Source organism: Pleurodeles waltl, chromosome 2_1 (assembly GCF_031143425.1).
Source record: "Pleurodeles waltl isolate 20211129_DDA chromosome 2_1, aPleWal1.hap1.20221129, whole genome shotgun sequence".
NCBI classification, from domain to species: domain Eukaryota; kingdom Metazoa; phylum Chordata; class Amphibia; order Caudata; family Salamandridae; genus Pleurodeles; species Pleurodeles waltl.
Window position 1 is genome coordinate 859,147,179 of NC_090438.1, and position 143,431 is coordinate 859,290,609.

Here is a 143,431-nt window from a genome sequence, read left to right on the forward strand (position 1 = left end):
TGCCCCTTATCTTTCTCTAAATTGTTTCCTTTCAAACGTAAGACAGTCTGTAAAAAAGATTACTATTTGAATAATGCGCTGTATTTCACATTAGTATGGTGACCCTGGAATTCAGAGATGTGCATATAACCACTGCTTCTCAACATCTTATCTTTTGCCTATTTTGGAAATACAAAGGTTTCCTTGGTAGCTATTTTCACTTTTTATACTTCACTAAATATATTGCTGTATGCCAGATATACAAGGAAAACCCAATGCAAGGTGCCGCGCCTTTATTGACTCTGGGTACCTAGGGTTCTCAATAAACCTACAAGCCCTATATATCCCCACAACCAGGAGAGTTCAGCAGATTTAACGGTATATTTCTTTCACAAATTTGACATCGCAGGAAAAAGTTACAGAGTAAAACCTAGAGAAAAAGCACTGGTTTTTTTTCAGCTCAATTTCATTTTTTTTTTATTTCAGCTGCTTCCATAGGAAAATCTTGTAGGATCTACACAAATTACCCCTTTCTGAATACAGAGTTTTGTCTACTTTTTAGAAATGTTTAGCTCTCTGGGATCTAGAAGGTTTCATACCCATTTCTGTCACTAACTGGAAGGAGGCTAAAAGCACAAAACATTGTAGAAAATGGGGTATGTCCAGTAAAATGCCAAAATTGTGTTTAAAAATGTAATTTTCTTATTCAAGTCTGCCTGTTCCTGAAAGCTGGGAAGATGGTGATTTTAGCACCGCAAACACTTTGTTGATGCCATTTTCAGTGAAAAAAATCACAAGTCTTCTGCAGTCCTTTTTTCCAATTTTTTTAAAAAAAATGAATTTTTTGCTGTATTTTGGTTAATTTCTTGTTCTCCTTCAGGGGAACCCACAAACTCTGGGTACCTCTGGAATCCCTAGGATGTTGGAAAAACAGGACGCAAATTTGGCGTGGGTAGTTTATGTGGACAAAAGGTTATGAGTGCCTAAGCACAAACTGCCCCAAATAGCCAAAAAAAGGCCTGCCATCTGAGGGGGAAAAGGACTGGCAGCTAAGGGGTGAAAGTAGCGCTTGCGCTAAACATTTTTTACTGGTAATGTGTGAGAAGAACAGTTATGCACAATCACTGTGTGGTATTATGCTGGGCCTTTGATGAAGTCTGTTGCTTTTTGTGCTGCAGTTTTTGTGTTATGTTCTGCATTTACTGTTTTGTTGGGATGTACAATAAGTTTTATTTGTGGCCTTATGTTGTTTTGTATGTTATTGTGTTATGGGTAGTTGTTTACTTTGGAGCTACCCACCCATGCTGCTATATTTACAGCCAAAAGGAGCACATGATTGAAACTTCCTGCGAAAAGCAATCATTTATCACTTTCCAAGATGTTAAAATAGACCTGCTCTTGCTTTTCAACCACTTAAGACACCAGGAAGCCCAGAATTGTGGTTGCCACCACTGCTCACTTTATGTGATATAGCCCATTGTCTGTACCACAGTTAAGGGATGACAGATGTTTTAGGTTGCTGCAAAGCTGGAGCATGAATATTTTAGCACCTTTGATTGTGATAAATGGTTGGTTGTCACAGGAGCTTCAAAGGAATGTGCAGTTTTTGGCTGGAAATTTAGCAGCATTTGCTGTCACGTCTTATGTAAACAACAGAACATAACTGAATAACACGTAAAATATAATAGCAATACAATAAAACTTCTCAACAATAAGAAAACAACACAATAACTGGAGTACAGCACAACCAAATAACATTACAATACGGCTGTGCAAAAACACACAAAAAATAACGGAACACATCAACACCACAACAAAATGTCACCCATTAAATATACGCAAACTTTCTTGTTACACCTTACCACTCCCAGAATCTGGGTTTCATAATGCAGCAGTAAAAGGAGTTTGCACCAAGCATGACCTTATCTCACCATTAAGAACACAAAATAGCGCCAGTCAAAATGTTTCTGATCCAGCCCACAGAACCTCATGATATCAAATTCTGTTTCCAATGGAATTAAGATTAAACACAACACAAAGGAAGGCCGGCTAAAAGATGCAGGTTAGGTATGGCACCTTCATTGTTAATGGGCAGCTGGTGTAGAAGAAAAAGCAATGTGATTCATTTTTTTCACACCTGAATTTGTTCAGGCAATCGTTATTCAGGCAAAATTGTTATTTAGAGAGTAGTTGATCAGTACTTCGTTGTAGAGACTTTTTAGTTGTTTAGGAGTCGTTGTTCAGGCAAGTAGTGGTTTAGACATCATTGTTCATGATGCTTCCCACGCCTCTGTCAGTAATGCTTGCTTTGAATGTACATGTTTCTTATTTGGTTCGACAAAAAACTCCACTGAAGCAGGATCTGTAGAAAAGTGCATGCCCTATTCTGATTGCTCTCAGCATGCACTTATTTCACATACCTTTCAAAGAATAAGTGGACTTTGGCTGATCCCATTGCCATTGAAAAAATCATTGTTATGATAAAATTTCACAAAAGGAATATCTAGAATCCAGCTGTTTATAATTGTCTGCAAATGCTACACCACTTCTGATTCATTGTCATGATGCATTAGCCATCTGGTAAAAGAAAGAATATTAATGAATAATGTGTTCTCATTTTGATTGCTTGTGCAGCAAGCAATACTTTATGCTTCAGAATCTGTTGATTCCCTTTTTGTCTTCAAAGGAAACAGATAAAACATTGAATATAAATTCATACAGGTACCTAAATAAGAATCATACCATGTACCTATACAATGTTTGAATTAAGTTACTAAAAATGGCATTAGTTTCTTCTCTGAGAAAAAATGTGCTGCACAAATACACACTAATTTCGAGACCAACAGTAAATGTTAAATTGGGCACAAAGTTGTTTCCGCCAAATGTCATTTTCTGAGTCAGGCGCAGACTTTCATTGAGGATGGGGCACCAGACTGCATCACAGAAGTATTGTGTTGATATATAATTTTCAATGCAAAAATTGTTTTACCCTGTAAAGTATCTCTACATTGATGCAAATCAGTGCTATGTGTCAAGAGACTGCTCCATAGGTGGTTTATGGACATTACCACACATCACCCTATGGTTTTTCATGCAAAGCTCTACGTAACACATATGTAGACAAAGCATTGCACTAAAAAATAATGCCTCTTTGAAGCTGGCGTAAACTTGGAGACATGTTATTTCTTCACATTTTTCCAAATTGTCATATGTGCTGCACTGTACAGTACACATACAAGTTTGAAACTATGTCTCAACATAGTATATTGAACTAGAAGCGTACCTTTCATGTACAACCCCTATGCAAGACACCACACATTCACACATCCTTGCATTATGCCGTAAAGGTTTGTGCATTGGTGCATGACAGCCTAAAGCACTTCAGTGCAGAGAGAGAGGAAAACAGTGCCTATATTAGCTGTGAGACTGTTCTGCTGTCTCCCTATTCCCAGGGCAGAAAAACGAGTTACTTTGCTGTGTTAAGTTAGTGAATCTGCCTCTGGTTTTTTTCCTCGTACATATCCAAGATGGACTTAAAGAAATGTACAAGAGAAAATATTTCAGAAAGGAATGCATACACAGTTCCATTTTTTAATAAATCTGAAACTGTATGTTATTGAACAAACAAAACTGGTAAACTGGGAATCAACTAAGAAATCCACCCATGGTAACGCAGCCTCATTTAGGAATGTGTTTTCCCTGAAGCAATTTTATTGGCTAAGTCTCCACCTGGACTTAGAATGAACTAGTTAAGGTATGGTTTACAAATTTCAATAAACAGTGAAATTATAGAAAACAAAGAGGCCCTGATTATGAGTTACTCAGGACTGCAGATGCAGTATTTCTACACTAGTACTTACTGCTGCTGGAGGGGTAGATCCAAAGGTGGGAATTACTTGCCATTCTAAGTCTTTGCCTGGAAATGGGAATTTATTTTGGAAATCAGCAATTCATCACTGTTTCCAACAGTGTTTATAAAATACTTAGCTGTTTTTCACCTGGCAAGTTTCTCTTCTCACCTGGTGAAATGTACATTGGGAAAACAAATGTAAGTGTGGTGTTTGAAGAACTTGTTAAGGTGTCCAGCTCTCATTACCGACTTAATCTGAATATCCCCAACACCGAAAGAGGGTCTACATCAATTGCATTCAATTAATATGTGGGTAGGAAATCTTGCACCCATGTGTTTTAGCAGACTTCCTTAATATTGTAATGGTTTTGTGTCAATAAATAGCATTGAAAGGTTAAGATGCATCACTTCTGTATACTTGTTTTACGCTTTCTCATATTAACAAACATTTATATCTCACCAATAAACTAAAACCATAAAGCAAGACTCATAATATGAAACCCTTGAATTGACCATGTTAATAGTTTTGGCTGCCCTTATGAGTAAATCTGATTATTGATTGTAGAGTTTGTTTTGTGTGTCTGTGTGTTTCAACAAAATGATAATTTAAATATCGACTCAATGAACTGATGGGTATAGAGCTGTACACAAATGGACCATCAACCACCAGCTCCTAAGGACACATTCTGGCCCTGTGGAAGGACATAAAAGGACTACACCTGCTGTTTGATACCTTTCAGGAGACCTGATGGGCTAGAGCTGCTTACACCTGTACCTAGGACAATTAAGTGTATTCCAAGAGCTGGTTGGCTGGCCTTCTGTGTGTCTATAGTAACAAAACAAGCTGCCAGAGGCTTTTTTTCATTAGGTGCCCACTTGTCAATTGAAACTGGGTCTGACTGTGATTCTGCTGGTGGCCTATGCTGGAGAAAGTTCTGACACCTAGGTGTTGTCTCTGTGGTCCTGGGACCCTTGGTTGTGTCCATCTGGACCTCTCCAACAACCTCAGAAAAGTTGGGACTTAAAACATTTTAGGACTTCCAGACCTCTCAAGCACAGGGATCAATGACCCTGGTCAATCTGATCAAGACATAACCTTGGCGGGCCAAGATTTCAAGTTGGTCCCACTCTGTACTTGCTGTTGCTTGAAGAAAACAATTTGTTCATTGACCCATAGCAAGCCTATCTGACTTCCTGGATTCTCCTTGCATCCTTGCCTTGTTGGAGGATTCTGTCTAAGTCCTAACAAAGAAATCTTACCAGGCAAAGGCATGCCAAGTATTTGGCCAATATGCAGAACTCTCTTGCACAAACATTTAACTTTTCCCATTTAGAGGTTTTCCCACCAAAACCAACAGCTTCAGCAGAAACTTGTCAGAAAGTTATACAGCTTTGAGAGAACGTCCTTGGATACATTTGGCAACCTTCCCCCTCTGAAGTATTTCCACTTCCATTTCAGAGATTAAGTCAGAAGGTAAAATCTTTGACTGGAATAAAACTGCTTGGTGTATCCGAAACATGTCCCACCATATCAAGCTTGACCTGAAATCATGACTAATTCCCAATCACACGCTAACAGTGTCTTAATTTGGTGCTTTATTTTTACTTGGTGTTTTTCCTCTGAAATCTGTTAAAATTGACATTTCCGGTTCCCTTTATTGAACATTTGTCTTTTGAAGTCATTTTGCGTGGTAAATTCTTCTCTCTTTTGTAAATTGGTGTGGAATTTATATTGTATTGAGTTGTGTTTTTGACTTTTTTACTATTTTGGTACTTCTAAACGCTTTGCATATTTACTTTAATATATGCTTATTTACTGTGTGCCATACCTACCAGGGGTGAGTTCAGGTTTAAGTAAATAAAACAAATGTCTGGACCTAAAAGGTCAGTAACTTTACTACTAGCAGGGGACTACCATCCACCCCAATAAATAATTCACTTTCTTACAATGTGCAAATTGGCCATAATTGTGAGCTCAACTTCACCCTCTCTAAGCACAGAGAGCAGTCATGTATTCCATGGCTATAGTTGTGTTTTAATTTGATAGCCTCTCCCTAAAAAGTAATGGATGAGCGAGAGAGACAGTTAAATACAAATAACAGGTGAGTTCCTAAAACGTGTAGTCACCCATGACCAGCAGATGTGTGCAGCACATAACTGCAGCTGAATTTGAAGTTTAAAATACTACCCTTAGTCGCAGATGGGGTGAGCCAAGGTGCTAACAGGCAGGTAGATCAGAGTAAATGGCTTTTCACCACAGCCAACAGGCTAATACTGAATATGAGTTTTGCCAGGATTCATTCATGAAATCCAGACTCTAGTAGGCTAAATGAGGGGCAAATGAGGCAGCAAGTGGACACATATCACCAGGGCACAAATCCCTGAGCCCTTATGTATGTGGCTAAACGTGTAATTTTTCTAATGAATGACAGTGACAGGTAAAGGAGAGAGGAGATCACCTAACGTTAGAAGAGATCTTAGAACATGCAGTCCACATCGCTGTCAACAAATTAAAATACACAATTGTTTTCAAGCATGTGATAAATCTCAGTGACACCAAAATGTACTAATTATTAAACTTATTAAATATTGTCGGTAAACCATGAATGTTTTAAGTAAAACAATTGAAACTGAAAAGCAAATATACTAGGACAAAATATGTTCCCCTTAGGGGCTCCTTCACTCTGAAAATTTAAGGGACACAATTATTATTTTTATAAAATCAGTTGAATTGTGGGTTTCTATAAGTGTTGCCTACGTGCACTAACTTATGAGCTCGAACGCCGACTTCATGAAACCCAATAGGAATCAAGAGAAGGCGTTGCCGTCAGCTCTTCCGCTGCCAGCTCTACAGTAGGTTGTACAAAACCTCAGGCACAGCACTTACTGTACTGCTTAAGTGATGCATTCCTGACAGGCCGGATAAATGGGTTGTCAAGTAGAAAGAAAATGTGCATGCAAATGCAGTTCCAACACGTCTTTGAAGAAAACAAATAAGTGACATTTCAAACACTGCAGTCATTAAGTGAGTTTCAAGCTTTGTATAAATAGGTATTCAAAGACATAATTACCCAACATATGGCGGGCTTCAAATATAATGAGAACGCAGCCATGCGCCTTTAGCTTCAGAACTATGAGGCGGCAGCTGATAAAGACAGAAAACAAGCAACACAGATCATTGGAATAGTGGGTCCTTTCTCTTCCTTTTATCTCTGTAGTCTGGACTCTGTCATTGGAAACTGTGTCAACTGCAGCAAAAAGAAATGCCTTTTCTAGGCCTTAATTCACTGCGTTATGACTTGGTCCCTCACACATAAAAGACACAATGGCTCCACTTCAGTGACTTCTGCTTGGTGTTTGAATGCATAATCCAATCAATTACTGCTGTCCAGTCGTCTTTCATTAGCCTTTTTAACAAACTTGTCTAATATTCTGTCAACACCCAGTAACACAGCCCTCCGACAAGGCAGAAATGTAATGCAGGCCAAGAGCCTAGACACATGAGACGACATGCTGCTTTACTTTGAGTTAGGTTCATTATCCTGACATATACCTTGTACAAGCAGATCTAAACATGTCAAAATACTCAACTCTCCTGTAACTGCCTCACTTCTGAAAAGAGGCATCCATTATTTATGAAGTTATTTGCAAAGTAAATTTATTTTCCCTAAACCCACGCCTGCCAGTAAAGAAATCTGATAGCTTCTCCTTCCACAGAGCAAAACAGGATTGATTTTATAATCATGGTGATGTGAAATAATATCTGTAAAACCGTCTATATGACTTCTAGGATTAGGATGCCTTTACCCACTGAATATGGTGATAATTGTAGAGTGGTGGGCCCTGGGCCCGCATACTCGGTAAATGATCGACACAGAGACATGGTTACTGGATATACAACTGGCCTCAAGCATGTGCACTTGGGCTCTTTTATTGACAGGGTCATCTTGTCACATATGTTCTCATTATCATAATGAAACTGCTGGATTTGGGTGGCAGAATCACCTGAATTATGGGGTACTGAGTACAATCCCACACCATGTGACACCTGTCGGCCTAATCTGAATTTTGTGGCCAACTAGCAGTGCCTCATCTCCACCCGAGAGCGAGGATGATTGTGGCAACCAGGGACATGAACTAGAGGACTCTTCAGGGGAATCGTGGTCAATCAGATCTCATCCCTTTCTCTCAGTTACATTAGTCTCACACAGGATAAGACAAACAGAAGCAGAGTGTAGTTCAATAAGGTTTACTGAAGTAACTGCATCTTAGAACAAACTGCAATAAATAGGATGCTAAAACACACTAGAAGCAAAATTGTGACAAGGAGAATGAAACACAAAAACAGTCCTACCATATTGTCACTAGGAAAAATATATTTATTTCCTACCTAAGCTATGTTAAAGCACAGTGTGATAAGCCCTAATCTGCCCTTCAGCTTTACCCCCCAGGAAAGACATCATCCCCCAAACCTGAGCAAGGAAGCCTGTTGTATAAAAAGACCCCATCCCCATATAGGCCAGGGATTCACCAGTCAAAGCAAGCAGCTGTAGCAAAGACATTGTCAAAGCCCAGCTCACCTGAGTCCTTGTTCAGTTCTGATGGAGGTTGAAGACAATCCGACCCCACCCTGAAACTGCTTGTTCCAGCACACTAGTTTTTAAAACAGTGCACTAAGAACAGAAGCTCAAGGGAAGGGGGAAGTGGATAAAATAAAATAAAGAGACAACAGCGTTCTTGCGTTTCCACTGTTGAAGTGCTGCACAAATCTGCGGCCCTCTCTGACTTCTGTAGAAACTGGTGCCTAATGAAACATAAACAAAGAACAGATAAGTACATCCTATTCCTAACTGGGTTCCTGACTATCCCTTTATTTATTAGAAATTTTCTTCTAAAAGTACCTCTTGGATCCTGGTCTCTAGTTTCCAGGTTTGGAATGTGTTACTGCTCTGGGATGTGCTTTCTATTACTCTAAAGCTTCTAAAACATTAAACAAATACCGTTATCAGAATTATCAATATCAAACATTCATCTTAATATAACTAAAGCCTAAATTGCCAATAGCAGACTCACTTTTCCCATATTTCCAGAATCTTTTATAAAACAAATACTGTACTTTTATGTCAAAATACAGCATGTAATTTGTGCAAGTCCTTGATTTACTGTTTGCCTTGCTGTTAATGGTTTCCACGGTTCGATTCTTAAAAGTTCCATAAAAACATGTTTGCTTCACAAAGTTCCGCAAAGTATTGTTGTAACAAAGAGTTTGAATCACAATGTTCGTGGAAGGTATCTTGTTTCAAATTGTCTATACACGAATCCAGAAATTGTAGTCAAAGTTCTTTCAGGTAATAAAAGTTTTGCACTTACTTGTTGCTGGCAAGAGATACTGATCAGTCTAACCTTGTCTTCTTTCTCTTTTGCAGGTTGCTTGTAGGAGAGAGGCTGAGGCAAGGAGGAACTGGAAACCGGAAGAAGGAAGAGCCACCAGCTGCGCCCATTGAAGCCAATGAAAGTCTGTAGAGAGCAGGAGTGCCAGCGCCGAGGGATCTGTCCTCAGGTAAGCGGGAGGTAGACGAGCACAAGCACTGGGCGAGGCTCGGGGGCTGCCTTTTATAGACAGGGCTGGGTGTGGTCCTCACATGCTGCACATGTTCTTGAAAGGTGTGCAGAGCTGGGTGTGGTTTGAAGAGCTGGGTGTGGTCCTCACATTCTGCACATGTTCTTGAAAGGTGTGCAGAGTTTCAGTTATTATGCAAATGAGTTAAATTAACACATGGCCTAGAGAGGAGTGTTTTAAAGAAGCCTTGGTAAAAGCAAGGCCCAATGTGTAAACAAAACAGCACATTAAACAACATACACAGAAGCCTAGGGGGGGGGGAAGGTGAGATAACAAGAAAGGCTTTCAATAGTAAGTTTAAAAGGGAGCTATTACAGAACCCACTAGTGCAGTGAGAGGGGACATGCTCTTTGCTGTGCACAAACCCTAACAGTTGCCCCCCTCAAAGGCCCTCCTACAGGACGGGGTTTTCCTGGATTTTTTAAATAAAACCGTCTAATCAGCTGTGGGCATGTACATATGATGCTGGTTCCCATGAATTCTCAGATTCATCATATCCTTTCCATTCTACTAAATAAAACAGACGTCCACTAATTCTGTTTGAGTCTTTTATGCTTTTCACTTCATATTCTAGATTTCCCTTAATTGGTATGGGTGGAGGTGGTGGTTCAGGTCGGGGTTTTGGATTGTACGGCTTAAGCAAGGACACATGGAATGTAGTATGTACTGGATATTCTTTTGGTAAATCTAGTTTTACTGTTACCGGGTTTACTATGGCAGTTATACTAAAGGGTCCAATGAAACGTGGTTGCAGCTTTCGGGATCCCTCTATGTTTAGGTTCTTTGTGGAGAGCCATACCTTGTCACCGATTTTATACATTTGGGCCTCAGATCTATGTTTGTCTGCTTGTTTTTTCATGCTTTCCTTGTACTTTAATAAATGTTTCCTGGCTTTGTCTTGTATGTCACCTAACCTTGTTAGTCTATCCGTTACTGTAGGTAACAGAGAATCTTCTAACAAAATGGGTATAGCTCTTGGATGATACCCCTGCAAGAAATAGAATGGTGAGCAAAGTAGAGCTGAATGCTCAGTATTATTATAAACAAACTCCGCTACAGGGAGAGCTTCCAACCATTCACTAGAATAATCAGCCAATAAACAACGTAGCATTTGAAGTAAGGTTTGGTTCAGTCGTTCAGTCTGTCCATCTGTCTCTGGGTGGAAAGCAGTGGATAATGCTACATCTATTTTCAGTTTTTTACATAATTTTTTCCAAAATTTAGAGTTGAACTGGCTCCCTCGGTCTGACACCACTTTGCTTGGCAAACCATGTAAACGCACAATTTCCCTTATAAAAATATCGGCAAATTCTGCCGCCGTGGGTAATTTCCGTAATAGTACAAAATGTGCCATTTTAGATAAAAAATCCACTATAACCAACACTGTTGTGAAAGATTTTACAGGTGGTAAACCTACAATAAAGTCTACGCTCACAGTGTGCCAAGGTTGCTTGGGTGTTGGCATTGGTATTAACAAACCGTCAGGGGCCTTATGCGAAGATTTATGTCTTGCACAAATTGTACAGGTAGTGACAAATTGCTTAATGTCCTTTCTTATAGTGTCCCACCAAAAGTGTTTTTGCAAATTTTCCAGGGTTTTTACCCAACCAGGATGACCTGCCAACGGTGAGGCGTGATGCCAAATTATCACCTGTGTTTGTAATTCAGAGGTGGGTACTAACAGCATGTTGTCGTGATACAATAAACCCCGTTGTATTGTGTTATGGGAATCCTTTAACCAATCCTGAGGTGCTATTCGCATGTGTGCATTATATAGATCTGTGATGAAATCCTTCTGTTGTACTGGTGCCAAAAACTTTTGGGGAGGAATAATGGGTTCTCCTATTTTATCTTGTTTCATGTCTGAAGTATGTCCGTATCTAGATAACACATCAGATTGAATTTGTTGTGCACCTGGTCTATAGGTTATTACAAAGTCAAATGTGCAAAAAAAATTTAACCAGCGCATCTGACGTGGTGTTAGTGCTTTAAGTGATCCAAAAAACTGTAGGTTCCTATGGTCAGAAAAGATTGTAACTGGGTACTTGGCTCCCATTAAATGGTGCCTCCATTCTGAAAAGGCTACTTTGATAGCTAGTAGTTCCCTTTCAGCCACAGTGTAATTTTGTTCAGCTGGTAATAACTTTTTGGAATAGAAGGCTATAGGATGTAACTGGCCATCTACTGCATCTCGTTGAGAGAGAACTCCTCCTAAAGCTACTTGTGAAGCATCCGCTTCAACAAAAAAAGGCAAGTCAGGATCAGGATGTTTCAGAATTGGGGCTGAAGTGAACTTTTGTTTTAGGAGTTGAAAGGCGTGTGCCGCCTCATCAGTCCAAAGAAATCGTTGCCCTTTCCGCAACAAGGTAGTTATTGGGGCCGCAATGTCTGCAAAATGTGCAATAAACCTCCTATAAAAATTGGCGAAACCCAGAAATTTCTGAATATCTTTTACAGAGGATGGTTCTGGCCAATCAGCAATAGCACTGATTTTCTTTACATCCATAGTTATTCCTTGAGGTGACAGGCAGTATCCTAAAAAGTCCACCTTGCTGACATTAAAAGTACACTTTTCTAACTTAGCAAAAAGATGATTTTCTTTTAACTTTGATAATACTGCACGAACATGTTGGGTATGTTCTTCTGAGTTCTTAGAGTAAATGAGGATGTCGTCTATGTATACTATGACACAAACGTCCAGGAATTCGTGTAGGACCTCATTTATAAAGAACTGAAAGGCCGCAGGGGCATTACATAACCCAAAGGGCATTACTGTGTACTCAAATAAACCAAATTTTGTCTTGAAAGCTGTCTTCCACTCATCCCCCTCTTTTACTCGGACCAGGTGGTAAGCTCCCCGCAGATCTAGTTTAGTGTATACAGTAGAATGTCTTAACTGATCCAACAACACAGGTATTAGAGGAAGAGGATATTTATTCTTTATTGTAGCCTTATTTGTCCTCTATAATCGATACACGCGTGCAGGGATTTATCCGGCTTCGGGATAAAAAAGAGTGGAGATGACACCGGAGATGTGGAATGACGGATGAACCCAGACTGTAGTAGGTCATCTAGGTAGGTTCTTAAGTATTTGGTTTCTTCGTCAGTCAAAGCATATACTCTGTTATTAGGTAAAGGGGCCCCTGGGATAAGATCTATACGACAGTCATAAGACCTATGTGGGGGCAGCACACTAGCATTTACTGGATCAAAGACGTCTTTAAAGTCAGAATATTCAGGAGGGAGACTTGGTTCATCTTGTATAACACTAGCACAGTGTAATACTGTGCTCTGTTCTGTACCTGCTTCTTGATAGCAATTGGTTCTACAGAAAGAGGAATCCAAAGTAACATTTCTATTCACCCAATCAATTTTTGGGTTATGAGTTGTTGACCAGGGTACCCCGAGAATCAAACCAAAATTAGGAGTATCTATCAGATCAAAGCTAATCACCTCTGTGTGCCCGTTCTGACAGACCAGAACAAGTGGACTTGTTTGTTTTGTGATTAATCCAGAGGTCAATTCTGACCCATCCACTGCACATACTGCTTCTGGACAAGGCTTTAGGCACATAGGAAGTCCTAAGTTTTCAGCTAACTTATTATCCACAAAATTTCCTGTCGTGCCTGAGTCCAGTAGGACAGGGAGAGAATGCCTCACTTGGGTAGTAACAATTAAAACGACCTGAATTATGAAATGTCTAGGTATGTGCGGTACCATGAAGGCTGCAGCATTAGAGGTTTGATTAAGATGTTTTCTCGAACAAGTAACCTCTCCCCTTGTCGAGCTTAATCGTTTCCTGATTCAGTTGAGGAGGTGGAGGAAACAGCACCCTTTCGTGGATTTTTAGGCTTTACTGGACATTCTCTGGCAAAGTGCCCTGCCCTTCCACAATATAAACATAATTGAAGTTTTCTCCTTCTTTTTTTTTCCTCTGATGTGAGTGAACCTCTGAGTGTCCCTATTTGCATAGGCTCAGGTTCAGGGAGTTTATTATCTGGGTCTTTCTTCTCGTGTCTAATAAAAGTTAACCGTGATTCCAGTTTGTATTTATCTCCCTTTCTTTCTCCTAGTCTATGTTCCAATTTCACAACTAAATCTACAAAGTCCGAATAGTCTTCTGGCAAATCAATGATATGAGCCAGCGCGTCTTTTAACTCGTCTCTCAAACCTTTATAGAAAAGGGAGACACGCTTTTCTTCTGGCCAGTGTGTCTCGGTGATTAAACGATTAAAACTAGTGAGATAGGTCAATAAATCCTTGTTACCTTGTTTAAGATTTAAAAGCTCATTATCACTTGCCTGCATGAAAGTGTGTTTTGCAAAAAGGCTGGTCATGGTACGTTTAAATTGATTCCAATTATGGAGGATGGGATCATCTCTCTCCACGAAAGGAATTGACCAATTGGCTGCTGTGCCACCCAAATAAGACAAGACGAATGCCACTTTCGTAGCATCAGTAGGGAACTGTTGTGGCTTACAAACGAAGTGTAATTGACATTGATTGATAAAAACATGGAATTTGTTACTATCTCCATGAAAACGTTCAGGTGCTGCTAAGGGCACAGCATTAGGAACATTAACAGTGACCTCAACTGGGGGAGGCAAAGTTGTATGTTTTGATGGCGCCCCTGTCTCTGAGGAGGTTTTAAACAAAGGCGTAAAAGCTGTGTTCCACTGAGATACCCTAAATTTATACCTGCTTAAATCCTGTTTTAAAGAGGTATTCTCCATCTTTAATCTCTCTATTTCCTCTTGCATATGTTGCAAGATGCCAGACACTGATTCATTATGAGCCAAGTCCTCATTTAGGGCCTGCGCCATATCCGTGACGTCAATGCCCTCTATTTCTTCCCCGATATTCATCGTCCACCAGAACTGATTTTTTTTATTTTTATTTAAGGCTTGTGCTTCTGTCAAAGCCCAGCTCACCTGAGTCCTTGTTCAGTTCTGATGGAGGTTGAAGACAATCCGACCCCACCCTGAAACTGCTTGTTCCAGCACACTAGTTTTTAAAACAGTACACTAAGAACAGAAGCTCAAGGGAAGGGGGAAGTGGATAAAATAAAATAAAGAGACAACAGCGTTCTTGCGTTTCCACTGTTGAAGTGCTGCACAAATCTGCGGCCCTCTCTGACTTCTGTAGAAACTGGTGCCTAATGAAACATAAACAAAGAACAGATAAGTACATCCTATTCCTAACTGGGTTCCTGACTATCCCTTTATTTATTAGAAATTTTCTTCTAAAAGTACCTCTTGGATCCTGGTCTCTAGTTTCCAGGTTTGGAATGTGTTACTGCTCTGGGATGTGCTTTCTATTACTCTAAAGCTTCTAAAACATTAAACAAATACCGTTATCAGAATTATCAATATCAAACATTCATCTTAATATAACTAAAGCCTAAATTGCCAATAGCAGACTCACTTTTCCCATATTTCCAGAATCTTTTATAAAACAAATACTGTACTTTTACGTCAAAATACAGCATGTAATTTGTGCAAGTCCTTGATTTACTGTTTGCCTTGCTGTTAATGGTTTCCACGGTTCGATTCTTAAAAGTTCCATAAAAACATGTTTGCTTCACAAAGTTCCGCAAAGTATTGTTGTAACAAAGAGTTTGAATCACAATGTTCGTGGAAGGTATCTTGTTTCAAATTGTCTATACACGAATCCAGAAATTGTAGTCAAAGTTCTTTCAGGTAATAAAAGTTTTGCACTTACTTGTTGCTGGCAAGAGATACTGATCAGTCTAACCTTGTCTTCTTTCTCTTTTGCAGGTTGCTTGTAGGAGAGAGGCTGAGGCAAGGAGGAACTGGAAACCGGAAGAAGGAAGAGCCAGCAGCTGCGCCCATTGAAGCCAATGAAAGTCTGTAGAGAGTAGGAGTGCCTGCGCCGAGGGATCTGTCCTCAGGTAAGCGGGAGGTAGACGAGCACAAGCACTGGGCGAGGCTCGGGGCTGCCTTTTATAGACAGGGCTGGGTGTCCTCACATGCTGCACATGTTCTTGAAAGGTGTGCAGAGCTGGGTGTGGTTTGAAGAGCTGGGTGTGGTCCTCACATGCTGCACATGTTCTTGAAAGGTGTGCAGAGTTTCAGTTATTATGCAAATGAGTTAAATTAACACATGGCCTAGAGAGGAGTGTTTTAAAGAAGCCTTGGTAAAAGCAAGGCCCAATGTGTAAACAAAACAGCACATTAAACAACATACACAGAAGCCTAGGGGGGGGAAGGTGAGATAACAAGAAAGGCTTTCAATAGTAAGTTTAAAAGGGAGCTATTACAGAACCCACTAGTGCAGTGAGAGGGGACATGCTCTTTGCTGTGCACAAACCCTAACAGACATTCAGCAATCAGCATGCTGTCATGGTCATCTGACTGGAATCTCCCTCTAACGTGTATGGGGCAGAGAAGTGTTTTATAATAAAGCAATTGATGTTCTAGGAAAATGTCCCCACGTAAAGATATGTATGTTTCTGTGAATGTCGGGGACACAGCGTACCATGTTTTGCCGGTTACCCTATATGACTACAGCCTTGAGGAAAGCACAAAGTGAACTAAGAATGTAATGCTTTACTAGGCAAAAGAACAAACAGATAGAGAAAACGAAACAACAACGCAAATGAGGCTAATGTTAGAAAAATAAAGAGATGCTGAATAAAATGTAACTGGGCTAAAGTGCACAACAGCAGGCCTAGTTTGCTAAAATAATGTGTCTAAAACATGGCTAAAATAGCAATCCAACAACCTGACTGGTGACGCCTGTGATGGATGTTTGTGGGGTGAGTGTGAGAGTCAGCCCTTAAGGGAGTGACTGGCAGCACAGTACTTGGCAAACTCTTGTATGATCTCCGCAGGACTCTACATCCCTCCCAAACTTTATTAGAAACAAACAAACAAGCCCAACCTGTGGGAATGAATAAACAACAAAACAAAACGCCACTGAGTTTCTCAGTTCTTTCTGGCAGTCTGCAGGATAGTACACGATAAGTGAACAGGTGCAGCTGGGAGCATCCGGGCATCACAACATGCATCCATAATTTAACCAGCTGACTCTGGACACAAACGCAGTGTGGATGGAACCTGGATCCCTCAACAGCAGGTCCATGGGATTATAGTCCACATCTGCGATGTTAGTCTGTCCAGTCTGCTTTCATGGTATAGGATTTGGTGTTAACAGTTCAATCTGGGGTGCACCATAAGCCTTGGTAAAGTCCACTTTAGAGATTTCTTTTGAGGCACTCTGACTCTGTGAAAGGCAAACCCACAAAGGCAAGACATCAGTGTGATGTTTGGGCATCTTCCTCTGAGGTTTCAGTGTCTCCCAGTACCTGTAGAAAGAGCAGCTTCAGGCTCATCTCTTGTGCCAGGATTCTCTCACAGAGGAATTCCATAGAGGCCCTTTTTTCTGGGTTGCATGGGACCATGTGGGCTGTGCAGGGCCTCATATGGGCTGCACAAAGGGACCACCTCAAGAAGCTCCAAAAGAGCCAAATCTAAGTCACTTGTGCAACCACAAGTGTAGATGACTCGTAGTTGAGTGTGCTCTTGCCAGCAGGACCCATGCGCATGTGGGGCCTAACAAATGGTCTCTGGATGATTGGACTGTTACAGTGCCAAGAAAGCCTCATCAGTCTCCTGATGTTTCACAGACAAAAGGCTCCACTCTGGTGGTGAGATGGCCCTTAGGTGGTTATGGTGATGCACTTGGTAATAATGATGTTGTTATCATTTGACGACCTGAAAGACAGGTGGTGGTGTCTTGCTTGGAGTGAGGACGACAGGAGAGACTTCGTAGCGACATGTGGTTCTTCTTCTTTGGCATGTGCAGTTGCTAGCAGGGATGCCATCAATCTCAAGAAGCCGGTGATAGGTGGCTGGATGGTCACACTGTGAATCATGGAGCAGGTACGTCGTTTGTGCATGCAGATGGCTTACTTTCAGTACTCCCTCTAGGCTGTCCCAGTGACATCACTGCACCCCAGTGGATGGCATTTGGTGGTAGCTGCACTCTCAGGTTGTGCTATGTCTCCTTGGTCTTGAACATTTTTCATTCCTCCTGGGGTTGTCTGAAACTTCAGTGTGACAGGTCTATCACACCTTTCTCTCTTCTTGCATCCTCCTTCGGGACGTGGCACCATGCTATGCTCTTCCCTCTTCTCCTTTCCCATTCTCTTTCATGATGAAAGCTCACCACTCCGCCGCCCAGCGCCACCTCCTCACCGTCCGTTCTTTTTCTTTTGTGGAATCCCCAGCCGCTGCGTCCCCTGCGGCCCCTCACGCATCCCCCCTCCTCCTCACCGTCCATTCCCATCTCTTTTGTGGAATCCCCAGCCGCTGCATCCCCTGCGGCCCCTCCCACCTCCCCACTCCTCCTCACTGTCCGTTTCCTTGTTTTTGTGAATATTATACCAGCCGCTGCGTCCCCTGCGGCCCCTCCCGCCTACCCCCTCCTCCTCACCGTCCGTTTCCTTGTTTTTGTGAATATTCCCCAGTCGCTGCATCCCCTGCGGCCCCTCCCGCCTCCCCCCACCTCCTCACCGTCCGTTTCCTTTTCTTTTCCAAATTCCCCAGCCGCTGCATCCCTTGCGGCCCCTCCCCCCACTCCTCACCGTCCGTTCCTTTTCTTTTCCAAATTCCCCAGCCGCTGCGTCCCCTGCGGCCCCACCCCCCCAGCCTTCCCTTTCGTCCAGCCCTCCCTCCTCCCAGCTGCCACACCCTCCCTCCCCCCCATTTGTGGCAGCCGCAGCGCGGTAACGAGGAGCAACCCTTGACCCTGCTTCAGCAGGCAGGTCGCTCCCCGCTCCGCTGCCCAGCGCCACCTCCTCACCGTCCATTCCTTTTCTTTTGTGGAGTCCCCAGCCGCTGCGTCCCCTGCGGCCCCTTCCACCTCCCCACTCCTCCTCACCATCTGTTTCCTTGTTTTTGTGAATATTATACCAGCCGCTGCAGCCCCTGCGGCCCCTCCCGCCTCCCCCCTCCTCCTCACCGTCCGTTTCCTTGTTTTTGTGAATATTCCCCAGCTGCTGCGTCCCCTGCGGCCCCTCCCGCCTCCCCCCTCCTCCTCACCGTCCGTTTCCTTTTCTTTTCCTAATTCCCCAGCCGTTGCATCCCCTGCGGCCCCTCCTGCCTCCCCCCACTCCTCACCGTCCGTTCCTTTTCTTTTCAAAATTCCCCAGCCGATGCGTCCCCTGCGGCCTCACCCCCCCAGCCTTCCCTTTCGTCCAGCCCTCCCTCCTCTCAGCTGCCACTCCCTCCCTCCCCCCATTTGTGGCAGCCGCAGCGCGGTAACAAGGAGCAACCCTTGACCCTGCTTCAACAGGCAGGTCGCTCCCCGCTCTGCTGCCCAGCGCCACCTCCTCACCGTCCATTCCTTTTCTTTTGTGGAGTCCCCAGCCGCTGCATCCCCTGCGGCCCCTCCCGCCTCCCCCCTCCTCCTCACCGTCCATTCCTTTTCTTTTGTGGAATCCCCAGCTGCTGCGTCCCCTGCGGCCCCTCCCACCTCCCCCCTCCTCCTCACCGTCCGTTCCTTTTCTTTTGTGAAATCCCCAACCGCTGCGTCCCCTGCAGCCCCTCCCGCCTCCCCCCTCCTCCTCACCGTCCGTTCCTTTTCTTTTCCAAATTCCCCAGCCGCTGCATCCCCTGCGTCCCCTCCCGCCTCCCCCCTCCTCCTCACCGTCCGTTCCTTTTCTTTTCCAAATTCCCCAGCCGCTGCGTCCCCTGCGGCCCCACCCCCCCAGCCTTCCCATTCGTCCACCACTCCCTCCTTCCAGCTGCCACTCCCTCCCTCCCCTCCATTTATGGCAGCTGTGGCGCAGATGCACCGCTGGTGCGCCAAAGGCGCGCCAAATGCAAGCCCGTCTGCGCCCGTCCGCGCCAAGACCGCGACAAGCGCCAGTCCCCCTGGCCCTCTCAGACAAACCTACTCACCCCTCACCCTCCACTCACTCAACCCAGGCCCTCGCCTGACCTGCACCCTTTCCAGCACCACACACACTCATGGCCCCTTCACTTGCCTCACCTGGCATTTCTCCTGCTCCTCATCCCTCACACCACACACCAACCATAGCGACCCCCGACAACACACACAACACCCCCAAAGCAACACACACCTGCTCTGCCCCCACCTCCACCAATCAGCCCCACAGCACACCACCCCACAACCAGAACACACCCCGCAACAACACCCTCATGCACCACACCAACACCACCCACCACAACCACCTCAACTGCCTGCTCCTCAACACCCACTCCCTTCACAAATATGCCATAGAACTCTGGGACCTCATCACATCACACTCACCTGATCTCGCCTTCCTCACGGAAACCTGGACCAACCCCTCCTCGGAATCGGACATAGCCATCGCCACCCCCAAGGGATACAAACTCCAAATCAAAGACCGCCTCAACAGACCAGGTGGTGGCATCGCCATCCTACACAGGGACACCATCAAAGTCACCACCAGCTCCCAAGACACTATCGACAACACAGAACACATGCACTTCCTAATCCACATTAACAACTCCACCCTCAGAGGTACTCTAATCTACAGACCACCAGGACCACGCCCTGCCTTCTGCGACACCATCGTCGACACCATCAGCTCGCACACCCTCACCTCCACAGACCACATCCTCCTCGGTGATTTCAACTTTCACTTGGAGAATCTACAAGACCACAACTTTAACTCCCTCGTAGACAACCTCACCAACCTCCTACTCAAACAACTGGTCACCGCACCCACCCACTCAGCAGGACACACGCTCAATGCAATTTTCACCTCAAGCCAACACATAGCCTACACCCACACCACCGAACTCCTCTGGACTGACCACCACTGCGTCCACTTCTCCTTCACCAAACCCCCCCCACACCACCATCAACACACCACACCCTACCGCATGTGGGACAAGATCCCCACAGAACGCCTGAATTCCCAACTGGCTCACAACCCCCCCACACCAACGACCCCAATGCAGGAGCACACAACCTCTCGAAATGGATCACTACCTGCGCAGACACACTAGCCCCCCTCAGAAAACACATCGCCACCCACAACATCAAGAACGCCTTATGGTTCACCCCTGAACTCCAAGACTCCAAGCGCAAATGCCGCAAGCGGAGAAAATATGGTGACAAGAACCCTCCACAACCAACTTCTCCACCCTCAAAGCCACCATTCGCACCCATCACCAACTCATACGCACCGCCAAAAGAGATCACTACAAGACACGCCTTGACAACAACTCTCAAAACAGCAAAGAACTCTTCACCATCATTAATGAACTAGCCAAACCCAAAGACAGCAGCACAGACCCCTCACACACACAGCCCCTATGTGACACCCTCTCCAACCACTTCCACCACAAAATCCTGGACATCCACAACAGCTTCATACCACATACACACCCACCACACACGCCCCTCACTCACCCAACTCAACCCCCACTCATGACCACACTCACCACCTGGGCCCCCACCACACACAAAGAAACCAAAATAACCATGAACTACATCCACTGCGGATCACCCTCCGACCCCTGTCCACATCGCATCTACAACAAAGCCAGCCCAACCATCACCCCCATACTCCGCGACATAATCAACTCTTCTTTCGACTCCGCCACCTACCCAGACCCCTGGAAGCACGTGGAAATCACCGCTCTCATAAAAGAAAACAAAGCTGACCCAGAGACCCTGTCCAACTATCGCCCCATCTCCCTCCTCCCTTTCCCCGCCAAAGTTGCTGAGAAACTAGTCAATGCCCGCCTATCCCCCTTCCTCGAAGAAAACAACACTCTTAACCCCTCACAATCCAGGTTCCGCAAGAACCACAGCACGGAACCGCCCTCATCGCATGCACTGACGACATCAGGACCAAAGTCGACAAAGGCGAGACCGTCGCACTCATCCTCCTAGACCTCTCCGCAGCCTTTGACACTGTCTGCCACCACACACTCTGCACACGCCTCCACAACATGGGAATTGGCCATAAAGCCTTAGACTGGCTCACCTACTTCCTCACCGACCGGACCCAGAGAGTCCGCCTTCCACCTTTCCACTCCACCGCTACCAAGATCATCTGCGGAGTCCCCGAAGGGTCCTCCCTCAGCCCCACACTCTTCAACATTTACATGATCCCCCTAGCCAACATCCTCCAATCACACGGAATCACTATCCTCTCCTACGCAGATGACACCCAACTCATCCTCTCCCTGAGCCGCAACCCCACCACCACCAAAACCAACCTACACGCTACTCTCCTCAAGCTTAACTCCAACAAAACCGAGATCATCATTTTCGGCCCCAACAAAACCATATGGGACGACTCCTGGTGGCCCACCGCCCTAGGCCCCGCACACCCCCCCGCAAACCACGCACGCAACCTCGGCATCATCCTAGACCCCTCCCTCTCCATGACACAGCAAATCAATGCTCTAACCTCCTCCTGCTTCCACACACTCCGCACTCTAAAAAAATCCTTGAAATGGATTCCCCAGAGACCAGGAAGACAGTCACCCATGCACTCATCAGCAGCAGACTAGACTATGGTAACGCCCTCTACGCCGGCACCACACTCAAACTCAAACGCAAACTCCAGAGAATCCAGAACACAGCTGCACGCCTTGTCCTTTGCCTCCCCGCCACGAACGAATCTCACCACACCTCAGATCCCTTCACTGGCTCCCCATAGACAAGTGAATCACATTCAAGATCCTCATCCACGCACACAAATCCCTCCACAACACCAGCCCAACCTACCTCAACGGCAGAGTGAACTTCCACACTCCCACCCACATCCTCCAATCAGCCGACCTCGTCCTAGCCACAGTCCCCCGCATCCAACACACCACCATAGGAGGCAGGTCCTTCTCCTACCTCGCCTCCAAAACCTGGAACTCCCTCCCCACCAACCTCCGCAAAACCAACAACCTCCGGCTCTTCAGAAAGAACCTCAAGAAATGGTTGTTCGAACAGTGACCCTCCCTGCCCCCCCACCATTTCCCCCCCAAGCGCCTTGAGACCCTCACGGGTGAGTTGCGCGCTCTATACATTTTTTTGATTGATTGATTCATTGATTGATGTGGCACTATACCACACTCTTCTGTCCTTCTGACTAGGTTCCTCACAGTGATGTGGCATCCTGCCATTTGTTGCATGTTCACTTTTCATGGACCTCTCACTGGGTGCGTACCGTTCATAAGACTGTGTATCTTCTTCCATCGCAGACCTCTTGCAGGCCCGGTCCTATCAATAGGACTTGACTATTTTCTCCTCATGGACCTTTCGCAGGTCCTGTCTGTTAGAAATTTGGTCTCTGGTTGGAAGAGGTATACACCCTTGTCCAAGTAGGGACCACAATCCTAATCAGGGTGAGTCACCCACAATCCAAATTATCCTGTGCCCACCCTCTGGTAGCTTGGCACTGAGCAGTCAGGCTTTACTTAGAAGGTAGTGTGCATAGTATTTGTGCAACAAATCATACACTAGCAGAGTGAAAAGACTGCAAAAATACACCACACAGGTTTAAAAAAATAGATAATATTTATCTGAATCAAATAAGGTAAAAATGACAAAGATCCAATAAGCACAAGTTGAAATATCACTTTTAAAAGGTTTAAAAGTCTCTTAATCCTTAGGAATAAATAGTTGTATCTTTTGTTACACACAGTACCTGGTATGCGTCAAAAATAATGATGCACGGAGACCGCAGAGGAGGAGATTCATGGAAAACTAGGATGTTGTGTCAAATTTTCTGATGTGTCACAGATGATGGGATCTTTCTTTCCACGCTGCAAGGGGTTTGCATCTTTTTTGGGGCACAGTCTTGGTTCCTCACTGCGATGCAGGGATATTTTGACACCCAGGGACAATGCGGGGAAAATTCTTCATGTGCTGGAAGAAGGCACAGGCGCTGCGTCGATCCTGTAGGTGATGCGTCAAACATTCTGTCGCAAGGCAGGCACTGCGTCAATTTCAAGTCAGGAAGTCGGAGCTGTGTCATTCTGGTTAGCTGTGCTGCGATTTCTTGGTTGCGATGCAAGCTTCACGTCGATTGCAGCAGGCTAGTGCATCGATTTTCGATGCACAAGGAGTTTCCTGAAGAGATGAAGTCTTTTTGGCCCTGAGACTTCAGAAAACAGGACGCAAGCTCAATCCAAGCACTTGGAGAGCACTTTTGGGGAAGGCAGAGTCCTTCTCTGCAAAGTCAGAGGCCAGCAGGGCAGCAGGGCAACAGCAGGGCAGCAGTCCTTCTCAACAAAGAAGTCCAGATGATTCCTTTGGGCTGCCATGCAGCTCCTCTGACAGGGTGCAGGTGTATGTCCAGAAGTGTCTGGATTGGTGGAGTCAATGCCTTTGAAGTGAGGGAGACTTCAAAGAGTGGTTTTGAATAGCACAAGTTCCCCTTTCAGTTCAGTCCTGTCTGCCAGGGTGCCAGTGGGTTTCGCAGTCCACTGTGTGAGGGCAGGCCACTGGCCTTTGAAATGTAAGTGTCAGGCACTGTACATTTATACCCCGGGAAGACCCATTCAATATGCAGATGAATGCAGGTGTGACTGAGTGTCCTGTTTTTGTGGTTGTCTGGGTGAAATGCACAAGGGAGCTCTCAATCAGCACAAAACAGACATTGATTGGGGACAGACTGTAAAGCACCGATGGTTTAAGTGCAGACAAATGCTCACTTTCTAAAAGTGCAATTTCTAAAATAGTAATATAAAATTCAACCTCACCAATAAGCAGGATTTTCTGTTACAATTCTGGCCATACTAAATATGACCTGGGTACCCCTTTCAGATCAGAATCTACCACTCAAAAAGTATGTGAGGGTAGTCCTAATGCCAGTCTATGAAAGGAGCAAACTTCACTGTGGTGGAATTTAGGAGTTTAGCAACACCAGAGTATATTAACTACATGTACATCTCCTGCCTTTTACCTACATAGTGCCCTGCCCTATGGGCTACCTAGGGCCTACCTTAAAATAGGGGAGTTTAAGGCTTGGCAAGTACTTTTGAATGCCAAGTCGAAGTGGCAGTGAAACGGCACACAGGCCTTACAATGGCAGGCCTGAGACATAGTTAAGGGGTTATTTAGGTGGGTGGCACAATTAGTGCTGCAGGCCCTCTAGTAGCATTCAATTTTTGTGCACTAGGCATGCTACTATGGACTTATAAGTAAATCAAATATGCCAATTCGGAATGAACCAAAGTTACCATGTTTAAGGGAGAGAACATATGAACTGTAACACTAGTTAGCAGTGGTAAAGTGTGCAGCAACAAAAACAGTGTCAGAAAAGGGGGACAGGCAAGCAAAAAGTTGGGGGGTGACCATCCTAAGGGTGTCAGGTCTAACACTGTCCTTTCCTCAGAGATCTTCTTGGTGATCCCCTTGCTGGATGGAAGATCACCTTCCTTCAGCATTTTCTTTGCTCGAGTGTGCAGTGCTTGTGCCTCGAGGCTGCGCCATTGTAGCACCTGGCCCTGCCTAGGTTAATGCAAGCTTAGCAGGGTTGGTCACTCTGTGTGACGCCGTCATTGACGGGCCAATGGTAGCCATTTGGTTCTGGGGCAGCCAACTGGCATGGCTTCTATCTTGCTGCATTACTTCTCACTCTCTGAGGGCTCTTGGCCTGTCTTCTGTGCAGTGTGCATTCTTGTGAGCTGTTGGCCCTTCAGGCAGTGGCAAGGCTAGCCAACAGTCTCTACTTGGGTGCCCCCTGCTGGTGCCTCACTTGTCTCCTCTTCTGGCCTGCGGTGGTGGCCATTTACCACCAGAGGACGCTCAGTTATCTTCCTGATCGTGGTGGTGGTAGACTGCTGCTAGTGTGGGAATGCAGTACTCTGTTCATTTAGCCACAGACTGCCCTTGGCCAAGGGTAGGAGCTCCCTGCACTGTAGATAGTGTGGGGAGGTGTGGGGAGGCACAGTGTGATTTCTCGGTTTCCTAGTGCTGCTGCTCAGGGCAAGGTTACAGAAACATTATAGCATCTATATGCAGGGCGCCAGGGTGGCTGCTACCATGCTGGTTGACCATCTCTCAGTAGTTACAGCGGGCAGCCACTAAGGGGTTGCAGCGCTCTCTGCACCAGTACCATCTTCCCTGGCCTCTGGCTGCTGTGTCAGTATGCCTGCTTTTCTCTGCGGCTTGAGCTAAGTGCCTGGCACATGGTAGGTTCCTTCTAGGGTGACAGCTCTCTTTGCAATCTTGCTCTTCCTCCCCTCTCTTGCTGGGGAGCACTGCTGGAGGTGTGGGGTAACCACGGGAAGCAAAACGGTCTTTTCTCCTCCCCACACAGTGGTGGCAAATGATCACTATGTGGTGCTGCAGACACCCTTTTGATGCTGCGTCGGTTCCTCTGATGCTGTGGGCATCACAGGGTACTCAAGATGCTGGTGCAATGGTCTGCAAAATGCAGGAGTGGCCCCTCCCGCTCCTACAAACAGATTCCAACTCTCAGCGAGCAGGGCTGCTGCAGGAGATCTCTTCTTTCCTTCACAGCGGTAGCAGGCAGGTAGCCGCCAAGTGGTGCTGCAACCATCTCTCCTAATAGGCCACAGCAGTCTTTTCTGAAGCAGAAGCCTACATGGGTCCGGAGATGCAGGAGGGGGGCCCTCAGTGCAGGTGCACTGTTTAATTCATTGATACCACAGGTGAGGCAGGGCTTGCTTTGTACTAGAGGTGCTGGTGCGCGCTCTGTATGAATGGCTGCAGGGGAGGTGACACTCACTGTAAATGCAGCTGTGGGCTGGCGGGTGGCGAGTTCTCCTACAGGTGGTGCAGTAGTAGGATCCCTACAAGATGCAAGAGGTTTCTTCTCTTTCTTTTCTGCAGCGGTAGCATGCAGCCAGCAGGGGATGCTTGGTGCTCACCTCACCTGTCTCTGCCTCGATTTCCAAATCTCTAGCAGTACTGGAGGGTGGTAGGGCCTCTCCCACTTGGGCTCAGTAGGTTGAGGCAGGTGTGAGAGTCCTTCCCGGCATCAGCTGCTTTGGGATGGGGAGCGGTACTCAGCCTTTTTTCTCTTCATTTTCGCTGACACGTGCCATGGTTCGAGCATCAGTCCCGCACCATGCTATTTGCAAGCAGAAGGAGGTAAACTGAAGGAGACAGCTGGTATCTTTTTCCTTCCTCATGTCAGAACAGAATAGTTCTTCCTCTTTACAGTGCACCGTGGACTTGTGCCTGGGAGGAACAGGGCCACAGTACCGATCCGACTATCTGTCTCCTTCACTGCACTTCACTCAGGGCAGCGCACTCAGGGCAGTGCAGCCGGCAGGGTCAGACCCACTCATTGATATTGTAACGTTGTGGGCCCTGGGCCCACATGCTATGAAAATCATTGACACAGAGACATGGTTTGGGTACATAAAACCAGCCATAAACAGGTGCTCTTGGGCTCTTTTATTGGCAGGGTCACACTCACAAGTAACACCTGTGATGGAAGGGTGTAAAGTGAGTGTGAGAGCTAGCACTTATGGGTGTGGCTGGAAGCACAGTTCTTAGTAAACACCAGTATGAGTCCAGTAGAACTCTACAATATTCTCACTCCATGTTTTTTCATCACGTAAGGCTGATATTGTCTGTTATTGAAGTGTTTGTTAGAGGTATGACACCTTCATGCCATCTCACCGCAGAAAGGCATTTTACCATCGCACTACACTCATCATACAAACAAAGCAGTAGAAGCACGAGGCGAAATGCCAGGGGAGGCTGGTGGGAAAAAGCAGGAGCACATATATATATAAATATATATACATATATATATACGACATAAAGAAAAGAAAGGCAGGGGCACAGTGGGCACCTATTAGAAAATAAAGAGGCAGACCATGACCCAGATGTGGTTACACGTTCCACCGCAACAACATCCTCTAGCAACTCTTTCACAGCAATAGGGAAGATGAAAAACGTAATGGTGCACAGAGAAATTGAGGAGGGTTTGAAACAAAAAGGCTAAAATACCGTAGAGCTTACATCTGTGCCAAGAGTCCATTTGTGTATGCCCCACAGTAAAAAAAAAAAAATCTTTACTGAATGTAGATTATGCAATTATTGAGGATCAAATTATGCAGCAGGGTTGACTAAGATATCTGGCACGAGAAGGCAAATTAAGAAGCATTATGCAGAACGTTCTGTTGCAATATTACCTCGTTAGTTTAACGTATCAACACACATTGATTTAACCCGTTCTGTGCCTTTGACGAGGTGACCTCGTCCAAGGCTACAGTTCCCCTGTGCCTTGGACGAGGTCACCTCGTCCAAGGTACAGGGGAACTTGGGGGGAGCGCTAGTGTGCCCCCCGTGCACCCCTCTCCCCCCCCAGGCGGGGATGGAAGGGGAAGACCTTCCCCTTCCACCCAAACCCCCCCTCCGGCAATCCGATGACGCCAGCGCGCGCACAGCGCGCCGACGTCATCAAGTGTTGCCGGGCGCGCTGGAAGCCATTTGCTTCCAGCGCGTCGTGGGGAAAGGACCCAACAGGAGAGTCCTTTCCGTTTTTGGGGGTCGGCGGGGGGGAAAACAGACACTGGGGAAAGGAAAGGGTTTTTCCTTTCCCCCTGTGCCTGTTTTCACATGATTCCTGCCCCACGATCGATCTCCACTAGACACCAGGGATTTTTCTGCTTATGTTTCTTTTGGGGGCTACCCCTTGGGCAAGGGTCTCCCCCCTGGGGGGAATTTTTTTTTAGTATTTCGCCCCCCCCCGGGGGCAGATCCGCCGATTTTTCGGCGGATCTGCCCCCAGGGGGGGACGAAAACCACTAGACACCAGGGATTTTGTTTTGTCTATCTATTTTGGGGGCGATCCCTTGGGCAACTTTTTTTAGTCTTTCGTCCCCCCCGGGGGCAGATCGCCTTTTTTTCGGCGGATCTGCACCCTGGGGGGCGAAATCCACTAGACACCAGGGATTTATTTTTACTGTAAAGTTTCTTTTGGGGGCGACCCCTTAGGCAAGGGTTGCCCCCCTGGGGGGGCTATTTTTTTAGTATTTCGCCCCCCCCCCGGGGGCACATTGCCAATTTTTGGGCTGATCTGCCCCCAAGGGGGGGGCGAAATCCACTAGACACCAGGGATTTTGTTTTTATTGTTTATTTTGGGGGCAAGGGTCGCTCCCCTGGGGGGCTTTTTTTTTCTGTTTCGGCCCCCCGATGGCAGACCAGCCATTTTTTTGGACGATCTGGCCCCCGGGGGTTGGAAGCACACTAGGCGCCAGGGATTGTGTGGTGTGTGTGTGTGTGGTGTGTGTTTGGGGGCACCCCTTGGGCAACGGTCGCCCCCCTAAAGTGGGGAAAGTTCGTATTGGCCATCTCGGGCCTATTTTTGTAGACCCATCTGCCCCCAAGGAGGGCAGAAACCACCAATAGGCCAGGGATTATTTTTTTTTGTTTTGTTTTGTGCTGGGGGTGCCCCCTTTGGGAAGGGTCGCCCCCTAAAGGGGGCACAGAGGTGTTGCCCATTTCTGCCCCCCTTGGAGGCAGATTGGCCAATTCTTTTTACGCCCATCTACCCCCGAGGGGGGCAGGATCCACTTAGGTACCAGGGACAACTTCTAAGTTCTTGGTGGTGGGGTGTTTGTCAACTGGCGAAGTATTTGTATTTGTGATTATAGCAATTTATTTCTTCTTTTTCTTCTAGTTCAACGCTTTTGCTTCCTTTGCTGTGGATCTTTGCGGTTTTGGCAGTAGTTGTCCTGCGGTTTGCATAGTTGCATGTTTTAGGTAAGTCAAAGCAATTTACTCCAAAGGAGTATTGTTAACATGCATGAATGACATGTTTGTAGGTGGTGTACTAAATGCAGTATTGTGTGTTTGACATTGTCCTTAGATTTGAGCACAGTGATGTTTGTGTTGTCATATGTCTAATTCTCTTTTTTCTTTTTTCTTTTTAGTGGGCTATCATTGGTGATTGCTGTGTCTGTGCAGAGTAGTTGCTTGGTGAGTAGCTTTTTCAGGCAAGTGAGTGGTATAGTTTTTTGTAGTACATAACTCTTTGTGATAAAGCTACACTTTGTTTATTACTTATTTTAGTGCTAGTTGTTGTCGGCAATCCATTTGTTGTTAGTGAGGATCATGGCTAGCCGCAAAGTGACCGCTCAGCAGGTTGTTCGCATGCTCTTTGAGTCATCTTCAGACCATGATTACGACACTGACTCTGCAACTGAGGCAGAGGAGGAAGCAGGAGATTCTGGAAGTGAGTTTTCTGTCCAAGAGTATTCTTCTGATGAGGAAGCTACTCTCAGTGCAGATGAAGGGCCTGTGTTAGAGGAGGACATTGATGTGCCAAGAGTGCAGCAGCCTGGGGCTGAAGGGTTTTCCATTAGAAGACCTGACACCTGGATTGCCCCAAACATGGAGCAGCCACAGTTACCTGCATTTACTGGTCTCCCAGGGTGTAAAGTTAATACGGAAAACTTTTTGCCTGTCCATTTCTTTCACTTGTTTATGGACGATGTATTTTTGGAAGAGATTGTGGAGCAGACAAATGTGTATGCAGAGCAATATTTGCGGGACAACGCTGCCAGACTTAAGCCTCAGTCTAGAGCTACTCAGTAGGTTCCCACATATCTGGAAGAGATGAAAAGGTTTTTAGGTGTGACTTTTTTGATGGGGTTGATCAGGAAGCCGTCACTGGCTTCCTATTGGTCTACTAGTCCCTTGATGGCAACCGCTATATTTCCTGCAACTATGACACGTAATCGGTATTTGCTTCTTCTTCGTATGCTGCATTTTGTAGACAATGCTTTAGCCTTGCCACAAGATCACCCTGATTGTGACCGTCTTTTTAAGATTAGGCCTGTCCTTGATCATTTTGTGGATCGGTTTTCAGAGGTCTATGTTCCAGGCAAAGAGATAAGTGTGGACGAGTCTTTGGTCCTTTTCAAGGGGCGTTTAGTTTTTAAGCAGTACATTCCTAGTAAGAGGGCACGGTATGGGATTAAATTGTATCTGCTGTCAGAAAGCAGTACAGGATATGTGTATAATTTCCGGGTCTACACTGGTAGGGATTCCAGTATTGAAAATCCTGGTTGTCCGGCCACTTTTGGAGTTAGCGAAAAAATTATGTGGGAACTTGCTAGACGGCTGTTTAACAAAGGTCACTATTTGTACGTAGATAATTTCTACACTGGAGTGCAGTTGTTCAAGGAGTTGTTTAGAGTGGACACTGTTGCTTGTGGCACAATCCGTTCTAACCGGAAAGGCTATCCAAGGGAGCTTGTCTGTAAGAAACTTGTGAGGGGACAGTGCAGTGCCTTGCGGAATAATGAGCTGCTAGCTATGAAATTTTCAGACAGGAGGGATGTGTACATGCTATCGACCATCCATGATGAGAGTACTTCCCCTGTGGCTGTTTGGGGTCAGGTTGGGGAAATGCGCAAACCTGCGTGCATTTTGGACTACAATAGGCACATGGGGGGTGTTGATAGAGTAGATCAGAGGTTGGAACCTTACACTGCTCTTCGTAAGTCTTATGTGTGGTATAAAAATTTGGCCGTACATTTATTTAATTTGGCAACTTTTAATGCCTTTATTGTATACAAGGATTGTTCACCTCAGTCAAGGATGACATTTGTTCAATTTCAGGAGTCGGTGATAGAAAGCCTTATTGTGGTGGAACCGGCAAGAGTTCCTAGAGTAGAAGTGGTGGAGGATGTGGCTAGATTGAAAGATCGGCCCTTCCCAGATCACCTCCCACTCCCAAAAAAGACTTGCCCACAAAGAAATGTAGAGTATGTGCCCGGAGATTAATGCGGACGGAGAGCCGGATGTACTGCCCCGAATGCCCTTCAAAGCCTGGGCTGTGTGTGCCCAGCTGTTATAGAAGTTACCATACCCCAAAAAACTTCTGGGAAATACCGTGAGCGTAAGCTGTCTGTTTTATATTTTCATATGTTTCATGGTTGGCATCTCTGTCATGTATTTAGTTAGAGCTTTTGTGTTTGTAGTTTTGTGCTTATTTTATAATTAGTGGTTTCTTTGTTGTTTATTAACAAAAAAAAGTGATGGCGGTGTGCTTGGGGTGGCGCTTGGCTGGCGGTGTGCGTGGGGTGGCGCTTGGCTGGCAGTGTGCGTGGGGTGGGGCTTGGCAGGCGGTGTGCTTGGGGTGGCGCTTGGCTGGCGGTGTGCTTGGGGTGGTGCTTGGCTGGCGGTGTGCGTGGGGTGGGGCTTGGAATGCGGTGTGCTTGGGGTGGCGCTTGGCTGGCGGTGTGCTTGGGGTGGCGCTTGGCTGGCGGTGCCAGCCAAACGCCAGTCCACACTCCCATCAGCTGGTGTGATTCTTGTATCAGGCATGTGGGCGTATGTAAGTGATGGGCCCTTGAGTGGCGCGGTCTGTCGATGTGAGTGTTGTAATGTGCTGGGCCCGTGGCTGGCGGTGTGAATGGTCTTCTGCGTGTCATGTATGAAAGGTGTGTGAATGGACTGTAAAGCGGTTGGTGCCTTGTCGCGGCTTTACAGCTCACGAGCTGTGAGTCATTGGTTCAGTTTTTTGCCTTTCAGTTATTAACAGTGCATTTCATTTTTGTGAAATCTCTTGTTAATAAAATTTGATCCACTGAACCATCACTCACCCTCGTGCCAAATCCAACCAGTATGTGTGGTAAAAATGACAAAACCTGCTCCGCTGTAATCAGGTGTCGCAGCACACCTGTGACACGCTAGGTGCCTCGGGTGGGACCCCGATGATGAAGCATGCCACCAACTTGGTTGGTGGGTGAGGGGTCTTCTTCACATAACCTAAGTGTGTTTCTTTTCACAATTTTAGTGTTTGGCACATCATGGACGTATGTGCACACATCAAAATGATATATTACAAAAATACCTGTGTTTGGGGGGAGGGCACACCTTTGTTTTTGGTCCTGGGTGCGGCCTTCATCTAGGGAAACTAAAAAACCCAGACATTTTTTAAAACTAGACACCCCAAGGAGTCCAGGGAGGTGTGGCTTGCGTGGCTCCACCAACATTTTCTTACCCAGACTCCTCTGTAAACCTCAAAATTTGCATAAAAAAGCATATTTTCCTGACATTTCTTAGTAGGATCACCGCTCCAGCACAAAATTCCTACTCCCCAGTTTTCCCCTCAGTCTCCCAAGTAAAATTACACCGCACTTATGTGGGTCCCCAAAGCAGAGTCCGACCAAAGATACATAAAAGAATATGCCCTTATAAACTTGCTGTGCTATCCCCTCTATCTCTACAAGTTTTGGGCCTTATTCTGTTGCAGGCACCTGGCCCACCCACACAAGTGAGGTATCATTTTTATCGGGAGACTTGGGGGAACGCTGGGTGGAAGGAAATTTGAGGCTCCTCTCAGATTCCAGAACTTTCTGTCACCGAAATGAGAGGAAAAGGTGTTTTTTTAGCCAAATTTTGAGGTTTGCAAAGGATTCTGGGTAACAGAACCTGGTCAGCGCCCCACAAGTCATCCCATCTTGGATTCCCCTAGGTCTCTAGTTTTCAAAAATGCACAGAGTAGGTAGGTTTCCCTAGGTGCCGGCTGAGCTACAGGCCAAAATCCACAGGTAGGCACTGTTTTCTTTCAAAAAATGGGATGTGTCCATGTTGCGCTTTGGGGCATTTCCTGTCGCGGGCGCTAGGCCTACCCACACAAGTGAGGTATCATTTTTATCGGGAGACTTAGGGGAACGCTGGGTGGAAGGAAATTTGTGGCTCCTCTCAGATTCCAGAACTTTCTGCCACAGAAATGTGAGGAACATGTGTTTTTTTAGCCAAATTTTGAGGTTTGCAAAGGATTCTGGGTAACAGAACCTGGTCAGAGCCCCACAAGTCACCCCATCTTGAATTCCCCTAGGTCTCTAGTTTTCAAAAATGCACAGGTTTGGTAGGTTTCCCTAGGTGCCGGCTGAGCTAGAGGCCAAAATCTACAGGTAGGCACTTCGCAAAAAACACCTCTGTTTTCTTTCAAAAAATTGGATGTGTCCACGTTGTGCTTTGGGGCATTTCCTGTCGCGGGCGCTAGGCCTACCCACAAAAGTGAGGTATCATTTTTATCGGGAGACTTGGGGGAACGCTGGGTGGAAGGAAATTTGTGGCTCCTCTCAGATTCCAGAACTTTCTGCCACAGAAATGTGAGAAACATGTGTGTTTTTTTAGCCAAATTTTGAGGTTTGCAAAGGATTGTGGGTAACAGAACCTGGTCAGAGCCCCACAAGTCACCCCATCTTGGATTCCCCTAGGTCTCTAGTTTTCAAAAATGCACAGGTTTGGTAGGTTTCCCTAGGTCCCGGCTGAGCTAGAGGCCAAAATCTACAGGTAGGCACTTCGCAAAAAACACTTCTGTTTTCTTTCAAAAAATTGGATGTGTCCACGTTGCGCTTTGGGGCATTTCCTGTCACGGGCGCTAGGCCTACCCACACAAGTGAGGTATCATTTTTATCGGGAGACTTGGGGGAACACTGGGTGGAAGAAAATTTGTGGCTCCTCTTAGATTCCAGAACTTTCTGCCACAGAAATGTGAGGAACATGTGTGTTTTTTTAGCCAAATTTTGAGGTTTGCAAAGAATTCTGGGTAACAGAACCTGGTCAGAGCCCCACAAGTCACCCCATCTTGGATTCCCCTAGGTCTCTAGTTTTCAAAAATGCACAGGTTTGGTAGGTTTCCCTAGGTGCCGGCTGAGCTAGAGGCCAAAATCTACAGGTAGGCACTTCGCAAAAAACACCTCTGTTTTCTTTCAAAAAATTGGATGTGTCCACGTTGCGCTTTGGGGCATTTCCTGTCGCGGGCGCTAGGCCTACCCACACAAGTGAGGTATCATTTTTATCGGGAGACTTGGGGGAACGCTGCGTGGAAGGAAATTTGTGGCTCCTCTCAGATTCCAGAACTTTCTGCCACAGAAATGTGAGGAACATGTGTTTTTTTAGCCAAATTTTGAGGTTTGCAAAGGATTCTGGGTAACAGAACCTGGTCAGAGCCCCAAAAGTCACCCCATCTTGGATTCCCCTAGGTCTCTAGTTTTAAAAAATGCACAGGTTTGGTAGGTTTCCCTAGGTGCCGGCTGAGCTAGATTCCAAAATCTACAGGTAGGCACTTCGCAAAAAACACCTTTGTTTTCTTAAAAAAAATTGGATGTGTCAACGTTGCGCTTTGGGGCATTTCCTGTCGCGGGCGCTAGGCCTACCCACACAAGTGAGGTATCATTTTTATCGGGTGACTTGGGGGAACGCTGGGTGGAAGGAAATTTGTGGCTCCTCTCAGATTCCAGAACTTTCTGCCACAGAAATATGAGGAACATGTGTTGTTTTAGCCAAATTTTGAGGTTTGCAAAGGATTCTGGGTAACAGAACCTGATCAGAGCCCCACAAGTCACCCCATCTTGGATTCCCCTAGGTCTCTAGTTTTCAAAAATGCACAGGTTTGGTAGGTTTCCCTAGGTGCCGGCTGAGCTAGAGGCCAAAATCTACAGGTAGGCACTTTGCAAAAAACACCTCTGTTTTCTTTCAAAAAATTGGATGTGTCCACGTTGCGCTTTGGGGCATTTCCTGTCGCGGGCGCTAGGCCTACCCACACAAGTGAGGTATCATTTTTATCGGGAGACTTGGGGGAACGCTGGGTGGAAGGAAATTTGTGGCTCCTCTCAGATTCCAGAACTTTCTGCCACAGAAATGTGAGAAACATGTGTGTTTTTTTAGCCAAATTTTGAGGTTTGCAAAGGATTGTGGGTAACAGAACCTGGTCAGAGCCCCACAAGTCACCCCATCTTGGATTCCCCTAGGTCTCTAGTTTTCAAAAATGCACAGGTTTGGTAGGTTTCCCTAGGTGCCGGCTGAGCTAGAGGCCAAAATCTACAGGTAGGCACTTCGCAAAAAACACTTCTGTTTTCTTTCAAAAAATTGGATGTGTCCACGTTGCGCTTTGGGGCATTTCCTGTCGCGGGCGCTAGGCCTACCCACACAAGTGAGGTATCATTTTTATCGGGAGACTTGGGGGAACGCTGGGTGGAAGGAAATTTGTGGCTCCTCTCAGATTCCAGAACTTTCTGCCACAGAAATGTGAGAAACATGTGTGTTTTTTTAGCCAAATTTTGAGGTTTGCAAAGGATTGTGGGTAACAGAACCTGGTCAGAGCCCCACAAGTCACCCCATCTTGGATTCCCCTAGGTCTCTAGTTTTCAAAAATGCACAGGTTTGGTAGGTTTCCCTAGGTCCCGGCTGAGCTAGAGGCCAAAATCTACAGGTAGGCACTTCGCAAAAAACACTTCTGTTTTCTTTCAAAAAATTGGATGTGTCCACGTTGCGCTTTGGGGCATTTCCTGTCACGGGCGCTAGGCCTACCCACACAAGTGAGGTATAATTTTTATCGGGAGACTTGGGGGAACACTGGGTGGAAGAAAATTTGTGGCTCCTCTTAGATTCCAGAACTTTCTGCCACAGAAATGTGAGGAACATGTGTGTTTTTTTAGCCAAATTTTGAGGTTTGCAAAGAATTCTGGGTAACAGAACCTGGTCAGAGCCCCACAAGTCACCCCATCTTGGATTCCCCTAGGTCTCTAGTTTTCAAAAATGCACAGGTTTGGTAGGTTTCCCTAGGTGCCGGCTGAGCTAGAGGCCAAAATCTACAGGTAGGCACTTCGCAAAAAACACCTCTGTTTTCTTTCAAAAAATTGGATGTGTCCACGTTGCGCTTTGGGGCATTTCCTGTCGCGGGCGCTAGGCCTACCCACACAAGTGAGGTATCATTTTTATCGGGAGACTTGGGGGAACGCTGGGTGGAAGGAAATTTGTGGCTCCTCTCAGATTCCAGAACTTTCTGCCACAGAAATGTGAGGAACATGTGTTTTTTTAGCCAAATTTTGAGGTTTGCAAAGGATTCTGGGTAACAGAACCTGGTCAGAGCCCCAAAAGTCACCCCATCTTGGATTCCCCTAGGTCTCTAGTTTTAAAAAATGCACAGGTTTGGTAGGTTTCCCTAGGTGCCGGCTGAGCTAGAGGCCAAAATCTACAGGTAGGCACTTCGCAAAAAACACCTTTGTTTTCTTAAAAAAAATTGGATGTGTCAACGTTGCGCTTTGGGGTATTTCCTGTCGCGGGCGCTAGGCCTACCCACACAAGTGAGGTATCATTTTTATCGGGAGACTTGGGGGAACGCTGGGTGGAAGGAAATTTGTGGCTCCTCTCAGATTCCAGAACTTTCTGCCACAGAAATATGAGGAACATGTGTTGTTTTAGCCAAATTTTGAGGTTTGCAAAGGATTCTGGGTAACAGAACCTGGTCAGAGCCCCACAAGTCACCCCATCTTGGATTCCCCTAGGTCTCTAGTTTTCAAAAATGCACAGGTTTGGTAGGTTTCCCTAGGTGCCGGCTGAGCTAGAGGCCAAAATCTACAGGTAGGCACTTTGCAAAAAACACCTCTGTTTTCTTTCAAAAAATTGGATGTGTCCACGTTGCGCTTTGGGGCATTTCCTGTCGCGGGCGCTAGGCCTACCCACACAAGTGAGGTATCATTTTTATCGGGAGACTTGGGGGAACGCTGGGTGGAAGGAAATTTGTGGCTCCTCTCAGATTCCAGAACTTTCTGCCACAGAAATGTGAGGAACATGTGTATTTTTATCCAAATTTTGAGGTTTGCAAAGGATTCTGGGTAACAGAACCTGGTCAGAGCCCCAAAAGTCACCCCATCTTGGATTCCCCTAGGTCTCTAGTTTTAAAAAATGCACAGGTTTGGTAGGTTTCCCTAGGTGCCGGCTGAGCTAGAGGCCAAAATCTACAGGTAGGCACTTCGCAAAAAACACCTTTGTTTTCTTAAAAAAAACTGGATGTGTCAACGTTGCGCTTTGGGGCATTTCCTGTCGCGGGCGCTAGGCCTACCCACACAAGTGAGGTATCATTTTTATTGGGAGACTTGGGGGAACGCTGGGTGGAAGGTAATTTGTGGCTCCTCTCGGATTCCAGAACTTTCTGCCACAGAAATGTGAGGAACATGTGTTTTTTTAGCCAAATTTTGAGGTTTGCAAAGGATTCTGTGTAAAAGAACCTGGTCAGAGCCCCACAAGTCACCCCATCTTGGATTCCCCTAGGTCTCTAGTTTTCAGAAATGCACAGGTTTGGTAGGTTTCCCTAGGTGCCGGCTGAGCTAGAGGCCAAGATCTACAGGTAGGCACTTCGCAAAAAACACCTCTGTTTTCTTTCAAACAAATTGGATGTGTCCACGTTGCGCTTTGGGGCATTTCCTGTCGCGGGCGCTAGGCCTACCCACGCAATTGAGGTATCATTTTTATCGGGAGACTTGGGGGAACGCTGGGTGGAAGGAAATTTGTGGCTCCTCTCAGATTCCAGAACTTTCTGCCACAGAAATATGAGGAACATGTGTTGTTTTAGCCAAATTTTGAGGTTTGCAAAGGATTCTGGGTAACAGAACCTGGTCAGAGCCCCACAAGTCACCCCATCTTGGATTCCCCTAGGTCTCTAGTTTTAAAAAAGGCACAGGTTTGGTAGGTTTCCCTAGGTGCCGGCTGAGCTAGAGGCCAAAATCTACAGGTAGGCACTTCGCAAAAAAACCCTCTGTTTTCTTTAAAAAAATTGGATGTGTCAACGTTGCGCTTTGGGGCATTTCCTGTCGCGGGCGCTAGGCCTACCCACACAAGTGAGGTATCATTTCTATCGGGAGACTTGGGGGAACGCTGGGTGGAAGGAAATTTGTGGCTCCTCTCAGATTCCAGAACTTTCTGCCACAGAAATGTGAGGAACATGTGTATTTTTATCCAAATTTTGAGGTTTGCAAAGGATTCTGGGTAACAGAACCTGGTCAGAGCCCCAAAAGTCACCCCATCTTGGATTCCCCTAGGTCTCTAGTTTTAAAAAATGCACAGGTTTGGTAGGTTTCCCTAGGTGCCGGCTGAGCTAGAGGCCAAAATCTACAGGTAGACACTTCGCAAAAAACACCTTTGTTTTCTTAAAAAAAATTGGATGTGTCAACGTTGCGCTTTGGGGCATTTCCTGTCGCGGGCGCTAGGCCTACCCACACAAGTGAGGTATCATTTTTATCGGGAGACTTGGGGGAACGCTGGGTGGAAGGTAATTTGTGGCTCCTCTCGGATTCCAGAACTTTCTGCCACAGAAATGTGAGGGACATGTGTTTTTTTAGCCAAATTTTGAGGTTTGCAAAGGATTCTGTGTAAAAGAACCTGGTCAGAGCCCCACAAGTCACCCCATCTTGGATTCCCCTAGGTCTCTAGTTTTCAGAAATGCACAGGTTTGGTAGGTTTCCCTAGGTGCCGGCTGAGCTAGAGGCCAAGATCTACAGGTAGGCACTTCGCAAAAAACACCTCTGTTTTCTTTCAAACAAATTGGATGTGTCCACGTTGCGCTTTGGGGCATTTCCTGTCGCGGGCGCTAGGCCTACCCACACAAGTGAGGTATCATTTTTATCGGGAGACTTGGGGGAACGCTGGGTGGAAGGAAATTTGTGGCTCCTCTCAGATTCCAGAACTTTCTGCCACAGAAATATGAGGAACATGTGTTGTTTTAGCCAAATTTTGAGGTTTGCAAAGGATTCTGGGTAACAGAACCTGGTCAGAGCCCCACAAGTCACCCCATCTTGGATTCCCCTAGGTCTCTAGTTTTAAAAAAGGCACAGGTTTGGTAGGTTTCCCTAGGTGCCGGCTGAGCTAGAGGCCAAAATCTACAGGTAGGCACTTCGCAAAAAAACCCTCTGTTTTCTTTCAAAAAATTGGATGTGTCCACGTTGCGCTTTGGGGCATTTCCTGTCGCGGGCGCTAGGCCTACCCACACAAGTGAGGTATCATTTTTATCGGGAGACTTGGAGGAACGCTGGGTGGAAGGAAATTTGTGGCTCCTCTCAGATTCCAGAACTTTCTGCCACAGAAATGTGAGGAGCATGTGTTTTTTTAGCCAAATTTTGAGGTTTGCAAAGGATTCTGGGTAACAGAACCTGGTCAGAGCCCCACAAGTCACCCCATCTTGGATTCCCCTAGGTCTCTAGTTTTAAAAATGCACAGGTTTGGTAGGTTTCCCTGGGCGCCGGCTGAGCTAGAGGCCAAAATCTACAGGTAGGCACTTCGCAAAAAAAACCTCTGTTTTCTTTCAAAAAATTGGATGTGTCCACGTTGCGCTTTGGGGCACTTCCTGTCGCGGGCGCTAGGCCTACCCACACAAGTGAGGTATCATTTGTATAGGGAGACTTGGAGGAACGCTGGGTGGAAGGAAAATTGTGGCTCATCTTAGATTCCAGAACTTTCTGCCACAGAAATGTGAGGAACATGTGAGTTTTTTTAGCCATTTTTTGAGGTTTGCAAAGGATTCTGGGTAACAGAACCTGGTCAGAGCCCCACAAGTTACCCCATCTTGGATTCCCCTAGGTCTCTAGTTTTCAAAAATGCACAGGTTTGGTAGGTTTCCCTAGGTGCCGGCTGAGCTAGAGGCCAAAATCTACAGGTAGGCACTTCGCAAAAAACACCTCTGTTTTCTTAAAAAAAAATTGGATGTGTCAACGTTGCGCTTTGGGGCATTTCCTGTCGTGGGCGCTGGGCCTACCCACACAAGTGGGGTATCATTTTTATCGGGAGACTTGGGGGAACGCTGGGTGGAAAGAAATTTGTGGCTCCTCTCAGATTCCAGAACTTTCTGCCACAGAAATGTGAGGAACATGTGTGTTGTTTTAGCCAAATTTTGAGGTTTGCAAAGGATTCTGGGTAACAGAACCTGGTCAGAGCCCCACAAGTTACCCCATCTTGGATTCCCCTAGGTCTCTAGTTTTCAAAAATACACAGGTTTGGTAGGTTTCCCTAGGTGCCGGCTGAGCTAGAGGCCTAAATCTACAGGTAGGCCTTTGCAAAAAACACCTCTGTTTTTATTCAAAAAATTGGATGTGTCCAAGTTGTGCTTTGGGACATTTCCTGCCGCAGGCAGTAGGACTACCAACACAAATGAGGTATCATTTTTATCGGGAGACTTGGGGGAACGCTGGGTGGAAGGAAATTTGTGGCTCCTCTCAGATTCCAGAACTTTCTGCCACAGAAATGTGAGGAACATGTGTGTTTTTTTAGCCAAATTTTGAGGTTTGCAAAGGATTGTGGGTAACAGAACCTGGTCGGAGCCCCACAAGTCACCCCATCTTGGATTCCCCTAGGTCTCTAGTTTTCAAAGATGCACAGGTTTGGTAGGTTTCCCTAGGTGCCGGCTGAGCTAGAGGCCAAAATCTACAGGTAGGCACTTCGCAAAAAACACCTGTTTTCTTTCAAAAAATTGGATGTGTCCACGTTGCGCTTTGGGGCATTTCCTGTCGCGGGCGCTAGGCCTACCCACACAAGTGAGGTATCATTTTTATCGGGAGACTTGGGGGAACGCTGGGTGGAAGGAAATTTGTGGCTCCTCTCAGATTCCAGAACTTTCTGCCACAGAAATGTGAGGAACATGTGTTTTTTTAGCCAAATATTGAGGTTTGCAAAGTATTCTGGGTAACAGAACCTGGTCAGAGCCCCACAAGTCACCCCATCTTGGATTCCCCTAGGTCTCTAGTTTTCAAAAATACACAGGTTTGGTAGGTTTCCCTAGGTGCCGGCTGAGCTAGAGGCCAAAATCTACAGGTAGGCCTTTGCAAAAAACACCTCTGTTTTCTTTCAAAAAATTGGATGTGTCCACGTTGTGCTTTGGGACATTTCCTGTCGCAGGCACTAGGACTACCAACACAAATGAGGTATCATTTTTATCGGGAGACTTGGGGGAATGCTGGGTGGAAGGAAATTTGTGGCTCCTCTCAGATTCCAGAACTTTCTGCCACAGAAATGTGAGAAACATGTGTGTTTTTTTAGCCAAATTTTGAGGTTTGCAAAGGATTGTGGGTAACAGAACCTGGTCAGAGCCCCACAAGTCACCCCATCTTGGATTCCCCTAGGTCTCTAGTTTTCAAAAATGCACAGGTTTGGTAGGTTTCCCTAGGTGCCTGCTGAGCTACAGGCCAAAATCCACAGGTAGGCACTGTTTTCTTTCAAAAAATGGGATGTGTCCATGTTGCGCTTTGGGGCATTTCCTGTCGCGGGCGCTAGGCCTACCCACACAAGTGAGGTATCATTTTTATCGGGAGACTTAGGGGAACGCTGGGTGGAAGGAAATTTGTGGCTCCTCTCAGATTCCAGAACTTTCTGCCACAGAAATGTGAGGAACATGTGTTTTTTTAGCCAAATTTTGAGGTTTGCAAAGGATTCTGGGTAACAGAACCTGGTCAGAGCCCCACAAGTCACCCCATCTTGAATTCCCCTAGGTCTCTAGTTTTCAAAAATGCACAGGTTTGGTAGGTTTCCCTAGGTGCCGGCTGAGCTAGAGGCCAAAATCTACAGGTAGGCACTTCGCAAAAAACACCTCTGTTTTCTTTCAAAAAATTGGATGTGTCCACGTTGTGCTTTGGGGCATTTCCTGTCGCGGGCCCTAGGCCTACCCACACAAGTGAGGTATCATTTTTATCGGGAGACTTGGGGGAACGCTGGGTGGAAGGAAATTTGTGGCTCCTCTCAGATTCCAGAACTTTCTGCCACAGAAATGTGAGAAACATGTGTGTTTTTTTAGCCAAATTTTGAGGTTTGCAAAGGATTGTGGGTAACAGAACCTGGTCAGAGCCCCACAAGTCACCCCATCTTGGATTCCCCTAGGTCTCTAGTTTTCAAAAATGCACAGGTTTGGTAGGTTTCCCTAGGTGCCGGCTGAGCTAGAGGCCAAAATCTACAGGTAGGCACTTCGCAAAAAACACTTCTGTTTTCTTTCAAAAAATTGGATGTGTCCACGTTGCGCTTTGGGGCATTTCCTGTCACGGGCGCTAGGCCTACCCACACAAGTGAGGTATCATTTTTATCGGGAGACTTGGGGGAACGCTGGGTGGAAGGAAATTTGTGGCTCCTCTCAGATTCCAGAACTTTCTGCTACAGAAATGTGAGGAACATGTGTATTTTTATCCAAATTTTGAGGTTTGCAAAGGATTCTGGGTAACAGAACCTGGTCAGAGCCCCACAAGTCACCCCATCTTGGATTCCCCTAGGTCTCTAGTTTTAAAAAATGCACAGGTTTGGTAGGTTTCCCTAGGTGCCGGCTGAGCTAGAGGCCAAGATCTACAGGTAGGCACTTCGCAAAAAACACCTCTGTTTTCTTTCAAACAAATTGGATGTGTCCACGTTGCGCTTTGGGGCATTTCCTGTCGCGGGCGCTAGGCCTACCCACACAAGTGAGGTATCATTTTTATCGGGAGACTTGGGGGAACGCTGGGTGGAAGGAAATTTGTGGCTCCTCTCGGATTCCAGAACTTTCTGCCACAGAAATGTGAGGAACATGTGTTTTTTTAGCCAAATTTTGAGGTTTGCAAAGGATTCTGGGTAACAGAACCTGGTCAGAGCCCCACAAGTCACCCCATCTTGAATTCCCCTAGGTCTCTAGTTTTCAAAAATGCACAGGTTTGGTAGGTTTCCCTAGGTGCCGGCTGAGCTAGAGGCCAAAATCTACAGGTAGGCACTTCGCAAAAAACACCTCTGTTTTCTTTCAAAAAATTGGATGTGTCCACGTTGTGCTTTGGGGCATTTCCTGTCGCGGGCGCTAGGCCTACCCACACAAGTGAGGTATCATTTTTATCGGGAGACTTGGGGGAACGCTGGGTGGAAGGAAATTTGTGGCTCCTCTCAGATTCCAGAACTTTCTGCCACAGAAATGTGAGAAACATGTGTGTTTTTTTAGCCAAATTTTGAGGTTTGCAAAGGATTGTGGGTAACAGAACCTGGTCAGAGCCCCACAAGTCACCCCATCTTGGATTCCCCTAGGTCTCTAGTTTTCAAAAATGCACAGGTTTGGTAGGTTTCCCTAGGTGCCGGCTGAGCTAGAGGCCAAAATCTACAGGTAGGCACTTCGCAAAAAACACTTCTGTTTTCTTTCAAAAAATTGGATGTGTCCACGTTGCGCTTTGGGGCATTTCCTGTCACGGGTGCTAGGCCTACCCACACAAGTGAGGTATCATTTTTATCGGGAGACTTGGGGGAACACTGGGTGGAGGAAAGTTTGTGGCTCCTCTTAGATTCCAGAACTTTCTGCCACAGAAATGTGAGGAACATGTGTGTTTTTTTAGCCAAATTTTGAGGTTTGCAAAGAATTCTGGGTAACAGAACCTGGTCAGAGCCCCACAAGTCACCCCATCTTGGATTCCCCTAGGTCTCTAGTTTTCAAAAATTCACAGGTTTGGTAGGTTTCCCTAGGTGCCGGCTGAGCTAGAGGCCAAAATCTACAGGTAGGCACTTCGCAAAAAACACCTCTGTTTTCTTTCAAAAAATTGGATGTGTCCACGTTGCGCTTTGGGGCATTTCCTGTCGCGGGCGCTAGGCCTACCCACACAAGTGAGGTATCATTTTTATCGGGAGACTTGGGGGAACGCTGGGTGGAAGGAAATTTGTGGCTCCTCTCAGATTCCAGAACTTTCTGCCACAGAAATGTGAGAAACATGTGTGTTTTTTTATCCAAATTTTGAAGTTTGCAAAGGATTGTGGGTAACAGAACCTGGTCAGAGCCCCACAAGTCACCCCATCTTGGATTCCCCTAGGTCTCTAGTTTTCAAAAATGCACAGGTTTGGTAGGTTTCCCTAGGTGCCGGCTGAGCTAGAGGCCAAAATCTACAGGTAGGCACTTCGCAAAAAACACTTCTGTTTTCTTTCAAAAAATTGGATGTGTCCACGTTGCGCTTTGGGGCATTTCCTGTCACGGGCGCTAGGCCTACCCACACAAGTGAGGTATCATTTTTATCGGGAGACTTGGGGGAACACTGGGTGGAGGAAAGTTTGTGGCTCCTATTAGATTCCAGAACTTTCTGCCACAGAAATGTGAGGAACATGTGTGTTTTTTTAGCCAAATTTTGAGGTTTGCAAAGAATTCTGGGTAACAGAACCTGGTCAGAGCCCCACAAGTCACCCCATCTTGGATTCCCCTAGGTCTCTAGTTTTCAAAAATGCACAGGTTTGGTAGGTTTCCCTAGGTGCCGGCTGAGCTAGAGGCCAAAATCTACAGGTAGGCACTTCGCAAAAAACACCTCTGTTTTCTTTCAAAAAATTGGATGTGTCCACGTTGCGCTTTGGGGCATTTCCTGTCGCGGGCGCTAGGCCTACCCACACAAGTGAGGTATCATTTTTATCGGGAGACTTGGGGGAACGCTGGGTGAAAGGAAATTTGTGGCTCCTCTCAGATTCCAGAACTTTCTGCTACAGAAATGTGAGGAACATGTATATTTTTATCCAAATTTTGAGGTTTGCAAAGGATTCTGGGTAACAGAACCTGGTCAGAGCCCCACAAGTCACCCCATCTTGGATTCCCCTAGGTCTCTAGTTTTAAAAAATGCACAGGTTTGGTAGGTTTCCCTAGGTGCCGGCTGAGCTAGAGGCCAAGATCTACAGGTAGGCACTTCGCAAAAAACACCTCTGTTTTCTTTCAAACAAATTGGATGTGTCCACGTTGCGCTTTGGGGCATTTCCTGTCGCGGGCGCTAGGCCTACCCACACAAGTGAGGTAGCATTTTTATCGGGAGACTTGGGGGAACGCTGGGTGGAAGGAAATTTGTGGCTCCTCTCAGATTCCAGAACTTTCTGCCACAGAAATATGAGGAACATGTGTTGTTTTAGCCAAATTTTGAGGTTTGCAAAGGATTCTGGGTAACAGAACCTGGTCAGAGCCCCACAAGTCACCCCATCTTGGAATCCCCTAGGTCTCTAGTTTTAAAAAAGGCACAGGTTTGGTAGGTTTCCCTAGGTGCCAGCTAAGCTAGAGGCCAAAATCTACAGGTAGGCACTTCGCAAAAAAACCCTCTGTTTTCTTTCAAAAAATTGGATGTGTCCACGTTGCGCTTTGGGGCATTTCCTGTCGCGGGCGCTAGGCCTACCCACACAAGTGAGGTATCATTTTTATCGGGAGACTTGGAGGAACGCTGGGTGGAAGGAAATTTGTGGCTCCTCTCAGATTCCAGAACTTTCTGCCACAGAAATGTGAGGAGCATGTGTTTTTTTAGCCAAATTTTGAGGTTTGCAAAGGATTCTGGGTAACAGAACCTGGTCAGAGCCCCACAAGTCACCCCATTTTGGATTCCCCTAGGTCTCTAGTTTTAAAAATGCACAGGTTTGGTAGGTTTCCCTGGGTGCCGGCTGAGCTAGAGGCCAAAATCTACAGGTAGGCACTTTGCAAAAAACACCTCTGTTTTCTTTCAAAAAATTGGATGTGTCCACGTTGCGCTTTGGGGCATTTCCTGTCGCGGGCGCTAGGCCTACCCACACAAGTGAGGTATCATTTTTATCGGGAGACTTAGGGGAACGCTGGGTGGAAGGAAATTTGTGGCTCTTCTCAGATTCCAGAATTTTCTGCCACAGAAATGTGACGAACATGTGTTTTTTTAGCCAAATTTTGAGGTTTGCAAAGGATTCTGGGTAACAGAACCTGGTCAGAGCCCCACAAGTCACCCCATCTTGGATTCCCCTAGGTCTCTAGTTTTAAAAAATGCACAGGTTTGGTAGGTTTCCCTAGGTGCCGGCTGAGCTAGAGGCCAAAATCTACAGGTAGGCACTTCGCAAAAAACACCTCTGTTTTCTTTAAAAAAATTGGATGTGTCCACGTTGCGCTTTGGGGCATTTCCTGTCGCGGGCGCTAGGCCTACCCACACAAGTGAGGTATCATTTGTATAGGGAGACTTGGAGGAACGCTGGGAGGAAGGAAAATTGTGGCTCATCTTAGATTCCAGAACTTTCTGCCACAGAAATGTGAGGAACATGTGTGTTTTTTTAGCCATTTTTTGAGGTTTGCAAAGGATTCTGGGTAACAGAACCTGGTCAGAGCCCCACAAGTTACCCCATCTTGGATTCCCCTAGGTCTCTAGTTTTCAAAAATGCACAGGTTTGGTAGGTTTTCCTAGGTGCCGGCTGAGCTAGAGGCCAAAATCTACAGGTAGGCACTTCGCAAAAAACACCTCTGTTTTCTTAAAAAAAATCGGATGTGTCAACGTTGCGCTTTGGGGCATTTCCTGTCGCGGGCGCTAGGCCTACCCACACAAGTGAGGTATCATTTTTATCGGGAGACTTGGGGGAACACTGGGTGGAAGAAAATTTGTGGCTCCTCTCAGATTCCAGAACTTTCTGCCTCAGAAATGTGAGGAACATGTGTGTTTTGTTTGCCAAATTTTGAGGTTTGCAAAGAATTCTGGGTAACAGAACCTGGTCAGAGCCCCACAAGTCACCCCATCTTGGATTCCCCTAGGTCTCTAGTTTTTAAAAATGCACAGGTTTGGTAGGTTTCCCTAGGTGCCGGCTGAGCTAGAGGCCAAAATCTACAGGTAGGCACTTCGCAAAAAACACCTCTGTTTTCTTTAAAAAAATTGGATGTGTCCACGTTGCGCTTTGGGGCATTTCCTGTCGCGGGCGCTAGGCCTACCCACAGAAGTGAGGTATCATTTTTATCGGGAGACTTGGGGGAACGCTGGGTGGAAGGAAATTTGTGGCTCCTCTCAGATTCCAGAACTTTCTGCCACAGAAATGTGAGGAACATGTGTGTTTTTTTAGCCAAATTTTGAGGTTTGCAAAGGATTGTGGGTAACAGAACCTGGTCAGAGCCCCACAAGTCACCCCATCTTGGATTCCCCTAGGTCTCTAGTTTTCAGAAATGCACAGGTTTGGTAGGTTTCCCTAGGTGCCGGCTGAGCTAGAGGCCAAAATCTACAGGTAGGCACTTCGCAAAAAACACCTCTGTTTTCTTTCAAAAAATTGGATGTGTCCACGTTATGCTTTGGGACATTTCCTGCCGCAGGCACTAGGACTACCAACACAAATGAGGTATCATTTTTATCGGGAGACTTGGGGGAACGCTGGGTGGAAGGAAATTTGTGGCTCCTCTCAGATTCCAGAACTTTCTGCCACAGAAATGTGAGGAACATGTGTGTTTTTTTAGCCAAATTTTGAGGTTTGCAAAGGATTGTGGGTAACAGAACCTGGTCAGAGCCCCACAAGTCACCCCATCTTGGATTCCCCTAGGTCTCTAGTTTTCAAAGATGCACAGGTTTGGTAGGTTTCCCTAGGTGCCGGCTGAGCTAGAGGCCAAAATCTACAGGTAGGCACTTCGCAAAAAACACCTGTTTTCTTTCAAAAAATTGGATGTGTCCACGTTGCGCTTTGGGGCATTTCCTGTCGCGGGCGCTAGGCCTACCCACACAAGTGAGGTATCATTTTTATCGGGAGACTTGGGGGAACGCTGGGTGGAAGGAAATTTGTGGCTCCTCTCAGATTCCAGAACTTTCTGCCACAGAAATGTGAGGAACATGTGTTTTTTTAGCCAAATATTGAGGTTTGCAAAGTATTCTGGGTAACAGAACCTGGTCAGAGCCCCACATGTCACCCCATCTTGGATTCCCCTAGGTCTCTAGTTTTCAAAAATAGACAGGTTTGGTAGGTTTCCCTAGGTGCCGGCTGAGCTAGAGGCCAAAATCTACAGGTAGGCCTTTGCAAAAAACACCTCTGTTTTCTTTCAAAAAATTGGATGTGTCCACGTTGTGCTTTGGGACATTTCCTGTCGCAGGCACTAGGACTACCTACACAAATGAGGTATCATTTTTATCGGGAGACTTGGGGGAACGCTGGGTGGAAGGAAATTTGTGGCTCCTCTCAGATTCCAGAACTTTCTGCCACAGAAATGTGAGAAACATGTGTGTTTTTTTAGCCAAATTTTGAGGTTTGCAAAGGATTGTGGGTAACAGAACCTGGTCAGAGCCCCACAAGTCACCCCATCTTGGATTCCCCTAGGTCTCTAGTTTTCAAAAATGCACAGGATTTGGTAGGTTTCCCTAGGTGCCGGCTGAGCTAGAGGCCAAAATCTACAGGTAGGCACTTCGCAAAAAACACCTCTGTTTTCTTTCAAAAAATTGGATGTGTCCACGTTGATCTTTGGGGCATTTCCTGTCGCGGGCGCTAGGCCTACCCACACAAGTGAGGTATCATTTTTATCGGGAGACTTGTGGGAACGCTGGGTGGAAGGAAATTTGTGGCTCCTCTCAGATTCCAGAACTTTCTGCTACAGAAATGTGAGGAACATGTGTATTTTTATCCAAATTTTGAGGTTTGCAAAGGATTCTGGGTAACAGAACCTGGTCAGAGCCCCACAAGTCACCCCATCTTGGATTCCCCTAGGTCTCTAGTTTTAAAAAATGCACAGGTTTGGTAGGTTTCCCTAGGTGCCGGATGAGCTAGAGGCCAAGATCTACAGGTAGGCACTTCGCAAAAAACACCTCTGTTTTCTTTCAAACAAATTGGATGTGTCCACGTTGCGCTTTGGGGCATTTCCTGTCGCGGGCGCTAGGCCTACCCACACAAGTGAGGTAGCATTTTTATCGGGAGACTTGGGGGAACGCTGGGTGGAAGGAAATTTGTGGCTCCTCTCAGATTCCAGAACTTTCTGCCACAGAAATATGAGGAACATGTGTTGTTTTAGCCAAATTTTGAGGTTTGCAAAGGATTCTGGGTAACAGAACCTGGTCAGAGCCCCACAAGTCACCCCATCTTGGATTCCCCTAGGTCTCTAGTTTTAAAAAAGGCACAGGTTTGGTAGGTTTCCCTAGGTGCCGGCTAAGCTAGAGGCCAAAATCTACAGGTAGGCACTTCGCAAAAAAACCCTCTGTTTTCTTTCAAAAAATTGGATGTGTCCACGTTGCGCTTTGGGGCATTTCCTGTCGCGGGCGCTAGGCCTACCCACACAAGTGAGGTATCATTTTTATCGGGAGACTTGGAGGAACGCTGGGTGGAAGGAAATTTGTGGCTCCTCTCAGATTCCAGAACTTTCTGCCACAGAAATGTGAGGAGCATGTGTTTTTTTAGCCAAATTTTGAGGTTTGCAAAGGATTCTGGGTAACAGAACCTGGTCAGAGCCCCACAAGTCACCCCATTTTGGATTCCCCTAGGTCTCTAGTTTTAAAAATGCACAGGTTTGGTAGGTTTCCCTGGGTGCCGGCTGAGCTAGAGGCCAAAATCTACAGGTAGGCACTTTGCAAAAAACACCTCTGTTTTCTTTCAAAAAATTGGATGTGTCCACGTTGCGCTTTGGGGCATTTCCTGTCGCGGGCGCTAGGCCTACCCACACAAGTGAGGTATCATTTTTATCGGGAGACTTAGGGGAACGCTGGGTGGAAGGAAATTTGTGGCTCTTCTCAGATTCCAGAATTTTCTGCCACAGAAATGTGACGAACATGTGTTTTTTTAGCCAAATTTTGAGGTTTGCAAAGGATTCTGGGTAACAGAACCTGGTCAGAGCCCCACAAGTCACCCCATCTTGGATTCCCCTAGGTCTCTAGTTTTAAAAAATGCACAGGTTTGGTAGGTTTCCCTAGGTGCCGGCTGAGCTAGAGGCCAAAATCTACAGGTAGGCACTTCGCAAAAAAAACCTCTGTTTTCTTTCAAAAAATTGGATGTGTCCACGTTGCGCTTTGGGGCACTTCCTGTCGCGGGCGCTAGGCCTACCCACACAAGTGAGGTATCATTTTTATCGGGAGACTTGGTGGAACGCTGGGTGGAAGGAAATTTGTGGCTCCTCTCAGATTCCAGAACTTTCTGCCACAGAAATGTGAGGAACATGTGTGTTTTTTTAGCCAAATTTTGAGGTTTGCAAACGATTCTGGGTAACAGAACCTGGTCAGTGCCCCACAAGTCACCCCATCTTGGATTCCCCTAGGTCTCTAGTTTTAAAAAATGCACAGGTTTGGTAGGTTTCCCTAGGTGCCGGCTGAGCTAGAGGCCAAAATCTACAGGTAGGCACTTCGCAAAAAACACCTCTGTTTTCTTTTAAAAAATTGGATGTGTCAACGTTGCGCTTTGGGGCATTTCCTGTCGCGGGCGCTAGGCCTACCCACACAAGTGAGGTATCATTTGTATAGGGAGACTTGGAGGAACGCTGGGTGGAAGGAAAATTGTGGCTCATCTTAGATTCCAGAACTTTCTGCCACAGAAATGTGAGGAACATGTGTGTTTTTTTAGCCATTTTTTGAGGTTTGCAAAGGATTCTGGGTAACAGAACCTGGTCAGAGCCCCACAAGTTACCCCATCTTGGATTCCCCTAGGTCTCTAGTTTTCAAAAATGCACAGGTTTGGTAGGTTTCCCTAGGTGCCGGCTGAGCTAGAGGCCAAAATCTACAGGTAGGCACTTCGCAAAAAACACCTCTGTTTTCTTAAAAAAAATTGGATGTGTCAACGTTGCGCTTTGGGGCATTTCCTGTCGCGGGCGCTAGGCCTACCCACACAAGTGAGGTATCATTTTTATCGGGAGACTTGGGGGAACACTGGGTGGAAGAAAATTTGTGGCTCCTCTCAGATTCCAGAACTTTCTGCCACAGAAATGTGAGGAACATGTGTGTTTTTTTTGCCAAATTTTGAGGTTTGCAAAGAATTCTGGGTAACAGAACCTGGTCAGAGCCCCACAAGTCACCCTATCTTGGATTCCCCTAGGTCTCTAGTTTTTAAAAATGCACAGGTTTGGTAGGTTTCCCTAGGTGCCGGCTGAGCTAGAGGCCAAAATCTACAGGTAGGCACTTCGCAAAAAACACCTCTGTTTTCTTTAAAAAAATTGGATGTGTCCACGTTGCGCTTTGGGGCATTTCCTGTCGCGGGCGCTAGGCCTACCCACAGAAGTGAGGTATCATTTTTATCGGGAGACTTGGGGGAACGCTGGGTGGAAGGAAATTTGTGGCTCCTCTCAGATTCCAGAACTTTCTGCCACAGAAATGTGAGGAACATGTGTGTTTTTTTAGCCAAATTTTGAGGTTTGCAAAGGATTGTGGGTAACAGAACCTGGTCAGAGCCCCACAAGTCACCCCATCTTGGATTCCCCTAGGTCTCTAGTTTTCAGAAATGCACAGGTTTGGTAGGTTTCCCTAGGTGCCGGCTGAGCTAGAGGCCAAAATCTACAGGTAGGCACTTCGCAAAAAACACCTCTGTTTTCTTTCAAAAAATTGGATGTGTCCACGTTATGCTTTGGGACATTTCCTGCCGCAGGCACTAGGACTACCAACACAAATGAGGTATCATTTTTATCGGGAGACTTGGGGGAACGCTGGGTGGAAGGAAATTTGTGGCTCCTCTCAGATTCCAGAACTTTCTGCCACAGAAATGTGAGGAACATGTGTGTTTTTTTAGCCAAATTTTGAGGTTTGCAAAGGATTGTGGGTAACAGAACCTGGTCAGAGCCCCACAAGTCACCCCATCTTGGATTCCCCTAGGTCTCTAGTTTTCAAAGATGCACAGGTTTGGTAGGTTTCCGTAGGTGCCGGCTGAGCTAGAGGCCAAAATCTACAGGTAGGCACTTCGCAAAAAACACCTGTTTTCTTTCAAAAAATTGGATGTGTCCACGTTGCGCTTTGGGGCATTTCCTGTCGCGGGCGCTAGGCCTACCCACACAAGTGAGGTATCATTTTTATCGGGAGACTTGGGGGAACGCTGGGTGGAAGGAAATTTGTGGCTCCTCTCAGATTCCAGAACTTTCTGCCACAGAAATGTGAGGAACATGTGTTTTTTTAGCCAAATATTGAGGTTTGCAAAGTATTCTGGGTAACAGAACCTGGTCAGAGCCCCACATGTCACCCCATCTTGGATTCCCCTAGGTCTCTAGTTTTCAAAAATAAACAGGTTTGGTAGGTTTCCCTAGGTGCCGGCTGAGCTAGAGGCCAAAATCTACAGGTAGGCCTTTGCAAAAAACACCTCTGTTTTCTTTCAAAAAATTGGATGTGTCCACGTTGTGCTTTGGGACATTTCCTGTCGCAGGCACTAGGACTACCAACACAAATGAGGTATCATTTTTATCGGGAGACTTGGGGGAACGCTGGGTGGAAGGAAATTTGTGGCTCCTCTCAGATTCCAGAATTTTCTGCCACAGAAATGTGAGAAACATGTGTGTTTTTTTAGCCAAATTTTGAGGTTTGCAAAGGATTGTGGGTAACAGAACCTGGTCAGAGCCCCACAAGTCACCCCATCTTGGATTCCCCTAGGTCTCTAGTTTTCAGAAATGCACAGGATTTGGTAGGTTTCCCTAGGTGCCGGCTGAGCTAGAGGCCAAAATCTACAGGTAGGCACTTCGCAAAAAACACCTCTGTTTTCTTTCAAAAAATTGGATGTGTCCACGTTGCGCTTTGGGGCATTTCCTGTCGCGGGCGCTAGGCCTACCCACACAAGTGAGGTATCATTTTTATCGGGAGACTTGGGGGAACGCTGGGTGGAAGGAAATTTGTGGCTCCTCTCAGATTCCAGAACTTTCTGCTACAGAAATGTGAGGAACATGTGTATTTTTATCCAAATTTTGAGGTTTGCAAAGGATTCTGGGTAACAGAACCTGATCAGAGCCCCACAAGTCACCCCATCTTGGATTCCCCTAGGTCTCTAGTTTTAAAAAATGCACAGGTTTGGTAGGTTTCCCTAGGTGCCGGCTGAGCTAGAGGCCAAGATCTACAGGTAGGCACTTCGCAAAAAACACCTCTGTTTTCTTTCAAACAAATTGGATGTGTCCACGTTGCGCTTTGGGGCATTTCCTGTCGCGGGCGCTAGGCCTACCCACACAAGTGAGGTAGCATTTTTATCGGGAGACTTGGGGGAACGCTGGGTGGAAGGAAATTTGTGGCTCCTCTCAGATTCCAGAACTTTCTGCCACAGAAATATGAGGAACATGTGTTGTTTTAGCCAAATTTTGAGGTTTGCAAAGGATTCTGGGTAAGAGAACCTGGTCAGAGCCCCACAAGTCACCCCATCTTGGATTCCCCTAGGTCTCTAGTTTTAAAAAAGGCACAGGTTTGGTAGGTTTCCCTAGGTGCCGGCTAAGCTAGAGGCCAAAATCTACAGGTAGGCACTTCGCAAAAAAACCCTCTGTTTTCTTTCAAAAAATTGGATGTGTCCACGTTGCGCTTTGGGGCATTTCCTGTCGCGGGCGCTAGGCCTACCCACACAAGTGAGGTATCATTTTTATCGGGAGACTTGGAGGAACGCTGGGTGGAAGGAAATTTGTGGCTCCTCTCAGATTCCAGAACTTTCTGCCACAGAAATGTGAGGAGCATGTGTTTTTTTAGCCAAATTTTGAGGTTTGCAAAGGATTCTGGGTAACAGAACCTGGTCAGAGCCCCACAAGTCACCCCATTTTGGATTCCCCTAGGTCTCTAGTTTTAAAAATGCACAGGTTTGGTAGGTTTCCCTGGGTGCCGGCTGAGCTAGAGGCCAAAATCTACAGGTAGGCACTTTGCAAAAAACACCTCTGTTTTCTTTCAAAAAATTGGATGTGTCCACGTTGCGCTTTGGGGCATTTCCTGTCGCGGGCGCTAGGCCTACCCACACAAGTGAGGTATCATTTTTATCGGGATACTTAGGGGAACGCTGGGTGGAAGGAAATTTGTGGCTCTTCTCAGATTCCAGAATTTTCTGCCACAGAAATGTGACGAACATGTGTTTTTTTAGCCAAATTTTGAGGTTTGCAAAGGATTCTGGGTAACAGAACCTGGTCAGAGCCCCACAAGTCACCCCATCTTGGATTCCCCTAGGTCTCTAGTTTTAAAAAATGCACAGGTTTGGTAGGTTTCCCTAGGTGCCGGCTGAGCTAGAGGCCAAAATCTACAGGTAGGCACTTCGCAAAAAAAACCTCTGTTTTCTTTCAAAAAATTGGATGTGTCCACGTTGCGCTTTGGGGCACTTCCTGTCGCGGGCGCTAGGCCTACCCACACAAGTGAGGTATCATTTTTATCGGGAGACTTGGTGGAACGCTGGGTGGAAGGAAATTTGTGGCTCCTCTCAGATTCCAGAACTTTCTGCCACAGAAATGTGAGGAACATGTGTGTTTTTTTAGCCAAATTTTGAGGTTTGCAAACGATTCTGGGTAACAGAACCTGGTCAGTGCCCCACAAGTCACCCCATCTTGGATTCCCCTAGGTTTCTAGTTTTAAAAAATGCACAGGTTTGGTAGGTTTCCCTAGGTGCCGGCTGAGCTAGAGGCCAAAATCTACAGGTAGGCACTTCGCAAAAAACACCTCTGTTTTCTTTAAAAAAATTGGATGTGTCCACGTTGCGCTTTGGGGCATTTCCTGTCGCGGGCGCTAGGCCTACCCACACAAGTGAGGTATCATTTGTATAGGGAGACTTGGAGGAACGCTGGGTGGAAGGAAAATTGTGGCTCATCTTAGATTCCAGAACTTTCTGCCACAGAAATGTGAGGAACATGTGTGTTTTTTTAGCCATTTTTTGAGGTTTGCAAAGGATTCTGGGTAACAGAACCTGGTCAGAGCCCCACAAGTTACCCCATCTTGGATTCCCCTAGGTCTCTAGTTTTCAAAAATGCACAGGTTTGGTAGGTTTCCCTAGGTGCCGGCTGAGCTAGAGGCCAAAATCTACAGGTAGGCACTTCGCAAAAAACACCTCTGTTTTCTTAAAAAAAATTGGATGTGTCAACGTTGCGCTTTGGGGCATTTCCTGTCGCGGGCGCTAGGCCTACCCACACAAGTGAGGTATCATTTTTATCGGGAGACTTGGGGGAACACTGGGTGGAAGAAAATTTGTGGCTCCTCTCAGATTCCAGAACTTTCTGCCTCAGAAATGTGAGGAACATGTGTGTTTTGTTTGCCAAATTTTGAGGTTTGCAAAGAATTCTGGGTAACAGAACCTGGTCAGAGCCCCACAAGTCACCCCATCTTGGATTCCCCTAGGTCTCTAGTTTTTAAATATGCACAGGTTTGGTAGGTTTCCCTAGGTGCCGGCTGAGCTAGAGGCCAAAATCTACAGGTAGGCACTTCGCAAAAAACACCTCTGTTTTCTTTAAAAAAATTGGATGTGTCCACGTTGCGCTTTGGGGCATTTCCTGTCGCGGGCGCTAGGCCTACCCACAGAAGTGAGGTATCATTTTTATCGGGAGACTTGGGGGAACGCTGGGTGGAAGGAAATTTGTGGCTCCTCTCAGATTCCAGAACTTTCTGCCACAGAAATGTGAGGAACATGTGTGTTTTTTTAGCCAAATTTTGAGGTTTGCAAAGGATTGTGGGTAACAGAACCTGGTCAGAGCCCCACAAGTCACCCCATCTTGGATTCCCCTAGGTCTCTAGTTTTCAGAAATGCACAGGTTTGGTAGGTTTCCCTAGGTGCCGGCTGAGCTAGAGGCCAAAATCTACAGGTAGGCACTTCGCAAAAAACACCTCTGTTTTCTTTCAAAAAATTGGATGTGTCCACGTTATGCTTTGGGACATTTCCTGCCGCAGGCACTAGGACTACCAACACAAATGAGGTATCATTTTTATCGGGAGACTTGGGGGAACGCTGGGTGGAAGGAAATTTGTGGCTCCTCTCAGATTCCAGAACTTTCTGCCACAGAAATGTGAGGAACATGTGTGTTTTTTTAGCCAAATTTTGAGGTTTGCAAAGGATTGTGGGTAACAGAACCTGGTCAGAGCCCCACAAGTCACCCCATCTTGGATTCCCCTAGGTCTCTAGTTTTCAAAGATGCACAGGTTTGGTAGGTTTCCCTAGGTGCCGGCTGAGCTAGAGGCCAAAATCTACAGGTAGGCACTTCGCAAAAAACACCTGTTTTCTTTCAAAAAATTGGATGTGTCCACGTTGCGCTTTGGGGCATTTCCTGTCGCGGGCGCTAGGCCTACCCACACAAGTGAGGTATCATTTTTATCGGGAGACTTGGGGGAACGCTGGGTGGAAGGAAATTTGTGGCTCCTCTCAGATTCCAGAACTTTCTGCCACAGAAATGTGAGGAACATGTGTTTTTTTAGCCAAATATTGAGGTTTGCAAAGTATTCTGGGTAACAGAACCTGGTCAGAGACCCACATGTCACCCCATCTTGGATTCCCCTAGGTCTCTAGTTTTCAAAAATAAACAGGTTTGGTAGGTTTCCCTAGGTGCCGGCTGAGCTAGAGGCCAAAATCTACAGGTAGGCCTTTGCAAAAAACACCTCTGTTTTCTTTCAAAAAATTGGATGTGTCCACGTTGTGCTTTGGGACATTTCCTGTCGCAGGCACTAGGACTACCAACACAAATGAGGTATCATTTTTATCGGGAGACTTGGGGGAACGCTGGGTGGAAGGAAATTTGTGGCTCCTCTCAGATTCCAGAACTTTCTGCCACAGAAATGTGAGAAACATGTGTGTTTTTTTAGCCAAATTTTGAGGTTTGCAAAGGATTGTGGGTAACAGAACCTGGTCAGAGCCCCACAAGTCACCCCATCTTGGATTCCCCTAGGTCTCTAGTTTTCAAAAATGCACAGGATTTGGTAGGTTTCCCTAGGTGCCGGCTGAGCTAGAGGCCAAAATCTACAGGTAGGCACTTCGCAAAAAACACCTCTGTTTTCTTTCAAAAAATTGGATGTGTCCACGTTGCGCTTTGGGGCATTTCCTGTCGCGGGCGCTAGGCCTACCCACACAAGTGAGGTATCATTTTTATCGGGAGACTTGGGGGAACGCTGGGTGGAAGGAAATTTGTGGCTCCTCTCAGATTCCAGAACTTTCTGCTACAGAAATGTGAGGAACATGTGTATTTTTATCCAAATTTTGAGGTTTGCAAAGGATTCTGGGTAACAGAACCTGGTCAGAGCCCCACAAGTCACCCCATCTTGGATTCCCCTAGGTCTCTAGTTTTAAAAAATGCACAGGTTTGGTAGGTTTCCCTAGGTGCCGGCTGAGCTAGAGGCCAAGATCTACAGGTAGGCACTTCGCAAAAAACACCTCTGTTTTCTTTCAAACAAATTGGATGTGTCCACGTTGCGCTTTGGGGCATTTCCTGTCGCGGGCGCTAGGCCTACCCACACAAGTGAGGTAGCATTTTTATCGGGAGACTTGGGGGAACGCTGGGTGGAAGGAAATTTGTGGCTCCTCTCAGATTCCAGAACTTTCTGTCACAGAAATATGAGGAACATGTGTTGTTTTAGCCAAATTTTGAGGTTTGCAAAGGATTCTGGGTAACAGAACCTGGTCAGAGCCCCACAAGTCACCCCATCTTGGATTCCCCTAGGTCTCTAGTTTTAAAAAAGGCACAGGTTTGGTAGGTTTCCCTAGGTGCCGGCTAAGCTAGAGGCCAAAATCTACAGGTAGGCACTTCGCAAAAAAACCCTCTGTTTTCTTTCAAAAAATTGGATGTGTCCACGTTGCGCTTTGGGGCATTTCCTGTCGCGGGCGCTAGGCCTACCCACACAAGTGAGGTATCATTTTTATCGGGAGACTTAGGGGAACGCTGGGTGGAAGGAAATTTGTGGCTCTTCTCAGATTCCAGAATTTTCTGCCACAGAAATGTGACGAACATGTGTTTTTTTAGCCAAATTTTGAGGTTTGCAAAGGATTCTGGGTAACAGAACCTGGTCAGAGCCCCACAAGTCACCCCATCTTGGATTCCCCTAGGTCTCTAGTTTTAAAAAATGCACAGGTTTGGTAGGTTTCCCTAGGTGCCGGCTGAGCTAGAGGCCAAAATCTACAGGTAGGCACTTCGCAAAAAAAACCTCTGTTTTCTTTCAAAAAATTGGATGTGTCCACGTTGCGCTTTGGGGCACTTCCTGTCGCGGGCGCTAGGCCTACCCACACAAGTGAGGTATCATTTTTATCGGGAGACTTGGTGGAACGCTGGGTGGAAGGAAATTTGTGGCTCCTCTCAGATTCCAGAACTTTCTGCCACAGAAATGTGAGGAACATGTGTGTTTTTTTAGCCAAATTTTGAGGTTTGCAAACGATTCTGGGTAACAGAACCTGGTCAGTGCCCCACAAGTCACCCCATCTTGGATTCCCCTAGGTCTCTAGTTTTAAAAAATGCACAGGTTTGGTAGGTTTCCCTAGGTGCCGGCTGAGCTAGAGGCCAAAATCTACAGGTAGGCACTTCGCAAAAAACACCTCTGTTTTCTTTAAAAAAATTGGATGTGTCCACGTTGCGCTTTGGGGCATTTCCTGTCGCGGGCGCTAGGCCTACCCACACAAGTGAGGTATCATTTGTATAGGGAGACTTGGAGGAACGCTGGGTAGAAGGAAAATTGTGGCTCATCTTAGATTCCAGAACTTTCTGCCACAGAAATGTGAGGAACATGTGTGTTTTTTTAGCCATTTTTTGAGGTTTGCAAAGGATTCTGGGTAACAGAACCTGGTCAGAGCCCCACAAGTTACCCCATCTTGGATTCCCCTAGGTCTCTAGTTTTCAAAAATGCACAGGTTTGGTAGGTTTCCCTAGGTGCCGGCTGAGCTAGAGGCCAAAATCTACAGGTAGGCACTTCGCAAAAAACACCTCTGTTTTCTTAAAAAAAATTGGATGTGTCAACGTTGCGCTTTGGGGCATTTCCTGTCGCGGGCGCTAGGCCTACCCACACAAGTGAGGTATCATTTTTATCGGGAGACTTGGGGGAACACTGGGTGGAAGAAAATTTGTGGCTCCTCTCAGATTCCAGAACTTTCTGCCACAGAAATGTGAGGAACATGTGTGTTTTTTTTGCCAAATTTTGAGGTTTGCAAAGAATTCTGGGTAACAGAACCTGGTCAGAGCCCCACAAGTCACCCCATCTTGGATTCCCCTAGGTCTCTAGTTTTTAAAAATGCACAGGTTTGGTAGGTTTCCCTAGGTGCCGGCTGAGCTAGAGGCCAAAATCTACAGGTAGGCACTTCGCAAAAAACACCTCTGTTTTCTTTAAAAAAATTGGATGTGTCCACGTTGCGCTTTGGGGCATTTCCTGTCGCGGGCGCTAGGCCTACCCACAGAAGTGAGGTATCATTTTTATCGGGAGACTTGGGGGAACGCTGGGTGGAAGGAAATTTGTGGCTCCTCTCAGATTCCAGAACTTTCTGCCACAGAAATGTGAGGAACATGTGTGTTTTTTTAGCCAAATTTTGAGGTTTGCAAAGGATTGTGGGTAACAGAACCTGGTCAGAGCCCCACAAGTCACCCCATCTTGGATTCCCCTAGGTCTCTAGTTTTCAGAAATGCACAGGTTTGGTAGGTTTCCCTAGGTGCCGGCTGAGCTAGAGGCCAAAATCTACAGGTAGGCACTTCGCAAAAAACACCTCTGTTTTCTTTCAAAAAATTGGATGTGTCCACGTTATGCTTTGGGACATTTCCTGCCGCAGGCACTAGGACTACCAACACAAATGAGGTATCATTTTTATCGGGAGACTTGGGGGAACGCTGGGTGGAAGGAAATTTGTGGCTCCTCTCAGATTCCAGAACTTTCTGCCACAGAAATGTGAGGAACATGTGTGTTTTTTTAGCCAAATTTTGAGGTTTGCAAAGGATTGTGGGTAACAGAACCTGGTCAGAGCCCCACAAGTCACCCCATCTTGGATTCCCCTAGGTCTCTAGTTTTCAAAGATGCACAGGTTTGGTAGGTTTCCCTAGGTGCCGGCTGAGCTAGAGGCCAAAATCTACAGGTAGGCACTTCGCAAAAAACACCTGTTTTCTTTCCAAAAATTGGAAGTGTCCACGTTGCGCTTTGGGGCATTTCCTGTCGCGGGCGCTAGGCCTACCCACACAAGTGAGGTATCATTTTTATCGGGAGACTTGGGGGAACGCTGGGTGGAAGGAAATTTGTGGCTCCTCTCAGATTCCAGAACTTTCTGCCACAGAAATGTGAGGAACATGTGTTTTTTTAGCCAAATATTGAGGTTTGCAAAGTATTCTGGGTAACAGAACCTGGTCAGAGCCCCACATGTCACCCCATCTTGGATTCCCCTAGGTCTCTAGTTTTCAAAAATAAACAGGTTTGGTAGGTTTCCCTAGGTGCCGGCTGAGCTAGAGGCCAAAATCTACAGGTAGGCCTTTGCAAAAAACACCTCTGTTTTCTTTCAAAAAATTGGATGTGTCCACGTTGTGCTTTGGGACATTTCCTGTCGCAGGCACTAGGACTACCAACACAAATGAGGTATCATTTTTATCGGGAGACTTGGGGGAACGCTGGGTGGAAGGAAATTTGTGGCTCCTCTCAGATTCCAGAACTTTCTGCCACAGAAATGTGAGAAACATGTGTGTTTTTTTAGCCAAATTTTGAGGTTTGCAAAGGATTGTGGGTAACAGAACCTGGTCAGAGCCCCACAAGTCACCCCATCTTGGATTCCCCTAGGTCTCTAGTTTTCAAAAATGCACAGGATTTGGTAGGTTTCCCTAGGTGCCGGCTGAGCTAGAGGCCAAAATCTACAGGTAGGCACTTCGCAAAAAACACCTCTGTTTTCTTAAAAAAAATTGGATGTGTCAACGTTGCGCTTTGGGGCATTTCCTGTCGCGGGCGCTAGGCCTACCCACACAAGTGAGGTATCATTTTTATCGGGAGACTTGGGGGAACACTGGGTGGAAGAACATTTGTGGCTCCTCTCAGATTCCAGAACTTTCTGCCACAGAAATGTGAGGAACATGTGTGTTTTTTTAGCCAAATTTTGAGGTTTGCAAAGAATTCTGGGTAACAGAACCTGGTCAGAGCCCCACAAGTCACCCCATCTTGGATTCCCCTAGGTCTCTAGTTTTCAAAAATGCACAGGTTTGGTAGGTTTCCCTAGGTGCCGGCTGAGCTAGAGGTCAAAATCTACAGGTAGGCACTTCGCAAAAAACATCCTCTCTTTTCTTTAAAAAAATTGGATGTGTCCACGTTGCGCTTTGGGGCATTTCCTGTCGCGGGCGCTAGGCCTACCCACAAAAGTGAGGTATCATTTTTATCGGGAGACTTGGGGGAACGCTGGGTGGAAGGAAATTTGTGGCTCCTCTCAGATTCCAGAACTTTCTGCCACAGAAATGTGAGGAACATGTGTGTTTTTTAGCCAAATTTTGAGGTTTGCAAACGATTCTGGGTAACAGAACCTGGTCAGTGCCCCACAAGTCACCCCATCTTGGATTCCCCTAGGTCTCTAGTTTTAAAAAATGCACAGGTTTGGTAGGTTTCCCTAGGTGCCGGCTGAGCTAGAGGCCAAAATCTACAGGTAGGCACTTCGCAAAAAACACCTCTGTTTTCTTTCAAAAAATTGGATGTGTCCACGTTGCGCTTTGGGGCATTTCCTGTCGCGGGCGCTAGGCCTACCCACACAAGTGAGGTATCATTTTTATCGGGAGACTTGGGGGAACGCTGGGTGGAAGGAAATTTGTGGCTCCTCTCAGATTCCAGAACTTTCTGCCACAGAAATGTGAGGAGCATGTGTTTTTTTAGCCAAATTTTGAGGTTTGCAAAGGATTCTGGGTAACGGAACATGGTCAGAGCCCCACAAGTCACCCCATCTTGGATTCCCCTAGGTCTCTAGTTTTAATAATGCACAGGTTTGGTAGGTTTCCCTAGGTGTCGGCTGAGCTAGAGGCCAAAATCTACAGGTAGGCACTTCACAAAAAACACCTCTGTTTTCTTTAAAAAAATTGGATGTGTCCACGTTATGCTTTGGGACATTTCCTGCCGCAGGCACTAGGACTACCAACACAAATGAGGTATCATTTTTATCGGGAGACTTGGGGGAACGCTGGGTGGAAGGAAATTTGTGGCTCATCTCAGATTCCAGAACTTTCTGCCACAGAAATGTGAGGAACATGTGTGTTTTTTTAGCCAAATTTTGAGGTTTGCAAAGGATTGTGGGTAACAGAACCTGGTCAGAGCCCCACAAGTCACCCCATCTTGGATTCCCCTAGGTCTCTAGTTTTCAAAGATGCACAGGTTTGGTAGGTTTCCCTAGGTGCCGGCTGAGCTAGAGGCCAAAATCTACAGGTAGGCACTTCGCAAAAAACACCTGTTTTCTTTCCAAAAATTGGATGTGTCCACGTTGCGCTTTGGGGCATTTCCTGTCGGGGGCGCTAGGCCTACCCACACAAGTGAGGTATCATTTTTATCGGGAGACTTGGGGGAACGCTGGGTGGAAGGAAATTTGTGGCTCCTCTCAGATTCCAGAACTTTCTGCCACAGAAATGTGAGGAACATGTGTTTTTTTAGCCAAATATTGAGGTTTGCAAAGTATTCTGGGTAACAGAACCTGGTCAGAGCCCCACATGTCACCCCATCTTGGATTCCCCTAGGTCTCTAGTTTTCAAAAATAAACAGGTTTGGTAGGTTTCCCTAGGTGCCGGCTGAGCTAGAGGCCAAAATCTACAGGTAGGCCTTTGCAAAAAACACCTCTGTTTTCTTTCAAAAAATTGGATGTGTCCACGTTGTGCTTTGGGACATTTCCTGTCGCAGGCACTAGGACTACCAACACAAATGAGGTATCATTTTTATCGGGAGACTTGGGGGAACGCTGGGTGGAAGGAAATTTGTGGCTCCTCTCAGATTCCAGAACTTTCTGCCACAGAAATGTGAGAAACATGTGTGTTTTTTTAGCCAAATTTTGAGGTTTGCAAAGGATTGTGGGTAACAGAACCTGGTCAGAGCCCCACAAGTCACCCCATCTTGGATTCCCCTAGGTCTCTAGTTTTCAAAAATGCACAGGATTTGGTAGGTTTCCCTAGGTGCCGGCTGAGCTAGAGGCCAAAATCTACAGGTAGGCACTTCGCAAAAAACACCTCTGTTTTCTTAAAAAAAATTGGATGTGTCAACGTTGCGCTTTGGGGCATTTCCTGTCGCGGGCGCTAGGCCTACCCACACAAGTGAGGTATCATTTTTATCGGGAGACTTGGGGGAACACTGGGTGGAAGAAAATTTGTGGCTCCTCTCAGATTCCAGAACTTTCTGCCACAGAAATGTGAGGAACATGTGTGTTTTTTTAGCCAAATTTTGAGGTTTGCAAAGAATTCTGGGTAACAGAACCTGGTCAGAGCCCCACAAGTCACCCCATCTTGGATTCCCCTAGGTCTCTAGTTTTCAAAAATGCACAGGTTTGGTAGGTTTCCCTAGGTGCCGGCTGAGCTAGAGGTCAAAATCTACAGGTAGGCACTTCGCAAAAAACATCCTCTCTTTTCTTTAAAAAAATTGGATGTGTCCACGTTGCGCTTTGGGGCATTTCCTGTCGCGGGCGCTAGGCCTACCCACAAAAGTGAGGTATCATTTTTATCGGGAGACTTGGGGGAACGCTGGGTGGAAGGAAATTTGTGGCTCCTCTCAGATTCCAGAACTTTCTGCCACAGAAATGTGAGGAACATGTGTGTTTTTTAGCCAAATTTTGAGGTTTGCAAACGATTCTGGGTAACAGAACCTGGTCAGTGCCCCACAAGTCACCCCATCTTGGATTCCCCTAGGTCTCTAGTTTTAAAAAATGCACAGGTTTGGTAGGTTTCCCTAGGTGCCGGCTGAGCTAGAGGCCAAAATCTACAGGTAGGCACTTCGCAAAAAACACCTCTGTTTTCTTTCAAAAAATTGGATGTGTCCACGTTGCGCTTTGGGGCATTTCCTGTCGCGGGCGCTAGGCCTACCCACACAAGTGAGGTATCATTTTTATCGGGAGACTTGGGGGAACGCTGGGTGGAAGGAAATTTGTGGCTCCTCTCAGATTCCAGAACTTTCTGCCACAGAAATGTGAGGAGCATGTGTTTTTTTAGCCAAATTTTGAGGTTTGCAAAGGATTCTGGGTAACGGAACATGGTCAGAGCCCCACAAGTCACCCCATCTTGGATTCCCCTAGGTCTCTAGTTTTAATAATGCACAGGTTTGGTAGGTTTCCCTAGGTGTCGGCTGAGCTAGAGGCCAAAATCTACAGGTAGGCACTTCGCAAAAAACACCTCTGTTTTCTTTCAAAAAATTGGATGTGTCCACGTTGCGCTTTGGGGCATTTCCTGTCGCGGGCGCTGGGCCTACCCACACAAGTGAGGTTTCATTTTTATCGGGAGACTTAGGGGAACGCTGGGTGGAAGGAAATTTGTGGCTCCTCTCAGATTCCAGAACTTTCTGCCACAGAAATGTGAGGAACATGTGTTTTTTTAGCCAAATTGTGAGGTTTGCAAAGGATTGTGGGTAACAGAACCTGGTCAGAGCCCCACAAGTCACCCCATCTTGGATTCGCCTAGGTATCTAGTTTAAAAAAAAAAACAGGTTTGATAGGTTTCCCTAGGTGCCGGCTGAGCTAGAGGCCAAAATCTACAGGTAGGCACTTCGCAAAAAAAACCTCTGTTTTCTTTCAAAAAATTGGATGTGTCCACGTTGCGCTTTGGGGCATTTCCTGTCGCGGGCGCTAGGCCTACCCACACAAGTGAGGTATCATTTTTATCGGGAGACTTGGGGGAACGCTGGGTGGAAGGAAATTTGTGGCTCCTCTCAGATTCCAGAACTTTCTGCCACAGAAATGTGAGGAACATGTGTGTTTTTTTAGCCAAATTTTGAGGTTTGCAAACGATTCTGGGTAACAGAACCTGGTCAGTGCCCCACAAGTCACCCCATCTTGGATTCCCCTAGGTCTCTAGTTTTAAAAAATGCACAGGTTTCGTAGGTTTCCCTAGGTGCCGGCTGAGCTAGAGGCCAAAATCTACAGGTAGGCACTTCGCAAAAAACACCTCTGTTTTCTTTCAAAAAATTGGATGTGTCCACGTTGTGCTTTGGAACATTTCCTGTCGCAGGCACTAGGACTACCAACACAAATGAGGTATCATTTTTATCGGGAGACTTGGGGGAACGCTGGGTGGAAGGAAATTTGTGGCTCCTCTCAGATTCCAGAACTTTCTGCCACAGAAATGTGAGAAACATGTGTGTTTTTTTAGCCAAATTTTGAGGTTTGCAAAGGATTGTGGGTAACAGAACCTGGTCAGAGCCCCACAAGTCACCCCATCTTGGATTCCCCTAGGTCTCTAGTTTTCAAAAATGCACAGGTTTGGTAGGTTTCCCTAGGTGCCGGCTGAGCTAGAGGCCAAAATCTACAGGTAGGCACTTCGCAAAAAACACCTCTGTTTTCTTTCAAAAAATTGGATGTGTCCACGTTGCGCTTTGGGGCATTTCCTGTCGCGGGCGCTAGGCCTACCCACACAAGTGAGGTATCATTTTTATCGGGAGACTTGGGGGAACGCTGGGTGGAAGGAAATTTGTGGCTCCTCTCAGATTCCAGAACTTTCTGCCACAGAAATGTGAGGAGCATGTGTTTTTTTAGCCAAATTTTGAGGTTTGCAAAGGATTCTGGGTAACGGAACCTGGTCAGAGCCCCACAAGTCACCCCATCTTGGATTCCCCTAGGTCTCTAGTTTTAATAATGCACAGGTTTGGTAGGTTTCCCTAGGTGTCGGCTGAGCTAGAGGCCAAAATCTACAGGTAGGCACTTCGCAAAAAATACCTCTGTTTTCTTTCAAAAAATTGGATGTGTCCACGTTGCGCTTTGGGGCATTTCCTGTCGCGGGCGCTGGGCCTACCCACACATGTGAGGTTTCATTTTTATCGGGAGACTTAGGGGAACGCTGGGTGGAAGGAAATTTGTGGCTCCTCTCAGATTCCAGAACTTTCTGCCACAGAAATGTGAGGAACATGTGTTTTTTTAGCCAAATTTTGAGGTTTGCAAAGGATTGTGGGTAACAGAACCTGGTCAGAGCCCCACAAGTAACCCCATCTTGGATTCGCCTAGGTCTCTAGTTTTAAAAAATGCACAGGTTTGATAGGTTTCCCTAGGTGCCGGCTGAGCTAGAGGCCAAAATCTACAGGTAGGCACTTCGCAAAAAAAACCTCTGTTTTCTTTCAAAAAATTGGATGTTTCCACGATGCGCTTTGGGGCATTTCCTGTCGCGGGCGCTAGGCCTACCCACACAAGTGAGGTATCATTTTTATCGGGAGACTTGGGGGAACGCTGGGTGGAAGGAAATTTGTGGCTCCTCTCAGATTCCAGAACTTTCTGCCACAGAAATGTGAGGAACATGTGTGTTTTTTTAGCCAAATTTTGAGGTTTGCAAACGATTCTGGGTAACAGAACCTGGTCAGTGCCCCACAAGTCACCCCATCTTGGATTCCCCTAGGTCTCTAGTTTTAAAAAATGCACAGGTTTCGTAGGTTTCCCTAGGTGCCGGCTGAGCTAGAGGCCAAAATCTACAGGTAGGCACTTCGCAAAAAACACCTCTGTTTTCTTTCAAAAAATTGGATGTGTCCACGTTGTGCTTTGGGACATTTCCTGTCGCAGGCACTAGGACTACCAACACAAATGAGGTATCATTTTTATCGGGAGACTTGGGGGAACGCTGGGTGGAAGGAAATTTGTGGCTCCTCTCAGATTCCAGAACTTTCTGCCACAGAAATGTGAGAAACATGTGTGTTTTTTTATCCAAATTTTGAGGTTTGCAAAGGATTGTGGGTAACAGAACCTGGTCAGAGCCCCACAAGTCACCCCATCTTGGATTCCCCTAGGTCTCTAGTTTTCAAAAATGCACAGGTTTGGTAGGTTTCCCTAGGTGCCGGCTGAGCTAGAGGCCAAAATCTACAGGTAGGCACTTCGCAAAAAACACCTTTGTTTTCTTAAAAAAAATTGGATGTGTCAACGTTGCGCTTTGGGGCAATTCCTGTCGCGGGCGCTAGGCCTACCCACACAAGTGAGGTATAATTTTTATCGGGAGACTTGGGGGAACGCTGGGTGGAAGGAAATTTGTGGCTCCTCTTAGATTCCAGAACTTTCTGCCACAGAAATGTGAGGAACATGTGTTTTTGTAGCCAAATTTTGAGGTTTGCAAAGGATTCTGGGTAACAGAACCTGGTCAGAGCCCCACAAGTCACCCCATCTTGGATTCCCCTAGGTCTCTAGTTTTCAGAAATGCACAGGTTTGGTAGGTTTCCCTAGGTGCCGGCTGAGCAAGAGGCCAAGATCTACAGGTGGGCACTTCGCAAAAAACACCTATGTTTTCTTTCAAACAAATTGGATGTGTCCACGTTGCGCTTTGGGGCATTTCCTGTCGCGGGCGCTAGGCCTACCCACACAAGTGAGGTATCATTTTTATCGGGAGACTTGGGGGAACGCTGGGTGGAAGGAAATTTGTGGCTCCTCTCAGATTCCAGAACTTTCTGCCACAGAAATATGAAGAACATGTGTTTTTTTAGCCAAATTTTGAGGTTTGCAAAGGATTCTGGGTAACAGAACCTGGTCAGAGCCCCACAAGTCACCCCATCTTGGATTCCCCTAGGTCTCTAGTTTTAAAAAACTGCACAGGTTTAGTAGGTTTCCCTAGGTGCCGGCTGAGCTAGAGGCCAAAATCTACAGGTAGGCACTTCGCAAAAAAACCCTCTGTTTTCTTTCAAAAAATTGGATGTGTCCACGTTGCGCTTTGGGGCATTTCCTGTCGCGGGCGCTAGGCCTACCCACACAAGTGAGGTATCATTTTTATCGGGAGACTTGGAGGAACGCTGGGTGGAAGGAAATTTGTGGCTCCTCTCAGATTCCAGAACTTTCTGCCACAGAAATGTGAAGAGCATGTGTTTTTTTAGCCAAATTTTGAGGTTTGCAAAGGATTTTGGGTAACAGAACCTGGTCAGAGCCCCACAAGTCACCCCATCTTGGATTCCCCTAGGTCTCTAGTTTTCAAAGATGCACAGGTTTGGTAGGTTTCCCTAGGTGCCGGCTGAGCTAGAGGCCAAAATCTACAGGTAGGCACTTCGCAAAAAACACCTCTGTTTTCTTTCAAAAAATTGGATGTGTCCACGTTGCGCTTTGGGGCATTTCCTGTCGCGGGCGCTAGGCCTACCCACACAAGTGAGGTATCATTTTTATCGGGAGACTTAGGGGAACGCTGGGTGGAAGGAAATTTGTGGCTCCTCTCAGATTCCAGAACTTTCTGCCACAGAAATGTGAGGAACATGTGTTTTTTTAGCCAAATTTTGAGGTTTGCAAAGGATTCTGGGTAACAGAACCTGGTCAGAGCCCCACAAGTCACCCCATCTTGGATTCCCCTAGGTCTCTAGTTTTAAAAAATGCACAGGTTTGGTAGGTTTCCCTAGGTGCCGGCTGAGCTAGAGGCCAAAATCTACAGGTAGGCACTTCGCAAAAAAAACCTCTGTTTTCTTTCAAAGAATTGGATGTGTCCACGTTGCGCTTTGGGGCATTTCCTGCCGCGGGCGCTAGGCCTACCCACACAAGTGAGGTATCATTTTTATTGGGAGACTTGGGGGAAGGCTGGGTGGAAGGAAATTTGTGGCTCATATTAGATTCCAGAACTTTATGCCACAGAAATGTGAGGAACATGTGATTTTTAAGGCCAAATGTTGAGGTTTGCAAAGGATTCTGGGTAACAGAACCTGGTCAGAGCCCCACAAGTCACCCCATCTTAGATTCCCCTAGGTCTCTAGTTTTCAAAAATGCACAGGTTTGGTATGTTTCCCTAGGTGCCGGCTGAGCTAGATGCCAAAATCTACAGGTAGGCACTTCGCAAAAAACACCTCTGTTTTCTTTCAAACAAATTGGATGTGTCCATGTTGCGCTTTGGGGCATTTCCTGTCGCGGGCGCTAGGCCTACCCACACAAGTGAGGTATCATTTGTATTGGGAGACTTGGAGGAACGCTGGGTGGAAGGAAAATTGTGGCTCATCTTAGATTCCAGAACTTTCTGCCACAGAAATGTGAGGAACATGTGTGTTTTTTTAGCCATTTTTTGAGGTTTGCAAACGATTCTGGGTAACAGAACCTGGTCAGTGCCCCACAAGTCACCCCATCTTGGATTCCCCTAGGTCTCCAGTTTTAAAAAATGCACAGGTTTGGTAGGTTTCCCTAGGTGCCGGCTGAGCTAGAGGCCAAAATCTACAGGTAGGCACTTCGCAAAAAACACCTCTGTTTTCTTTAAAAAAATTGGATGTGTCCACGTTGCGCTTTGGGGTATTACCTGTAGCGGGCGCTAGGCCTACCCACACAAGTGAGGTATCATTTGTATTGGGAGACTTGGAGGAACGCTGGGTGGAAGGAAATTTGTGGCTCATCTTAGATTCCAGAACTTTCTGCCACAGAAATGTGAGGAACATGTGTGTTTTTTTAGCCATTTTTTGAGGTTTGCAAAGGATTCTGGGTAACAGAACCTGGTCAGAGCCCCACAAGTTACCCCATCTTGGATTCCCCTAGGTCTCTAGTTTTCAAAAATGCACAGGTTTGGTAGGTTTCCCTAGGTGCCGGCTGAGCTAGAGGCCAAAATCTACAGGTAGGCACTTCGCAAAAAACACCTTTGTTTTCTTAAACAAAATTGGATGTGTCAACGTTGCGCTTTGGGGCAATTCCTGTCGCGGACGCTAGGCCTACCCACACAAGTGAGGTATAATTTTTATCGGGAGACTTGGGGGAACGCTGGGTGGAAGGAAATTTGTGGCTCCTCTTAGATTCCAGAACTTTCTGCCACAGAAATGTGAGGAACATGTGTTTTTTTAGCCAAATTTTGAGGTTTGCAAAGGATTCTGGGTAACAGAACCTGGTCAGAGCCCCACAAGTCACCCCATCTTGGATTCCCCTAGGTCTCTAGTTTTCAGAAATGCACAGGTTTGGTAGGTTTCCCTAGGTGCCGGCTGAGCAAGAGGCCAAGATCTACAGGTGGGCACTTCGCAAAAAACACCTCTGTTTTCTTTCAAACAAATTGGATGTGTCCACGTTGCGCTTTGGGGCATTTCCTGTCGCGGGGGCTAGGCCTACCCACACAAGTGAGGTATCATTTTTATCGGGAGACTTGGGGGAACGCTGGGTGGAAGGAAATTTGTGGCTCCTCTCAGATTCCAGAACTTTCTGCCACAGAAATATGAAGAACATGTGTTTTTTTAGCCAAATTTTGAGGTTTGCAAAGGATTCTGGGTAACAGAACCTGGTCAGAGCCCCACAAGTCACCCCATCTTGGATTCCCCTAGGTCTCTAGTTTTAAAAAATGCACAGGTTTAGTAGGTTTCCCTAGGTGCCGGCTGAGCTAGAGGCCAAAATCTACAGGTAGGCACTTCGCAAAAAAAACCTCTGTTTTCTTTCAAAAATTTGGATGTGTCCACGTTGCGCTTTGGGGCATTTCCTGTCGCGGGCGCTAGGCCTACCCACACAAGTGAGGTATCATTTTTATCGGGAGACTTGGAGGAACGCTGGGTGGAAGGAAATTTGTGGCTCCTCTCAGATTGCAGAACTTTCTGCCACAGAAATGTGAGGAGCATGTGTTTTTTTAGCCAAATTTTGAGGTTTGCAAAGGATTCTGGGTAACAGAACCTGGTCAGAGCCCCACAAGTCACCCCATCTTGGATTCCCCTAGGTCTCTAGTTTTCAAAGATGCACAGGTTTGGTAGGTTTCCCTAGGTGCCGGCTGAGCTAGAGGCCGAAATCTACAGGTAGGCACTTCGCAAAAAACACCTCTGTTTTCTTTAAAAAAATTGGATGTGTCCACGTTGCGCTTTGGGGCATTTCCTGTCGCGGGCGCTAGGCCTACCCACACAAGTGAGGTATCATTTTTATCGGGAGACTTAGGGGAACGCTGGGTGGAAGGAAATTTGTGGCTCCTCTCAGATTCCAGAACTTTCTGCCACAGAAATGTGAGGAACATGTGTTTTTTTAGCCAAATTTTGAGGTTTGCAAAGGATTCCGGGTAACAGAACCTGGTCAGAGCCCCACAAGTCACCCCATCTTGGATTCCCCTAGGTCTCTAGTTTTAAAAAATGCACAGGTTTGGTAGGTTTCCCTAGGTGCCGGCTGAGCTAGAGGCCAAAATCTACAGGTAGGCACTTCGCAAAAAAAACCTCTGTTTTCTTTCAAACAAATTGGATGTGTCCATGTTGCGCTTTGGGGCATTTCCTGTCGCGGGCGCTAGGCCTACCCACACAAGTGAGGTATCATTTTTATTGGGAGACTTGGGGGAACGCTGGGTGGAAGGAAATTTGTGGCTCATATTAGATTCCAGAACTTTATGCCACAGAAATGTGAGGAACATGTGATTTTTAAGGCCACATTTTGAGGTTTGCAAAGGATTCTGGGTAACAGAACCTGGTCAGAGCCCCACAAGTCACCCCATCTTAGATTCCCCTAGGTCTCTAGTTTTCAAAAATGCACAGGTTTGGTATGTTTCCCTAGGTGCCGGCTGAGCTAGAGGCCAAAATCTACAGGTAGGCACTTCGCAAAAAACACCTCTGTTTTCTTTCAAACAAATTGGATGTGTCCATGTTGCGCTTTGGGGCATTTCCTGTCGCGGGCGCTAGGCCTACCCACACAAGTGAGGTATCATTTGTATTGGGAGACTTGGAGGAACGCTGGGTGGAAGGAAAATTGTGGCTCATCTTAGATTCCAGAACTTTCTGCCACAGAAATGTGAGGAACATGTGTGTTTTTTTAGCCATTTTTTGAGGTTTGCAAACGATTCTGGGTAACAGAACCTGGTCAGTGCCCCACAAGTCACCCCATCTTGGATTCCCCTAGGTCTCCAGTTTTAAAAAATGCACAGGTTTGGTAGGTTTCCCTAGGTGCCGGCTGAGCTAGAGGCCAAAATCTACAGGTAGGCACTTCGCAAAAAACACCTCTGTTTTCTTTCAAAAAATTGGATGTGTCCACGTTGCGCTTTGGGGTATTTCCTGTAGCGGGCGCTAGGCCTACCCACACAAGTGAGGTATCATTTGTATTGGGAGACTTGGAGGAACGCTGGGTGGAAGGAAAATTGTGGCTCATCTTAGATTCCAGAACTTTCTGCCACAGAAATGTGAGGAACATGTGTGTTTTTTTAGCCATTTTTTGAGGTTTGCAAAGGATTCTGGGTAACAGAACCTGGTCAGAGCCCCACAAGTTACCCCATCTTGGATTCCCCTAGGTCTCTAGTTTTCAAAAATGCACAGGTTTGGTAGGTTTCCCTAGGTGCCGGCTGAGCTAGAGGCCAAAATCTACAGGTAGGCACTTCGCAAAAAACACCTCTGTTTTCTTTCAAAAAATTGGATGTGTCCACGTTGCGCTTTGGGGCATTTCCTGTCGCGGGCGCTAGGCCTACCCACACAAGTGGGGTATCATTTTTATCGGGAGACTTGGGGGAACGCTGGGTGGAAGGAAATTTGTGGCTCCTCTCAGATTCCAGAACTTTCTGCCACAGAAATGTGAGGAACATGTGTGTTGTTTTAGCCAAATTTTGAGGATTGCAAAGGATTGTGGGTAACAGAACCTGGTCAGAGCCCCACAAGTTACCCCATCTTGGATTCCCCTAGGTCTCTAGTTTTCAAAAATACACAGGTTTGGTAGGTTTCCCTAGGTGCCGGCTGAGCTAGAGGCCAAAATCTACAGGTAGGCCTTTGCAAAAAACACCTCTGTTTTCTTTCAAAAAAATGGATGTGTCCACTTTGTGCTTTGGGACATTTCCTGCTGCAGGCACTAGGACTACCAACACAAATGAGGTATCATTTTTATCGGGAGACTTGGGGGAACGCTGGGTGGAAGGAAATTTGTGGCTCCTCTCAGATTCTAGAACTTTCTGCCACAGAAATGTGAGGAACATGTGTTTTTTTAGCCAAATTTTGAGGTTTGCAAAGGATTGTGGGTAACAGAACCTGGTCAGAGCCCCACAAGTCACCCCATCTTGGATTCCCCTAGGTCTCTAGTTTTCAAAGATGCACAGGTTTGGTAGGTTTCCCTAGGTGCCGGCTGAGCTAGAGGCCAAAATCTACAGGTAGGCACTTCGCAAAAAACACCTCTGTTTTCTTTCAAAAAATTGGATGTGTCCACGTTGCGCTTTGGGGCATTTCCTGTCGCGGGCGCTAGGCCTACCCACACAAGTGAGGTATCATTTTTATCGGGAGACTTGGGGGAACGCTGGGTGGAAGGAAATTTGTGGCTCCTCTCAGATTCCAGAACTTTCTGCCACAGAAATGTGAGGAACATGTGTGTTTTTTTAGCCAAATTTTGAGGTTTGCAAACGATTCTGGGTAACAGAACCTGGTCAGTGCCCCACAAGTCACCCCATCTTGGATTCCCCTAGGTCTCTAGTTTTAAAAAATGCACAGGTTTGGTAGGTTTCCCTAGGTGCCGGCTGAGCTAGAGGCCAAAATCTACAGGTAGGTACTTCGCAAAAAACACCTCTGTTTTCTTTCAAAAAATTGGATGTGTCCACGTTGTGCTTTGGGACATTTCCTGTCGCAGGCACTAGGACTACCAACACAAATGAGGTATCATTTTTATCGGGAGACTTGGGGGAACGCTGGGTGGAAGGAAATTTGTGGCTCCTCTCAGATTCCAGAACTTTCTGCCACAGAAATGTGAGAAACATGTGTGTTTTTTTAGCCAAATTTTGAGGTTTGCAAAGGATTGTGGGTAACAGAACCTGGTCAGAGCCCCACAAGTCACCCCATCTTGGATTCCCCTAGGTCTCTAGTTTTCAAAAATGCACAGGTTTGGTAGGTTTCCCTAGGTGCCGGCTGAGCTAGAGGCCAAAATCTACAGGTAGGCACTTCACAAAAAACACCTTTGTTTTCTTAAAAAAAATTGGATGTGTCAACGTTGCGCTTTGGGGCATTTCCTGTCGCGGGCGCTAGGCCTACCCACACAAGTGAGGTATCATTTTTATCGGGAGACTTGGGGGAACGCTGGGTGGAATGAAATTTGTGGCTCCTCTCAGATTCCAGAACTTTCTGCCACAGAAATGTGAGGAACATGTGTTTTTTTAGCCAAATTTTGAGGTTTGCAAAGGATTCTGGGTAACAGAACCTGGTCAGAGCCCCACAAGTCACCCCATCTTGGATTCCCCTAGGTCTCTAGATTTCAGAAATGCACAGGTTTGGTAGGTTTCCCTAGGTGCCGGCTGAGCTAGAGGCCAAGATCTATATGTAGGCACTTCGCAAAAAACACCTCTGTTTTCTTTCAAACAAATTGGATGTGTCCACGTTGCGCTTTGGGGCATTTCCTGTCGCGGGCGCTAGGCCTACCCACACAAGTGAGGTATCTCTTTTATCGGGAGACTTGGGGGAACGCTGGGTGGAAGGAAATTTGTGGCTCCTCTCAGATTCCAGAACTTTCTGCCACAGAAATATGAAGAACATGTGTTTTTTTAGCCAAATTTTGAGGTTTGCAAAGGATTCTGGGTAACAGAACCTGGTCAGAGCCCCACAAGTCACCCTATCTTGGATTCCCCTAGGTCTCTAGTTTTAAAAAATGCACAGGTTTGGTAGGTTTCCCTAGGTGCCGGCTGAGCTAGAGGCCAAAATCTACAGGTAGGCACGTCGCAAAAAAAACCTCTGTTTTCTTTCAAAAAATTGGATGTGTCCACGTTGCGCTTTGGGGCATTTCCTGTCGCGGGCGCTAGGCCTACCCACACAAGTGAGGTATCATTTTTATCGGGAGACTTGGAGGAACGCTGGGTGGAAGGAAATTTGTGGCTCCTCTCAGATTCCAGAACTTTCTGCCACAGAAATGTGAGGAGCATGTGTTTTTTTAGCCAAATTTTGAGGTTTGCAAAGGATTCTGGGTAACAGAACCTGGTCAGAGCCCCACAAGTCACCCCATCTTGGATTCCCCTAGGTCTCTAGTTTTCAAAGATGCACAGGTTTGGTAGGTTTCCCTAGGTGCCGGCTGAGCTAGAGGCCAAAATCTACAGGTAGGCACTTCGCAAAAAACACCTCTGTTTTCTTTCAAAAAATTGGATGTGTCCACGTTGCGCTTTGGGGCATTTCCTGTCGCGGGCGCTAGGCCTACCCACACAAGTGAGGTATCATTTTTATCGGGAGACTTAGGGGAACGCTGGGTGGAAGGAAATTTGTGGCTCCTCTCAGATTCCAGAACTTTCTGCCACAGAAATGTGAGGAACATGTGTTTTTTTAGCCAAATTTTGAGGTTTGCAAAGGATTCTGGGTAACAGAACCTGGTCAGAGCCCCACAAGTCACCCCATCTTGGATTCCCCTAGGTCTCTAGTTTTAAAAAATGCACAGGTTTGGTAGGTTTCCCTAGGTGCCGGCTGAGCTAGAGGCCAAAATCTACAGGTAGGCACTTCGCAAAAAAAACCTCTGTTTTCTTTAAAAAAATTGGATGGGTCCACGTTGCGCTTTGGGGCATTTCCTGTCGCGGGCGCTAGGCCTACCCACACAAGTGAGGTATCATTTTTATTGGGAGACTTGGGGGAACGCTGGGTGGAAGGAAATTTGTGGCTCATATTAGATTCCAGAACTTTATGCCACAGAAATGTGAGGAACATGTGATTTTTAAGGCCAAATTTTGAGGTTTGCAAAGGATTCTGGGTAACAGAACCTGGTCAGAGCCCCACAAGTCACCCCATCTTAGATTCCCCTAGGTCTCTAGTTTTCAAAAATGCACAGGTTTGGTATGTTTCCCTAGGTGCCGGCTGAGCTAGAGGTCAAAATCTACAGGTAGGCACTTCGCAAAAAACACCTCTGTTTTCTTTCAAACAAATTGGATGTGTCCATGTTGCGCTTTGGGGCATTTCCTGTCGCGGGCGCTAGGCCTACCCACACAAGTGAGGTATCATTTGTATTGGGAGACTTGGAGGAACGCTGGGTGGAAGGAAAATTGTGGCTCATCTTAGATTCCAGAACTTTCTGCCACAGAAATATGAGGAACATGTGTGTTTTTTTAGCCATTTTTTGAGGTTTGCAAACGATTCTGGGTAACAGAACCTGGTAAGTGCCCCACAAGTCACCCCATCTTGGATTCCCCTAGGTCTCCAGTTTTAAAAAATGCACAGGTTTGGTAGGTTTCCCTAGGTGCCGGCTGGGCTAGAGGCCAAAATCTACAGGTAGGCCTTTGCAAAAAACACCTCTGTTTTCTTTCAAGAAAATGGATGTGTCCACTTTGTGCTTTGGGACATTTCCTGCCGCAGGCACTAGGACTACCAAGACAAATGAGGTATCATTTTTATCGGGAGACTTGGGGGAACGCTGGGTGGAAGGAAATTTGTGGCTCCTCTCAGATTCTAGAACTTTCTGCCACAGAAATGTGAGGAACATGTGTTTTTTTAGCCAAATTTTGAGGTTTTCAAAGGATTGTGGGTAACGGAACCTGGTCAGAGCCCCACAAGTCACCCCATCTTGGATTCCCCTAGGTCTCTAGTTTTCAAAGATGCACAGGTTTGGTAGGTTTCCCTAGGTGCCGGCTGAGCTAGAGGCCAAAATCTACAGGTAGGCACTTCACAAAAAACACCTTTGTTTTCTTAAAAAAAATTGGATGTGTCAACGTTGCGCTTTGGGGCATTTCCTGTCGCGGGCGCTAGGCCTACCCACACAAGTGAGGTATCATTTTTATCGGGAGACTTGGGGGAACGTTGGGTGGAAGGAAATTTGTGGCTCCTCTCAGATTCCAGAACTTTCTGCCACAGAAATATGAGGAACATGTGTTTTTTTAGCCAAATTTTGAGGTTTGCAAAGGATTCTGGGTAACAGAACCTGGTCAGAGCCCCACAAGTCACCCCATCTTGGATTCCCCTAGGTCTCTAGATTTCAGAAATGCACAGGTTTGGTAGGTTTCCCTAGGTGCCGGCTGAGCTAGAGGCCAAGATCTATAGGTAGGCACTTCGCAAAAAACACCTCTGTTTTCTTTCAAACAAATTGGATGTGTCCACGTTGCGCTTTGGGGCATTTCCTGTCGCGGGCGCTAGGCCTACCCACACAAGTGAGGTATCATTTTTATCGGGAGACTTGGGGGAACGCTGGGTGGAAGGAAATTTGTGGCTCCTCTCAGATTCCAGAACTTTCTGCCACAGAAATGTGAGGAGCATGTGTTTTTTTAGCCACATTTTGAGGTTTGCAAAGGATTCTGGGTAACGGAACCTGGTCAGAGCCCCACAAGTCACCCCATCTTGGATTCCCCTAGGTCTCTAGTTTTAATAATGCACAGGTTTGGTAGGTTTCCCTAGGTGTCGGCTGAGCTAGAGGCCAAAATCTACAGGTAGGCACTTCGCAAAAAACACCTCTGTTTTCTTTCAAAAAATTGGATGTGTCCACGTTGCGCTTTGGGGCATTTCCTGTCGCGGGCGCTGGGCCTACCCACACATGTGAGGTTTCATTTTTATCGGGAGACTTAGGGGAACGCTGGGTGGAAGGAAATTTGTGGCTCCTCTCAGATTCCAGAACTTTCTGCCACAGAAATGTGAGGAACATGTGTTTTTTTAGCCAAATTTTGAGGTTTGCAAAGGATTCTGGGTAACAGAACCTGGTCAGAGCCCCACAAGTCACCCCATCTTGGATTCCCCTAGGTCTCTAGTTTTAAAAAATGCACAGGTTTGGTAGGTTTCCCTAGGTGCCGGCTGAGCTAGAGGCCAAAATCTACAGGTAGGCACTTCGCAAAAAAAACCTCTGTTTTCTTTCAAAAAATTGGATGTGTCCACGTTGCGCTTTGGGGCATTTCCTGTCGCGGGCGCTAGGCCTACCCACACAAGTGAGGTATCATTTTTATCGGGAGACTTGGAGGAACGCTGGGTGGAAGGAAATTTGTGGCTCCTCTCAGATTCCAGAACTTTCTGCCACAGAAATGTGAGGAGCATGTGTTTTTTTAGCCAAATTTTGAGGTTTGCAAAGGATTCTGGGTAACAGAACCTGGTCAGAGCCCCACAAGTCACCCCATCTTAGATTCCCCTAGGTCTCTAGTTTTCAAAGATGCACAGGTTTGGTAGGTTTCCCTAGGTGCCGGCTGAGCTAGAGGCCAAAATCTACAGGTAGGCACTTCGCAAAAAACACCTCTGTTTTCTTTCAAAAAATTGGATGTGTCCACGTTGCGCTTTGGGGCATTTCCTGTCGCGGGCGCTAGGCCTACCCACACAAGTGAGGTATCATTTTTATCGGGAGACTTAGGGGAACGCTGGGTGGAAGGAAATTTGTGGCTCCTCTCAGATTCCAGAACTTTCTGCCACAGAAATGTGAGGAACATGTGTTTTTTTAGCCAAATTTTGAGGTTTGCAAAGGATTCTGGGTAACAGAACCTGGTCAGAGCCCCACAAGTCACCCCATCTTGGATTCCCCTAGGTCTCTAGTTTTAAAAAATGCACAGGTTTGGTAGGTTTCCCTAGGTGCCGGCTGAGCTAGAGGCCAAAATCTACAGGTAGGCACTTCGCAAAAAAAACCTCTGTTTTCTTTAAAAAAATTGGATGGGTCCACGTTGCGCTTTGGGGCATTTCCTGTCGCGGGCGCTAGGCCTACCCACACAAGTGAGGTATCATTTTTATTGGGAGACTTGGGGGAACGCTGGGTGGAAGGAAATTTGTGGCTCATATTAGATTCCAGAACTTTATGCCACAGAAATGTGAGGAACATGTGATTTTTAAGGCCAAATTTTGAGGTTTGCAAAGGATTCTGGGTAACAGAACCTGGTCAGAGCCCCACAAGTCACCCCATCTTAGATTCCCCTAGGTCTCTAGTTTTCAAAAATGCACAGGTTTGGTATGTTTCCCTAGGTGCCGGCTGAGCTAGAGGTCAAAATCTACAGGTAGGCACTTCGCAAAAAACACCTCTGTTTTCTTTCAAACAAATTGGATGTGTCCATGTTGCGCTTTGGGGCATTTCCTGTCGCGGGCGCTAGGCCTACCCACACAAGTGAGGTATCATTTGTATTGGGAGACTTGGAGGAACGCTGGGTGGAAGGAAAATTGTGGCTCATCTTAGATTCCAGAACTTTCTGCCACAGAAATATGAGGAACATGTGTGTTTTTTTAGCCATTTTTTGAGGTTTGCAAACGATTCTGGGTAACAGAACCTGGTAAGTGCCCCACAAGTCACCCCATCTTGGATTCCCCTAGGTCTCCAGTTTTAAAAAATGCACAGGTTTGGTAGGTTTCCCTAGGTGCCGGCTGGGCTAGAGGCCAAAATCTACAGGTAGGCCTTTGCAAAAAACACCTCTGTTTTCTTTCAAGAAAATGGATGTGTCCACTTTGTGCTTTGGGACATTTCCTGCCGCAGGCACTAGGACTACCAAGACAAGTGAGGTATCATTTTTATCGGGAGACTTGGGGGAACGCTGGGTGGAAGGAAATTTGTGGCTCCTCTCAGATTCTAGAACTTTCTGCCACAGAAATGTGAGGAACATGTGTTTTTTTAGCCAAATTTTGAGGTTTTCAAAGGATTGTGGGTAACGGAACCTGGTCAGAGCCCCACAAGTCACCCCATCTTGGATTCCCCTAGGTCTCTAGTTTTCAAAGATGCACAGGTTTGGTAGGTTTCCCTAGGTGCCGGCTGAGCTAGAGGCCAAAATCTACAGGTAGGCACTTCACAAAAAACACCTTTGTTTTCTTAAAAAAAATTGGATGTGTCAACGTTGCGCTTTGGGGCATTTCCTGTCGCGGGCGCTAGGCCTACCCACACAAGTGAGGTATCATTTTTATCGGGAGACTTGGGGGAACGTTGGGTGGAAGGAAATTTGTGGCTCCTCTCAGATTCCAGAACTTTCTGCCACAGAAATATGAGGAACATGTGTTTTTTTAGCCAAATTTTGAGGTTTGCAAAGGATTCTGGGTAACAGAACCTGGTCAGAGCCCCACAAGTCACCCCATCTTGGATTCCCCTAGGTCTCTAGATTTCAGAAATGCACAGGTTTGGTAGGTTTCCCTAGGTGCCGGCTGAGCTAGAGGCCAAGATCTATAGGTAGGCACTTCGCAAAAAACACCTCTGTTTTCTTTCAAACAAATTGGATGTGTCCACGTTGCGCTTTGGGGCATTTCCTGTCGCGGGCGCTAGGCCTACCCACACAAGTGAGGTATCATTTTTATCGGGAGACTTGGGGGAACGCTGGGTGGAAGGAAATTTGTGGCTCCTCTCAGATTCCAGAACTTTCTGCCACAGAAATGTGAGGAACATGTGTGTTTTTTTAGCCAAATTTTGAGGTTTGCAAACGATTCTGGGTAACAGAACCTGGTCAGTGCCCCACAAGTCACCCCATCTTGGATTCCCCTAGGTCTCTAGTTTTAAAAAATGCACAGGTTTGGTAGGTTTCCCTAGGTGCCGGCTGAGCTAGAGGCCAAAATCTACAGGTAGGTACTTCGCAAAAAACACCTCTGTTTTCTTTCAAAAAATTGGATGTGTCCACGTTGTGCTTTGGGACATTTCCTGTCGCAGGCACTAGGACTACCAACACAAATGAGGTATCATTTTTATCGGGAGACTTGGGGGAACGCTGGGTGGAAGGAAATTTGTGGCTCCTCTCAGATTCCAGAACTTTCTGCCACAGAAATGTGAGAAACATGTGTGTTTTTTTAGCCAAATTTTGAGGTTTGCAAAGGATTGTGGGTAACAGAACCTGGTCAGAGCCCCACAAGTCACCCCATCTTGGATTCCCCTAGGTCTCTAGTTTTCAAAAATGCACAGGTTTGGTAGGTTTCCCTAGGTGCCGGCTGAGCTAGAGGCCAAAATCTACAGGTAGGCACTTCACAAAAAACACCTTTGTTTTCTTAAAAAAAATTGGATGTGTCAACGTTGCGCTTTGGGGCATTTCCTGTCGCGGGCGCTAGGCCTACCCACACAAGTGAGGTATCATTTTTATCGGGAGACTTGGGGGAACGCTGGGTGGAATGAAATTTGTGGCTCCTCTCAGATTCCAGAACTTTCTGCCACAGAAATGTGAGGAACATGTGTTTTTTTAGCCAAATTTTGAGGTTTGCAAAGGATTCTGGGTAACAGAACCTGGTCAGAGCCCCACAAGTCACCCCATCTTGGATTCCCCTAGGTCTCTAGATTTCAGAAATGCACAGGTTTGGTAGGTTTCCCTAGGTGCCGGCTGAGCTAGAGGCCAAAATCTACAGGTAGGCACTTCACAAAAAACACCTTTGTTTTCTTAAAAAAAATTGGATGTGTCAACGTTGCGCTTTGGGGCATTTCCTGTCGCGGGCGCTAGGCCTACCCACACAAGTGAGGTATCATTTTTATCGGGAGACTTGGGGGAACGCTGGGTGGAATGAAATTTGTGGCTCCTCTCAGATTCCAGAACTTTCTGCCACAGAAATGTGAGGAACATGTGTTTTTTTAGCCAAATTTTGAGGTTTGCAAAGGATTCTGGGTAACAGAACCTGGTCAGAGCCCCACAAGTCACCCCATCTTGGATTCCCCTAGGTCTCTAGATTTCAGAAATGCACAGGTTTGGTAGGTTTCCCTAGGTGCCGGCTGAGCTAGAGGCCAAGATCTATATGTAGGCACTTCGCAAAAAACACCTCTGTTTTCTTTCAAACAAATTGGATGTGTCCACGTTGCGCTTTGGGGCATTTCCTGTCGCGGGCGCTAGGCCTACCCACACAAGTGAGGTATCTCTTTTATCGGGAGACTTGGGGGAACGCTGGGTGGAAGGAAATTTGTGGCTCCTCTCAGATTCCAGAACTTTCTGCCACAGAAATATGAAGAACATGTGTTTTTTTAGCCAAATTTTGAGGTTTGCAAAGGATTCTGGGTAACAGAACCTGGTCAGAGCCCCACAAGTCACCCTATCTTGGATTCCCCTAGGTCTCTAGTTTTAAAAAATGCACAGGTTTGGTAGGTTTCCCTAGGTGCCGGCTGAGCTAGAGGCCAAAATCTACAGGTAGGCACGTCGCAAAAAAAACCTCTGTTTTCTTTCAAAAAATTGGATGTGTCCACGTTGCGCTTTGGGGCATTTCCTGTCGCGGGCGCTAGGCCTACCCACACAAGTGAGGTATCATTTTTATCGGGAGACTTGGAGGAACGCTGGGTGGAAGGAAATTTGTGGCTCCTCTCAGATTCCAGAACTTTCTGCCACAGAAATGTGAGGAGCATGTGTTTTTTTAGCCAAATTTTGAGGTTTGCAAAGGATTCTGGGTAACAGAACCTGGTCAGAGCCCCACAAGTCACCCCATCTTGGATTCCCCTAGGTCTCTAGTTTTCAAAGATGCACAGGTTTGGTAGGTTTCCCTAGGTGCCGGCTGAGCTAGAGGCCAAAATCTACAGGTAGGCACTTCGCAAAAAACACCTCTGTTTTCTTTCAAAAAATTGGATGTGTCCACGTTGCGCTTTGGGGCATTTCCTGTCGCGGGCGCTAGGCCTACCCACACAAGTGAGGTATCATTTTTATCGGGAGACTTAGGGGAACGCTGGGTGGAAGGAAATTTGTGGCTCCTCTCAGATTCCAGAACTTTCTGCCACAGAAATGTGAGGAACATGTGTTTTTTTAGCCAAATTTTGAGGTTTGCAAAGGATTCTGGGTAACAGAACCTGGTCAGAGCCCCACAAGTCACCCCATCTTGGATTCCCCTAGGTCTCTAGTTTTAAAAAATGCACAGGTTTGGTAGGTTTCCCTAGGTGCCGGCTGAGCTAGAGGCCAAAATCTACAGGTAGGCACTTCGCAAAAAAAACCTCTGTTTTCTTTAAAAAAATTGGATGGGTCCACGTTGCGCTTTGGGGCATTTCCTGTCGCGGGCGCTAGGCCTACCCACACAAGTGAGGTATCATTTTTATTGGGAGACTTGGGGGAACGCTGGGTGGAAGGAAATTTGTGGCTCATATTAGATTCCAGAACTTTATGCCACAGAAATGTGAGGAACATGTGATTTTTAAGGCCAAATTTTGAGGTTTGCAAAGGATTCTGGGTAACAGAACCTGGTCAGAGCCCCACAAGTCACCCCATCTTAGATTCCCCTAGGTCTCTAGTTTTCAAAAATGCACAGGTTTGGTATGTTTCCCTAGGTGCCGGCTGAGCTAGAGGTCAAAATCTACAGGTAGGCACTTCGCAAAAAACACCTCTGTTTTCTTTCAAACAAATTGGATGTGTCCATGTTGCGCTTTGGGGCATTTCCTGTCGCGGGCGCTAGGCCTACCCACACAAGTGAGGTATCATTTGTATTGGGAGACTTGGAGGAACGCTGGGTGGAAGGAAAATTGTGGCTCATCTTAGATTCCAGAACTTTCTGCCACAGAAATATGAGGAACATGTGTGTTTTTTTAGCCATTTTTTGAGGTTTGCAAACGATTCTGGGTAACAGAACCTGGTAAGTGCCCCACAAGTCACCCCATCTTGGATTCCCCTAGGTCTCCAGTTTTAAAAAATGCACAGGTTTGGTAGGTTTCCCTAGGTGCCGGCTGGGCTAGAGGCCAAAATCTACAGGTAGGCCTTTGCAAAAAACACCTCTGTTTTCTTTCAAGAAAATGGATGTGTCCACTTTGTGCTTTGGGACATTTCCTGCCGCAGGCACTAGGACTACCAAGACAAATGAGGTATCATTTTTATCGGGAGACTTGGGGGAACGCTGGGTGGAAGGAAATTTGTGGCTCCTCTCAGATTCTAGAACTTTCTGCCACAGAAATGTGAGGAACATGTGTTTTTTTAGCCAAATTTTGAGGTTTTCAAAGGATTGTGGGTAACGGAACCTGGTCAGAGCCCCACAAGTCACCCCATCTTGGATTCCCCTAGGTCTCTAGTTTTCAAAGATGCACAGGTTTGGTAGGTTTCCCTAGGTGCCGGCTGAGCTAGAGGCCAAAATCTACAGGTAGGCACTTCACAAAAAACACCTTTGTTTTCTTAAAAAAAATTGGATGTGTCAACGTTGCGCTTTGGGGCATTTCCTGTCGCGGGCGCTAGGCCTACCCACACAAGTGAGGTATCATTTTTATCGGGAGACTTGGGGGAACGTTGGGTGGAAGGAAATTTGTGGCTCCTCTCAGATTCCAGAACTTTCTGCCACAGAAATATGAGGAACATGTGTTTTTTTAGCCAAATTTTGAGGTTTGCAAAGGATTCTGGGTAACAGAACCTGGTCAGAGCCCCACAAGTCACCCCATCTTGGATTCCCCTAGGTCTCTAGATTTCAGAAATGCACAGGTTTGGTAGGTTTCCCTAGGTGCCGGCTGAGCTAGAGGCCAAGATCTATAGGTAGGCACTTCGCAAAAAACACCTCTGTTTTCTTTCAAACAAATTGGATGTGTCCACGTTGCGCTTTGGGGCATTTCCTGTCGCGGGCGCTAGGCCTACCCACACAAGTGAGGTATCATTTTTATCGGGAGACTTGGGGGAACGCTGGGTGGAAGGAAATTTGTGGCTCCTCTCAGATTCCAGAACTTTCTGCCACAGAAATGTGAGGAGCATGTGTTTTTTTAGCCACATTTTGAGGTTTGCAAAGGATTCTGGGTAACGGAACCTGGTCAGAGCCCCACAAGTCACCCCATCTTGGATTCCCCTAGGTCTCTAGTTTTAATAATGCACAGGTTTGGTAGGTTTCCCTAGGTGTCGGCTGAGCTAGAGGCCAAAATCTACAGGTAGGCACTTCGCAAAAAACACCTCTGTTTTCTTTCAAAAAATTGGATGTGTCCACGTTGCGCTTTGGGGCATTTCCTGTCGCGGGCGCTGGGCCTACCCACACATGTGAGGTTTCATTTTTATCGGGAGACTTAGGGGAACGCTGGGTGGAAGGAAATTTGTGGCTCCTCTCAGATTCCAGAACTTTCTGCCACAGAAATGTGAGGAACATGTGTTTTTTTAGCCAAATTTTGAGGTTTGCAAAGGATTCTGGGTAACAGAACCTGGTCAGAGCCCCACAAGTCACCCCATCTTGGATTCCCCTAGGTCTCTAGTTTTAAAAAATGCACAGGTTTGGTAGGTTTCCCTAGGTGCCGGCTGAGCTAGAGGCCAAAATCTACAGGTAGGCACTTCGCAAAAAAAACCTCTGTTTTCTTTCAAAAAATTGGATGTGTCCACGTTGCGCTTTGGGGCATTTCCTGTCGCGGGCGCTAGGCCTACCCACACAAGTGAGGTATCATTTTTATCGGGAGACTTGGAGGAACGCTGGGTGGAAGGAAATTTGTGGCTCCTCTCAGATTCCAGAACTTTCTGCCACAGAAATGTGAGGAGCATGTGTTTTTTTAGCCAAATTTTGAGGTTTGCAAAGGATTCTGGGTAACAGAACCTGGTCAGAGCCCCACAAGTCACCCCATCTTAGATTCCCCTAGGTCTCTAGTTTTCAAAGATGCACAGGTTTGGTAGGTTTCCCTAGGTGCCGGCTGAGCTAGAGGCCAAAATCTACAGGTAGGCACTTCGCAAAAAACACCTCTGTTTTCTTTCAAAAAATTGGATGTGTCCACGTTGCGCTTTGGGGCATTTCCTGTCGCGGGCGCTAGGCCTACCCACACAAGTGAGGTATCATTTTTATCGGGAGACTTAGGGGAACGCTGGGTGGAAGGAAATTTGTGGCTCCTCTCAGATTCCAGAACTTTCTGCCACAGAAATGTGAGGAACATGTGTTTTTTTAGCCAAATTTTGAGGTTTGCAAAGGATTCTGGGTAACAGAACCTGGTCAGAGCCCCACAAGTCACCCCATCTTGGATTCCCCTAGGTCTCTAGTTTTAAAAAATGCACAGGTTTGGTAGGTTTCCCTAGGTGCCGGCTGAGCTAGAGGCCAAAATCTACAGGTAGGCACTTCGCAAAAAAAACCTCTGTTTTCTTTAAAAAAATTGGATGGGTCCACGTTGCGCTTTGGGGCATTTCCTGTCGCGGGCGCTAGGCCTACCCACACAAGTGAGGTATCATTTTTATTGGGAGACTTGGGGGAACGCTGGGTGGAAGGAAATTTGTGGCTCATATTAGATTCCAGAACTTTATGCCACAGAAATGTGAGGAACATGTGATTTTTAAGGCCAAATTTTGAGGTTTGCAAAGGATTCTGGGTAACAGAACCTGGTCAGAGCCCCACAAGTCACCCCATCTTAGATTCCCCTAGGTCTCTAGTTTTCAAAAATGCACAGGTTTGGTATGTTTCCCTAGGTGCCGGCTGAGCTAGAGGTCAAAATCTACAGGTAGGCACTTCGCAAAAAACACCTCTGTTTTCTTTCAAACAAATTGGATGTGTCCATGTTGCGCTTTGGGGCATTTCCTGTCGCGGGCGCTAGGCCTACCCACACAAGTGAGGTATCATTTGTATTGGGAGACTTGGAGGAACGCTGGGTGGAAGGAAAATTGTGGCTCATCTTAGATTCCAGAACTTTCTGCCACAGAAATATGAGGAACATGTGTGTTTTTTTAGCCATTTTTTGAGGTTTGCAAACGATTCTGGGTAACAGAACCTGGTAAGTGCCCCACAAGTCACCCCATCTTGGATTCCCCTAGGTCTCCAGTTTAAAAAAATGCACAGGTTTGGTAGGTTTCCCTAGGTGCCGGCTGGGCTAGAGGCCAAAATCTACAGGTAGGCCTTTGCAAAAAACACCTCTGTTTTCTTTCAAGAAAATGGATGTGTCCACTTTGTGCTTTGGGACATTTCCTGCCGCAGGCACTAGGACTACCAAGACAAGTGAGGTATCATTTTTATCGGGAGACTTGGGGGAACGCTGGGTGGAAGGAAATTTGTGGCTCCTCTCAGATTCTAGAACTTTCTGCCACAGAAATGTGAGGAACATGTGTTTTTTTAGCCAAATTTTGAGGTTTTCAAAGGATTGTGGGTAACGGAACCTGGTCAGAGCCCCACAAGTCACCCCATCTTGGATTCCCCTAGGTCTCTAGTTTTCAAAGATGCACAGGTTTGGTAGGTTTCCCTAGGTGCCGGCTGAGCTAGAGGCCAAAATCTACAGGTAGGCACTTCACAAAAAACACCTTTGTTTTCTTAAAAAAAATTGGATGTGTCAACGTTGCGCTTTGGGGCATTTCCTGTCGCGGGCGCTAGGCCTACCCACACAAGTGAGGTATCATTTTTATCGGGAGACTTGGGGGAACGTTGGGTGGAAGGAAATTTGTGGCTCCTCTCAGATTCCAGAACTTTCTGCCACAGAAATATGAGGAACATGTGTTTTTTTAGCCAAATTTTGAGGTTTGCAAAGGATTCTGGGTAACAGAACCTGGTCAGAGCCCCACAAGTCACCCCATCTTGGATTCCCCTAGGTCTCTAGATTTCAGAAATGCACAGGTTTGGTAGGTTTCCCTAGGTGCCGGCTGAGCTAGAGGCCAAGATCTATAGGTAGGCACTTCGCAAAAAACACCTCTGTTTTCTTTCAAACAAATTGGATGTGTCCACGTTGCGCTTTGGGGCATTTCCTGTCGCGGGCGCTAGGCCTACCCACACAAGTGAGGTATCATTTTTATCGGGAGACTTGGGGGAACGCTGGGTGGAAGGAAATTTGTGGCTCCTCTCAGATTCCAGAACTTTCTGCCACAGAAATGTGAGGAGCATGTGTTTTTTTAGCCAAATTTTGAGGTTTGCAAAGGATTCTGGGTAACGGAACCTGGTCAGAGCCCCACAAGTCACCCCATCTTGGATTCCCCTAGGTCTCTAGTTTTAATAATGCACAGGTTTGGTAGGTTTCCCTAGGTGTCGGCTGAGCTAGAGGCCAAAATCTACAGGTAGGCACTTCGCAAAAAACACCTCTGTTTTCTTTCAAAAAATTGGATGTGTCCACGTTGCGCTTTGGGGCATTTCCTGTCGCGGGCGCTGGGCCTACCCACACATGTGAGGTTTCATTTTTATCGGGAGACTTAGGGGAACGCTGGGTGGAAGGAAATTTGTGGCTCCTCTCAGATTCCAGAACTTTCTGCCACAGAAATGTGAGGAACATGTGTTTTTTTAGCCAAATTTTGAGGTTTGCAAAGGATTCTGGGTAACAGAACCTGGTCAGAGCCCCACAAGTCACCCCATCTTGGATTCCCCTAGGTCTCTAGTTTTAAAAAATGCACAGGTTTGGTAGGTTTCCCTAGGTGCCGGCTGAGCTAGAGGCCAAAATCTACAGGTAGGCACTTCGCAAAAAAAACCTCTGTTTTCTTTCAAAAAATTGGATGTGTCCACGTTGCGCTTTGGGGCATTTCCTGTCGCGGGCGCTAGGCCTACCCACACAAGTGAGGTATCATTTTTATCGGGAGACTTGGAGGAACGCTGGGTGGAAGGAAATTTGTGGCTCCTCTCAGATTCCAGAACTTTCTGCCACAGAAATGTGAGGAGCATGTGTTTTTTTAGCCAAATTTTGAGGTTTGCAAAGGATTCTGGGTAACAGAACCTGGTCAGAGCCCCACAAGTCACCCCATCTTAGATTCCCCTAGGTCTCTAGTTTTCAAAAATGCACAGGTTTGGTATGTTTCAATAGGTGCCGGCTGAGCTAGAGGTCAAAATCTACAGGTAGGCACTTCGCAAAAAACACCTCTGTTTTCTTTCAAACAAATTGGATGTGTCCATGTTGCGCTTTGGGGCATTTCCTGTCGCGGGCGCTAGGCCTACCCACACAAGTGAGGTATCATTTGTATTGGGAGACTTGGAGGAACGCTGGGTGGAAGGAAAATTGTGGCTCATCTTAGATTCCAGAACTTTCTGCCACAGATATGTGAGGAACATGTGTGTTTTTTTAGCCATTTTTTGAGGTTTGCAAACGATTCTGGGTAACAGAACCTGGTCAGTGCCCCACAAGTCACCCCATCTTGGATTCCCCTAGGTCTCCAGTTTTAAAAAATGCACAGGTTTGGTAGGTTTCCCTAGGTGCCGGCTGAGCTAGAGGCCAAAATCTACAGGTAGGCACTTCGCAAAAAACACCTCTGTTTTCTTTCAAAAAATTGGATGTGTCCACGTTGCGCTTTGGGGCATTTCCTGTAGCGGGCGCTAGGCCTACCCACACAAGTGAGGTATCATTTGTATTGGGAGACTTGGAGGAACGCTGGGTGGAAGGACATTTGTGGCTCATCTTAGATTCCAGAACTTTCTGCCACAGAAATGTGAGGAACATGTGTGTTTTTTTAGCCATTTTTTGAGGTTTGCAAAGGATTCTGGGTAACAGAACCTGGTCAGAGCCCCACAAGTTACCCCATCTTGGATTCCCCTAGGTCTCTAGTTTTCAAAAATGCACAGGTTTGGTAGGTTTCCCTAGGTGCCGGCTGAGCTAGAGGCCAAAATCTACAGGTAGGCACTTCGCAAAAAACACCTCTGTTTTCTTTCAAAAAATTGGATGTGTCCACGTTGCGCTTTGGGGCATTTCCTGTCGCGGGCGCTAGGCCTACCCACACAAGTGGGGTATCATTTTTATCGGGAGACTTGGGGGAACGCTGGGTGGAAGGAAATTTGTGGCTCCTCTCAGATTCCAGAACTTTCTGCCACAGAAATGTGAGGAACATGTGTGTTGTTTTAGCCAAATTTTGAGGATTGCAAAGGATTGTGGGTAACAGAACCTGGTCAGAGCCCCACAAGTTACCCCATCTTGGATTCCCCTAGGTCTCTAGTTTTCAAAAATACACAGGTTTGGTAGGTTTCCCTAGGTGCCGGCTGAGCTAGAGGCCAAAATCTACAGGTAGGCCTTTGCAAAAAACACCTCTGTTTTCTTTCAAGAAAATGGATGTGTCCACTTTGTGCTTTGGGACATTTCCTGCCGCAGGCACTAGGACTACCAACACAAATGAGGTATCATTTTTATCGGGAGACTTGGGGGAACGCTGGGTGGAAGGAAATTTGTGGCTCCTCTCAGATTCTAGAACTTTCTGCCACAGAAATGTGAGGAACATGTGTTTTTTTAGCCAAATTTTGAGGTTTGCAAAGGATTGTGGGTAACAGAACCTGGTCAGAGCCCCACAAGTCACCCCATCTTGGATTCCCCTAGGTCTCTAGTTTTCAAAGATGCACAGGTTTGGTAGGTTTCCCTAGGTGCCGGCTGAGCTAGAGGCCAAAATCTACAGGTAGGCACTTCGCAAAAAACACCTGTTTTCTTTCAAAAAATTGGATGTGTCCACGTTGCGCTTTGGGGCATTTCCTGTCGCGGGCGCTAGGCCTACCCACACAAGTGAGGTATCATTTTTATCGGCAGACTTGGGGGAACGCTGGGTGGAAGGAAATTTGTGGCTCCTCTCAGATTCCAGAACTTTCTGCCACAGAAATGTGAGGAACATGTGTTTTTTTAGCCAAATATTGAGGTTTGCAAAGGATTCTGGGTAACAGAACCTGGTCAGAGCCCCACAAGTCACCCCATCTTGGATTCCCCTAGGTCTCTAGTTTTCAAAAATACACAGGTTTGGTAGGTTTCCCTAGGTGCCGGCTGAGCTAGAGGCCAAAATCTACAGGTAGGCCTTTGCAAAAAACACCTCTGTTTTCTTTAAAAAAATTGGATGTGTCCACGTTGTGCTTTGGGACATTTCCTGTCGCAGGCACTAGGACTACCAACACAAATGAGGTATCATTTTTATCGGGAGTCTTGGGGGAACGCTGGGTGGAAGGAAATTTGTGGCTCCTCTCAGATTCCAGAACTTTCTGCCACAGAAATGTGAGAAACATGTGTGTTTTTTTAGCCAAATTTTGAGGTTTGCAAAGGATTGTGGGTAACAGAACCTGGTCAGAGCCCCACAAGTCACCCCATCTTGGATTCCCCTACGTCTCTAGTTTTCAAAAATGCAAAGGTTTGGTAGGTTTCCCTAGGTGCCGGCTGAGCTAGAGGCCAAAATCTACAGGTAGGCACTTCGCAAAAAACACCTCTGCTTTCTTAAAAAAAATTGGATGTGTCAACGTTGCGCTTTGGGGCATTTCCTGTCGCGGGCGCTAGGCGTACCCACACAAGTGAGGTATCATTTGTATTGGGAGACTTGGAGGAACGCTGGGTGGAAGGAAAATTGTGGCTCATCCTCGATTCCAGAACTTTCTGCCACAGAAATGTGAGGAACATGTGTGTTTTTTTAGCCATTTTTTGAGGTTTGCAAACGATTCTGGGTAACAGAACCTGGTCAGTGCCCCACAAGTCACCCCATCTTGGATTCCCCTAGGTCTCCAGTTTTAAAAAATGCACAGGTTTGGTAGGTTTCCCTAGGTGCCGGCTGAGCTAGAGGCCAAAATCTACAGGTAGGCACTTCGCAAAAAACACCTCTGTTTTCTTTCAAAAAATTGGATGTGTCCACGTTGCGCTTTGGGGTATTTCCTGTAGCGGGCGCTAGGCCTACCCACACAAGTGAGGTATCATTTGTATTGGGAGACTTGGAGGAACGCTGGGTGGAAGGAAATTTGTGGCTCATCTTAGATTCCAGAACTTTCTGCCACAGAAATGTGAGGAACATGTGTGTTTTTTTAGCCATTTTTTGAGGTTTGCAAAGGATTCTGGGTAACAGAACCTGGTCAGAGCCCCACAAGTTACCCCATCTTGGATTCCCCTAGGTCTCTAGTTTTCAAAAATGCACAGGTTTGGTAGGTTTCCCTAGGTGCCGGATGAGCTAGAGGCCAAAATCTACAGGTAGGCACTTCGCAAAAAACACCTCTGTTTTCTTTCAAAAAATTGGATGTGTCCACATTGCGCTTTGGGGCATTTCCTGTCGCGGGCGCTAGGCCTACCCACACAAGTGGGGTATCATTTTTATCGGAAGACTTGGGGAAACGCTGGGTGGAAGGAAATTTGTGGCTCCTCTCAGATTCCAGAACTTTCTGCCACAGAAATGTGAGGAACATGTGTGTTGTTTTAGCCAAATTTTGAGGTTTGCAAAGGATTCTGAGTAACAGAACCTGGTCAGAGCCCCACAAGTTACCCCATCTTGGATTCCCCTAGGTCTCTAGTTTTCAAAAATACACAGGTTTGGTAGGTTTCCCTAGGTGCCGGCTGAGCTAGAGGCCAAAATCTACAGGTAGGCCTTTGCAAAAAACACCTCTTTTTTCTTTCAAAAAATTGGATGTGTCCACGTTGTGCTTTGGGACATTTCCTGCCGCAGGCACTAGGACTACCAACACAAATGAGGTATCATTTTTATCGGGAGACTTGGGGGAACACTGGGTGGAAGGAAATTTGTGGCTCCTCTCAGATTCCAGAACTTTCTGCCACAGAAATGTGAGGAACATGTGTGTTTTTTTAGCAAAATTTTGAGGTTTGCAAAGGATTGTGGGTAACAGAACCTGGTCAGAGCCCCACAAGTCACCCCATCTTGGATTCCCCTAGCTCTCTAGTTTTCAAAGATGCACAGGTTTGGTAGGTTTCCCTAGGTGCCGGCTGAGCTAGAGGCCAAATTCTACAGGTAGGCACTTCGCAAAAAACACCTCTGTTTTCTTTCAAAAAATTGGATGTGTCCACGTTGCGCTTTGGGGCATTTCCTGTCGCGGGCGCTAGGCCTACCCACACAAGTGAGGTATCATTTTTATCGGGAGACTTGGGGGAACGCTGGGTGGAAGGAAATTTGTGGCTCCTCTCAGATTCCAGAACTTTCTGCCACAGAAATGTGAGGAACATGTGTTTTTTTATCCAAATATTGAGGTTTGCAAAGGATTCTGGGTAACAGAACCTGGTCAGAGCCCCACAAGTCACCCCATCTTGGATTCCCCTAGGTCTCTAGTTTTCAAAAATACACAGGTTTGGTAGGTTTCCCTAGGTGCCGGCTGAGCTAGAGGCCAAAACCTACAGGTAGGCCTTTGCAAAAAACACCTCTCTTTTCTTTCAAAAAATTGGATGTGTCCACGTTGTGCTTTGGGACATTTCCTGTCGCAGGCACTAGGACTACCAACACATATGAGGTATAATTTTTATCGGGAGACTTGGGGGAACGCTGGGTGGAAGGAAATTTGTGGCTCCTCTCAGATTCCAGAACTTTCTGCCACAGAAATGTGAGAAACATGTGTGTTTTTTTAGCCAAATTTTGAGGTTTGCAAAGGATTGTGGGTAACAGAACCTGGTCAGAGCCCCACAAGTCACCCCATCTTGGATTCCCCTAGGTCTCTAGTTTTCAAAAATGCACAGGTTTGGTAGGTTTCCCTAGGTGCCGGCTGAGCTAGAGGCCAAAATCTACAGGTAGGCACTTCGCAAAAAACACCTCTGTTTTCTTTCAAAAAATTGGATGTGTCAACGTTGCGCTTTGGGGCATTTCCTGTCGCGGGCGCTAGGCCTACCCACACAAGTGAGGTATCATTTTTATCAAGAGACTTGGGGGAACACTGGGTGGAAGAAAATTTGTGGCTCCTCTCAGATTCCAGAACTTTCTGCCACAGAAATGTGAGAAACATGTGTGTTTTTTTAGCCAAATTTTGAGGTTTGCAAAGAATTCTGGGTAACAGAACCTGGTCAGAGCCCCACAAGTCACCCCATCTTGGATTCCCCTAGGTCTCTAGTTTTTAAAAATGCACAGGTTTGGTAGGCTTCCCTAGGTGCCGGCTGAGCTAGAGGCCAAAATCTACAGGTAGGCACTTCGCAAAAAACATCCTCTGTTTTCTTTAAAAAAATTGGATGTGTCCACGTTGCGCTTTGGGGCATTTCCTGTCGCGGGCGCTAGGCCTACCCACACAAGTGAGGTATCATTTTTATCGGGAGACTTGGGGGAACGCTGGGTGGAAGGAAATTTGTGGCTCCTCTCAGATTCCAGAACTTTCTGCCACAGAAATGTGAGGAGCATGTGTTTTTTTAGCCAAATTTTGAGGTTTGCAAAGGATTCTGGGTAACAGAACCTGGTCAGAGCCCCACAAGTCACCCCATCTTGGATTGCCCTAGGTCTCTAGTTTTAATAATGCACAGGTTTGGTAGGTTTCCCTAGGTGCCGGCTGAGCTAGAGGCCAAAATCTACAGGTAGGCACTTCGCAAAAAACACCTCTGTTTTCTTTCAAAAAATTGGATGTGTCCACGTTGCGCTTTGGGGCATTTCCTGTCGCGGGCGCTAGGCCTACCCACACAAGTGAGGTATCATTTTTATCGGGAGACTTGGGGGAACGCTGGGTGGAAGGAAATTTGTGGCTCCTCTCAGATTCCAGAACTTTCTGCCACAGAAATGTGAGGAACATGTGTGTTTTTTTAGCCAAATTTTGAGGTTTGCAAACGATTCTGGGTAACAGAACCTGGTCAGAGCTCCACAAGTCACCCCATCTTGGATTCCCCTAGGTCTCTAGTTTTGAAAAATGCACAGGTTTGGTAGGTTTCCCTAGGTGCAGGCTGAGCTAGAGGCCAAAATCTACAGGTAGGCACTTCGCAAAAAACACCTCTGTTTTTTAAAAAAAAATTGGATGTGTCCACGTTGTGCTTTGGGGCATTTCCTGTCGCTCGCGCTAGGCCTACCCACACAAGTGAGGTATCATTTTTATTGGGAGACTTGGAGGAACGCTGGGTGGAAGGAAATTTGTTGCTCATCTTAGATTCCAGAACTTTCTGCCACAGAAATGTGAAGAACATGTGTGTTTTTTTAGCCAAATTTTGAGGTTGGCAAAGGATTCTGGGTAACAGAACCTGGTCAGAGCCCCACAAGTTACCCCATCTTGGATTCCCCTAGGTCTCTAGTTTTAAAAAATGCACAGGTTTGGTAGGTTTCCCTAGGTGCCGGCTGAGCTAGAGGCCAAAATCTACAGGTAGGCACTTCGCAAAAAACACCTCTGTTTTCTTTAAAAAAATTGGATGTGTCCACGTTGCGCTTTGGGGCATTTCCTGTCGCGGGCGCTAGGCTTACCCACACAAGTGGGGTATCATTTTTATCGGGAGACTTGGGGGAACGCTGGGTGGAAGGAAATTTGTGGCTCCTCTCAGATTCCAGAACTTTCTGCCACAGAAATGTGAGGAACATGTGTGTTTTTTTAGCCAAATTTTGAGGTTTGCAAAGGATTGTGGGTAACAGAACCTGGTCAGAGCCCCACAAGTCACCCCATCTTGGATTCCCCTAGGTCTCTAGTTTTCAAAAATGCACAGGTTTGGTAGGTTTCCCTAGGTGCCGGATGAGCTAGAGGCCAAAATCTACAGGTAGGCACTTCGCAAAAAACACCTCTGTTTTCTTTTTAAAAATTGGATGTGTCAACGTTGCGCTTTGGGGCATTTCCTGTCGCGGGCGCTAGGCCTACCCACACAAGTGAGGTATCATTTTTATCGGAAGACTTGGGGGAACACTGGGTGGAAGAAAATTTGTGGCTCCTCTCATATTCCAGAACTTTCTGCCACAGAAATGTGAGGAACATGTGTGTTTTTTTAGCCACGTTTTGAGGTTTGCAAAGAATTCTGGGTAACAGAACCTGGTCAGAGCCCCACCAGTCACCCCATCTTGGATTCCCCTAGGTCTCTAGTTTTTAAAAATGCACAGGTTTGGTAGGTTTCCCTAGGTGCCGGCTGAGCTAGAGGCCAAAATCTACAGGTAGGCACTTCTCAAAAAACATCCTCTGTTTTCTTTAAAAAAATTGGATGTGTCCACGTTGCGCTTTGGGGCATTTCCTGTCGCGGGCGCTAGGCCTACCCACACAAGTGAGGTATCATTTTTATCGGGAGACTTGGGGGAACGCTGGGTGGAAGGAAATTTGTGGCTCCTCTCAGATTCCAGAACTTTCTGCCACAGAAATGTGAGGAGCATGTGTTTTTTTAGCCAAATTTTGAGGTTTGCAAAGGATTGTGGGTAACAGAACCTGGTCAGAGCCCCACAAGTCACCCCATCTTGGATTCCCCTAGGTCTCTGGTTTTCAAAGATGCACAGGTTTGGTAGGTTTCCCTAGGTGCCGGCTGAGCTAGAGGCCAAAATCTACAGGTAGGCACTTCGCAAAAAACACCTGTTTTCTTTCAAAAAATTGGATGTGTCCACGTTGCGCTTTGGGGCATTTCCTGTCGCGGGCGCTAGGCCTACCCACACAAGTGAGGTATCATTTTTATCGGGAGACTTGGGGGAACGCTGGGTGGAAGGAAATTTGTGGCTCCTCTCAGATTCCAGAACTTTCTGCCACAGAAATGTGAGGAACATGTGTTTTTTTAGCCAAATATTGAGGTTTGCAAAGGATTCTGGGTAACAGAACCTGGTCAGAGCCCCACAAGTCACCCCATCTTGGATTCCCCTAGGTCTCTAGTTTTCAAAAATACACAGGTTTGGTAGGTTTCCCTAGGTGCCGGCTGAGCTAGAGGCCAAAATCTACAGGTAGGCCTTTGCAAAAAACACCTCTGTTTTCTTTCAAAAAATTGGATGTGTCCACGTTGTGCTTTGGGACATTTCCTGTCACAGGCACTAGGACTACCAACACAAATGAGGTATCATTTTTATCGGGAGTCTTGGGGGAACGCTGGGTGGAAGGAAATTTGTGGCTCCTCTCAGATTCCAGAACTTTCTGCCACAGAAATGTGAGAAACATGTGTGTTTTTTTAGCCAAATTTTGAGGTTTGCAAAGGATTGTGGGTAACAGAACCTGGTCAGAGCCCCACAAGTCACCCCATCTTGGATTCCCCTAGGTCTCTAGTTTTCAAAAATGCAAAGGTTTGGTAGGTTTCCCTAGGTGCCGGCTGAGCTAGAGGCCAAAATCTACAGGTAGGCACTTCGCAAAAAACACCTCTGCTTTCTTAAAAAAAATTGGATGTGTCAACGTTGCGCTTTGGGGCATTTCCTGTCGCGGGCGCTAGGCCTACCCACACAAGTGAGGTATCATTTGTATTGGGAGACTTGGAGGAACGCTGGGTGGAAGGAAAATTGTGGCTCATCCTCGATTCCAGAACTTTCTGCCACAGAAATGTGAGGAACATGTGTGTTTTTTTAGCCATTTTTTGAGGTTTGCAAACGATTCTGGGTAACAGAACCTGGTCAGTGCCCCACAAGTCACCCCATCTTGGATTCCCCTAGGTCTCCAGTTTTAAAAAATGCACAGGTTTGGTAGGTTTCCCTAGGTGCCGGCTGAGCTAGAGGCCAAAATCTACAGGTAGGCACTTCGCAAAAAACACCTCTGTTTTCTTTCAAAAAATTGGATGTGTCCACGTTGCGCTTTGGGGTATTTCCTGTAGCGGGCGCTAGGCCTACCCACACAAGTGAGGTATCATTTGTATTGGGAGACTTGGAGGAACGCTGGGTGGAAGGAAATTTGTGGCTCATCTTAGATTCCAGAACTTTCTGCCACAGAAATGTGAGGAACATGTGTGTTTTTTTAGCCATTTTTTGAGGTTTGCAAAGGATTCTGGGTAACAGAACCTGGTCAGAGCCCCACAAGTTACCCCATCTTGGATTCCCCTAGGTCTCTAGTTTTCAAAAATGCACAGGTTTGGTAGGTTTCCCTAGGTGCCGGCTGAGCTAGAGGCCAAAATCTACAGGTAGGCACTTCGCAAAAAACACCTCTGTTTTCTTTCAAAAAATTGGATGTGTCCACGTTGCGCTTTGGGGCATTTCCTGTCGCGGCCGCTAGGCCTACCCACACAAGTGGGGTATCATTTTTATCGGAAGACTTGGGGAAACGCTGGGTGGAAGGAAATTTGTGGCTCCTCTCAGATTCCAGAACTTTCTGCCACAGAAATGTGAGAAACATGTGTGTTTTTTTAGCCAAATTTTGAGGTTTGCAAAGAATTCTGGGTAACAGAACCTGGTCAGAGCCCCACAAGTCACCCCATCTTGGATTCCCCTAGGTCTCTAGTTTTTAAAAATGCACAGGTTTGGTAGGCTTCCCTAGGTGCCGGCTGAGCTAGAGGCCAAAATCTACAGGTAGGCACTTCGCAAAAAACATCCTCTGTTTTCTTTAAAAAAATTGGATGTGTCCACGTTGCGCTTTGGGGCATTTCCTGTCGCGGGCGCTAGGCCTACCCACACAAGTGAGGTATCATTTTTATCGGGAGACTTGGGGGAACGCTGGGTGGAAGGAAATTTGTGGCTCCTCTCAGATTCCAGAACTTTCTGCCACAGAAATGTGAGGAGCATGTGTTTTTTTAGCCAAATTTTGAGGTTTGCAAAGGATTCTGGGTAACAGAACCTGGTCAGAGCCCCACAAGTCACCCCATCTTGGATTCCCCTAGGTCTCTAGTTTTAATAATGCACAGGTTTGGTAGGTTTCCCTAGGTGCCGGCTGAGCTAGAGGCCAAAATCTACAGGTAGGCACTTCGCAAAAAACACCTCTGTTTTCTTTCAAAAAATTGGATGTGTCCACGTTGCGCTTTGGGGCATTTCCTGTCGCGGGCGCTAGGCCTACCCACACAAGTGAGGTATCATTTTTATCGGGAGACTTGGGGGAACGCTGGGTGGAAGGAAATTTGTGGCTCCTCTCAGATTCCAGAACTTTCTGCCACAGAAATGTGAGGAACATGTGTGTTTTTTTAGCCAAATTTTGAGGTTTGCAAACGATTCTGGGTAACAGAACCTGGTCAGAGCTCCACAAGTCACCCCATCTTGGATTCCCCTAGGTCTCTAGTTTTAAAAAATGCACAGGTTTGGTAGGTTTCCCTAGGTGCAGGCTGAGCTAGAGGCCAAAATCTACAGGTAGGCACTTCGCAAAAAACACCTCTGTTTTCTTTAAAAAAATTGGATGTGTCCACGTTGTGCTTTGGGACATTTCCTGTCGCTCGCGCTAGGCCTACCCACACAAGTGAGGTATCATTTTTATTGGGAGACTTGGAGGAACGCTGGGTGGAAGGAAATTTGTTGCTCATCTTAGATTCCAGAACTTTCTGCCACAGAAATGTGAAGAACATGTGTGTTTTTTTAGCCAAATTTTGAGGTTGGCAAAGGATTCTGGGTAACAGAACCTGGTCAGAGCCCCACAAGTTACCCCATCTTGGATTCCCCTAGGTCTCTAGTTTTAAAAAATGCACAGGTTTGGTAGGTTTCCCTAGGTGCCGGCTGAGCTAGAGGCCAAAATCTACAGGTAGGCACTTCGCAAAAAACACCTCTGTTTTCTTTAAAAAAATTGGATGTGTCCACTTTGCGCTTTGGGGCATTTCCTGTCGCGGGCGCTATGCTTACCCACACAAGTGGGGTATCATTTTTATCGGGAGACTTGGGGGAACGCTGGGTGGAAGGAAATTTGTGGCTCCTCTCAGATTCCAGAACTTTCTGCCACAGAAATGTGAGAAACATGTGTGTTTTTTTAGCCAAATTTTGAGGTTTGCAAAGAATTCTGGGTAACAGAACCTGGTCAGAGCCCCACAAGTCACCCCATCTTGGATTCCCCTAGGTCTCTAGTTTTTAAAAATGCACAGGTTTGGTAGGCTTCCCTAGGTGCCGGCTGAGCTAGAGGCCAAAATCTACAGGTAGGCACTTCGCAAAAAACATCCTCTGTTTTCTTTAAAAAAATTGGATGTGTCCACGTTGCGCTTTGGGGCATTTCCTGTCGCGGGCGCTAGGCCTACCCACACAAGTGAGGTATCATTTTTATCGGGAGACTTGGGGGAACGCTGGGTGGAAGGAAATTTGTGGCTCCTCTCAGATTCCAGAACTTTCTGCCACAGAAATGTGAGGAGCATGTGTTTTTTTAGCCAAATTTTGAGGTTTGCAAAGGATTCTGGGTAACAGAACCTGGTCAGAGCCCCACAAGTCACCCCATCTTGGATTCCCCTAGGTCTCTAGTTTTAATAATGCACAGGTTTGGTAGGTTTCCCTAGGTGCCGGCTGAGCTAGAGGCCAAAATCTACAGGTAGGCACTTCGCAAAAAACACCTCTGTTTTCTTTCAAAAAATTGGATGTGTCCACGTTGCGCTTTGGGGCATTTCCTGTCGCGGGCGCTAGGCCTACCCACACAAGTGAGGTATCATTTTTATCGGGAGACTTGGGGGAACGCTGGGTGGAAGGAAATTTGTGGCTCCTCTCAGATTCCAGAACTTTCTGCCACAGAAATGTGAGGAACATGTGTGTTTTTTTAGCCAAATTTTGAGGTTTGCAAACGATTCTGGGTAACAGAACCTGGTCAGAGCTCCACAAGTCACCCCATCTTGGATTCCCCTAGGTCTCTAGTTTTAAAAAATGCACAGGTTTGGTAGGTTTCCCTAGGTGCAGGCTGAGCTAGAGGCCAAAATCTACAGGTAGGCACTTCGCAAAAAACACCTCTGTTTTCTTTAAAAAAATTGGATGTGTCCACGTTGTGCTTTGGGACATTTCCTGTCGCTCGCGCTAGGCCTACCCACACAAGTGAGGTATCATTTTTATTGGGAGACTTGGAGGAACGCTGGGTGGAAGGAAATTTGTTGCTCATCTTAGATTCCAGAACTTTCTGCCACAGAAATGTGAAGAACATGTGTGTTTTTTTAGCCAAATTTTGAGGTTGGCAAAGGATTCTGGGTAACAGAACCTGGTCAGAGCCCCACAAGTTACCCCATCTTGGATTCCCCTAGGTCTCTAGTTTTAAAAAATGCACAGGTTTGGTAGGTTTCCCTAGGTGCCGGCTGAGCTAGAGGCCAAAATCTACAGGTAGGCACTTCGCAAAAAACACCTCTGTTTTCTTTAAAAAAATTGGATGTGTCCACGTTGCGCTTTGGGGCATTTCCTGTCGCGGGCGCTAGGCTTACCCACACAAGTGGGGTATCATTTTTATCGGGAGACTTGGGGGAACGCTGGGTGGAAGGAAATTTGTGGCTCCTCTCAGATTCCAGAACTTTCTGGCACAGAAATGTGAGGAACATGTGTGTTTTTTAGCCAAATTTTGAGGTTTGCAAAGGATTGTGGGTAACAGAACCTGGTCAGAGCCCCACAAGTCACCCCATCTTGGATTCCCCTAGGTCTCTAGTTTTCAAAAATGCACAGGTTTGGTAGGTTTCCCTAGGTGCCGGATGAGCTAGAGGCCAAAATCTACAGGTAGGCACTTCGCAAAAAACACCTCTGTTTTCTTTTTAAAAATTGGATGTGTCAACGTTGCGCTTTGGGGCATTTCCTGTCGCGGGCGCTAGGCCTACCCACACAAGTGAGGTATCATTTTTATCGGGAGACTTGGGGGAACACTGGGTGGAAGAAAATTTGTGGCTCCTCTCATATTCCAGAACTTTCTGCCACAGAAATGTGAGGAACATGTGTGTTTTTTTAGCCAAGTTTTGAGGTTTGCAAAGAATTCTGGGTAACAGAACCTGGTCAGAGCCCCACCAGTCACCCCATCTTGGATTCCCCTAGGTCTCTAGTTTTTAAAAATGCACAGGTTTGGTAGGTTTCCCTAGGTGCCGGCTGAGCTAGAGGCCAAAATCTACAGGTAGGCACTTCGCAAAAAACATCCTCTGTTTTCTTTAAAAAAATTGGATGTGTCCACGTTGCGCTTTGGGGCATTTCCTGTCGCGGGCGCTAGGCCTACCCACACAAGTGAGGTATCATTTTTATCGGGAGACTTGGGGGAACGCTGGGTGGAAGGAAATTTGTGGCTCCTCTCAGATTCCAGAACTTTCTGCCACAGAAATGTGAGGAGCATGTGTTTTTTTAGCCAAATTTTGAGGTTTGCAAAGGATTGTGGGTAACAGAACCTGGTCAGAGCCCCACAAGTCACCCCATCTTGGATTCCCCTAGGTCTCTGGTTTTCAAAGATGCACAGGTTTGGTAGGTTTCCCTAGGTGCCGGCTGAGCTAGAGGCCAAAATCTACAGGTAGGCACTTCGCAAAAAACACCTGTTTTCTTTCAAAAAATTGGATGTGTCCACGTTGCGCTTTGGGGCATTTCCTGTCGCGGGCGCTAGGCCTACCCACACAAGTGAGGTATCATTTTTATCGGGAGACTTGGGGGAACGCTGGGTGGAAGGAAATTTGTGGCTCCTCTCAGATTCCAGAACTTTCTGCCACAGAAATGTGAGGAACATGTGTTTTTTTAGCCAAATATTGAGGTTTGCAAAGGATTCTGGGTAACAGAACCTGGTCAGAGCCCCACAAGTCACCCCATCTTGGATTCCCCTAGGTCTCTAGTTTTCAAAAATACACAGGTTTGGTAGGTTTCCCTAGGTGCCGGCTGAGCTAGAGGCCAAAAGCTACAGGTAGGCCTTTGCAAAAAACACCTCTGTTTTCTTTCAAAAAATTGGATGTGTCCACGTTGTGCTTTGGGACATTTCCTGTCACAGGCACTAGGACTACCAACACAAATGAGGTATCATTTTTATCGGGAGTCTTGGGGGAACGCTGGGTGGAAGGAAATTTGTGGCTCCTCTCAGATTCCAGAACTTTCTGCCACAGAAATGTGAGAGACATGTGTGTTTTTTTAGCCAAATTTTGAGGTTTGCAAAGGATTGTGGGTAACAGAACCTGGTCAGAGCCCCACAAGTCACCCCATCTTGGATTCCCCTAGGTCTCTAGTTTTCAAAAATGCAAAGGTTTGGTAGGTTTCCCTAGGTGCCGGCTGAGCTAGAGGCCAAAATCTACAGGTAGGCACTTCGCAAAAAACACCTCTGCTTTCTTAAAAAAAATTGGATGTGTCAACGTTGCGCTTTGGGGCATTTCCTGTCGCGGGCGCTAGGCCTACCCACACAAGTGAGGTATCATTTGTATTGGGAGACTTGGAGGAACGCTGGGTGGAAGGAAAATTGTGGCTCATCCTCGATTCCAGAACTTTCTGCCACAGAAATGTGAGGAACATGTGTGTTTTTTTAGCCATTTTTTGAGGTTTGCAAACGATTCTGGGTAACAGAACCTGGTCAGTGCCCCACAAGTCACCCCATCTTGGATTCCCCTAGGTCTCCAGTTTTAAAAAATGCACAGGTTTGGTAGGTTTCCCTAGGTGCCGGCTGAGCTAGAGGCCAAAATCTACAGGTAGGCACTTCGCAAAAAACACCTCTGTTTTCTTTCAAAAAATTGGATGTGTCCACGTTGCGCTTTGGGGTATTTCCTGTAGCGGGCGCTAGGCCTACCCACACAAGTGAGGTATCATTTGTATTGGGAGACTTGGAGGAACGCTGGGTGGAAGGAAATTTGTGGCTCATCTTAGATTCCAGAACTTTCTGCCACAGAAATGTGAGGAACATGTGTGTTTTTTTAGCCATTTTTGGAGGTTTGCAAAGGATTCTGGGTAACAGAACCTGGTCAGAGCCCCACAAGTTACCCCATCTTGGATTCCCCTAGGTCTCTAGTTTTCAAAAATGTACAGGTTTGGTAGGTTTCCCTAGGTGCCGGCTGAGCTAGAGGCCAAAATCTACAGGTAGGCACTTCGCAAAAAACACCTCTGTTTTCTTTCAAAAAATTGGATGTGTCCACGTTGCGCTTTGGGGCATTTCCTGTCGCGGGCGCTAGGCCTACCCACACAAGTGGGGTATCATTTTTATCGGAAGACTTGGGGAAACGCTGGGTGGAAGGAAATTTGTGGCTCCTCTCAGATTCCAGAACTTTCTGCCACAGAAATGTGAGGAACATGTGTGTTGTTTTAGCCAAATTTTGAGGTTTGCAAAGGATTCTGAGTAACAGAACCTGGTCAGAGCCCCACAAGTTACCCCATCTTGGATTCCCCTAGGTCTCTAGTTTTCAAAAATACACAGGTTTGGTAGGTTTCCCTAGGTGCCGGCTGAGCTAGAGGCCAAAATCTACAGGTAGGCCTTTGCAAAAAACACCTCTGTTTTCTTTCAAAAAATTGGATGTGTCCACGTTGTGCTTTGGGACATTTCCTGCCGCAGGCACTAGGACTACCAACACAAATGAGGTATCATTTTTATCGGGAGACTTGGGGGAACACTGGGTGGAAGGAAATTTGTGGCTCCTCTCAGATTCCAGAACTTTCTGCCACAGAAATGTGAGGAACATGTGTGTTTTTTTAGCCAAATTTTGAGGTTTGCAAAGGATTGTGGGTAACAGAACCTGGTCAGAGCCCCACAAGTCACCCCATCTTGGATTCCCCTAGCTCTCTAGTTTTCAAAGATGCACAGGTTTGGTAGGTTTCCCTAGGTGCCGGCTGAGCTAGAGGCCAAATTCTACAGGTAGGCACTTCGCAAAAAACACCTCTGTTTTCTTTCAAAAAATTGGATGTGTCCACGTTGCGCTTTGGGGCATTTCCTGTCGCGGGCGCTAGGCCTACCCACACAAGTGAGGTATCATTTTTATCGGGAGACTTGGGGGAACGCTGGGTGGAAGGAAATTTGTGGCTCCTCTCAGATTCCAGAACTTTCTGCCACAGAAATGTGAGGAACATGTGTTTTTTTAGCCAAATATTGAGGTTTGCAAAGGATTCTGGGTAACAGAACCTGGTCAGAGCCCCACAAGTCACCCCATCTTGGATTCCCCTAGGTCTCTAGTTTTCAAAAATACACAGGTTTGGTAGGTTTCCCTAGGTGCCGGCTGAGCTAGAGGCCAAAACCTACAGGTAGGCCTTTGCAAAAAACACCTCTCTTTTCTTTCAAAAAATTGGATGTGTCCACGTTGTGCTTTGGGACATTTCCTGTCGCAGGCACTAGGACTACCAACACATATGAGGTATAATTTTTATCGGGAGACTTGGGGGAACGCTGGGTGGAAGGAAATTTGTGGCTCCTCTCAGATTCCAGAACTTTCTGCCACAGAAATGTGAGAAACATGTGTGTTTTTTTAGCCAAATTTTGAGGTTTGCAAAGGATTGTGGGTAACAGAACCTGGTCAGAGCCCCACAAGTCACCCCATCTTGGATTCCCCTAGGTCTCTAGTTTTCAAAAATGCACAGGTTTGGTAGGTTTCCCTAGGTGCCGGCTGAGCTAGAGGCCAAAATCTACAGGTAGGCACTTCGCAAAAAACACCTCTGTTTTCTTTCAAAAAATTGGATGTGTCAACGTTGCGCTTTGGGGCATTTCCTGTCGCGGGCGCTAGGCCTACCCACACAAGTGAGGTATCATTTTTATCAAGAGACTTGGGGGAACACTGGGTGGAAGAAAATTTGTGGCTCCTCTCAGATTCCAGAACTTTCTGCCACAGAAATGTGAGCAACATGTGTGTTTTTTTAGCCAAATTTTGAGGTTTGCAAAGAATTCTGGGTAACAGAACCTGGTCAGAGCCCCACAAGTCACCCCATCTTGGATTCCCCTAGGTCTCTAGTTTTTAAAAATGCACAGGTTTGGTAGGCTTCCCTAGGTGCCGGCTGAGCTAGAGGCCAAAATCTACAGGTAGGCACTTCGCAAAAAACATCCTCTGTTTTCTTTAAAAAAATTGGATGTGTCCACGTTGCGCTTTGGGGCATTTCCTGTCGCGGGCGCTAGGCCTACCCACACAAGTGAGGTATCATTTTTATCGGGAGACTTGGGGGAACGCTGGGTGGAAGGAAATTTGTGGCTCCTCTCAGATTCCAGAACTTTCTGCCACAGAAATGTGAGGAGCATGTGTTTTTTTAGCCAAATTTTGAGGTTTGCAAAGGATTCTGGGTAACAGAACCTGGTCAGAGCCCCACAAGTCACCCCATCTTGGATTCCCCTAGGTCTCTAGTTTTAATAATGCACAGGTTTGGTAGGTTTCCCTAGGTGCCGGCTGAGCTAGAGGCCAAAATCTACAGGTAGGCACTTCGCAAAAAACACCTCTGTTTTCTTTCAAAAAATTGGATGTGTCCACGTTGCGCTTTGGGGCATTTCCTGTCGCGGGCGCTAGGCCTACCCACACAAGTGAGGTATCATTTTTATCGGGAGACTTGGGGGAACGCTGGGTGGAAGGAAATTTGTGGCTCCTCTCAGATTCCAGAACTTTCTGCCACAGAAATGTGAGGAACATGTGTGTTTTTTTAGCCAAATTTTGAGGTTTGCAAACGATTCTGGGTAACAGAACCTGGTCAGAGCTCCACAAGTCACCCCATCTTGGATTCCCCTAGGTCTCTAGTTTTAAAAAATGCACAGGTTTGGTAGGTTTCCCTAGGTGCAGGCTGAGCTAGAGGCCAAAATCTACAGGTAGGCACTTCGCAAAAAACACCTCTGTTTTCTTTAAAAAAATTGGATGTGTCCACGTTGTGCTTTGGGGCATTTCCTGTCGCTCGCGCTAGGCCTACCCACACAAGTGAGGTATCATTTTTATTGGGAGACTTGGAGGAACGCTGGGTGGAAGGAAATTTGTTGCTCATCTTAGATTCCAGAACTTTCTGCCACAGAAATGTGAAGAACATGTGTGTTTTTTTAGCCAAATTTTGAGGTTGGCAAAGGATTCTGGGTAACAGAACCTGGTCAGAGCCCCACAAGTTACCCCATCTTGGATTCCCCTAGGTCTCTAGTTTTAAAAAATGCACAGGTTTGGTAGGTTTCCCTAGGTGCCGGCTGAGCTAGAGGCCAAAATCTACAGGTAGGCACTTCGCAAAAAACACCTCTGTTTTCTTTAAAAAAATTGGATGTGTCCACGTTGCGCTTTGGGGCATTTCCTGTCGCGGGCGCTAGGCTTACCCACACAAGTGGGGTATCATTTTTATCGGGAGACTTGGGGGAACGCTGGGTGGAAGGAAATTTGTGGCTCCTCTCAGATTCCAGAACTTTCTGCCACAGAAATGTGAGGAACATGTGTGTTTTTTTAGCCAAATTTTGAGGTTTGCAAAGGATTGTGGGTAACAGAACCTGGTCAGAGCCCCACAAGTCACCCCATCTTGGATTCCCCTAGCTCTCTAGTTTTCAAAGATGCACAGGTTTGGTAGGTTTCCCTAGGTGCCGGCTGAGCTAGAGGCCAAATTCTACAGGTAGGCACTTCGCAAAAAACACCTCTGTTTTCTTTCAAAAAATTGGATGTGTCCACGTTGCGCTTTGGGGCATTTCCTGTCGCGGGCGCTAGGCCTACCCACACAAGTGAGGTATCATTTTTATCGGGAGACTTGGGGGAACGCTGGGTGGAAGGAAATTTGTGGCTCCTCTCAGATTCCAGAACTTTCTGCCACAGAAATGTGAGGAACATGTGTTTTTTTAGCCAAATATTGAGGTTTGCAAAGGATTCTGGGTAACAGAACCTGGTCAGAGCCCCACAAGTCACCCCATCTTGGATTCCCCTAGGTCTCTAGTTTTCAAAAATACACAGGTTTGGTAGGTTTCCCTAGGTGCCGGCTGAGCTAGAGGCCAAAACCTACAGGTAGGCCTTTGCAAAAAACACCTCTCTTTTCTTTCAAAAAATTGGATGTGTCCACGTTGTGCTTTGGGACATTTCCTGTCGCAGGCACTAGGACTACCAACACATATGAGGTATAATTTTTATCGGGAGACTTGGGGGAACGCTGGGTGGAAGGAAATTTGTGGCTCCTCTCAGATTCCAGAACTTTCTGCCACAGAAATGTGAGAAACATGTGTGTTTTTTTAGCCAAATTTTGAGGTTTGCAAAGGATTGTGGGTAACAGAACCTGGTCAGAGCCCCACAAGTCACCCCATCTTGGATTCCCCTAGGTCTCTAGTTTTCAAAAATGCACAGGTTTGGTAGGTTTCCCTAGGTGCCGGCTGAGCTAGAGGCCAAAATCTACAGGTAGGCACTTCGCAAAAAACACCTCTGTTTTCTTTCAAAAAATTGGATGTGTCAACGTTGCGCTTTGGGGCATTTCCTGTCGCGGGCGCTAGGCCTACCCACACAAGTGAGGTATCATTTTTATCAAGAGACTTGGGGGAACACTGGGTGGAAGAAAATTTGTGGCTCCTCTCAGATTCCAGAACTTTCTGCCACAGAAATGTGAGCAACATGTGTGTTTTTTTAGCCAAATTTTGAGGTTTGCAAAGAATTCTGGGTAACAGAACCTGGTCAGAGCCCCACAAGTCACCCCATCTTGGATTCCCCTAGGTCTCTAGTTTTTAAAAATGCACAGGTTTGGTAGGCTTCCCTAGGTGCCGGCTGAGCTAGAGGCCAAAATCTACAGGTAGGCACTTCGCAAAAAACATCCTCTGTTTTCTTTAAAAAAATTGGATGTGTCCACGTTGCGCTTTGGGGCATTTCCTGTCGCGGGCGCTAGGCCTACCCACACAAGTGAGGTATCATTTTTATCGGGAGACTTGGGGGAACGCTGGGTGGAAGGAAATTTGTGGCTCCTCTCAGATTCCAGAACTTTCTGCCACAGAAATGTGAGGAGCATGTGTTTTTTTAGCCAAATTTTGAGGTTTGCAAAGGATTCTGGGTAACAGAACCTGGTCAGAGCCCCACAAGTCACCCCATCTTGGATTCCCCTAGGTCTCTAGTTTTAATAATGCACAGGTTTGGTAGGTTTCCCTAGGTGCCGGCTGAGCTAGAGGCCAAAATCTACAGGTAGGCACTTCGCAAAAAACACCTCTGTTTTCTTTCAAAAAATTGGATGTGTCCACGTTGCGCTTTGGGGCATTTCCTGTCGCGGGCGCTAGGCCTACCCACACAAGTGAGGTATCATTTTTATCGGGAGACTTGGGGGAACGCTGGGTGGAAGGAAATTTGTGGCTCCTCTCAGATTCCAGAACTTTCTGCCACAGAAATGTGAGGAACATGTGTGTTTTTTTAGCCAAATTTTGAGGTTTGCAAACGATTCTGGGTAACAGAACCTGGTCAGAGCTCCACAAGTCACCCCATCTTGGATTCCCCTAGGTCTCTAGTTTTAAAAAATGCACAGGTTTGGTAGGTTTCCCTAGGTGCAGGCTGAGCTAGAGGCCAAAATCTACAGGTAGGCACTTCGCAAAAAACACCTCTGTTTTCTTTAAAAAAATTGGATGTGTCCACGTTGTGCTTTGGGGCATTTCCTGTCGCTCGCGCTAGGCCTACCCACACAAGTGAGGTATCATTTTTATTGGGAGACTTGGAGGAACGCTGGGTGGAAGGAAATTTGTTGCTCATCTTAGATTCCAGAACTTTCTGCCACAGAAATGTGAAGAACATGTGTGTTTTTTTAGCCAAATTTTGAGGTTGGCAAAGGATTCTGGGTAACAGAACCTGGTCAGAGCCCCACAAGTTACCCCATCTTGGATTCCCCTAGGTCTCTAGTTTTAAAAAATGCACAGGTTTGGTAGGTTTCCCTAGGTGCCGGCTGAGCTAGAGGCCAAAATCTACAGGTAGGCACTTCGCAAAAAACACCTCTGTTTTCTTTAAAAAAATTGGATGTGTCCACGTTGCGCTTTGGGGCATTTCCTGTCGCGGGCGCTAGGCTTACCCACACAAGTGGGGTATCATTTTTATCGGGAGACTTGGGGGAACGCTGGGTGGAAGGAAATTTGTGGCTCCTCTCAGATTCCAGAACTTTCTGCCACAGAAATGTGAGGAACATGTGTGTTTTTTTAGCCAAATTTTGAGGTTTGCAAAGGATTGTGGGTAACAGAACCTGGTCAGAGCCCCACAAGTCACCCCATCTTGGATTCCCCTAGGTCTCTAGTTTTCAAAAATGCACAGGTTTGGTAGGTTTCCCTGGGTGCCGGCTGAGCTAGAGGCCAAAATCTACAGGTAGGCACTTCGCAAAAAACACCTCTGTTTTCTTTCAAAAAATTGGATATGTCAACGTTGCGCTTTGGGGCATTTCCTGTCGCGGGCGCTAGGCCTACCCACACAAGTGAGGTATCATTTTTATCAAGAGACTTGGGGGAACACTGGGTGGAAGAAAATTTGTGGCTCCTCTCAGATTCCAGAACTTTCTGCCACAGAAATGTGAGAAACATGTGTGTTTTTTTAGCCAAATTTTGAGGTTTGCAAAGAATTCTGGGTAACAGAACCTGGTCAGAGCCCCACAAGTCACCCCATCTTGGATTCCCCTAGGTCTCTAGTTTTTAAAAATGCACAGGTTTGGTAGGCTTCCCTAGGTGCCGGCTGAGCTAGAGGCCAAAATCTACAGGTAGGCACTTCGCAAAAAACATCCTCTGTTTTCTTTAAAAAAATTGGATGTGTCCATGTTGCGCTTTGGGGCATTTCCTGTCGCGGGCGCTAGGCCTACCCACACAAGTGAGGTATCATTTTTATCGGGAGACTTGGGGGAACGCTGGGTGGAAGGAAATTTGTGGCTCCTCTCAGATTCCAGAACTTTCTGCCACAGAAATGTGAGGAGCATGTGTTTTTTTAGCCAAATTTTGAGGTTTGCAAAGGATTCTGGGTAACAGAACCTGGTCAGAGCCCCACAAGTCACCCCATCTTGGATTCCCCTAGGTCTCTAGTTTTAATAATGCACAGGTTTGGTAGGTTTCCCTAGGTGCCGGCTGAGCTAGAGGCCAAAATCTACAGGTAGGCACTTCGCAAAAAACACCTCTGTTTTCTTTCAAAAAATTGGATGTGTCCACGTTGCGCTTTGGGGCATTTCCTGTCGCGGGCGCTAGGCCTACCCACACAAGTGAGGTATCATTTTTATCGGGAGACTTGGGGGAACGCTGGGTGGAAGGAAATTTGTGGCTCCTCTCAGATTCCAGAACTTTCTGCCACAGAAATGTGAGGAACATGTGTGTTTTTTTAGCCAAATTTTGAGGTTTGCAAACGATTCTGGGTAACAGAACCTGGTCAGAGCTCCACAAGTCACCCCATCTTGGATTCCCCTAGGTCTCTAGTTTTAAAAAATGCACAGGTTTGGTAGGTTTCCCTAGGTGCAGGCTGAGCTAGAGGCCAAAATCTACAGGTAGGCACTTCGCAAAAAACACCTCTGTTTTCTTTAAAAAAATTGGATGTGTCCACGTTGTGCTTTGGGGCATTTCCTGTCGCTCGCGCTAGGCCTACCCACACAAGTGAGGTATCATTTTTATTGGGAGACTTGGAGGAACGCTGGGTGGAAGGAAATTTGTTGCTCATCTTAGATTCCAGAACTTTCTGCCACAGAAATGTGAAGAACATGTGTGTTTTTTTAGCCAAATTTTGAGGTTGGCAAAGGATTCTGGGTAACAGAACCTGGTCAGAGCCCCACAAGTTACCCCATCTTGGATTCCCCTAGGTCTCTAGTTTTAAAAAATGCACAGGTTTGGTAGGTTTCCCTAGGTGCCGGCTGAGCTAGAGGCCAAAATCTACAGGTAGGCACTTCGCAAAAAACACCTCTGTTTTCTTTAAAAAAATTGGATGTGTCCACGTTGCGCTTTGGGGCATTTCCTGTCGCGGGCGCTAGGCTTACCCACACAAGTGGGGTATCATTTTTATCGGGAGACTTGGGGGAACGCTGGGTGGAAGGAAATTTGTGGCTCCTCTCAGATTCCAGAACTTTCTGCCACAGAAATGTGAGGAACATGTGTGTTTTTTTAGCCAAATTTTGAGGTTTGCAAAGGATTGTGGGTAACAGAACCTGGTCAGAGCCCCACAAGTCACCCTATCTTGGATTCCCCTAGGTCTCTAGTTTTCAAAAATGCACAGGTTTGGTAGGTTTCCCTAGGTGCCGGATGAGCTAGAGGCCAAAATCTACAGGTAGGCACTTCGCAAAAAACACCTCTGTTTTCTTTTTAAAAATTGGATGTGTCAACGTTGCGCTTTGGGGCATTTCCTTTCGCGGGCGCTAGGCCTACCCACACAAGTGAGGTATCATTTTTATCGGGAGACTTGGGGGAACACTGGGTGGAAGAAAATTTGTGGCTCCTCTCATATTCCAGAACTTTCTGCCACAGAAATGTGAGGAACATGTGTGTTTTTTTAGCCAAGTTTTGAGGTTTGCAAAGGATTCTGGGTAACAGAACCTGGTCAGAGCCCCACAAGTCACCCCATCTTGGATTCCCCTAGGTCTCTAGTTTTAATAATGCACAGGTTTGGTAAGTTTCCCTAGGTGCCGGCTGAGCTAGAGGCCAAAATCTACAGGTAGGCACTTCGCAAAAAACACCTCTGTTTTCTTTCAAAAAATTGGATGTGTCCACGTTGCGCTTTGGGGCATTTCCTGTCGCGGGTGCTAGGCCTACCCACACAAGTGGGGTATCATTTTTATCGGGAGACTTGGGGGAACGCTGGGTGGAAGGAAATTTGTGGCTCCTCTCAGATTCCAGAACTTTCTGCCACAGAAATGTGAGGAACATGTGTGTTGTTTTAGCCAAATTTTGAGGTTTGCAAAGGATTCTGGGTAACGGAACCTGGTCAGAGCCCCACAAGTTACCCCATGTTGGATTCCCCTAGGTCTCTAGTTTTTAAAAATGCACAGGTTTGGTAGGTTTCCCTCGGTGCCGGCTGAGCTAGAGGCCAAAATCTACAGGTAGGCACTTCGCAAAAAACACCTCTGTTTTCTTTCAAAAAATTGGATGTGTCCACGTTGCGCTTTGGGGCATTTCCTGTCGCGGGCGCTAAGCCTACCCACACAAGTGAGGTATCATTTTTATCGGGAGACTTGGGGGAACGCTGGGTGGAAGGAAATTTGTGGCTCCTCTCAGATTCCAGAACTTTCTGCCACAGAAATGTGAGGAACATGTGTGTTTTTTTAGCCAAATGTTGAGGTTTGCAAAGGATTCTGGGTAACAGAACCTGGTCAGAGCCCCACAAGTCACCCCATCTTGGATTCCCCTAGGTCTCTAGTTTTTAAAAATGCACAGGTTTGGTAGGTTTCCATAGGTGTTGGCTGAGCTAGAGGCCAAAATCTACAGGTAGGCACTTCGCAAAAAACAACTCTGTTTTCTTTCAAAAAATTGGATGTGTCCACGTTGCGCTTTGGGGCATTTCCTGTCGCGGGCGCTAGGCCTACCCACACAAGTGAGGTATCATTTTTATCGGGAGACTTGGGGGAACGCTGGGTGGAAAGAAATTTGTGGCTCCTCTCAGATTCCAGAACTTTATGCCACAGAAATGTGAGGAACATGTGTTTTTTTAGCCAAATTTTGAGATTTGCAAAGGATTCTGGGTAACAGAACCTGGTCAGAGCCCCACAAGTCACACCATCTTGGATTCCCCTAGGTCTCTAGTTTTAAAAAATGCACAGGTTTGGTAGGTTTCCCTAGGTGCCGGCTGAGCTAGAGGCCAAAATCTACAGGTAGGCACTTCGCAAAAAACACCCCTGTTTTCTTTCAAACAAATTGGATGTGTCCACGTTGCGCTTTGGGGCATTTCCTGTCGCGGGCGCCAGGCCTATCCACACAAGTGAGGTATCATTTTTATCGGAAGACTTGGGGGAACGCTGGGTGGAAGGAAATTTGTGGCTCCTCTCAGATTCCAGAACTTTCTGCCACAGAAATGTGAGGAACATGTGTTTTTTTAGCCAAATTTTGAGGTTTGCAAAGGATTCTGGGTAACAGAACCTGGTCAGAGCCCCACAAGTCACCCCATCTTGGATTCCCCTAGGTCTCTAGTTTTCAAAAATGCACTGGTTTGGTAGGTTTCCCTAGGTGCCGGCTGAGCTAGAGGCCAAAATCTACAGGTAGGCACTTCGCAAAAAACACCTCTGTTTTCTTTCAAACAAATTGGATGTGTCTACGTTGCGCTTTGGGGCATTTCCTGTCGCAGGCGCTAGGCCTACCCACGCAAGTGAGGTATCATTTTTATCGGGAGACTTGGGGGAACACTGGGTGGAAGAAAATTTGTGGCTCCTCTCAGATTCCAGAACTTTCTGCCACAGAAATGTGAGGAACATGTGTGTTTTTTTAGCCAAATGTTGAGGTTTGCAAAGGATTCTGGGTAACAGAACCTGGTCAGAGCCCCACAAGTCACCCCATCTTGGATTCCCCTAGGTCTCTAGTTTTTAAAAATGCACAGGTTTGGTAGGTTTCCATAGGTGTTGGCTGAGCTAGAGGCCAAAATCTACAGGTAGGCACTTCGCAAAAAACAACTCTGTTTTCTTTCAAAAAATTGGATGTGTCCACGTTGCGCTTTGGGGCATTTCCTGTCGCGGGCGCTAGGCCTACCCACACAAGTGAGGTATCATTTTTATCGGGAGACTTGGGGGAACGCTGGGTGGAAAGAAATTTGTGACTCCTCTCAGATTCCAGAACTTTATGCCACAGAAATGTGAGGAACATGTGTTTTTTTAGCCAAATTTTTAGATTTGCAAAGGATTCTGGGTAACAGAACCTGGTCAGAGCCCCACAAGTCACACCATCTTGGATTCCCCTAGGTCTCTAGTTTTAAAAAATGCACAGGTTTGGTAGGTTTCCCTAGGTGCCGGCTGAGCTAGAGGCCAAAATCTACAGGTAGGCACTTCGCAAAAAACACCCCTGTTTTCTTTCAAACAAATTGGATGTGTCCACGTTGCGCTTTGGGGCATTTCCTGTCGCGGGCGCCAGGCCTATCCACACAAGTGAGGTATCATTTTTATCGGAAGACTTGGGGGAACGCTGGGTGGAAGGAAATTTGTGGCTCCTCTCAGATTCCAGAACTTTCTGCCACAGAAATGTGAGGAACATGTGTTTTTTTAGCCAAATTTTGAGGTTTGCAAAGGATTCTGGGTAACAGAACCTGGTCAGAGCCCCACAAGTCACCCCATCTTGGATTCCCCTAGGTCTCTAGCTTTCAAAAATGCACTGGTTTGGTAGGTTTCCCTAGGTGCCGGCTGAGCTAGAGGCCAAAATCTACAGGTAGGCACTTCGCAAAAAACACCTCTGTTTTCTTTCAAACAAATTGGATGTGTCTACGTTGCGCTTTGGGGCATTTCCTGTCGCAGGCGCTAGGCCTACCCACGCAAGTGAGGTATCATTTTTATCGGGAGACTTGGGGGAACACTGGGTGGAAGAAAATTTGTGGCTCCTCTCAGATTCCAGAACTTTCTGCCACAGAAATGTGAGGAACATGTGTGTTTTTTTAGCCAAATTTTGAGGTTTCCAAAGAATTCTGGGTAACAGAACCTGGTCAGAGCCCCACAAGTCACCCCATCTTGGATTCCCCTAGGTCTCTAGTTTTCAAAAATGCACAGGTTTGGTAGGGTTCCCTAGGTGCCGGCTGAGCTAGAGGCCAAAATCTACAGGTAGGCACTTCGCAAAAAACACCTCTGTTTTCTTTCAAACAAATTGGATGTGACCACGTTGCGCTTTGGGGCATTTCCTGTCGCGGGCGCTAGGCCTACCCACACAAGTGAGGTATCATTTTTATCGGGAGACTTGGGGGAACACTGGGTGGAAGGAAATTTGTGGCTCCTCTCAGATTCCAGAACTTTCTGCCACAGAAATATGAGGAACATGTGTTTTTTTAGCCAAATTTTGAGGTTTACAAAGGATTCTGGGTAACAGAACCTGGTCAGAGCCCCACAAGTCACCCCATCTTGGATTCCCCTAGGTCTCTAGTTTTCAAAAATGCACAGGTTTGGTAGGTTTCCCTAGGTGCCGGCTGAGCTAGAGGCCAAAATCTACAGGTAGGCCTTTGCAAAAAACACCTCTGTTTTCTTTAAAAAAATTGGATGTGTCCACGTTGTGCTTTGGGGCATTTCCTGTCGCGGGCGCTAGGCCTACCCACACAAGTGAGGTATCATTTTTATCGGGAGACTTGGGGGAACGCTGGGTGGAAGGAAATTTGTGGCTCCTCTCAGATTCCAGAACTTTCTGCCACAGAAATGTGAGAAACATGTGTGTTTTTTTAGCCAAATTTGGAGGTTTGCAAAGGATTCTGGGTAACAGAACCTGGTCAGAGCCCCACAAGTCACCCCATCTTGGATTCCCCTAGGTCTCTAGTTTTCAGAAATGCACAGGTTTGGTAGGTTTCCCTAGGTGCCGGCTGAGCTAGAGGCCAAAACCTACAGGTAGGCCTTTGCAAAAAACACCTCTCTTTTCTTTCAAAAAATTGGATGTGTCCACGTTGTGCTTTGGGACATTTCCTGTCGCAGGCACTAGGACTACCAACACATATGAGGTATAATTTTTATCGGGAGACTTGGGGGAACGCTGGGTGGAAGGAAATTTGTGGCTCCTCTCAGATTCCAGAACTTTCTGCCACAGAAATGTGAGAAACATGTGTGTTTTTTTAGCCAAATTTTGAGGTTTGCAAAGGATTGTGGGTAACAGAACCTGGTCAGAGCCCCACAAGTCACCCCATCTTGGATTCCCCTAGGTCTCTAGTTTTCAAAAATGCACAGGTTTGGTAGGTTTCCCTAGGTGCCGGCTGAGCTAGAGGCCAAAATCTACAGGTAGGCACTTCGCAAAAAACACCCCTGTTTTCTTTCAAACAAATTGGATGTGTCCACGTTGCGCTTTGGGGCATTTCCTGTCGCGGGCGCCAGGCCTATCCACACAAGTGAGGTATCATTTTTATCGGAAGACTTGGGGGAACGCTGGGTGGAAGGAAATTTGTGGCTCCTCTCAGATTCCAGAACTTTCTGCCACAGAAATGTGAGGAACATGTGTTTTTTTAGCCAAATTTTGAGGTTTGCAAAGGATTCTGGGTAACAGAACCTGGTCAGAGCCCCACAAGTCACCCCATCTTGGATTCCCCTAGGTCTCTAGCTTTCAAAAATGCACTGGTTTGGTAGGTTTCCCTAGGTGCCGGCTGAGCTAGAGGCCAAAATCTACAGGTAGGCACTTCGCAAAAAACACCTCTGTTTTCTTTCAAACAAATTGGATGTGTCTACGTTGCGCTTTGGGGCATTTCCTGTCGCAGGCGCTAGGCCTACCCACGCAAGTGAGGTATCATTTTTATCGGGAGACTTGGGGGAACACTGGGTGGAAGAAAATTTGTGGCTCCTCTCAGATTCCAGAACTTTCTGCCACAGAAATGTGAGGAACATGTGTGTTTTTTTAGCCAAATTTTGAGGTTTCCAAAGAATTCTGGGTAACAGAACCTGGTCAGAGCCCCACAAGTCACCCCATCTTGGATTCCCCTAGGTCTCTAGTTTTCAAAAATGCACAGGTTTGGTAGGGTTCCCTAGGTGCCGGCTGAGCTAGAGGCCAAAATCTACAGGTAGGCACTTCGCAAAAAACACCTCTGTTTTCTTTCAAACAAATTGGATGTGACCACGTTGCGCTTTGGGGCATTTCCTGTCGCGGGCGCTAGGCCTACCCACACAAGTGAGGTATCATTTTTATCGGGAGACTTGGGGGAACACTGGGTGGAAGGAAATTTGTGGCTCCTCTCAGATTCCAGAACTTTCTGCCACAGAAATATGAGGAACATGTGTTTTTTTAGCCAAATTTTGAGGTTTACAAAGGATTCTGGGTAACAGAACCTGGTCAGAGCCCCACAAGTCACCCCATCTTGGATTCCCCTAGGTCTCTAGTTTTCAAAAATGCACAGGTTTGGTAGGTTTCCCTAGGTGCCGGCTGAGCTAGAGGCCAAAATCTACAGGTAGGCCTTTGCAAAAAACACCTCTGTTTTCTTTAAAAAAATTGGATGTGTCCACGTTGTGCTTTGGGGCATTTCCTGTCGCGGGCGCTAGGCCTACCCACACAAGTGAGGTATCATTTTTATCGGGAGACTTGGGGGAACGCTGGGTGGAAGGAAATTTGTGGCTCCTCTCAGATTCCAGAACTTTCTGCCACAGAAATGTGAGAAACATGTGTGTTTTTTTAGCCAAATTTGGAGGTTTGCAAAGGATTCTGGGTAACAGAACCTGGTCAGAGCCCCACAAGTCACCCCATCTTGGATTCCCCTAGGTCTCTAGTTTTCAGAAATGCACAGGTTTGGTAGGTTTCCCTAGGTGCCGGCTGAGCTAGAGGCCAAAACCTACAGGTAGGCCTTTGCAAAAAACACCTCTCTTTTCTTTCAAAAAATTGGATGTGTCCACGTTGTGCTTTGGGACATTTCCTGTCGCAGGCACTAGGACTACCAACACATATGAGGTATAATTTTTATCGGGAGACTTGGGGGAACGCTGGGTGGAAGGAAATTTGTGGCTCCTCTCAGATTCCAGAACTTTCTGCCACAGAAATGTGAGAAACATGTGTGTTTTTTTAGCCAAATTTTGAGGTTTGCAAAGGATTGTGGGTAACAGAACCTGGTCAGAGCCCCACAAGTCACCCCATCTTGGATTCCCCTAGGTCTCTAGTTTTCAAAAATGCACAGGTTTGGTAGGTTTCCCTAGGTGCCGGCTGAGCTAGAGGCCAAAATCTACAGGTAGGCACTTCGCAAAAAACACCTCTGTTTTCTTTCAAAAAATTGGATGTGTCAACGTTGCGCTTTGGGGCATTTCCTGTCGCGGGCGCTAGGCCTACCCACACAAGTGAGGTATCATTTTTATCAAGAGACTTGGGGGAACACTGGGTGGAAGAAAATTTGTGGCTCCTCTCAGATTCCAGAACTTTCTGCCACAGAAATGTGAGAAACATGTGTGTTTTTTTAGCCAAATTTTGAGGTTTGCAAAGAATTCTGGGTAACAGAACCTGGTCAGAGCCCCACAAGTCACCCCATCTTGGATTCCCCTAGGTCTCTAGTTTTTAAAAATGCACAGGTTTGGTAGGCTTCCCTAGGTGCCGGCTGAGCTAGAGGCCAAAATCTACAGGTAGGCACTTCGCAAAAAACATCCTCTGTTTTCTTTAAAAAAATTGGATGTGTCCACGTTGCGCTTTGGGGCATTTCCTGTCGCGGGCGCTAGGCCTACCCACACAAGTGAGGTATCATTTTTATCGGGAGACTTGGGGGAACGCTGGGTGGAAGGAAATTTGTGGCTCCTCTCAGATTCCAGAACTTTCTGCCACAGAAATGTGAGGAGCATGTGTTTTTTTAGCCAAATTTTGAGGTTTGCAAAGGATTCTGGGTAACAGAACCTGGTCAGAGCCCCACAAGTCACCCCATCTTGGATTCCCCTAGGTCTCTAGTTTTAATAATGCACAGGTTTGGTAGGTTTCCCTAGGTGCCGGCTGAGCTAGAGGCCAAAATCTACAGGTAGGCACTTCGCAAAAAACACCTCTGTTTTCTTTCAAAAAATTGGATGTGTCCACGTTGCGCTTTGGGGCATTTCCTGTCGCGGGCGCTAGGCCTACCCACACAAGTGAGGTATCATTTTTATCGGGAGACTTGGGGGAACGCTGGGTGGAAGGAAATTTGTGGCTCCTCTCAGATTCCAGAACTTTCTGCCACAGAAATGTGAGGAACATGTGTGTTTTTTTAGCCAAATTTTGAGGTTTGCAAACGATTCTGGGTAACAGAACCTGGTCAGAGCTCCACAAGTCACCCCATCTTGGATTCCCCTAGGTCTCTAGTTTTAAAAAATGCACAGGTTTGGTAGGTTTCCCTAGGTGCAGGCTGAGCTAGAGGCCAAAATCTACAGGTAGGCTCTTCGCAAAAAACACCTCTGTTTTCTTTAAAAAAATTGGATGTGTCCACGTTGTGCTTTGGGGCATTTCCTGTCGCTCGCGCTAGGCCTACCCACACAAGTGAGGTATCATTTTTATTGGGAGACTTGGAGGAACGCTGGGTGGAAGGAAATTTGTTGCTCATCTTAGATTCCAGAACTTTCTGCCACAGAAATGTGAAGAACATGTGTGTTTTTTTAGCCAAATTTTGAGGTTGGCAAAGGATTCTGGGTAACAGAACCTGGCCAGAGCCCCACAAGTTACCCCATCTTGGATTCCCCTAGGTCTCTAGTTTTAAAAAATGCACAGGTTTGGTAGGTTTCCCTAGGTGCCGGCTGAGCTAGAGGCCAAAATCTACAGGTAGGCACTTCGCAAAAAACACCTCTGTTTTCTTTAAAAAAATTGGATGTGTCCACGTTGCGCTTTGGGGCATTTCCTGTCGCGGGCGCTAGGCTTACCCACACAAGTGGGGTATCATTTTTATCGGGAGACTTGGGGGAACGCTGGGTGGAAGGAAATTTGTGGCTCCTCTCAGATTCCAGAACTTTCTGCCACAGAAATGTGAGGAACATGTGTGTGTTTTTTAGCCAAATTTTGAGGTTTGCAAAGGATTGTGGGTAACAGAACCTGGTCAGAGCCCCACAAGTCACCCCATCTTGGATTCCCCTAGGTCTCTAGTTTTCAAAAATGCACAGGTTTGGTAGGTTTCCCTAGGTGCCGGCTGAGCTAGAGGCCAAAATCTACAGGTAGGCACTTCGCAAAAAACACCTCTGTTTTCTTTCAAAAAATTGGATATGTCAACGTTGCGCTTTGGGGCATTTCCTGTCGCGGGCGCTAGGCCTACCCACACAAGTGAGGTATCATTTTTATCAAGAGACTTGGGGGAACACTGGGTGGAAGAAAATTTGTGGCTCCTCTCAGATTCCAGAACTTTCTGCCACAGAAATGTGAGAAACATGTGTGTTTTTTTAGCCAAATTTTGAGGTTTGCAAAGAATTCTGGGTAACAGAACCTGGTCAGAGCCCCACAAGTCACCCCATCTTGGATTCCCCTAGGTCTCTAGTTTTTAAAAATGCACAGGTTTGGTAGGCTTCCCTAGGTGCCGGCTGAGCTAGAGGCCAAAATCTACACGTAGGCACTTCGCAAAAAACATCCTCTGTTTTCTTTAAAAAAATTGGATGTGTCCATGTTGCGCTTTGGGGCATTTCCTGTCGCGGGCGCTAGGCCTACCCACACAAGTGAGGTATCATTTTTATCGGGAGACTTGGGGGAACGCTGGGTGGAAGGAAATTTGTGGCTCCTCTCAGATTCCAGAACTTTCTGCCACAGAAATGTGAGGAGCATGTGTTTTTTTAGCCAAATTTTGAGGTTTGCAAAGGATTCTGGGTAACAGAACCTGGTCAGAGCCCCACAAGTCACCCCATCTTGGATTCCCCTAGGTCTCTAGTTTTAATAATGCACAGGTTTGGTAGGTTTCCCTAGGTGCCGGCTGAGCTAGAGGCCAAAATCTACAGGTAGGCACTTCGCAAAAAACACCTCTGTTTTCTTTCAAAAAATTGGATGTGTCCACGTTGCGCTTTGGGGCATTTCCTGTCGCGGGCGCTAGGCCTACCCACACAAGTGAGGTATCATTTTTATCGGGAGACTTGGGGGAACGCTGGGTGGAAGGAAATTTGTGGCTCCTCTCAGATTCCAGAACTTTCTGCCACAGAAATGTGAGGAACATGTGTGTTTTTTTAGCCAAATTTTGAGGTTTGCAAACGATTCTGGGTAACAGAACCTGGTCAGAGCTCCACAAGTCACCCCATCTTGGATTCCCCTAGGTCTCTAGTTTTAAAAAATGCACAGGTTTGGTAGGTTTCCCTAGGTGCAGGCTGAGCTAGAGGCCAAAATCTACAGGTAGGCACTTCGCAAAAAACACCTCTGTTTTCTTTAAAAAAATTGGATGTGTCCACGTTGTGCTTTGGGGCATTTCCTGTCGCTCGCGCTAGGCCTACCCACACAAGTGAGGTATCATTTTTATTGGGAGACTTGGAGGAACGCTGGGTGGAAGGAAATTTGTTGCTCATCTTAGATTCCAGAACTTTCTGCCACAGAAATGTGAAGAACATGTGTGTTTTTTTAGCCAAATTTTGAGGTTGGCAAAGGATTCTGGGTAACAGAACCTGGTCAGAGCCCCACAAGTTACCCCATCTTGGATTCCCCTAGGTCTCTAGTTTTAAAAAATGCACAGGTTTGGTAGGTTTCCCTAGGTGCCGGCTGAGCTAGAGGCCAAAATCTACAGGTAGGCACTTCGCAAAAAACACCTCTGTTTTCTTTAAAAAAATTGGATGTGTCCACGTTGCGCTTTGGGGCATTTCCTGTCGCGGGCGCTAGGCTTACCCACACAAGTGGGGTATCATTTTTATCGGGAGACTTGGGGGAACGCTGGGTGGAAGGAAATTTGTGGCTCCTCTCAGATTCCAGAACTTTCTGCCACAGAAATGTGAGGAACATGTGTGTTTTTTTAGCCAAATTTTGAGGTTTGCAAAGGATTGTGGGTAACAGAACCTGGTCAGAGCCCCACAAGTCACCCCATCTTGGATTCCCCTAGGTCTCTAGTTTTCAAAAATGCACAGGTTTGGTAGGTTTCCCTAGGTGCCGGATGAGCTAGAGGCCAAAATCTACAGGTAGGCACTTCGCAAAAAACACCTCTGTTTTCTTTTTAAAAATTGGATGTGTCAACGTTGCGCTTTGGGGCATTTCCTTTCGCGGGCGCTAGGCCTACCCACACAAGTGAGGTATCATTTTTATCGGGAGACTTGGGGGAACACTGGGTGGAAGAAAATTTGTGGCTCCTCTCATATTCCAGAACTTTCTGCCACAGAAATGTGAGGAACATGTGTGTTTTTTTAGCCAAGTTTTGAGGTTTGCAAAGGATTCTGGGTAACAGAACCTGGTCAGAGCCCCACAAGTCACCCCATCTTGGATTCCCCTAGGTCTCTAGTTTTAATAATGCACAGGTTTGGTAAGTTTCCCTAGGTGCCGGCTGAGCTAGAGGCCAAAATCTACAGGTAGGCACTTCGCAAAAAACACCTCTGTTTTCTTTCAAAAAATTGGATGTGTCCACGTTGCGCTTTGGGGCATTTCCTGTCGCGGGTGCTAGGCCTACCCACACAAGTGGGGTATCATTTTTATCGGGAGACTTGGGGGAACGCTGGGTGGAAGGAAATTTGTGGCTCCTCTCAGATTCCAGAACTTTCTGCCACAGAAATGTGAGGAACATGTGTGTTGTTTTAGCCAAATTTTGAGGTTTGCAAAGGATTCTGGGTAACGGAACCTGGTCAGAGCCCCACAAGTTACCCCATGTTGGATTCCCCTAGGTCTCTAGTTTTTAAAAATGCACAGGTTTGGTAGGTTTCCCTCGGTGCCGGCTGAGCTAGAGGCCAAAATCTACAGGTAGGCACTTCGCAAAAAACACCTCTGTTTTCTTTCAAAAAATTGGATGTGTCCACGTTGCGCTTTGGGGCATTTCCTGTCGCGGGCGCTAAGCCTACCCACACAAGTGAGGTATCATTTTTATCGGGAGACTTGGGGGAACGCTGGGTGGAAGGAAATTTGTGGCTCCTCTCAGATTCCAGAACTTTCTGCCACAGAAATGTGAGGAACATGTGTGTTTTTTTAGCCAAATGTTGAGGTTTGCAAAGGATTCTGGGTAACAGAACCTGGTCAGAGCCCCACAAGTCACCCCATCTTGGATTCCCCTAGGTCTCTAGTTTTTAAAAATGCACAGGTTTGGTAGGTTTCCATAGGTGTTGGCTGAGCTAGAGGCCAAAATCTACAGGTAGGCACTTCGCAAAAAACAACTCTGTTTTCTTTCAAAAAATTGGATGTGTCCACGTTGCGCTTTGGGGCATTTCCTGTCGCGGGCGCTAGGCCTACCCACACAAGTGAGGTATCATTTTTATCGGGAGACTTGGGGGAACGCTGGGTGGAAAGAAATTTGTGGCTCCTCTCAGATTCCAGAACTTTATGCCACAGAAATGTGAGGAACATGTGTTTTTTTAGCCAAATTTTGAGATTTGCAAAGGATTCTGGGTAACAGAACATGGTCAGAGCCCCACAAGTCACACCATCTTGGATTCCCCTAGGTCTCTAGTTTTAAAAAATGCACAGGTTTGGTAGGTTTCCCTAGGTGCCGGCTGAGCTAGAGGCCAAAATCTACAGGTAGGCACTTCGCAAAAAACACCCCTGTTTTCTTTCAAACAAATTGGATGTGTCCACGTTGCGCTTTGGGGCATTTCCTGTCGCGGGCGCCAGGCCTATCCACACAAGTGAGGTATCATTTTTATCGGAAGACTTGGGGGAACGCTGGGTGGAAGGAAATTTGTGGCTCCTCTCAGATTCCAGAACTTTCTGCCACAGAAATGTGAGGAACATGTGTTTTTTTAGCCAAATTTTGAGGTTTGCAAAGGATTCTGGGTAACAGAACCTGGTCAGAGCCCCACAAGTCACCCCATCTTGGATTCCCCTAGGTCTCTAGTTTTCAAAAATGCACTGGTTTGGTAGGTTTCCCTAGGTGCCGGCTGAGCTAGAGGCCAAAATCTACAGGTAGGCACTTCGCAAAAAACACCTCTGTTTTCTTTCAAACAAATTGGATGTGTCTACGTTGCGCTTTGGGGCATTTCCTGTCGCAGGCGCTAGGCCTACCCACGCAAGTGAGGTATCATTTTTATCGGGAGACTTGGGGGAACACTGGGTGGAAGAAAATTTGTGGCTCCTCTCAGATTCCAGAACTTTCTGCCACAGAAATGTGAGGAACATGTGTGTTTTTTTAGCCAAATGTTGAGGTTTGCAAAGGATTCTGGGTAACAGAACTTGGTCAGAGCCCCACAAGTCACCCCATCTTGGATTCCCCTAGGTCTCTAGTTTTTAAAAATGCACAGGTTTGGTAGGTTTCCATAGGTGTTGGCTGAGCTAGAGGCCAAAATCTACAGGTAGGCACTTCGCAAAAAACAACTCTGTTTTCTTTCAAAAAATTGGATGTGTCCACGTTGCGCTTTGGGGCATTTCCTGTCGCGGGCGCTAGGCCTACCCACACAAGTGAGGTATCATTTTTATCGGGAGACTTGGGGGAACGCTGGGTGGAAAGAAATTTGTGACTCCTCTCAGATTCCAGAACTTTATGCCACAGAAATGTGAGGAACATGTGTTTTTTTAGCCAAATTTTTAGATTTGCAAAGGATTCTGGGTAACAGAACCTGGTCAGAGCCCCACAAGTCACACCATCTTGGATTCCCCTAGGTCTCTAGTTTTAAAAAATGCACAGGTTTGGTAGGTTTCCCTAGGTGCCGGCTGAGCTAGAGGCCAAAATCTACAGGTAGGCACTTCGCAAAAAACACCCCTGTTTTCTTTCAAACAAATTGGATGTGTCCACGTTGCGCTTTGGGGCATTTCCTGTCGCGGGCGCCAGGCCTATCCACACAAGTGAGGTATCATTTTTATCGGAAGACTTGGGGGAACGCTGGGTGGAAGGAAATTTGTGGCTCCTCTCAGATTCCAGAACTTTCTGCCACAGAAATGTGAGGAACATGTGTTTTTTTAGCCAAATTTTGAGGTTTGCAAAGGATTCTGGGTAACAGAACCTGGTCAGAGCCCCACAAGTCACCCCATCTTGGATTCCCCTAGGTCTCTAGCTTTAAAAAATGCACTGGTTTGGTAGGTTTCCCTAGGTGCCGGCTGAGCTAGAGGCCAAAATCTACAGGTAGGCACTTCGCAAAAAACACCTCTGTTTTCTTTCAAACAAATTGGATGTGTCTACGTTGCGCTTTGGGGCATTTCCTGTCGCAGGCGCTAGGCCTACCCACGCAAGTGAGGTATCATTTTTATCGGGAGACTTGGGGGAACACTGGGTGGAAGAAAATTTGTGGCTCCTCTCAGATTCCAGAACTTTCTGCCACAGAAATGTGAGGAACATGTGTGTTTTTTTAGCCAAATTTTGAGGTTTCCAAAGAATTCTGGGTAACAGAACCTGGTCAGAGCCCCACAAGTCACCCCATCTTGGATTCCCCTAGGTCTCTAGTTTTCAAAAATGCACAGGTTTGGTAGGGTTCCCTAGGTGCCGGCTGAGCTAGAGGCCAAAATCTACAGGTAGGCACTTCGCAAAAAACACCTCTGTTTTCTTTCAAACAAATTGGATGTGACCACGTTGCGCTTTGGGGCATTTCCTGTCGCGGGCGCTAGGCCTACCCACACAAGTGAGGTATCATTTTTATCGGGAGACTTGGGGGAACACTGGGTGGAAGGAAATTTGTGGCTCCTCTCAGATTCCAGAACTTTCTGCCACAGAAATATGAGGAACATGTGTTTTTTTAGCCAAATTTTGAGGTTTACAAAGGATTCTGGGTAACAGAACCTGGTCAGAGCCCCACAAGTCACCCCATCTTGGATTCCCCTAGGTCTCTAGTTTTCAAAAATGCACAGGTTTGGTAGGTTTCCCTAGGTGCCGGCTGAGCTAGAGGCCAAAATCTACAGGTAGGCCTTTGCAAAAAACACCTCTGTTTTCTTTAAAAAAATTGGATGTGTCCACGTTGTGCTTTGGGGCATTTCCTGTCGCGGGCGCTAGGCCTACCCACACAAGTGAGGTATCATTTTTATCGGGAGACTTGGGGGAACGCTGGGTGGAAGGAAATTTGTGGCTCCTCTCAGATTCCAGAACTTTCTGCCACAGAAATGTGAGAAACATGTGTGTTTTTTTAGCCAAATTTGGAGGTTTGCAAAGGATTCTGGGTAACAGAACCTGGTCAGAGCCCCACAAGTCACCCCATCTTGGATTTCCCTAGGTCTCTAGTTTTCAGAAATGCACAGGTTTGGTAGGTTTCCCTAGGTGCCGGCTGAGCTAGAGGCCAAAATCTACAGGTAGGCACTTCGCAAAAAACACCTCTGTTTTCTTTCAAAAAATTGGATGTGTCCACGTTGCGCTTTGGGGCATTTCCTGTCACGGGCGCTAGGCCTACCCACACAAGTGAGGTATCATTTTTATCGGGAGACTTGGGGGAACACTGGGTGGAAGAAAATGTGTGGCTCCTCTCAGATTCCAGAACTTTCTGCCACAGAAATGTGAGGAACATGTGTGTTTTTTTTAGCCAAATTTTGAGGTTTGCAAAGAATTCTGGGTAACAGAACCTGGTCAGAGCCCCACAAGTCACCCCATCTTGGATTCCCCTAGGTCTCTAGTTTTCAAAAATGCACAGGTTTGGTAGGTTTCCCTAGGTGCCGGCTGAGCTAGAGGCCAAAATCTACAGGTAGGCACTTCGCAAAAAACACCTCTGTTTTCTTTCAAAAAATTGGATGTGTCAACGTTGCGATTTGGGGCATTTCCTGTCGCGGGCGCTAGGCCTACCCACACAAGTGAGGTATCATTTTTATCAGGAGACTTGGGGGAACACTGGGTGGAAGAAAATTTGTGGCTCCTCTCAGATTCCAGAACTTTCTGCCACAGAAATGTGAGGAACATGTGTTTTTTTAGCCAAATATTGAGGTTTGCAAAGGATTCTGGGTAACAGAACCTGGTCAGAGCCCCACAAGTCACCCCATCTTGGATTCCCCTAGGTCTCTAGTTTTCAAAATACACAGGTTTGGTAGGTTTCCCTAGGTGCCGGCTGAGCTAGAGGCCAAAATCTACAGGTAGGCCTTTGCAAAAAACACCTCTCTTTTCTTTCAAAAAATTGGATGTGTCCACGTTGTGCTTTGGGACATTTCCTGTCGCGGGCGCTAGGCCTACCCACACAAGTGAGGTATCATTTTTATCGGGAGACTTGGGGGAACGCTGGGTGGAAGGAAATTTGTGGCTCCTCTCAGATTCCAGAACTTTATGCCACAGAAATGTGAGGAACATGTGTTTTTTTAGCCAAATTTTGAGATTTGCAAAGGATTCTGGGTAACAGAACCTGGTCAGAGCCCCACAAGTCACCCCATCTTGGATTCCCCTAGGTCTCTAGTTTAAAAAAATGCACAGGTTTGGTAGGTTTCCCTAGGTGCCGGCTGAGCTAGAGGCCAAAATCTACAAGTAGGCACTTCGCAAAAAACACCCCTGTTTTCTTTCAAACAAATTGGATGTGTCCACGTTGCGCTTTGGGGCATTTCCTGTCGCGGGCGCCAGGCCTATCCACACAAGTGAGGTATCATTTTTATCGGAAGACTTGGGGGAACGCTGGGTGGAAGGAAATTTGTGGCTCCTCTCAGATTCCAGAACTTTCTGCCACAGAAATGTGAGGAACATGTGTTTTTTTAGCCAAATTTTGAGGTTTGCAAAGGATTCTGGGTAACAGAACCTGGTCAGAGCCCCACAAGTCACCCCATCTTGGATTCCCCTAGGTCTCTAGTTTTAAAAAATGCACTGGTTTGGTAGGTTTCCCTAGGTGCCGGCTGAGCTAGAGGCCAAAATCTACAGGTAGGCACTTCGCAAAAAACACCTCTGTTTTCTTTCAAACAAATTGGATGTGTCTACGTTGCGCTTTGGGGCATTTCTTGTCGCGGGCGCTCGGCCTACTCACGCAAGTGAGGTATCATTTTTATCGGGAGACTTGGGGGAACACTGGGTGGAAGAAAATTTGTGGCTCCTCTCAGATTCCAGAACTTTCTGCCACAGAAATGTGAGGAACATGTGTGTTTTTTTAGCCAAATTTTGAGGTTTCCAAAGAATTCTGGGTAACAGAACCTGGTCAGAGCCCCACAAGTCACCCCATCTTGGATTCCCCTAGGTCTCTAGTTTTCAAAAATGCACAGGTTTGGTAGGGTTCCCTAGGTGCCGGCTGAGCTAGAGGCCAAAATCTACAGGTAGGCACTTCGCAAAAAACACCTCTGTTTTCTTTCAAACAAATTGGATGTGACCACGTTGCGCTTTGGGGCATTTCCTGTCGCGGGCGCTAGGCCTACCCACACAAGTGAGGTATCATTTTTATCGGGAGACTTGGGGGAACGCTGGGTGGAAGGAAATTTGTGGCTCCTCTCAGATTCCAGAACTTTCTGCCACAGAAATGTGAGAAACATGTGTGTTTTTTTAGCCAAATTTGGAGGTTTGCAAAGGATTCTGGGTAACAGAACCTGGTCAGAGCCCCACAAGTCACCCCATCTTGGATTCCCCTAGGTCTCTAGTTTTCAGAAATGCACAGGTTTGGTAGGTTTCCCTAGGTGCCGGCTGAGCTAGAGGCCAAAATCTACAGGTAGGCACTTCGCAAAAAACACCTCTGTTTTCTTTCAAAAAATTGGATGTGTCCACGTTGCGCTTTGGGGCATTTCCTGTCACGGGCGCTAGGCCTACCCACACAAGTGAGGTATCATTTTTATCGGGAGACTTGGGGGAACACTGGGTGGAAGAAAATTTGTGGCTCCTCTCAGATTCCAGAACTTTCTGCCACAGAAATGTGAGGAACATGTGTGTTTTTTTTAGCCAAATTTTGAGGTTTGCAAAGAATTCTGGGTAACAGAACCTGGTCAGAGCCCCACAAGTCACCCCATCTTGGATTCCCCTAGGTCTCTAGTTTTCAAAAATGCACAGGTTTGGTAGGTTTCCCTAGGTGCCGGCTGAGCTAGAGGCCAAAATCTACAGGTAGGCACTTCGCAAAAAACACCTCTGTTTTCTTTCAAAAAATTGGATGTGTCAACGTTGCGATTTGGGGCATTTCCTGTCGCGGGCGCTAGGCCTACCCATACAAGTGAGGTATCATTTTTATCAGGAGACTTGGGGGAACACTGGGTGGAAGAAAATTTGTGGCTCCTCTCAGATTCCAGAACTTTCTGCCACAGAAATGTGAGGAACATGTGTTTTTTTAGCCAAATATTGAGGATTGCAAAGGATTCTGGGTAACAGAACCTGGTCAGATCCCCACAAGTCACCCCATCTTGGATTCCCCTAGGTCTCTAGTTTTCAAAATACTCAGGTTTGGTAGGTTTCCCTAGGTGCCGGCTGAGCTAGAGGCCAAAATCTACAGGTAGGCCTTTGCAAAAAACACCTCTCTTTTCTATCAAAAAATTGGATGTGTCCACGTTGTGCTTTGGGACATTTCCTGTCGCGGGCGCTAGGCCTACCCACACAAGTGAGGTATCATTTTTATCGGGAGACTTGGGGGAACGCTGGGTGGAAGGAAATTTGTGGCTCCTCTCAGATTCCAGAACTTTATGCCACAGAAATGTGAGGAACATGTGTTTTTTTAGCCAAATTTTGAGATTTGCAAAGGATTCTGGGTAACAGAACCTGGTCAGAGCCCCACAAGTCACCCCATCTTGGATTCCCCTAGGTCTCTAGTTTTAAAAAATGCACAGGTTTGGTAGGTTTCCCTAGGTGCCGGCTGAGCTAGAGGCCAAAATCTACAGGTAGGCACTTCGCAAAAAACACCCCTGTTTTCTTTCAAACAAATTGGATGTGTCCACGTTGCGCTTTGGGGCATTTCCTGTCGCGGGCGCCAGGCCTATCCACACAAGTGAGGTATCATTTTTATCGGAAGACTTGGGGGAACGCTGGGTGGAAGGAAATTTGTGGCTCCTCTCAGATTCCAGAACTTTCTGCCACAGAAATGTGAGGAACATGTGTTTTTTTAGCCAAATTTTGAGGTTTGCAAAGGATTCTGGGTAACAGAACCTGGTCAGAGCCCCACAAGTCACCCCATCTTGGATTCCCCTAGGTCTCTAGTTTTAAAAAATGCACTGGTTTGGTAGGTTTCCCTAGGTGCCGGCTGAGCTAGAGGCCAAAATCTACAGGTAGGCACTTCGCAAAAAACACCTCTGTTTTCTTTCAAACAAATTGGATGTGTCTACGTTGCGCTTTGGGGCATTTCTTGTCGCGGGCGCTAGGCCTACCCACGCAAGTGAGGTATCATTTTTATCGGAAGACTTGGGGGAACGCTGGGTGGAAGGAAATTTGTGGCTCCTCTCAGATTCCAGAACTTTCTGCCACAGAAATGTGAGGAACATGTGTGTTTTTTTAGCCAAATTTTGAGGTTTCCAAAGAATTCTGGGTAACAGAACCTGGTCAGAGCCCCACAAGTCACCCCATCTTTGATTCCCCTAGGTCTCTAGTTTTCAAAAATGCACAGGTTTGGTAGGGTTCCCTAGGTGCCGGCTGAGCTAGAGGCCAAAATCTACAGGTAGGCACTTCGCAAAAAACACCTCTGTTTTCTTTCAAACAAATTGGATGTGACCACGTTGCGCTTTGGGGCATTTCCTGTCGCGGGCGCTAGGCCTACCCACACAAGTGAGGTATCATTTTTATCGGGAGACTTGGGGGAACGCTGGGTGGAAGGAAATTTGTGGCTCCTCTCAGATTCCAGAACTTTCTGCCACAGAAATGTGAGAAACATGTGTGTTTTTTTAGCCAAATTTGGAGGTTTGCAAAGGATTCTGGGTAACAGAACCTGGTCAGAGCCCCACAAGTCACCCCATCTTGGATTCTCCTAGGTCTCTAGTTTTCAGAAATGCACAGGTTTGGTAGGTTTCCCTAGGTGCCGGCTGAGCTAGAGGCCAAAATCTACAGGTAGGCACTTCGCAAAAAACACCTCTGTTTTCTTTCAAAAAATTGGATGTGTCAACGTTGCGCTTTGGGGTATTTCCTGTCGCGGGCGCTAGGCCTACCCACACAAGTGAGGTATCATTTTTATCAGGAGACTTGGGGGAACACTGGGTGGAAGAAAATTTGTGGCTCCTCTCAGATTCCAGAACTTTCTGCCACAGAAATGTGAGGAACATGTGTTTTTTTAGCCAAATATTGAGGTTTGCAAAGGATTCTGGGTAACAGAACCTGGTCAGAGCCCCACAAGTCACCCCATCTTGGATTCCCCTAGGTCTCTAGTTTTCAAAATACACAGGTTTGGTAGGTTTGCCTAGGTGCCGGCTGAGCTAGAGGCCAAAATCTACAGGTAGGCCTTTGCAAAAAACACCTCTCTTTTCTTTCAAAAAATTGGATGTTTCCACGTTGTGCTTTGGGACATTTCCTGTCGCAGGCACTAGGACTACCAACACAAATGAGGTATCATTTTTATCGGGAGACTTGGGGGAACGCTGGGTGGAAGGAAATTTGTGGCTCCTCTCAGATTCCAGAACTTTCTGCCACAGAAATGTGAGAAACATGTGTGTTTTTTTAGCCAAATTTTGAGGTTTGCAAAGGATTGTGGGTAACAGAACCTGGTCAGAGCCCCAAAAGTCACCCCATCTTGGATTCCCCTAGGTCTCTAGTTTTCAAAAATGCACAGGTTTGGTAGGTTTCCCTAGGTGCCGGCTGAGCTAGAGGCCAAAATCTACAGGTAGGCACTTCGCAAAAAACACCTCTGTTTTCTTTAAAAAAATTGGATGTGTCAACGTTGTGCTTTGGGGCATTTCCTGTCGCGGGCGCTAGGCCTACCCACACAAGTGAGGTATCATTTTTATCAGGAGAGTTGGGGGAACACTGGGTGGAAGAAAATTTGTGGCTCCTCTCAGATTCCAGAACTTTCTGCCACAGAAATGTGAGGAACATGTGTTTTTTTAGCCAAATTTTGAGGTTTGCCAAGGATTCTGGGTAACAGAACCTGGTCAGAGCCCCACAAGTCACCCCATCTTGGATTCCCCTAGGTCTCTAGTTTTAAAAAATGCACTGGTTTGGTAGGTTTCCCTAGGTGCCGGCTGAGCTAGAGGCCAAAATCTACAGGTAGGCACTTCGCAAAAAACACCTCTGTTTTCTTTCAAACACATTGGATGTGTCTACGTTGCGCTTTGGGGCATTTCCTGTCGCGGGCGCTAGGCCTACCCACGCAAGTGAGGTATCATTTTTATCGGGAGACTTGGGGGAACACTGGGTGGAAGAAAATTTGTGGCTCCTCTCAGATTCCAGAACTTTCTGCCACAGAAATTTGAGGAACATGTGTGTTTTTTTAGATAAATTTTGAGGTTTCCAAAGAATTCTGGGTAACAGAACCTGGTCAGAGCCCCACAAGTCACCCCATCTTGGATTCCCCTAGGTCTCTAGTTTTAAAAAATGCACAGGTTTGGTAGGGTTCCCTAGGTGCCGGCTGAGCTAGAGGCCAAAATCTACAGGTAGGCACTTCGCAAAAAACACCTCTGTTTTCTTTCAAACAAATTGGATGTGACCACGTTGCGCTTTGGGGCATTTCCTGTCGCGGGCGCTAGGCCTACCCACACAAGTGAGGTATCATTTTTATCGGGAGACTTGGGGGAACGCTGGGTGGAAGGAAATTTGTGGCTCCTCTCAGATTCCAGAACTTTCTGCCACAGAAATGTGAGGAACATGTGTTTTTTTAGCCAAATTTTGAGGTTTGCAAAGGATTCTGGGTAACAGAACCTGGTCAGAGCCCCACAAGTCACCCCATCTTGGATTCCCCTAGGTCTCTAGTTTTAAAAAATGCACTGGTTTGGTAGGTTTCCCTAGGTGCCGGCTGAGCTAGAGGCCAAAATCTACAGGTAGGCACTTCGCAAAAAACACCTCTGTTTTCTTTCAAACAAATTGGATGTGTCTACGTTGCGCTTTGGGGCATTTCTTGTCGCGGGCGCTAGGCCTACCCACGCAAGTGAGGTATCATTTTTATCGGAAGACTTGGGGGAACGCTGGGTGGAAGGAAATTTGTGGCTCCTCTCAGATTCCAGAACTTTCTGCCACAGAAATGTGAGGAACATGTGTGTTTTTTTAGCCAAATTTTGAGGTTTCCAAAGAATTCTGGGTAACAGAACCTGGTCAGAGCCCCACAAGTCACCCCATCTTGGATTCCCCTAGGTCTCTAGTTTTCAAAAATGCACAGGTTTGGTAGGGTTCCCTAGGTGCCGGCTGAGCTAGAGGCCAAAATCTACAGGTAGGCACTTCGCAAAAAACACCTCTGTTTTCTTTCAAACAAATTGGATGTGACCACGTTGCGCTTTGGGGCATTTCCTGTCGCGGGCGCTAGGCCTACCCACACAAGTGAGGTATCATTTTTATCGGGAGACTTGGGGGAACGCTGGGTGGAAGGAAATTTGTGGCTCCTCTCAGATTCCAGAACTTTCTGCCACAGAAATATGAGGAACATGTGTTTTTTTAGCCAAATTTGGAGGTTTTCAAAGGATTCTGGGTAACAGAACCTGGTCAGAGCCCCACAAGTCACCCCATCTTGGATTCCCCTAGGTCTCTAGTTTTCAAAAATGCACAGGTTTGGTAGGTTTCCCTAGGTGCCGGCTGAGCTAGAGGCCAAAATCTACAGGTAGGCCTTCGCAAAAAACACCTCTGTTTTCTTTCAAAAAATTGGATGTGTCCACGTTGTGCTTTGGGGCATTTCCTGTCGCGGGCGCTAGGCCTACCCACACAAGTGAGGTATCATTTTTATCGGGAGACTTGGGGGAACGCTGGGTGAAGGAAATTTGTGGCTCCTCTCAGATTCCAGAACTTTCTGCCACAGAAATGTGAGAAACATGTGTGTTTTTTTAGCCAAATTTGGAGGTTTGCAAAGGATTCTGGGTAACAGAACCTGGTCAGAGCCCCACAAGTCACCCCATCTTGGATTCTCCTAGGTCTCTAGTTTTCAGAAATGCACAGGTTTGGTAGGTTTCCCTAGGTGCCGGCTGAGCTAGAGGCCAAAATCTACAGGTAGGTACTTCGCAAAAAACACCTCTGTTTTCTTTCAAAAAATTGGATGTGTCCACGTTGCGCTTTGGGGCATTTCCTGTCACGGGCGCTAGGCCTACCCACACAAGTGAGGTATCATTTTTATCGGGAGACTTGGGGGAACACTGGGTGGAAGAAAATTTGTGGCTCCTCTCAGATTCCAGAACTTTCTGCCACAGAAATGTGAGGAACATGTGTGTTTTTTTTAGCCAAATTTTGAGGTTTGCAAAGAATTCTGGGTAACAGAACCTGGTCAGAGCCCCACAAGTCACCCCATCTTTGATTCCCCTAGGTCTCTAGTTTTCAAAAATGCACAGGTTTGGTAGGTTTCCCTAGGTGCCGGCTGAGCTAGAGGCCAAAATCTGCAGGTAGGCACTTCGCAAAAAACACCTCTGTTTTCTTTCAAAAAATTGGATGTGTCAACGTTGCGCTTTGGGGTATTTCCTGTCGCGGGCGCTAGGCCTACCCACACAAGTGAGGTATCATTTTTATCAGGAGACTTGGGGGAACACTGGGTGGAAGAAAATTTGTGGCTCCTCTCAGATTCCAGAACTTTCTGCCACAGAAATGTGAGGAACATGTGTTTTTTTAGCCAAATATTGAGGTTTGCAAAGGATTCTGGGTAACAGAACCTGGTCAGAGCCCCACAAGTCACCCCATCTTGGATTCCCCTAGGTCTCTAGTTTTCAAAATACACAGGTTTGGTAGGTTTCCCTAGGTGCCGGCTGAGCTAGAGGCCAAAATCTACAGGTAGGCCTTTGCAAAAAACACCTCTCTTTTCTTTCAAAAAATTGGATGTGTCCACGTTGTGCTTTGGGACATTTCCTGTCGCAGGCACTAGGACTACCAACACAAATGAGGTATCATTTTTATCGGGAGACTTGGGGGAACGCTGGGTGGAAGGAAATTTGTGGCTCCTCTCAGATTCCAGAACTTTCTGCCACAGAAATGTGAGAAACATGTGTGTTTTTTTAGCCAAATTTTGAGGTTTGCAAAGGATTGTGGGTAACAGAACCTGGTCAGAGCCCCACAAGTCACCCCATCTTGGATTCCCCTAGGTCTCTAGTTTTCAAAAATGCACAGGTTTGGTAGGTTTCCCTAGGTGCCGGCTGAGCTAGAGGCCAAAATCTACAGGTAGGCACTTCGCAAAAAACACCTCTGTTTTCTTTAAAAAAATTGGATGTGTCAACGTTGCGCTTTGGGGCATTTCCTGTCGCGGGCGCTAGGCCTACCCACACAAGTGAGGTATCATTTTTATCAGGAGACTTGGGGGAACACTGGGTGGAAGAAAATTTGTGGCTCCTCTCAGATTCCAGAACTTTCTGCCACAGAAATGTGAGGAACATGTGTTTTTTTAGCCAAATTTTGAGGTTTGCAAAGGATTCTGGGTAACAGAACCTGGTCAGAGCCCCACAAGTCACCCCATCTTGGATTCCCCTAGGTCTCTAGTTTTCAAAATTGCACTGGTTTGGTAGGTTTCCCTAGGTGCCGGCTGAGCTAGAGGCCAAAATCTACAGGTAGGCACTTCGCAAAAAACACCTCTGTTTTCTTTCAAACAAATTGGATGTGTCTACGTTGCGCTTTGGGGCATTTCCTGTCGCGGGCGCTAGGCCTACCCACGCAAGTGAGGTATCATTTTTATCGGGAGACTTGGGGGAACACTGGGTGGAAGAAAATTTGTGGCTCCTCTCAGATTCCAGAACTTTCTGCCACAGAAATTTGAGGAACATGTGTGTTTTTTTAGATAAATTTTGAGGTTTCCAAAGAATTCTGGGTAACAGAACCTGGTCAGAGCCCCACAAGTCACCCCATCTTGGATTCCCCTAGGTCTCTAGTTTTCAAAAATGCACAGGTTTGGTAGGGTTCCCTAGGTGCCGGCTGAGCTAGAGGCCAAAATCTACAGGTAGGCACTTCGCAAAAAACACCTCTGTTTTCTTTCAAACAAATTGGATGTGACCACGTTGCGCTTTGGGGCATTTCCTGTCGCGGGCGCTAGGCCTACCCACACAAGTGAGGTATCATTTTTATCGGGAGACTTGGGGGAACGCTGGGTGGAAGGAAATTTGTGGCTCCTCTCAGATTCCAGAACTTTCTGCCACAGAAATATGAGGAACATGTGTTTTTTTAGCCAAATTTTGAGGTTTGCAAAGGATTCTGGGTAACAGAACCTGGTCAGAGCCCCACAAGTCACCCCATCTTGGATTCCCCTAGGTCTCTAGTTTTCAAAAATGCACAGGTTTGGTAGGTTTCCCTAGGTGCCGGCTGAGCTAGAGGCCAAAATCTACAGGTAGGCCTTCGCAAAAAACACCTCTGTTTTCTTTCAAAAAATTGGATGTGTCCACGTTGTGCTTTGGGGCATTTCCTGTCGCGGGCGCTAGGCCTACCCACACAAGTGAGGTATCATTGTTATCGGGAGACTTGGGGGAACGCTGGGTGGAAGGAAATTTGTGGCTCCTCTCAGATTCCAGAACTTTCTGCCACAGAAATGTGAGAAACATGCGTGTTTTTTTAGCCAAATTTGGAGGTTTGCAAAGGATTCTGGGTAACAGAACCTGGTCAGAGCCCCACAAGTCACCCCATCTTGGATTCCCCTAGGTCTCTAGTTTTCAGAAATGCACAGGGTTGGTAGGTTTCCCTAGGTGCCGGCTGAGCTAGAGGCCAAAATCTACAGGTAGGCACTTCGCACAAAACACCTCTGTTTTCTTTCAAAAAATTGGATGTGTCCACGTTGTGCTTTGGGGCATTTCCTGTCACGGGCGCTAGGCATACCCACACAAGTGAGGTATCATTTTTATCGGGAGACTTGGGGGAACACTGGGTGGAAGAAAATTTGTGGCTCCTCTCAGATTCCAGAACTTTCTGCCACAGAAATGTGAGGAACATGTGTGTTTTTTTTAGCCAAATTTTGAGGTTTGCAAAGAATTCTGGGTAACAGAACCTGGTCAGAGCCCCACAAGTCACCCCATCTTGGATTCCCCTAGGTCTCTAGTTTTCAAAAATGCACAGGTTTGGTAGGTTTCCCTAGGTGCCGGCTGAGCTAGAGGCCAAAATCTACAGGTAGGCACTTCGCAAAAAACACCTCTGTTTTCTTTCAAAAAATTGGATGTGTCAACGTTGCGCTTTGGGGCATTTCCTGTCGCGGGCGCTAGGCCTACCCACACAAGTGAGGTATCATTTTTATCAGGAGACTTTGGGGAACACTGGGTGGAAGAAAATTTGTGGCTCCTCTCAGATTCCAGAACTTTCTGCCACAGAAATGTGAGGAACATGTGTTTTTTTAGCCAAATATTGAGGTTTGCAAAGGATTCTGGGTAACAGAACCTGGTCAGAGCCCCACAAGTCACCCCATCTTGGATTCCCCTAGGTCTCTAGTTTTCAAAAATGCACAGGTTTGGTAGGTTTCCCTAGGTGCCGGCTGAGCTAGAGGCCAAAATCTACAGGTAGGCACTTCGCAAAAAACACCTCTGTTTTCTTTAAAAAAATTGGATGTGCCCACGTTGCGCTTTGGGGCATTTCCTGTCGCGGGCGCTAGGCCTACCCACACAAGTGAGGTATCATTTTTATCGGGAGACTTGGGGGAACGCTGGGTGGAAGGAAATTTGTGGCTCCTCTCAGATTCCAGAACTTTCTGCCACAGAAATGTGAGGAGCATGTGTTTTTATAGCCAAATTTTGAGGTTTGCAAAGGATTCTGGGTAACAGAACCTGGTCAGAGACCCACAAGTCACCCCATCTTGGATTCCCTTAGGTCTCTAGTTTTAATAATGCACAGGTTTGGTAGGTTTCCCTAGGTGCCGGCTGAGCTAGAGGCCAAAATCTACAGGTAGGCACTTCGCAAAAAACACTTCTGTTTTCTTTAAAAAAATTGGATTTGTCCACGTTGCGCTTTGGGGTATTTCCTGTAGCGGGCGCTAGGCCTACCCACACAAGTGAGGTATCATTTGTATTGGGAGACTTGGAGGAACGCTGGGTGGAAGGAAATTTGTGGCTCATCTTAGATTCCAGAACTTTCTGCCACAGAAATGTGAGGAACATGTGTGTTTTTTTAGCCATTTTTTGAGGTTTGCAAAGGATTCTGGGTAACAGAACCTGGTCAGAGCCCCACAAGTTACCCCATCTTGGATTCCCCTAGGTCTCTAGTTTTCAAAAATGCACAGGTTTGGTAGGTTTCCCTAGGTGCCGGCTGAGCTAGAGGCCAAAATCTACAGGTAGGCACTTCGCAAAAAACACCTCTGTTTTCTTTCAAAAAATTGGATGTGTCCACGTTGCGCTTTGGGGCATTTCCTGTCGCGGGCGCTAGGCCTACCCACACAAGTGGGGTATCATTTTTATCGGAAGACTTGAGGAAACGCTGGGTGGAAGGAAATTTGTGGCTCCTCTCAGATTCCAGAACTTTCTGCCACAGAAATGTGAGGAACATGTGTGTTGTTTTAGCCAAATTTTGAGGTTTGCAAAGGATTCTGAGTAACAGAACCTGGTCAGAGCCCCACAAGTTACCCCATCTTGGATTCCCCTAGGTCTCTAGTTTTCAAAAATACACAGGTTTGGTAGGTTTCCCTAGGTGCCGGCTGAGCTAGAGGCCAAAATCTACAGGTAGGCCTTTGCAAAAAACACCTCTGTTTTCTTTCAAAAAATTGGATGTGTCCACGTTGTGCTTTGGGACATTTCCTGCCGCAGGCACTAGGACTACCAACACAAATGAGGTATCATTTTTATCGGGAGACTTGGGGGAACACTGGGTGGAAGGAAATTTGTGGCTCCTCTCAGATTCCAGAACTTTCTGCCACAGAAATGTGAGGAACATGTGTGTTTTTTTAGCCAAATTTTGAGGTTTGCAAAGGATTGTGGGTAACAGAACCTGGTCAGAGCCCCACAAGTCACCCCATCTTGGATTCCCCTAGCTCTCTAGTTTTCAAAGATGCACAGGTTTGGTAGGTTTCCCTAGGTGCCGGCTGAGCTAGAGGCCAAATTCTACAGGTAGGCACTTCGCAAAAAACACCTCTGTTTTCTTTCAAAAAATTGGATGTGTCCACGTTGCGCTTTGGGGCATTTCCTGTCGCGGGCGCTAGGCCTACCCACACAAGTGAGGTATCATTTTTATCGGGAGACTTGGGGGAACGCTGGGTGGAAGGAAATTTGTGGCTCCTCTCAGATTCCAGAACTTTCTGCCACAGAAATGTGAGGAACATGTGTTTTTTTAGCCAAATATTGAGGTTTGCAAAGGATTCTGGGTAACAGAACCTGGTCAGAGCCCCACAAGTCACCCCATCTTGGATTCCCCTAGGTCTCTAGTTTTCAAAAATACACAGGTTTGGTAGGTTTCCCTAGGTGCCGGCTGAGCTAGAGGCCAAAACCTACAGGTAGGCCTTTGCAAAAAACACCTCTCTTTTCTTTCAAAAAATTGGATGTGTCCACGTTGTGCTTTGCGACATTTCCTGTCGCAGGCACTAGGACTACCAACACATATGAGGTATAATTTTTATCGGGAGACTTGGGGGAACGCTGGGTGGAAGGAAATTTGTGGCTCCTCTCAGATTCCAGAACTTTCTGCCACAGAAATGTGAGAAACATGTGTGTTTTTTTAGCCAAATTTTGAGGTTTGCAAAGGATTGTGGGTAACAGAACCTGGTCAGAGCCCCACAAGTCACCCCATCTTGGATTCCCCTAGGTCTCTAGTTTTCAAAAATGCACAGGTTTGGTAGGTTTCCCTAGGTGCCGGCTGAGCTAGAGGCCAAAATCTACAGGTAGGCACTTTGCAAAAAACACCTCTGTTTTCTTTCAAAAAATTGGATGTGTCAACGTTGCGCTTTGGGGCATTTCCTGTCGCGGGCGCTAGGCCTACCCACACAAGTGAGGTATCATTTTTATCAAGAGACTTGGGGGAACACTGGGTGGAAGAAAATTTGTGGCTCCTCTCAGATTCCAGAACTTTCTGCCACAGAAATGTGAGAAACATGTGTGTTTTTTTAGCCAAATTTTGAGGTTTGCAAAGAATTCTGGGTAACAGAACCTGGTCAGAGCCCCACAAGTCACCCCATCTTGGATTCCCCTAGGTCTCTAGTTTTTAAAAATGCACAGGTTTGGTAGGCTTCCCTAGGTGCCGGCTGAGCTAGAGGCCAAAATCTACAGGTAGGCACTTCGCCAAAAACATCCTCTGTTTTCTTTAAAAAAATTGGATGTGTCCACGTTGCGCTTTGGGGCATTTCCTGTCGCGGGCGCTAGGCCTACCCACACAAGTGAGGTATCATTTTTATCGGGAGACTTGGGGGAACGCTGGGTGGAAGGAAATTTGTGGCTCCTCTCAGTTTCCAGAACTTTCTGCCACAGAAATGTGAGGAGCATGTGTTTTTTTAGTCAAATTTTGAGGTTTGCAAAGGATTCTGGGTAACAGAACCTGGTCAGAGCCCCACAAGTCACCCCATCTTGGATTCCCCTAGGTCTCTAGTTTTAATAATGCACAGGTTTGGTAGGTTTCCCTAGGTGCCGGCTGAGCTAGAGGCCAAAATCTACAGGTAGGCACTTCGCAAAAAACACCTCTGTTTTCTTTCAAAAAATTGGATGTGTCCACGTTGCGCTTTGGGGCATTTCCTGTCGCGGGCGCTAGGCCAACCCACACAAGTGAGGTATCATTTTTATCGGGAGACTTGGGGGAACGCTGGGTGGAAGGAAATTTGTGGCTCCTCTCAGATTCCAGAACTTTCTGCCACAGAAATGTGAGGAACATGTGTGTTTTTTTAGCCAAATTTTGAGGTTTGCAAACGATTCTGGGTAACAGAACCTGGTCAGAGCTCCACAAGTCACCCCATCTTGGATTCCCCTAGGTCTCTAGTTTTAAAAAATGCACAGGTTTGGTAGGTTTCCCTAGGTGCAGGCTGAGCTAGAGGCCAAAATCTACAGGTAGGCACTTCGCAAAAAACACCTCTGTTTTCTTTAAAAAAATTGGATGTGTCCACGTTGTGCTTTGGGGCATTTCCTGTCGCTCGCGCTAGGCCTACCCACACAAGTGAGGTATCATTTTTATCAAGAGACTTGGGGGAACACTGGGTGGAAGGAAATTTGTTGCTCATCTTAGATTCCAGAACTTTCTGCCACAGAAATGTGAAGAACATGTGTGTTTTTTTAGCCAAATTTTGAGGTTGGCAAAGGATTCTGGGTAACAGAACCTGGTCAGAGCCCCACAAGTTACCCCATCTTGGATTCCCCTAGGTCTCTAGTTTTAAAAAATGCACAGGTTTGGTAGGTTTCCCTAGGTGCCGGCTGAGCTAGAGGCCAAAATCTACAGGTAGGCACTTCGCAAAAAACACCTCTGTTTTCTTTTAAAAAATTGGATGTGTCCACGTTGCGCTTTGGGGCATTTCCTGTCGCGGGCGCTAGGCTTACCCACACAAGTGGGGTATCATTTTTATCGGGAGACTTGGGGGAACGCTGGGTGGAAGGAAATTTGTGGCTCCTCTCAGATTCCAGAACTTTCTGCCACAGAAATGTGAGGAACATGTGTGTTTTTTTAGCCAAATTTTGAGGTTTGCAAAGGATTGTGGGTAACAGAACCTGGTCAGAGCCCCACAAGTCACCCCATCTTGGATTCCCCTAGGTCTCTAGTTTTCAAAAATGCACAGGTTTGGTAGGTTTCCCTAGGTGCCGGATGAGCTAGAGGCCAAAATCTACAGGTAGGCACTTCGCAAAAAACACCTCTGTTTTCTTTTTAAAAATTGGATGTGTCAACGTTGCGCTTTGGGGCATTTCCTGTCGCGGGCGCTAGGCCTACCCACACAAGTGAGGTATCATTTTTATCGGGAGACTTGGGGGAACACTGGGTGGAAGAGAATTTGTGGCTCCTCTCATATTCCAGAACTTTCTGCCACAGAAATGTGAGGAACATGTGTGTTTTTTTAGCCAAGTTTTGAGGTTTGCAAAGAATTCTGGGTAACAGAACCTGGTCAGAGCCCCACCAGTCACCCCATCTTGGATTCCCCTAGGTCTCTAGTTTTTACAAATGCACAGGTTTGGTAGGTTTCCCTAGGTGCCGGCTGAGCTAGAGGCCAAAATCTACAGGTAGGCACTTCGCAAAAAACATCCTCTGTTTTCTTTAAAAAAATTGGATGTGTCCACGTTGCGCTTTGGGGCATTTCCTGTCGCGGGCGCTAGGCCTACCCACACAAGTGAGGTATCATTTTTATCGGGAGACTTGGGGGAACGCTGGGTGGAAGGAAATTTGTGGCTCCTCTCAGATTCCAGAACTTTCTGCCACAGAAATGTGAGGAGCATGTGTTTTTTTAGCCAAATTTTGAGGTTTGCAAAGGATTCTGGGTAACAGAACCTGGTCAGAGCCCCACAAGTCACCACATCTTGGATTCCCCTAGGTCTCTAGTTTTAATAATGCACAGGTTTGGTAAGTTTCCCTAGGTGCCGGCTGAGCTAGAGGCCAAAATCTACAGGTAGGCACTTCGCAAAAAACACCTCTGTTTTCTTTCAAAAAATTGGATGTGTCCACGTTGCGCTTTGGGGCATTTCCTGTCGCGGGTGCTAGGCCTACCCACACAAGTGGGGTATCATTTTTATCGGGAGACTTGGGGGAACGCTGGGTGGAAGGAAATTTGTGGCTCCTCTCAGATTCCAGAACTTTCTGCCACAGAAATGTGAGGAACATGTGTGTTGTTTTTGCCAAATTTTGAGGTTTGCAAAGGATTCTGGGTAACGGAACCTGGTCAGAGCCCCACAAGTTACCCCATGTTGGATTCCCCTAGGTCTCTAGTTTTTAAAAATGCACAGGTTTGGTAGGTTTCCCTCGGTGCCGGCTGAGCTAGAGGCCAAAATCTACAGGTAGGCACTTCGCAAAAAACACCTCTGTTTTCTTTCAAAAAATTGGATGTGTCCACGTTGCGCTTTGGGGCATTTCCTGTCGCGGGCGCTAAGCCTACCCACACAAGTGAGGTATCATTTTTATCGGGAGACTTGGGGGAACGCTGGGTGGAAGGAAATTTGTGGCTCCTCTCAGATTCCAGAACTTTCTGCCACAGAAATGTGAGGAACATGTGTGTTTTTTTAGCCAAATGTTGAGGTTTGCAAAGGATTCTGGGTAACAGAACCTGGTCAGAGCCCCACAAGTCACCCCATCTTGGATTCCCCTAGGTCTCTAGTTTTTAAAAATGCACAGGTTTGGTAGGTTTCCATAGGTGTTGGCTGAGCTAGAGGCCAAAATCTACAGGTAGGCACTTCGCAAAAAACAACTCTGTTTTCTTTCAAAAAATTGGATGTGTCCACGTTGCGCTTTGGGGCATTTCCTGTCGCGGGCGCTAGGCCTACCCACACAAGTGAGGTATCATTTTTATCGGGAGACTTGGGGGAACGCTGGGTGGAGGGAAATTTGTGGCTCCTCTCAGATTCCAGAACTTTCTGCCACAGAAATGTGAGGAACATGTGTTTTTTTAGCCAAATTTTGAGATTTGCAAAGGATTCTGGGTAACAGAACCTGGTCAGAGCCCCACAAGTCACCCCATCTTGGATTCCCCTAGGTCTCTAATTTTCAGAAATGCACAGGTTTGGTAGGTTTCCCTAGGTGCCGGCTGAGCTAGAGGCCAAAATCTACAGGTAGGCACTTCGCAAAAAACACCTCTGTTTTCTTTCAAAAAATTGGATGTGTCCACGTTGCGCTTTGGGGCATTTCCTGTCACGGGCGCTAGGCCTATCCACACAAGTGAGGTATCATTTTTATCGGGAGACTTGGGGGAACACTGGGTGGAAGAATTTTTGTGGCTCCTCTCAGATTCCAGAACTTTCTGCCACAGAAATGTGAGGAACATGTGTGTTTTTTTTAGCCAAATTTTGAGGTTTGCAAAGAATTCTGGGTAACAGAACCTGGTCAGAGCCCCACAAGTCACCCCATCTTGGATTCCCCTTGGTCTCTAGTTTTCAAAATACACAGGTTTGGTAGGTTTCCCTAGGTGCCGGCTGAGCTAGAGGCCAAAATCTACAGGTAGGCCTTTGCAAAAAACACCTCTCTTTTCTTTCAAAAAATTGGATGTGTCCACGTTGTGCTTTGGGACATTTCCTGTCGCGGGCGCTAGGCCTACCCACACAAGTGAGGTATCATTTTTATCGGGAGACTTGGGGGAACGCTGGGTGGAAGGAAATTTGTGGCTCCTCTCAGATTCCAGAACTTTATGCCACAGAAATGTGAGGAACATGTGTGTTTTTAGCCAAATTTTGAGATTTGCAAAGGATTCTGGGTAACAGAACCTGGTCAGA